This window comes from Halichoerus grypus, chromosome 15, assembly GCF_964656455.1.
Source record: "Halichoerus grypus chromosome 15, mHalGry1.hap1.1, whole genome shotgun sequence".
Lineage (NCBI taxonomy): Eukaryota > Metazoa > Chordata > Mammalia > Carnivora > Phocidae > Halichoerus > Halichoerus grypus.
The window spans coordinates 31,841,410-31,953,658 of NC_135726.1; the positions used below are offsets into that span (position 1 = coordinate 31,841,410).

General features: G+C 42.9%; 1 protein-coding gene across 10 annotated transcripts; it reads right to left on the reverse strand.

Moving 5' to 3' along the window:
• Positions 1-45,040: 45,040 nt before the first annotated feature.
• Positions 45,041-105,538, reverse strand: CYLD (CYLD lysine 63 deubiquitinase). Of its 10 annotated transcripts, none has more exons than XM_078062478.1 (19): positions 105,366-105,512; positions 104,726-104,806; positions 103,771-104,111; positions 98,137-98,788; positions 96,636-96,938; positions 94,250-94,355; positions 71,478-71,576; positions 69,816-69,932; positions 62,190-62,569; positions 61,150-61,315; positions 59,720-59,861; positions 58,343-58,465; positions 56,134-56,225; positions 55,158-55,224; positions 50,178-50,310; positions 49,141-49,249; positions 48,005-48,123; positions 47,512-47,728; positions 45,041-45,999 (listed from the first exon to the last, which is right to left on the reverse strand). In XM_078062478.1, exons 4-19 carry the CDS (start codon positions 98,638-98,640, stop codon positions 45,815-45,817), a joined length of 2,862 nt encoding a protein of 953 aa, XP_077918604.1. In that variant the 5' UTR covers positions 98,641-98,788; positions 103,771-104,111; positions 104,726-104,806; positions 105,366-105,512; the 3' UTR covers positions 45,041-45,814. The 10 variants fall into 10 exon arrangements, with proteins under 10 accessions (XP_077918604.1, XP_077918603.1, XP_077918606.1 ...); XM_078062481.1 differs by lacking the exon at positions 103,771-104,111 and adding an exon at positions 46,927-47,040 and having other exon boundaries at positions 45,877-45,999; XM_078062477.1 differs by lacking the exon at positions 103,771-104,111 and having other exon boundaries at positions 105,457-105,538.
• Between the last annotated feature and the right edge of the window lie 6,711 nt (positions 105,539-112,249).

Here is a 112,249-nt window from a genome sequence, read left to right on the forward strand (position 1 = left end):
GGAAGACATAACATTGCTAAGATGGCAATATTCCCCAAACTCATCTACAGATTCCGTGCAATCCCCATCAGAATCCCAGATGACTTCTTTATAGAAATTGATGAACCAATTCTAAAATTCATATAGAATTTCAAGAGACCAAGATGGATAGCCAAAACAATCTTGAAAAAGAAGAACTAAGTAGGAGGACTCACATTTCCTTGTTTCAAACTTACTACAAAGCAACAACAATCCAGACAGCATGGTACCGGCACAAGGATAGACATATAAATCAATGGAATAGAATTGAGAGTCCAGAAATACCACCAACACATCTATGGTCAACTGATTTTTAACAAGGGTGCCAAGACCATCCAAAGGGGAAAGAGTAGTCTTTTCAACAAATGGTGTTGGACAACTAGATAGCCACATGCAAAAGAATGGAATTGGACCCTTACCTTACACCATATACAAAAATTAATTCAAAATGGATCAAAGACCTCAATGTAAGAACTGACACTATAAAACTCTTAGAAGAAAACAAGGGGTAAATATGATGTCCTTGGATTTGGCACTTCCTGACCTTTCTCACGATCTCGCTATTTTTGATAGCTATGCTCCAGCATGGTCCATGACATGGAGTAAGGACGAAGAGGATTAACGTTGAATGAACAGAATTTTCCTTCCAGGAGGAAGATTAGTGAATAGAACCTACAGTACACATGTGATCTGCATGTATGAACCCAGCGTAACACAACAGCCCCTAAGATGGGTGCTCCTGTTGGGCCCATTTCACTGAGGAACACTGAGGTTCAAGGAGTTCAGTAACTTGCCCTGAGTTGCACAGCTCTAAATGACAACTGGAATTTGACTCCAGGCCATCTAACTCTGGAACCCATGCTCTCAATCGTTATATTTTAACCGCTTCTCACAAAAAATCTTGATCTGAACAGCCTGCCTAGATGTTTGTCCTAGAAGGAATCAAGGATCCTCTGAGCAAAGAGAGGAGATCTGGGTTCCAGTCCCAGGCTGCCCTTAACATGCTATGAATTCAGAGGAAGTCCTGTCTCCTCGCCGGAACTCGGTTTCCCCATCACAACAGTGAGCAGGCTGGACTGGATGGTCTCACAAGGGCTTTCCCACTCTGACTTTCTGTGAGGTACATACGAGCCCACGTGAGCCACTGGGGCCCCGGCACTCCGTTAGCAGTACTGCTCCACCTTGACCCGTGAGGAACAAAGCTGAATTGGCAGGACGTCCCACAGGGGAATGAAGAGGCACAGGCTGGGTGAGGTTTGGGCAAACAGACCCTCTGAGTGGAAATTAGAGCAGTTCATTTGGAGTACAATTTGGCAGCATGTATCAAAATGTAAGACCCACTTATGCTGGAACCCACTGATCCCCCTTTTAGCATCCTACCAAAATGCTCTCACATGCCCACCAAGACACAGCCAACGTGTTCACCAGCAACCATCATCCGTAACCTCAGCAAGCTGAAAACACACTAGAGGTCCCTCGGTGGGGAACTGGTTGAATCAGTTGCAGAACACCCCTGCTCTGAAACCCTCTGTAGCATTTCACAAGGAAGGGGTGGGTTTGTATGTATGTCCTGAAAGGAGGTCGTCACGGTGTTGATGCGTTAAAAAAAAAAAAAAAAAAAAAAGCAAGAACAATACATTTAGCATAATCACATTTGTGTTGGAAGAATAGGGACGTATATACAGATGAGAGATAGATAATAGATATATAGATTCTATACAAATGCACAGAGAATAGAGAACAAACTGATACTTACCAGAGAGGAGGGGGGTGGGGGATGGGGGAAACAGGTGATGGGGATGAGGGAGGGCACTTGTCGTGATGAGCACCGGGTGACGTTGGAAAAGTGTTGAATCACAATATTGTACTAACATAACCCTGTATGTTAACTGGAATTAAAATAAAAGCTCAAATATATATATTTGAGAAAGAGACCTTTCTAGAGAAAGGTCTGGAAACACAGACACATAGACACTCAAACTCTGGGGCAGAGGGTGGGTTGGAGCAGGGATGGTGAAGGGTCTTTCCTTGGGTGGCCTCTATACTATTTCTGTATTGTATAATTTCCCTACAGTGCAAATGTATTCTTTTTCTTTCCTGTAGAATTTTCCTAACAAACTAAAATGCAAAGAAGAAAACGAAGCAAGGAGTGGGAGCATGGCTGGTGTCTGCTTCATTTTCTTCGTGCACTTTTCATCACTTAACATGCTCTATGCTGAATGTTTTTGCCTAGTTTCAGAGGTAGAGTTTAGTGATCTGTCAGGTGCATACAACACCCAGTGCTCATCACATCATGTGCCCTCCTCAATGCCCGCCACCCAGTGACCCCATCCCCCCTCCCCCACCCCTCCAACATCCCTCAGTTTGTTTCCTAGACTTCAGCGTCTCTTACAGTTTGCCTTCCTCTCAATTTTCATCTTATTTTATTTTTCCTTCCTTTCCCCTATGTTCATCTGTTTCGTTTCTTAAATTCCACATATGAGTGAAATCATATGGTATTTGTCTCTTTCTAACTGACTTATTTCACTTACCTATGCTGAATTTTTATTGCCTTAGTGTCTGTCCCCCACAAGGACGTCAGCCTCACGGGGGCTGGAATGTTTGCCTAGGATAAAGCCAAGTACATATTAACCACTTCAGTGATATGTACTGAATGAATGAATGAATGAATGATCGATCTCGCCATTCAAACCCAAGTGGAACTGCAGCCAAGACAGACACACACACCCCCCTCTACTATGGGCTGAACAAAGCTGACATTCCCTTTTTCTCCTCATCCTCCTTCCCACCCCATTCCCCAGACTCCACCTGACAAGACCCAGTACCCAGGCCCTCTCTTTCCAGAAGCCTTCTCATTATCATTCAGGGATCCACTCACCAGTCCATCTTTGAACAGCTGCTCTAGGCCAGGCGAGGAGCTGGGTGCTGGGGACACAGTATAAAAAGCAGGACAGACACGGGCCCTGGGCTCAGAGCACTCACAGTCGCCGGGGCCTCGCCTTTCCCCACGACGCATGCTTTGCTCTCGGCTTCCAAGGCGGCATGCAAGCCACCTGCCGCTGGGGCGATCAGCAAGGAGCCATGAAGTGGCCGATTTGCCATTTGGATGAGGCACAAAGCAGCCTCCTGTGTGACCCAGCAGGCAGAACAGGAGGGGGCAGATTGAGCGGCACGTACCCCCAGGACACTTGCCATTTACCCTTAAGATAATGCTCCTCAAACGATAAAAGCTTGTTTCTCCATGACAAAGAGTCCCAAGAAAAGAAGCCCACCGCTAATGCAGTTTCAGAAAGCAAAGAATGGGGTACTTTAAAAGGCACAACCAACGTTACACTAATCTGGGGGCCTGGAGGCCCCCACTGCTCCCAATGGGAACAAGGAAAAGCAAATCCCAAGACCATTTCGGTGAAGGGCTCAAAAGACAGGAAGACGGCTCATCAGATGAGAAGGAAAACTGTAAGCCAAGTTTAAAAGTGGCAGAACTTAATACCATTATTCACTCATTTTGCAACTGAAGCAATGGCTTAAGTGCCTCTGTTATATTTTTCTTATTGCGGTGGAGGGGGCAGCATAATATGCCAGAACGTTGTACTCAGACGGGGGCTCCGAATGGATCTGGAGGAGCCTCTTTCCTGGAGTTGTAGTGGGGAAGAAGGAATAGCACCATGGACAAGACGTTCACGGCAGCGTTGGCTGAACCAGCAAAGTACTGGAAAATGTTTAAATGTCCAAAAAATCAAAGCCTTTCTAAAAGTAAGCCACAGGGGCTCATCTACCCCATGAAATACATGCAACCTCTAGAATAAAGGTCTCATAAATTCTATGGAGGGGCACCTGGGTGGCTCAGTCGGTTAAGCATCTGACTCTTGGTTTCAGCTCAGGTCATGATCTCAGGGTCGTGGGATTGAACCCCGCGTCGAGCTCCAGGCTCAGCTCAGAGTCTGCTTGAGATTCTCTCTCCCTCTCCCTCTGCCCCTCCCCCCGCTCTCCCTCTCTCCCCCCACTATCTCTCTCTAAAAATAAAGAAATAAAATCTTTAAAAAAAATTCTATGGAAGGGCGCCTGGGTGGCTCAGATGGTTAAGCGTCTGCCTTCGGCTCAGGTCATGATCTCAGGGTCCTGGGATCGAGTCCCGCATCGGGTTCCCTGCTCAGTACAGAGCCTGCTTCTCCCTCTCCCTCTGCCACTCCCTCTGCTTGTGCTCTTCTGTCTATCTCTCTGTCAAATAAATAAATAAAATCTTAAAAAAAAAAAAAAATTCTATGGAAATATGTCCCCCTGACAGTAGGATTGTAAGTGGGGGGAAAAGCATGAAAAAGCCACTACAAAACCCATACATTCATGGGGACAGACAAGAGAAGCATGGACAAGCCCTTCAATATAGAGAGACTGTAAATGACTTTTTTTTTCTGCCTTTTATTTTTATGGTTGTGCTACAATACTGTTTGTGCAATTAAAAACACTGAAATAGAAGCCAAGCTGTTGAAGGCTACATATAAACTCGCATTTCTCCAGTGACATTTAAACAATCACTCACTGAATACTAAGCGCCCAAGTCTGTGACTGGCCCTGGGCTGGAAATTTAGGGTCCCAGAGACAGAAAGATATGAAGACTGTGCTCGAGAAACTCACAATCAGGGTCCGTGAGAAGAGAGAGCTAGAATCTAAATAGATCATCACAACCTAACAGAGAGGCTTTGAGCGAGAGGCACACAAGAAATAATAGTGATAATGTTAAGAATAATAATGACTGTGATAATGTCCAACAGTCATGTACCAATGTATTTGTCAGGTGATGCTGCAATATCAAACAAGCCCACCATCCTGGTGGCTTAAAACGGCCAAGGTCTATTGCCTGTTCATTGCAGGTTGGCATGGACGCAGGGGTGGGGGTGGGGAGAGAGGAGATTCTGCTTATAGTTACTAAAAGACCCTGACAAGTGAAGCAGCCAGCGTCTCAAAAGTTGCCACTCACTGTGCCAGAGAGAGTTCCAGGGAGTCTTACACCTGCCGTCCAATACTCTTGACACCATGATTTCTGCAAACACTTCACTGGCCGCGGCTAGTTCCATATGCCCACCTTCAAGAGGGCAGGACATGCAATTCTACCATGCTTCTGTAAGGCAGGGAGCCAAAAACATTTACGAAGCTGTATTAATTATTGCCATAAACTCTATTCCAGGTACTGTCCAAATGCATTCCATATATTTGCTTATTAATTCAGATAAGAGGTAGGGACTATCATCCCCATTATATATATAATTGAGGAAAGCGAGGCCCAGAGAGGTGGAATAATGTACACAAGGGCACAGAGTCAGTATTGGAACTGGAGTTTGCCAGGTCTCTGGCTCCAGATGCTGGTCTCTTAATCACGTCTCTCCACTGAACAAACTCAAAGGAAGAAATCCTCTTGGGGACCCCGGCGCCCCGGGAGGGATGTTTTAAAGGCCTTTACTGAGGCAGTTGGTGAACTTTGAATGGAGACTGTATATTAGATAACAGTATTAGGGGCGCCTGGGTGGCTCAGTCAGTTAAGCGTCTGCCTTCGGCTCAGGTCTTGATCCCGGGGTCCTGGGATCGAGCCCCGCATCGGGCTCCCTGCTCAGTAGGGAGTCTGCTTCTCCCTCTCCCTCTTCCCCTTTCCCCTGCTTGTACTCTCTCTCTCTCTTAAATAAATAAATAAAAATCTTTATATATTAAAAAAGATAACAGTATTGTGTCAGTGTTAACTTTCCTAAATGTGATTATTATACGGCAGGACATAAGGGAAAATGCCTGTTTTTCGTCTTTCTAAAGTGCACAGGTGTGTGAAGGGTTATAATACGTGTACTTTCTCTCAAAGGGGGCAGCAGTAATCCTAGCAATACTATGTGCATATAGGAAGAGAGATAAAGCTGATCCAGCAAAATGCTAGCAATTTGGTGACTACAGGGGACAGTAAACGGGTTCACTGTACTGTTCTTGCAACTTGGTGTAAGCTGGAAATTTCCCCCCCCAAAAGTTATTTTTTTAAAGATTTTATTCATTTATTTGAGAGAGAGAGAGAGCACACAAGCAGGGGGGAGGCACAGAGGGAGACGGAGAAGCAGGCTCTCCGCTGAGCAGAGAGCCTGATGCGACAACCCAGGGCTCGATCCCAGGACCCTGGGATCATGACCTGAGCTGAAGGCAGACGCTTAACAGACTGAACTACCCAGGTGCCCCCCCAAAAAGTTATTTTTTAATAAAAAGTGCTGTCTACCTTCTATCTTGTTCATGCTCTGTGTGTGTGTGTGTGTGTGTGTGTGTGTGTATCCACCATCCGGCTGGAGACATGAGCAGTCCTCACCCAGCAACCATCCCCTTTGAGGACTGGCTCATCCTGTCCAAATCAGCAGGTGTTCAGGGCTGTGGGCGCCCAACCTCTCCTCCCTCCGGGAAGCTCCTGGTTTCAGTCCCACTCTACCCTGCCTTCGCCTGCCTGCTTCCCACCAGTTTTTCCAAATCTGCGTTTCCTCTCCTTGAACAGGGAAGGGTGGGTTTGGAGTCCCTCTGCCATCACACGCCCTCCCAATCGCTCAGGCGAGAAGCAGCTCATCCCTCTCTGCCCAGGTGCCCCAGGGCCCAGGGCCGACAGGTCAGGGGTCAACAGCACACACACTCCACGCTTTTCTTCCCCTTAGAAAAACAAGCACAGGGCTGAGATCCAGCCTCCCTCCGCTCTTCCGGCTCCTTTCTCTGCCCACACCACCCGCTGGGGGGTCTGAGATGGTTCAGTAAGGACGCGCAAACACATGGCCATTGGCTCCTGTGTGAGCAATTGCCTAGTTAAGTACAAGTCATGTATTGATTACCCATCGCCACAATACTGATTTACAACCGACTACCCCAAAATGCAGCCGCTTATCTAACAGCCATTTATTATTGTTCATGGTTCTACAGGTCAAAAGGGCAGTTCTGATCGAAGCCAGGCAGAGCAGGACTCACAGACACATCTGTGGTCCTCTGGCTCGCCTCACCTGGGCTTCCGCCCAGGATCTCCACTAGAAGAGTTTGGCTGACCCTTCTGGGCCCTCACCCTCCAGCCCGCCAGCCCAGGCTTGTTCTCGTGTGGAGACAAAATCCAAGAAAGACAGAGTCCAGACCAGCACCGGGCACCTCCACTCTATTCCACTGGCCAGAGCAACTCACAAGTTCAAGGGATGGGGGAATAAACAGACTCCACTTTGTAACAGGAGGACTGCACACTCACGTTGCCCTGGATAGAGAGGTGGAGAACTGAGCCAATGTTGCAAGTAACCTACCAAAAAAAATGTAGGACATTTAAAAATACATCTATATTAAAATGCATGCCCCTGGGTCTGTCTGTGTGTGCCTGTTTGAACACATGGGCTTGTGAGGGGTGCACGCCCATGAGAAATAATGAAACTCTGTGTTTCGTTACCTATCTCGCTCGGGGATGGTTAGCGCCAGGCCCTCTGTCCTCCCAAAACCTCTGTGAGGCGCACCGCCCATCACTGGTAGCAGTATGATCTAAAAACTCCCTGCAAAGTCCCTGCCCAGACCCCGTGCTAGCAGCTCTAGACTGAATTAAGCTCTGGTAACTTGCCAGTGGGGCTGGCTTCATAATTCGTGGAACCGTGCAAACTGAAAATGTAGAATCCCTTATTCTAAGATGATGACAATTTTCAAGACAGCAAAGCTGAGCATTAAACCAAGCACAGAGCCCGGCTAAGCATGGGGCCCCGAACAGGGCCCAAACTCATAAAGCTAGCTCTACCTGCCGGACCTCCTCACCTCCACCGACCCTAGCTATCCCACCGGCGCAGTGGGACCCGCCACGCAGCCACTGCTGGGCCTGCCTTCATTCATTCATTCCATACGGATTTCTCGTGTATCCACTATACCCAGGGACTGTTGCAAGTGCTGGGGGACGCAGCAGTGAGCTGACAAGTCCCAGCCCTCATGGAGCTTACATTCCAGAGTGAAAAGACCAACAACAAACAAGAAAAATATGCCATATGTCAGAGTGTGAGCAGAGTTATAAAGAAGAAACAAAGCAGGAAGAGACATACCAAGTGTGGGGCAGAGGCCCGGGGAACTGCTAAGGAGGCAGAATAATGACTAGAGTGGGCAGAGAAAGCTCCCCTGAGAAGGTGACATTTGATTTAGGATCTGAAGGAAGTGAGGGACTGAGCCATGTCCAGGGAATGGGGGGGTGGGGGGTGGGGATTCCAGGCAAAGAAGACAGTGCAAAGGCCCTGAGGCAGGAGCATGGCTGGTGTATTCATGGAACAACAAGAAGCCCTTGTGGCTGCAGAAGGAGCAAGGGGGAGGGATTAGGAGACAGGTCCAATGTGCAGGGCCTTGTTGGTCATGGCATGGAGTTTGTTCGCTTTTCTCCAAAGAGATAGGAGGAGCCAGGACAGGGTTCTGAGCAGGAGAATGATCTGGCTTGATTTCTGCTTCAAAAGGTTTGGCCTGGCTGCTGAGTGGAGGGTAGACGGAGGCTGAGGAGGCAAAGGCAGGAGCAGGGAGGCCGGTTCGGAGACGCTGGCCCCCCCGTCCCACACACCACTCTAGTCCAGGCTGCCCAGCCCAATGGCGACACCGGGGACTGTAGCCGTGCATTTCTGCGCCCGCACTTAGCAGCAGGTGCTCCCCATTAGTCGCCAAGGAGCAGCCCTCAGCCAACGACAAATGAAGTTGAGAATGAAGTGCACCAGCTTCCTCACCTTTGGTTGGAACAATCCCGAAGTTGCCCTACAGCATTTACAGCAATGCCCCAGGTCCCAGGCAGGATGGCGTCCCACCTGCTTGTTGATGTACCTGTATGGTCCCCTACCCTTTCTCTACCATTACTCCCTGGGGTCACTTCCTAAAGAAACCATTTGCCCTCAGACCCTGTCTCAGATGTGGGAGAACCTTCAGGAAGGCAGAAGGATGGCAGGACCCTAGTGAGAGTGGGAGGTGGCTGGGAGGGGCATCACAGATGGTAAGGAAGGGTCGGACTCTGGCTACAAGGGAGAGGGATGTCAGACAAACAGAATGTGGGGTCTATAAGCTCAAGGCATCCGCCTTCACCCCTGCCCATATGTCTTTGCCCCCCCAAAACAGGTGCCCAAACCTGAGGGGGGGGTTCAGCCTCCTGGGGATCAAAAGGCCGAACTGGGGCCTGGACGCAGGCCCTTGGTGCCCAGAGCCGCCAGCCCGTGTCCTGCGGGGTGGAGGAGCTGAGGCTCCGGGAGTTAATGAGGTCCCGGGCTGAAACACACCCCTGCTGAAAATGACAAACGAACGGCATTACAGTCCGTTCCCACAATTACTATCAGTTGGCTGTAATATAAATATGCAAATTCCCTGGGCTTGAACTTTAACACCCTCTGTAGAGACCATTCATCTCTTTAAAGTATTAATTTAAGTTGTAAAAGGGCCCATACATCACCGCGTGTCATTTTGAAAACAAATATTAATCAATTTTACCCTCGGAATTGCTCGGGCGGAGGCGGGCCCCATTACCGCGGAACAAGGAGGCGGCGGCGGGAGATTTACATATTCATCCGAGCTTAAGGAAGCCTATGATAATGCAAGTACAACCCCGAAACTTGGGCCTGCAGACCTTATCTGCGCGCCCCCACTGGCCGGCGCTGCTTGGGCATTCGCACCGCGCCGCCATGCAAATGAGGCCCGCGGCGCTATCTGGATAACCTTGAACGCGGGACGCGAGGCAGAGGCCGGCTCCCAACTTCTCCCAGAAGTGACAGACCACTGGGAAAGGCGGGGCTCGCGCTCCGCAAACGGTGGAGGGACCGCTCTGGCTTGTGAGGTCCCGCCGAGCAGGCCAGGCTGGTGATGGAGCTAAATTTTCTTTTCTACGGGCCTTAGGCACCAGGAAACGGGAGTAGCCAGCCCTGGAGGGCCCGCTCCAGCCTTCAGGGGTGGGGAGCCTGGGAACTGGTGTCCTTGTGGGGACAGAAAGGGGCTCTGGAATCATTTAGTCCCGGCATTATAAGCCACTCTGCATGAACCTGCTACGTTAAGTTTGCATGGATTGATTTAGCATCTCTGAGCCTCAGTTATAACTTCTGAGAAATGGGCCTAGATAGTAAAGCTATCAACCCACAGAGTCGTTGTCAGGATTGGAAATTATCTATGAAAAGCACCTAGCAAAATGGGTTAATAGTAGGTGCTCAGGCTGCCTTATTATTATCCTCAATTACTCTCCCCTCCTCATCAGCCCCTCCTTCCATTTCTCCAACCTTGCATTTGAAATGGGTCTAGAGGGACAGGAGGGAGTCCCTCCACTCCCAACCCTGTGAACTTGCATGGTCCCGGTCTAACAGAATCTCCTGCTACCTGCCTGAATATTCACCACTTCTCCACGAAAGCACAAGTCTTCCACAGAATCCTTGGAATGAAATGCGAGCCCGAGTCCCGGTGAAAGGTGAGTGGCTCCATTACACAAGCTTCTGACCATCCTCAGCCTCCCACCTCCCCCAGGGAGAAAACACCATTCCTCAGGGTTTACGCGAACAGGGTGGACCCAGTTCAGCAGGAGGCTGCTGACGTTCCCTGGTTAAGCCAGCAGAGGGCACATTGCACCTGGACAGGTGCATGAGCCTCCTTCCTTCCTGAGACATCCCTTCATCGCCTGCACACACATATGAGCACCCACTGCAATGTGTGCGTGTACGTGCACATTCACGCACAAAGGACACTTTCTGTGCCTTACACCCTGGAAAGCCACCTCCTTTATCACCCCACCTGCAAGGGCAGGACAGGTCTTCCCCTGATGGGCTCACTGGGTGGAATTGTGCAAGCCAAAGGGTTCTCTGGGGAACGTCACGCTGACCAGTGAACGTCGTCGGTTACCTCCTGAGAATGCTGGGTATCAGCCAATGTCGGACATGTACTGGGGCAGTCGCAGATCCTGGCTCAGGCGAGAAACAGGAACAGACCCTTATCTTTCTCCCCGAGGCTAGGGCACAGGAAACATACTTCGGCACCTCTAAGCCTGGGCGGGATTCAGGATCACTCAGGGACACACTGCGGCTCCCACCCCACAGGTGTGTCTGAACCACACCAAGCATGTGTACACATGGACGTCGAACCACATGTAAGTGTGTGCATTTGCACATGTAAGCATATGCATTCACAGGTGGGTGCTGGGCCATATATAAGTGTGTGCACAATTGTGTTGGACTACACATAAGTGTGTGCACAGATATATGTTGGGCCGCAGGTAAGCACTGCGTGTACGGAGGTGTGTGTGGAACCACAGGTGAGTGTATGCACGTGTGTGTGTTTGTCCACGAGAGTCTGTGAAAAGGACAACCAGAGATAATGACAGGAAAAAATTAAGCCCAGTTGAAGGGCAAGAAAGAAAGGAAAGAAGGAAGGGAGGGAGGAAGGGAGGGAGGGAGGGAAGGAGGGAGGGAAGGTGGGAGGAAGAAAGAAACCCTTGTTCATAACACCCTACTCTCAAATTTTTAATTCATCAAACATTCATCTCACAAGTGTTTATTAAGGAGCTAAGAAGTTTCAGGTAAATGTCCCGTCTGGAGGCCCGAGGGCTGAGTTGTAGGGAGTGGAGGACACAGCTTGGATTTTCACACATTTCACTAAACCTAAGACAGAGCTCTAGGCTGTGTATGAAGGAAGGTACGTTGTGGGAAAGTCAGGAAACCCAAGCCATGTCCTTTACCTCTGCCCTATAACTAGGACGTGAACACGGTCATTCCCTGCTGCTTAAGGAAAACCCAGGATTTTGAAGGACAGCAATAACAGAGAGGTGGAAGATTCCAGCAAAAGGTATCTTTTTTAAGGGCAGCATAGATTTTTTTCTAAACAGAAGGTTGAAAGACGTTGGTCTTTGCCAGCAAATGTGAGTTCATACACGAGCTGCATTTCCCACACAGGCCCAGAGTCCCTTGTCAGTAGATGTCCAAGGTCCTGGAAGCAAATTACCTGATCAGCCGACAGCAAGGATAGTGACCTTGGGCAAGTTACTTACGAGGCTTCCACTTCTTTACCTGTAAAACAGGGATAATATCAGTTCTTGTCTTATTGCATCATCGTGAGGAGGAAACCTGCCCCTGGTCCATGCCAAGCACTCAGCAATGTGAGTTATCATTAACCATCATCATCACCATCATCATCATCATCATTAATCAAGGTCAGCAGACATTTCATTGTATCAACAGAGTGGGGTTTTAAAATTTAATTCCATGCCAACACTAAAAATTAAAACAGCTGACATACACATTCAGAATTCTGAATTCTTTCTTTCCAAATTCCAAACCTCCCAGTTTCTCTTTCCAAATCCAAACGTCTGGGTCTGCAGGGCCGCCTCTCCCCCACGGCAGCATTCGGTGCAGGTGAGAGTGGTGGTGGCCTCCTTAGCCCCCACCCGGCCCGCTTGTTCCTCTCTCTTGCTGCCTGGCCCCAGTGGGAATCTGAGCGTCAAAGCCTTGACCTCCTGCCGGCTCCCTTCAGCAAGCAGATGGGAAGCCCGAAGCCCAGGGGGTGAATGATACTGCCATCCCTGTGCCCCAGAAGCCAATGCCCCCACCCCCTGGCCCAGAACCCTTTCCAGCTTCCCCGACTAAACTCTCTGGGTCCACGAGACCAGAGGGAGGCTGAAATCTCCAATTTTTCCAAACTCTAGGAGACGGATCCCTTCCCTTACCCAGTATAATGGGATTTCCAATGACGGATGGGGACACTAGTGTAGGGTGGGCCTCCCAGTAGTGTGTGGCTTGCCTGAAGCTTAATATTTTAGTCTCTCTTCCACGTTCTTTTACATTTAACATATTACCAATATTAAGGTAAAGTCGATGTATTAGGCAATTGCACAAGGGAGCTCAGCTGCGGCCATAAAGCCAATGAAGTTATGACAACGGGGCCCGGGAGGAATCAGAGCTGAGTAAAACCTGTCCAGGCTGCTGACAAATGATGATAAAGTGATCGCTCGTGCCCGCGCTCGATGGAAATTGACAAGGTGAGCCTCCCCACCTAATGAACAGATGCAACCCTTGCTCCCAACGAAGTGCACGGCAAGTTTAATCTCAATAAGCATCCAAATAAATTTGCTCCCGCATTCTGAAAGGGCACGGACCCATGGGCAGGAGGTGTGTCCTTCATCGAAGGGACCCCAGGGTCTGGTGTGGGGGGGGTGGCACAAAGGTGCTGGGGGCTTCCCCGTGCACGGTATCCCCAGTGCACCTGTCCACAAATACCTCCATTGTCTACCCATCCTGCTCTCAGAACAGAAACTAAGGTTCAGATGGCACCGACGTCACCAGGACCCGAGTTGCTCCAAGAGCGATTGTCTCCATGACTCCTATTAAATGGACGCAGCTCTGGGTTCTTATAAAGTAACGTCAGTTATAGAACAATACCAGCCTGCCAGACAAGACACATTATAAGAACAAGGCGGGTGGCGTGGGGGTGGGGGAAGACACCCCCCCCCACCAAGCCTCGGAATACAATGCACCAGCTGCACATTAATAAATATGTAATGTTTGATTAGAAATATGTATAGTATTTTTCCCTCCCCAAATGCCGGCTCGCCCTCAGGCGGAAGACGGGATCTGGCCCACACTGACGGGTTTCTTTCTTGCTTGCTTTGAAAATACAAACTCAAATGTTTTCCTGTCCCAGCTGTTTCCCATTGTTGCTGTTTATCAGCTTGAAGGATGAACAGTGGAATAAAAAAGCACGCTCGCATTTCAGATGTGCCAGTCAGTCGGGCCATTGTTCAAAGAAGAAAGCTTAATCGCTTGTGCTGGCAAACTTCTTTTTGGTGAATGTCCAGGTTTTAAGAAAAGCTATTCAGCTGTGCAATTTGTTTAATACATGCAGAGAAAAGCATATAAAATCACACGTTTTCTGAAAAAAAAAATTAAATAAGGGGGGAAAGAGGAATTTTGGAAAAGAACGAGTCACACACTGAAGTTCTCCAACTTGCCCGCGCTGGGCACAGGTTTCTCACTTCTCTGCCGAAGCCTCGGCTTCCGTGGGACGCTCCCGGGACTCCTGCCCCATGGTCTGGCTTAGTGCAGACGATCGGCACCAGCTCAGGGCCAGCGACAGAAGCTGCGGCGTGTGCCGTCCAAAAGCCTGGTTGCCCTGCTGGTTCGAACAGCTCCCACTTCTCTGGGAGTGAGGTACACAGGTCCACGGCCAGAGCCTGTCTGGTGGGTGCACCGGGACACACCTCGGCTCCCTGCACAGCCCCCCACCCAGCTGGGGACAGGTGGGATCTGTGGTTGTCCCACCAGCCTGTGTGGAGAACCCTCCCTGCCTTGAACAGAAATGCATGATAACTTCGCATCTGTCCTACCTCACTGAGAACACAGAAGGAACAAATGGGGACACAGTTCGTGTTCTACCACGAACACACCTACACCTGTGCCCGCCCTTGATCTGCCTGTCTAAAGCCAGCCCTCCCACCACCGACCTTTGAGCCCAGCCCCTCCTGCTCCTCCTTGAGGGACAGCGCCACATCACTTAGCACCTCTTCCCTGCATCTTCAACTTGCCCTGCATCCCCCCGGAAACATATCTAAGATTCTCCTGACTTAAGAAAAATGAACACCCAAAACATCTCTCCCTGTCCTCCTGCCCCCGGCCCCTGGAAAGAAACGCCGTATTTAAAAGAGACAGAGTGAATCTATAACTATGCTGGAGAAGTTGTCCACAATTCCTGGAAGATGGGGAGCAGATGGGAGTGGGTTGGCGGGAGCAGAGGAAATCACAGGGAAAACCACCGGAGCCGGAGCTACTGAGAAAGGAAGCGGAGACCCAAAGTCCCCTTGTGTTCAGAGCGACTGCAGAAGGACTAGTGTAATAACCGTGTTCAGCATCGGGCTTCACGGGTGCTGAGGGAGCCCACCTGCCCCCCGTACACCAGACAGGAGGCTGCAACCGCATTCGAGCCGAAATCAGAACCCAAGGACTGACTGCACGCTGAAGAAAACGAACCCACGTCTGCGGTCACTTTTGCCTTCTGACTTGTCAAGTGAGGTACAGCCTCCTTCACTCAGAAGCTGGAAACATTTCTTTTCATTCAAGCCTCAAGAATCCTGCCGTGATTTAAGTACAATGGCAGAAACCCTCCAGGATCATTCACAGTGAAAACCAAAAAAAACCATATATATATATATAATACCTGGGAATAAACTTACCAAGAAATGCTCAGGATCTATGAGAAGAAAACTATAAAAATTTACAGTGGGACATAAAAGAAGACCTGAATGAATGGGAAGGCACAACCATAGACCTGGATGGAAACACTCAATATTGTAAAGATGTCAAATCTCCTCAAATTAAACTATAAATTCACTACCACCCCAATCACTATCCCTGCAGGATTTTTTATGGAACCAGACAAGACAATGCCAAACATCACCTGGAAGAGAAAATGCAAGAGAATAGCCAAGAAAAAAAATGTGAAAAGAAAAACAATTATTTGGGCGTCTGTTCTACCAAATATTAAAACAGACCATAAAGTATTTAAAATCACGTGAAGTGGAAAGGGTTAGGCAGAGAAACCAGAGAAGCAGAAGAGAAATTCCAGAAATAGACATGTGCATGTAGGGAAAATCAGGGAAATGATGGAGTTTTCCATACATGAGACTGTGACATTGGGCCCTCCATTTGAAAAAAAAAAATCAATCCCTACCTCACATCATGTATAAAAATTAATTCCTACCAGATCAAGAAGCTAAAAATAAAAGACAAATCTAGAAAAGTATTAGAAGATACCGAGTGTTGTATTTGATGTGAAGTTGAATGAAGTGATTTTGAAATCATGTAACGTAAGAATAATAATATCTCCATGTGACATGCAAAATTTGAAATCCCCTCCCCCCAAAGTAAAACAACTCCTCGGGAATTGTGTAATTTCCAAGCTAGCAGGCCATGTGAGCTGAGGCCGCATTTCTATTACTGCCACATGGCGATGGCACTCCAGCCAGTGGGAAGAAGGACCTGCCATCCTTTGTCATGACGAGGTGACCCATGCAGTCACCCCGTCATCAGAGATTCTGACAGTAAGTTTGGTGGCTAAGTGCATTATTATTACCTGATCGTACAGTTCAAAACATATTTTAATCTTTTAACAACATTATGCAAGCATGTATTAAAGGGTGGTAGTAATGCTAGAATTTGTGTTAAAACACACACACACACACACACACACACACACCCCTAAACATCAGTAACTCCGGGCCAGAGAACGGAGGGAGTAAAGTTATTCTGAAGAAGACCAAACAACCACCATGTTGTGCATCAGGAGCACATGATCAACCGAGAAGTTTCTCTCTTCGGGGAAAGGCTGTTAAGGGAGAGAATCAGGCAGGATAAGAGAGACAAAAGAACAGGGCATGACAGTCACCTCACGAGAGCCCAGTCCTGTGTGAGCCATGGCAAAGGTAGGGTGCGCTGAAGCATAAATCTCATTGCAGCTGTCTGCCTTGAGGCCAGAGTCTTTTGGACACCCCCCACCCCATCAGCCCCTCACTGGCTGTGGGCCGCCCTTGTTGTGCGCTGGGGTTTAACTTCCAGGATGAAGTACCTTCTTCCATCAGCCGAGGGCAGTGCTCCAGAGAAGGGGCAGCTGGGGGCCACGACCAGCCGACCGCACAGCAGAGGTCCAGGAAGGAGCACTGGGAGGGGACAACAGCGCCCTAAAGACCCCGCAAAACTCAAAGCTCACAGAATTTGAGACTAATTATTCCATGAGGTGGTGTGTCTTATATTCTTGGAACGCACAGCTCCATGGTGATAGTGAATTTTTGTCGGCAATGTGTTTTCCAGAACATGCACTCTTCTGCCTCTAGGGAACCTGAGCTAATATAGTTGGTGCCAGGAGTGGTCTTAGGAAATAGACTCAGGGGATGGGATTCTGAAGTCACTAGCTGGCTAGAAACCCATGGGGTGGGGGGGGGGCACTGCCTTGTACCAGAGCTCTGACGTTTGAGCTGACCACCAGGGACAGAGCCGCAGAGGAATCGAAACCCTTGGCGTAGGCAAGGTTTCTATACCCAAGTGGACTCAGAACTTGGACTCCATGGAATCCATGCACTTGGGAACTCCGACTTCCCTGGGTCTGCAGATGCGGCTCTCTCCCCTTGCAAGAAGACCATCGAGGAAGCCTCAGCTGGGGTTCTGAGACAGTGTTGGCCCCTCCTCAGGATCTGCTGTCACCGCTCCTCCTGGCCACCAGGTGAAGTTCAGATCTCTGCGTGAGTCAGCTGTGCTAGGCCTGCTAAGGGACCGGAGGGTTTATAAGCGACAGGACCTGGTGAACACGCCCCAGCAGGACTGGGAAAGTCTGCCCGGGGCTGGATCCTGTGGGTGCTGAAGGTGGACGGAATGAGATGCTGGCTAAAGCAACATTTGTTGACCCAGGATTTAAGTCCCTGGAAATGGGTCCAATACACAGCTGGGATGGCTCCTAGCAGCTTGGGGAAAATGATTGCTTGCCTTCCGTGAAGTAGAAATGCCAGAGCTACGGTTGCAGATGGTGGAAGAAAGGTTCAACCCAGCAGTAGCTGGATTGCAGTCCCTGTGCCAAATGTGGTACATTTACTAGAGCAAATCTACCCAGCCTCGGGGGTGTGGCTTGCAATTTCTGATCTGGCAAAGGTGTTCTTGTCCATACTGTGTTCGTTTCCTGAGGCTGCCATGATGCATGGCCACCAACTGGGTGGCTTATGACAACAGAAACGTATTCTTTCAGTTCAGGAGGCCGGAAGTCTGAAATCAAGGTGCCGGCAAGCCTCTGAAAACTCGAGGGGAGGAGCCTTCCCTGTCGCTTCAGCTTCTGGCTGCTGCCGGCAATCCTGGGCTTGTGGACACATCCCTCCAGACTCTGCCTCCCTTTTCACATGCCTCCTTCTCTGTGTGTTGGCTTTCCCTTCTTTTCTAAGGACATTAATCTTTGGATTTAGGACCTACCCTCATCCAAAGGATCTTATCTTGAAATCCTTAATTATATCTGCAAAGACCTTTATTCCAAATAAGGTCACACTTAGAGGTTCCAGATGGATATATCTTTGGGGATGGGGGGACCCCATCATTCAACTCACTCCGCATACCCATCACGAAGTACCCTTGCCAAGCTGTTCGCATTTACGTCCAATGGAAAATAGCATTCATTTACAACCAGCCCTGGAATATAGTAATGCTGATTTATATCATAATATAATCTGAAGTGACCTGGACCATCTGGACACTTTACAAAACCTGACATTAGTTCCTTGTCCCAATGGCATCTTCGGACAATCCTTTGTGCTTTATGTTGGAAGGGATGCTCCACTGCTCCAGATAACTGGATCCTTAGAAGCTTTGCTGATGCATACCTCTGAATCCTTTATTGCCCATCCTTTGGAGAGCATGGATCTTACCGAGGCATCGGTAATAAAGTACAAAGGATTGTCCTGTGCACCTCCTATCACTAAGAAAGAAGCTCAATGACTGCTGGACCCATTTGAACGTTGGAGGCAGCATACTCCCACATTTGGGAAGACTGCTCCTGCCCATTCCTTGAGTTATGTGGAAGGTTGCTGGTCTTAAGTGAGACCCAAAGCAAGAAAGGGCTTTACTGCCGAGTCCGGGCTGTGCTATGAGCCCTTCATTGGGAGCCATAGGATTCGGTAGACCCCGTGGTGCTGACATTAGGAAAGGAGCAGGGTCTCAAGTTAATGACCTCAGCTCTATCTTAGAGAACTAGAAGAAGGAGAGAAAGTTAAACCAAAGAAGAAGTAAGGAAATAATAAAGATTAAGGCAGACATCCATATAATAAAAAACAGAAAAACAATAGAAAAAAAATCAAGAAAACAAAATATGATTCTTTGGAAAAGATCTATAAAACCAATAACCTCCGGGCAGAATGATCAAGAAAAAAGGGAAAAGCTACAAATGGACAGGATCAGGAATGAAAGCAGGGCCGTAACTACAGATTCTATGGAAATTAAAATAATAAACTAATATTAAGAGTGACTTGATGCCAATAAAGTTGATAAATTAGATTAAATGGACAAATGCCTTTAAGAAAAACTACCGAAGCTTATTTGAATAGAAACAAATCATTTTCCATAAAGAAATTTGATTCATAGTTTAAAATCTTCCCATAAGCAAACTCCCGGCCCAGATGGCTTCACTGGTGAGGTCTACTGAACATTTAAGGAAGAAATAAGATTGCTCCAGAAAATAGAAGAGATACTACTTTCCAATTCATTTTATGAGGCCAGCATTGCCCTGATACCAAAACTAGACAAAGATATTGCAAGAAAAGAAAACTAGAGATCAATGTCCCTCATGAACATAGACTCGAAAATACTTTTAAAAAACGAACAAATAAAATTCAGCAATATACAGACTAAATGGGTTTTATCCCAGAAATGAAAAATCGGATTGGCATTCAAAAATGTGTGAATTTGCCACATCAACAGACTGAGAAAAGAAAAATGAAATGGTCATGTCAATAGATCTAATAACAGAGATCCACACCACTTCTCTTCAAATTTGTACTGGGGGGCCTGGCCAGTGCAATAAGGAAAGCAAAAGAAATAAAAGGCATCTTTTCACATTCAATAGGATCATCTACATTTAAAAAAAAATTCTACCATCAATTTTTTTTTCTGCCATAAAATCAACGAAAAAGCTATTAGAACTATTATGTGAGTTTAGCACGGTCACAGGATAAAAGATCAGGATACAAAAAATCATTTATACCTCTATGTCCTGGAAATGAGCAATTGGAAATTAAAAATTTAAAAGACCACTTACAATAGCTTGAAAAATATGAAATAGCTGTTGATCAATCTAGCTATGTTGTGTACTAAAAACCATAAAACATTATTGAAAGAAAAAAATTGAGGACCAAAATAAATGCAGAGACATACCACGTTCATGGATCAGAGGACTCAATATTGTTAAAATGTCGGTTCTCCTTCAAATATTTCTAGACATCCAATTGAATCCCAATCAAAATTCCAGCAGGTTTTTTGTGGAAATTGTGAAGCTGATTCTACATTTACATGGAAAATAATTACATGGAAGATAAAGATCCTAGAATAGCCAAAACAATTTTGAAAAAAAAAATCAAATTTTTTGATCTTTGGAGGAATCATACTAATTTCAGACTTACTATAAGATTATCTACTATAACCAAGATGGTGTCGTATTTATATAATGACAGACAGATCAGTGGAACAGAACTAAGAGTCCAGAAATAGACCCATACATAATGATCAATTTATTTTTGACAAAGTGCCAGAGGTAATGGAATGGGAAAATAATAGTATTTTTAATAAACGGTGCTAGAAAATTGGGCATTCCTTTCAAAAGGAAAAAAAAAAAACAAACCTTGACCATTATATTATACCACATACAAAAAGTAACTTGAAATAGATCATAAACCTAGATGTAGGGGCTAAAAATACAAAACTTCTAGAAGAAAACATAGGAGAAATGTTTGTGATCTGGGTTTAGACAAATCGTTAGAAAGCTAAAAGCTCAAATCATAAAAAGAAATCATTGGACTTTGTCAAAATTAAAATTAAAAATTTTGCTCTTCAAAAGATAATGTTAAGAAAATAAAAAGACAAGCCACAGGTTGAGAGTAAATATCTGCAAAACACATATCTGATTAAAGCATGCATTCACAATGGAGGTGATATACCCTCAAGGGAGCAAATATTGGTTCTTTGGGAACTAAAAGATTTTTATTTTTTTTAGTTTCATAAAAGATTTTATTTAATTATTTGAGAGACAGAAAGAGAGAGAAAGAGAGAGCACGCTAGGGGAGGGACAAAGAAGCAGACTCCCCGCTGAGGAGGGAGCCTGACGTGGGACTCGATCCCAGGACTCTGGCATCATGACCTGGGCCGAAGGCAGATGCTTGACCGACTGAGCCACCCAGGCACCCCCCAAATTTTTTAAATATCACAATGGTGTGTGGCCCTCCAAATAGCATAGTGCATAAACAAATATACAGTATATCCATGGTAATAAATTTCATGATGGGGCATTATGAAAAAATGTCTAAGAAGGCTCCTGAGAGGGGAAGAGGAAGGTAATATTAAAATACATTGAGAAACACTGGATAAAATGTTTGAATCTAGAATAAATAAAGAACTCTCTTCCAACTCAATAATAAGACAAAAAAATCCAAGAAAAAATTGGGCAAAAACCAGAACAGGTATTACATCAAGAAAGATACATGGATGGCAAATAAGCTCCTGAAAAGATACTCAACATTATCACTCATTAAAGAAATATGAATTAACACCACCATAAGATACTACTAACCCCTACTAGAATGGCTAAAATTAAGACTGGTAATCCATGTGGTGGTAAGAATCTGACGCAACAAGCACTCTCTTGGAAAACCTTTTGCCGGGCTTTGAAAAAGCCATAATATGTACTCTTACCTTACAATCCAGCACCTCCACGCCTGGCAGAAATGAAAACATGTCCCCACAAAATCCTATATTCAAATGTTCGTGGCAGTATCATTTATATTGGTTTAAACCAGAAGCAACCCCAAAAGCTATTAACCAATGAATGGATGGGATGGAATACTGCTCAGAATAAAAAAGAACGAACCGCTGATCTTTGCAATAATATGAATGAATCTCCAAAGCATTACGGTAAGTGAAAGAAGCCAGACTCGATTTGTAGGATTTTATTTACATGATTTTCAAGAAAAGACCAAAGTGTAAGAACAGAAATCACATCCGTGGTTGCCAGGAAGTAGGGATGGGGAGGAAATTGACGAGGGAAGGTTTTTGGCTGTTAGCAAATGTTCCATATCCGGGTGGTGGCTGGTACATGACTATATATTGTCAAAACTACTCATGGGACTGTTCACTTCTTAAAGCGGTTTTTACCATATGTTCTACCTCAATAAACGAGACAAAAAAAATAAAAGATTTAAGGAGCTCCAAGTACATGCTAAACACTGAGCTGATGCTGTTCCCATGAAGCTTGCAGTCACTTAGCGATTTACCCCACCTGGTTGCCAGACCAAAAGTGGACTCAGCGGATGGGGAAAGTATAGGGATGCAGACACCAGCTGCGTGCTGCAGTCCTGGGCACCTCTACTAGCCGACTGGTCTGGTTAACGGAGCCTCTCCCTCTGCACCGTGGAACCTAGTGACAGTCGGCCAAGGCTGAGATACTGCTCTCTCTGCCTTCTCCATGCATCGTCCCCAGGCCGGCAGGATCAGCATGCCCATGGGAGGCGGGGCAGAAATGCAGAATCCCATACCCCAGCTCATGCCCTCTGAGGCGGACCTGCATTTTCCCAGAACCCCGGCCCCACCCCCCTTATTCCTTTCCACGCGGAAGTTTGAGAAGGTCTCGGCGGGGCAGAAGCTCACTTCCGCTTCCGCCCCCCAGTTTGGGTTGGGTGATGATTGACAGTCACTTGGGTCTGGTCTCAAACCCATTATGCCAGTGTTCCTGTAATAGGACTTAAATAGTATTCAGCCCATGAAATACGAGTGGGAAAAAAATTTGAAGAGAATTTGAGTGTACCTCATGCGAAGACTCCATAGCGACAATTTGCTTTCAACATTGTGGTGGGAGTGGGTGCAGGCAAGGCACCCGTGAAAGATTAAGAGAAAATCTCGTGGAAATCTAGGTTTGTGCATTCAGAGTGCTCCACAAGCATCTCCATTCTCACTGTGCCTTTAGAAAACTGAAGTCGAATGTCGCCAACCATCCATCATGGATGCGACTTATAAAAGGACAACAGGACCTGCGGAGTAACTGCTGTGGGACTCACCCCTCCCAGCTCTTCCGAGGATTCAGTAGTGGGATTTTAGGGTCTGTGGCCGACCCAGAGGATTCCCCATCCAACCAGCCTCAGAGCAGCACCCCTTACAGATCTTCTCTGAGACCCACACCCCACCCAACAAGAATATTCTGGCAGCCTCACTTTGGGGGACCCCAGGCTTCAGAGCTCCAGCCCCCTTTTCTCTTCCCAATGACCACTCCACCGCTTCCCACCAACTCCCCACACTGCCCCCCACCCCGTAGCCTTGCACCAAAGGGGTGTGCTTTTGTGTTCCCTCCCAGAGGCCCTCAGACCAAGGCCATGCCAGGGTCTGACATGGTGGGCGGCAGACCCAGAGAAGGCTTGGCATAACATGGGGTCCAGGTCTCCTTGGGAAGCTACGAAGGGCCACACAGACGATGCGCCACCCTTCAGAGACGTCTGCTATGAACCTCATATTCTGCCTCACTGAAAGCAGCAGAAATGTATTCTCTCGCCGTTCTGGAGGCCAGAGTCCTAAGGGGGGTATCAGCAGGGCCATGCTCCTTCGGGGGCTGAAAGAGAATGCTTTCCTGTGTCTCCCAGCGTCCTCTGGCAGCCAGCGCTCCATGGCTTATGGACGCCTCCCTCTCATCATGGCCCCCTCCTCCACGTGATCTTCTCCCTGTGTGACTCTGTGTCTTCCTCTTTTCTGTGCCTTTTCAGGACACTCCCCACAGGATTTAGGCCCCTCTCTAATCCAAGATAGTCTCATCTCAAAAGCCTTACCTTGACGACATCCACAAAGACCCTTTTTCCAAATCAGGTCACATTCTGAGGTTCAGGGTGGAAAAACTCTTCGGAGAGCCACTATGGAGCTCATTACGCCCAGGATCTACTTTGGGTGAGTGAGCTTGGAGGATCTGCCCCCTCCCTCCTGTTCTCCACCCCTCCTCTGCAGAGCCATTCAGGAAGAATCTCCGTCTGATACTGAAACCTCGAGTCCAAATCATTAGCGAGACAAGACTAAGATCCCCCATTTCTTCAGAGCAGGGAGGACTGGGTCTTAAAAAATATCACCACTGGATCTGCAATCCCTGAGAGAAGGGGATGTTTCCCTTCAGCCCTGGGCCAGGTCCACCTTCCCCTCAGATCACCCCCAGGAACAGGCCACGGGCTTCCTCCAAAGGCAAAACAGGTTGACTTGTCATGGCTTCCTTCAAAGGCAAGACAGGTTGACTTGTCATGTTCCACCTGACAGAGGTTCTCATCAACCACACAGGCAAACAGATCATCGTCGAGACACAACAAATGAGGTAAATGAGGTGAGTGCTACGTACACAAGCCCAGGGGTGACAAAGGAGTGAGGGGCGCGGGCCCTCCCTGCATCCCCATCAGCCCCTCTCCCTTACTTTGAAGGAAACAATGGAGCTTCTCTGACTCCTGAGCAAAGATGGTACAAATCCATCCCCAGGTCTCTTCCTTCCAACAAGAGCCTTTCCTACAGGGACAATTCCAGAACTCGTGCTACTAGGGCACATGGAAGAAGAGATACTCTTTGCGTGGATGATCAGGGAGAGCTTCAGAGAAGGAGAAAGCAGACCCCTGCACTTGGCCTTGGGGGCCAGGATTGAACGAAGCAGAAAGGAAGCCTAGGTCAGACTTGATGAATAGAGCAGAAGCAAGCATCAGGAGAACCGAGTCTGGGATTCCGAGACCACAGCCAGGCTCAATAAGAAGTTCTGTAATCAACAGAGCAGGAAAGGGGGACAGTGACAAACAAGTCATCCTGGACCTAGGTTGTCAACAGAACGGCGTGGCACTGAGGAGGGAGCCAGGTAACAGGAACTCGTTTGGCCATAAATGAAGTTGAGTCTTAAAGCCACCCCTTGGGAGTGGAATCGTGCCTTCCAAAATACAGTATGTGAGTGTCCTCACCCCCAGCACCTTAGAGTGTGGCCTTATTTGGAGATGGCAACTTTCCAGAGGTAATCAAGTTCGGCTGGGCCTCGTCCAGTACAGCTGGCGTCCCTACAAACAGGGGACATTTGGACACAGAGACAGACGTGCACGGAGGGAAGGCCACAGGACGAGACGTGTTCAACCACCACACAATCCACTCTCTCAAATATTCCTTCATTCGCCGTCCTGAGAAGCTTACAGAAGCCCTCCCTAGGGCCAGACCCCGTGCCACATGTCAGGGATAGGTGCAGTCTTAACCTCTCTGAGCCTTGGCTTTCCCATCTGTAAAATGGAACTAAGAGCCCAGCAACAGGGGCGTCGTGTGTCTATGACGTGCTTATAAGGTGCCTGGCACGGAGTCAGTGCCCGGGAGAGGTCACTTCCCTGCGCCCTTCTCTTCCTATTCACACATGATGCAGTGGGATTTCCTTCCGCTTAAAATAAGACCAGCCTTGACCTTCGCTGGAGGTAGGATCCGTGAAGACCAGCCTTGACCTTCGCTGGAGGTAGGATCCGTGAAGACCAGCCTTGACCTTCGCTGGAGGTAGGATCCGTGAAGACCAGCCTTGACCTTCGCTGGAGGTAGGATCCGTGAAGACCAGCCTTGACCTTCGCTGGAGGTAGGATCCGTGAAGACCAGCCTTGACCTTCGCTGGAGGTAGGATCCGTGGACCCCGGAGGCCCCTCTCTTTATGCCGGGGGTGACAAACTCAGTTATCTCTGGTGTCCAGGCCTCGGACGTGGTGGCCAGGTGGGGACATGGAGACCCTCAGCGCACAAGACTTGTCCCCAGAGTCCTCTGCTGTCAGCTCCAGCCCCTGGTCGCCCTTCTAGAAAACAGGCCACAACATGCTTACTCTTCCAGTTTCTCAAGAAAAGCCGGATATCCAGATTTTATGTGACATCTTCATTTTTAAAAAAAAAAAAACAACACTGGCAACCTTTCCCAATTGTGTCCAGACACCCCACAGACTGCAAGTTTGCAACCTCGGCAACGTGGAGAAAATGCTGCCGTTCACAGCGCCCAGTGCCTCCCCCCGCAGGGGTAGAGTGTTCGGAGACACAGACGCAGCCGTCCCGCCCCGCAGCGGCCTGGGCCCACCGTGCACACCCTCTGAGTGCCTTCACTTCTCCAGTGTCTGCTCTTACACCCCGCTGCCCTGGCGGCCGCCCCCCTGCCCAGGGCCCTGCTCCCAGCCACGGTCCCGCCCACTGCAGCCACCTCTGCTCGAAGCGACACACGGGTCCCTCCAGTGACAGAGGTGTGGGGCAAAAGGGACGCAGAGCCCGTAAAGGAAAGCTCTCATCCCTCGAGGACCACTTGGCATCTGGCCAGGCCCTCAAGACAGCCTGGAGAGAGCTTATTACATGATCAGAGCACCTAGAAAGTTTCTCTCTTACCATACACCAATCCTTATTTTTTAAAAAGGAAGAAGAAAAACAAAAACCCTACAGCCTGGAAGCAACCTCAAAGTCGAAATGAATGCTAGACAACCAAAGAATAGAACGCAATGTAGCTGCGTACAGAGACTAAGGTGCCCGCTTATGGGGTTCAGTGAAGAGAGCAAAGCGCGGGACCAAGTGCAGACTGTGTCCCGTTTGTGCCCCAAAAAGGCAGGTGGATATTTATTTGCCTGTGTCTCTTCCTGAAAAGATTTCTGGAAGGAAATAGGAAACTGGTAAAAATGTCTAACCCTGGGGAAGGGAATTGGGAACTGAGGCGCACAGGTGGGAGAGAGATTCACTTTCCACTTTCATACTACCGGACATCTTTTTTAACCATATGTTTATATCGGTAATTTCTTATTTTTTAAGATTTTATTTATTTTTTTGAGAGAGAGAGAGAGAGCACAAGCAGGGGGGAGGGGCAGAGGGAGAGGGAGAAGCAGACTCCTTGCTCAGCAGGGAGCCCTATGATGCAGGGCTCTGTCCCAGGACCCCAGGATCATGACCTGAGCCAAAGGCAGATAGACGCTTAACCGACTGAGCCACCCAGGCGTCCCTATATCAGTAATTTCTTTTTCTTTTTTTTTTTTTTTTTTATTTATTTGACAGAGAGAGACACAGCGAGGGAGGGAACACAAGCAGGGGGGAGTGGGAGAGGGAGAAGCAGGCCTCCCACGGAGCAGGGAGCCGGATGGGGGGTTTGATCCCAGGACCCTGAAATCATGACCTGAGCCGAAGGCAGACGCTTAACGACTGAGCCACCCAGGCGCCCCTATATCAGTAATTTCTTAATGACCTTTTTTTTGTTTGGGAATATTTTTAGATTTACAAAAGATTGGCAAAGATAATATGGTTCTATATACCCTCCGTCCCATCTCCCTTCATGGAAGCATAACTAGGGTACATTTGTCAAAGCAAAAACATTAACCCTGGCCCAGTCCTCTTAACTCAACAGGAGACTTTATCCAGCGATCACCAGGTGTCGCACAAATGTCCTCTTTCTGCTCCAGGTCCCCACCCAGGATCCCCCAGTGCGTTGAATCAGCACGTCTCCTAAGCGTGTGACAGTTTCTCAGACTTTCCTTGGTTTTCGTGACTTGACCACCTTTGAAGAGTAGCAGTCAGGTGTTTGTGTTTCTGATGTCTTCTCATGACCGGACGAGGGTACAGGTTTGGGGGAAGAACAGCACAGGGGTGATGTGCCTTCCCGTCACACCATATGGGGTACATGAGGGCCCCAGGACTTCACACAAGTGATGTCACCTGTCACCTGGTCAGTAGCGTCTGCTGGTTTCCCGCTGGGAATATGCTGTTCTTTCCCGTCTACACTCTGTTCTTCAGAAGCCAATCCCTGAGGTCAGCCCCGACTCGAAGAGAGGGAGGCTTCACCTCCCAGCTCCGTGTTATTCGTCATTTTCGGAAAGGGGGATCTGTCCCTTCTTTTAAATTTATTCAATCATGTATGTGTATCAGTATGGAATCCTGTGTATTAACTTTCTCCTTTGGGTTATAATGCAACCCTGCAGCTCATTATTTTGTTGCCCAAATTACTCCAGCTCGGGTTGTATTTGCTTTTTAAAAATGGTTTTTAATGAGAAAAACCTACGGCCATTTAAGGAAGCTGTGATCGAAGATGAGGTTGCTGGAGGTCATCAGAAATGACTCCAGGCCCTCCGTCTTCCTGACCGGAGGAGAAAGAGAGGCTGATGAGCGCGGGCCCCAGCGCGAGACCACGGTTCAAATCCCAGCTCCACCACTTAGGATCTGTGCCACTTCGGGTAAGGTGTTAACCCGTCGGTGCCTCCGTGAAAACATCCCCAAAATGGGATGATCATGAAAAAAATACTTCCTAATTTTTGTAGAATTAATTACGACAGTATCTGGAAAGCATTCAGCAAACACTGCTGGGCCCAAGGAGAACACACGGTAGCCGTTGGCCGTGGATGGCCCTGGCACATCGTGGCTTGCTGGGGGCCTTGCACCCTCGTCTCCCCCATCAGTCTGGTCATCAGCAAGAGTGGGCAGAGGGTGGGCTACACCCTGGAGGAAAGGAGAGCCCGGCAGCGATAGAAAGATCGGAGGCAGGAGGCGGAGTTCTGGCTCTGTTGCGGGGAGCAGCAAACTCTTGGCCCGAGTTTTCTCGTTTGGGAGGAGGGGCTCGTGAATCCGCTGCTTTGCTTTTCTCGGTGATGGGGCCCTAAGAGCTCTGGGAATTGCCGGGTTAGAGGACACGACAAGCTGCAGATCCGGCTGATTCTCAAAGCTGTCTCCCCAGACAGGGAGTCGGGATGCTTTTGCTATCCTGGGCGCCCTTGTGTGTTCAGGGGTCTCTGGTCTCTTTCAGGCTTCAGCAGGCTCAAAAGATCCCAGCCTGCCTGCCTCCGGCACTCTGCCCCGGGGTCCCAAGCAGAAGCCGAATCAAGTGGGAGATCCCCACCCCCCACAACCTGTCGGCTTGGCCTGTGGTTGGTTTCTGCCCGGCCAGAGTGGCGGAAGCAGGGCTGAGCTCCAGGCCCTTCCTCTGAGAGGGGTGGCCGGGAGCCCATTTCACAGCCCTGGAAACTGAGGCCAGAGTGAACCGCCCAAGTCAACACTTTGAATAAGTTTCTGATCAGGCACTCACGCCAGGTCTAGACATCCCCCCCCAACTCCCCCCACCCCCCAGGAACTCCAGCCTGCCCACCGTCCTGCCGCAGACTGGGCTGGGCAAGTAAGCCGGCGGCCGCTGGAATAACCCATCTCTTTCCTCTCCTCCATCTCTGCTCTTCCCACCTCGATCTTGTTCCCTTGGGAATGAGCCTAGAGCATCCCCCCTGCCCCCTGGGGAACTCCAAACCTTCCCTCAAGGCTCCCCACACCACCTCCTACAGGCAGCCCTCTTGATTGGACGGAGGCCCCAGAAAGGGCTCTGGATTCTCTCGGGCCTGAGATTGAGTTCTGGCCGGGATAACATGGGTGACTTAGCTACTTTGTACCACGTGGTACCAGCGCCCACCTAACAAAAGCTAGCAGCATACATGGAAAGCACGTGGCCTCAGTAAGTGTTCAGGGAGTGCTAGACGGCACCCTTCTCCTTCCAGCCAGGACACGCGGAGCGGCTGGCCAGCGTCCTGTGTCGCTCCTTCCTTCATTCATCCAGCGAGTCTTCACGGACTACCTGTTAGCCGTCCGCATGTGGGACCCCGCGCCAGGGAAAGCCACACGGCGGCTCACGATGGCCATCAGAGAGTCACCCAGTCTGACAGCTGGGGCGGGGGCCCACGCTGCCCTGAGGGCCCATACCTGGGGGGCTTGATGGAATCTGTGGGGTCAAGTGAGGCTTCACCGCGGGTATGATGCTTACGTGAACCCTGAGTGCTGAGGAGGGGTGAGAGGTGCTGGTGAGGGACCGGCGAGCCCTGCGCTGAGGTTGGGGGGCAGGGAAGCCATCCAGAGGGGAGCAGCAGCTTGGGTCCAGAACATTCTACCCCCATCCACCCCAGCTGCCAGAGGGGAGTCCCCATGCTCCCTATTCATTACCTGACATAACTAATTGCCTGGTGACATTTCCCATATTATAGACAAATGTGAATTATGGGCCCAGCTGTTCCCCTTCTCGTCACCGGGAATCGGTTGATAAATATGTTTATTCGAGGTCAGCCTGGCCTCATCCATTAGAAATATTGTTTTTCTAAACATTACATTGATTTAATTTAACTCTAATCAATTTAAAATGGTTCTGACAATTAACAAAAGCTTCAAATATGACCTTAAAGTAATAGGATTCATTAGCTATGTTTAGGATTAAACTTACCCTAATAGGGCAATTTTTCTTCCGAGGGTATTTGGTAACCGACTAGTGGTCAGTCAAAATGAAATCAATTATTATAAATTATACAGTTAAAGTTGATTACGTATCCCCTGCTAATTTGTATGAATAAGGGTCTCCGACAATGGGAGTAATTTATTAATAACTATCTCTACCCCAGCCCGGTATCACCCTTCATGTAAGAGTTGCCAGGGTATCCGTAACCCATGAAGTATGATTTTCCAGGGCTGTTCCTGCTCTATGCTAATTAAACCCATAATTAATTGGAACGGTTATAGTTAGGACACAATGCTGGTGCCCTTTGCCCTATTATTCTTGACAGTCGACTCATTCAAAAGGCAATCTGATCGGAATTTCATGTGCCAGATCAAACACCCCAGAAGGAAGGTGACCCTGCTAAGGGGGTGCTACGATGTGCAACAGGAATGCTGGTGGGGGGGGCCGGGGGTGAGAGGCGGTCGGAATTCAAGCCCCCAGTCTCAGGGTTCTGCAGCCTGCCGCCGCCCAGCCAGGGCCCCGGACAGAAGGAATGCAGATTCAGAGGGGCTGGGACCCAGTGTCTGGGCCAGTGCTCCCAAAAGGGGGGCCCATATCGTGTTCGAAAACAAACCCAAACACTCAATTTTTGCCAGCATTTCACAAAAGCGAGAGCTCACTGCTTTTGGAAATTCCTGACTTTGAAAAATCAGACTCCCCTGGGCTGCTTCTCTGTTTCCCCCACTCCCTGCACAGCATCAACCCTCTTCCCTTCCTTCTGTTACCTCCCTGGTCCCTGAGGAGCCCTGGTCTAGGACCCTGCCTCATTGTATAGGTGGGGAAACTGAGGCCCATCAAGGTGCATATGGTGACCCGGCTCCAAGAAGCCTGAGGTTGGCTGGTTTCCCAGAGCATCGAGGCCAAGTTAGGGCCCCAGGGAAGGTGGCCTGTCCACGAGGGGACACTCTCCATGCCGTAGCCGGGTGGGGCTTGGCAGAAGGGGACCGTGTGCGATGAATCAGGCTCGCGGGGTCCTGAAACGTCGGGGTGCTGATGGACCCACACCCCCGTGTTGGATGTTTGCAGCTGAAAACAACAGGCTGAGGCCTGCTAACCCCAGATTCTTCCAGTTGGGCTGGAGAAGGGTGGAGAAACTTCTTCCCTACCCCACATGGGCCCTCTGAGGCCTGCAGATGAAGGGGCACCAGAGAGGAAAGTTCTGACACCCCAAATAACATGAGCACGGAAGAACCTTCGGCTGGGAGATGCTCATGAAGAAGGACCTTTATGTGGATCACGCAGGCTTTCAGGGAACAGAGACCGCCCCCCCACCACGGCTTGAGGCATCCTGCGAGGGGTGCAGAGGGGATGGGGACAACATAGCTCAGGATCAAGCGCCAGCCCCACTCCACTTTCTCCCACCACCCGGCGCAGACAAAACATCCAGGGTGAAAGGACCCGGCCCACGTCTGGGTTCCAGTCCAGCCCTGTCTCCAATTCACCGCATGAACTAGATGCCCCAGGAGCATCACAGGGCCCCGTGGTATAGACTGTGGGCTCCGCAACTTTAAAATGAAGGGTTGGACCCAATCTCAACCACTCCAAAGGCCCAGGCCCCTGATGTTAATGGTATTGAAGACAAGGCCTGCTTGCAAACTTGAACTTCTGGAGACTTTTCTCATTCTGCGCTGGGCCTGGATTTAGAAAAAAGGGGGAACACACACACACGCACGCACGCACATGCACACGCACACACACATACACCCGTTGAGCTGGAGGTAACTGAACAAAGTAACTGAACTTTAACACAAAGAGAAAGTTTGTCAAAACTCATCTGTTTCCTTAAAATACTCTGTATAAAACAACAGCTCTGTGAAGTCGGTGCTCAAGGGTAAACTGAGGCACATAACAATTTTGAAGGGTTTATTGGAGTGCCCAGCCATTCGGATCGGGCAGCGCCAAAACAAAAGTGGCTAGGGGCGCCCCAGCCTAGGAGAGAGGTTTCTGCAGGGACGGTGCAGAGGCAAAGGGGGGCCCCGCTGTGATTGGCTAGGGCTCCGCTTGGGCAGTTGCCTGGTTTGGGGGAGCCTCGCTGGCTGTTTGTGATTGGCAGGTCTTGGGTCTCATGTCCTCCAAGCCCAGCACACGGTCTCCGGCTTGGGCTTTGGCTGGCTCACTGAGGCCGAGCATCCCCATCTAATGGTCTCCTTGTTTCATTACCGTAAGGTTGGCTGAGAAAAATAAGGAAAGGAGGGCGCACAAATGGGAAAGCCGCCTTGAGAAACGGTGTGGCAGGATCTGCTAGTTCAACACGCACCTGTCTTCCGTGACCAGCAGATCCACCACCAGGCATTCACAGCTGGGCTTACGTGAGTGCCCCCAAAAAACATGCTCAGGAGGGTTCCTGGCCACGTAGCCATAATAGCCCCAACCTGGAAACAACCCGAATGTCCATCCGTGTTAATAAACAAATTATGGGGTATTCCCCTAACAGGGCACTCCGGAGCTGTGCAATAGAGTGGATGAAAATCACAGACATACATGAAGTGTATAGGAGCTGCGTCTCCCTTCACACGGGCACGAACACCTGGCAAAATGAAGCCAGGGCGACCGAAGTCAAAATAGTGGTTGTGGCTGGTGTCAGGAGGAGGAACTGGGGGGAGCAGAGGGAGGCCGCCTGGTGCTGGAAGGGTCCCTGACATGGAGGCAGATCACGGAGCCCATGCACATTGCACCCAGTGGGCAGGGGGGTGGGCAGGAGAGCGTCCTCAGGCCCGACACAGGTCTGGGGGCCCGGGCTCCTGCTCTCAGCTGCCACACGGAGTCTTGCCTGCAGCAGGTGGCCTGGGGACCCCTCAATACCACCTCAGCTCAGCGCTGCCATGAAGGGGTGCCGGTCCCTGGCAGGGTGGTGGCGTGCTCTCTGCACCGTGGACCAGATGGTTCCAAACACCAGGCCACACCCACAGAGCATCCGATCGGGCCCTTACCTGGCAGGCAGGGTGCCCTGTCGGTGGGGGAGGGGTGGGGGGGGCAGCTGGCTGGAGCACAGACCCACAGGCACCCAGCAGGAACAGGTGGGAGCCGAGGGAACGGTCTTGGGGCTCCCTCCCCAACACTACCCCCATTTTAGAGTCAATGCCAGGTCTCCGGAGCCAGGTGGCCCCAAGTTCAAATCCCCTTGGCCTCGAGGTCCTCATCTGGGAACTGGGAGGAGGGTCCGGCCAGCATGAGAGAGTGCGCATAGGAAGCACTTAGCCCAGGGCCCGATGCTCGCCAAGCGGGGACACCAAGGCCCGGGGCGCAGACACGCCTCGCTCAGGGCAGAGCCGAGCCTCTTTCCCACCAGGACCCTTGGCTGCAGAGTCCTGTGAGGCTCCTCCTGCTCCCCAGTGCCCCCCCCAGTGCCCCCCATCCCTCACTCCCACTCCAGGCCCCTGGACTACCAGCAGGAATGCAGCCGGCCCCACACTTCCTTCCTGGCCCCCTGTTCTGGTGTCCAAAACACACGGTCCTGCCCGATGCAGCCCTTCGCAATGCCCCTCTCGCAGCCCCCGCCACGCTGCCTGGGTCAGGAGGGCCCCCCCATCCCGGGCCCTGAGCACACAAGGCCGGGAAGGGGCACTGCCATTCGGGGTGGGGGGCTGCCCTCGTTCTCCCCTCCCCACTCTCCGCTGCAAAGCAGGCAGCAGGCTCTGTGCTCGCGGCCCTGGCCGAGGGCCCCGGGAGAGGTGGGCTCACACTCCCAGAGCATCACAGCAGATCCCGTTGGCCTCAGTTTCTCCACCTGTAAAATGAACCTCTCTCTGTGTGTGTTCTGGCCACTTGGCAGCTGAGGGGAAGGCGGTGAGGGTGTTTTCTAGGTGATGGAACACGCCGCAGAGAGCGGAGCCGATAAGGCCCGAGGGCCGTCGCCTGAGTCTGCGTTGCACCAAAACGCACAGAGCACAGTGAGTTCTCTTCGCTCGTCACCACGCACCGGACGACCGCTCAGCTGCCTCAGTCTCCCCAGGCTGATCCTGGAGGTTTATGCTGCCCTGCGCAGAGCCCCTCACTCAGGCTCGCTGGTCCAGGAAGAAGAGCTTCTGCATGGATCCAGCCATGGGCAGCACCCCCAGCGCGCCCCCAGCCACACCTCTGATATGCTGAGGTCTTGGCGGCCTCACCCTCGGGTGCCATCTGCCGTCCACTCCCTCCCTGGGGTCGGAAAAGCCCTCCGGGCTCCGTGGGCCCCTCCCGCCTTCCTTCCCAGTTCCCATGCACTCCCAGGGGCCTTCCTGCCAGGGCTGCCAGGAGGTGGGGGTCATCTGCTTGCAAAACTGGTGGCAATGCACCTGGGTTTTCATCACACTAAATGACCTCCCAAATGACCACCCCAAACTCCCAAATATCCCCACGGTGTTTGACTCACAGCTCCCAAACTTTCCCACATCCAGTATCTCCGTATGATGAACGGCCCCTTCCCAGCCACCCTCCCTGCATGCCCTGTCAGTCAGTCAGCCGCGGGTCTCAACTGGGGAAACATGGAAACATAAAACTCATTGGCAGTCACTGCGATCGGGGCAGTCAGTGGGGTCCCCACTTGCAAACTTTTCAAGACATTCACACAAATCTTTTTATAAGCCAAGTCAGATGTGTTATGTAAGTTTTTATAACCCGCTTTTTTGCAACTAATACATTGTAGACCTTTGCTCATGTCATTAAAAAAGATGATGTTCTAGAAGAATCTTGGATGGCTGCAGAGCACTGCATACATAGTCCAGCCATACCCTGAATTGGTCAAGGTCCTATGCGTTTAAGTTTGTCAATTATAAACAATGTTGCCTACAGTCTTAGAGCTAATCTCGGCCACTCCTGTGAGCATCATGTCCTTAGAAAAATGTCCTGGGGTGGCTCAGTCAGTTAAGTGTCTGCCTTCGGCTCAGGTCATGATCCCAGGGTCCTGGGATCGAGTCCCACATCCGACTCTCTGCTCGGCAGGGAGCCTGCTTCTCCCTCTGCCCCTCTCCCTCGCTCATTCTCTCTCTCTCTCACAAAAATAATAAAATAAAAATTTTAAAAAATATTTAAAAAAAAAGAAAAATAAAAATGTCCTGGCAATAGAATTCCTGAGTATAAGGCATACAAAACGTTAAGGCTTTAAAAAAAAAAAGCTCAGGGCGCCTGGGTGGCTCAGTCATTAAGCTTCTGCCTTCGGCTCAGGTCATGATCCCGGGGTCCTGGGATCGAGCCCCGCATCAGGCTCCCTGCTCAGCGGAGAGCCTGCTTCTCCCTCTCCCACTCCCCCTGCTTGTGTTCTCTCTCTCTCGCTGTCTCTCTCTCTGTCAAATAAATAAATAAATAATCTTTAAAAATAAAAAAAAGCTTGCACGTCTTAACACCCATGTCATTCACGATCTGTGTGTAACTGTTTAGGACTGGGGGCCGAGGAAGAGCCAAACAAGAGAAGTCAGCAGTCTGAGGAGGCATCTGCACACACACCAGACCCAACTGGCATCATGAGTACAACATGGAGAGCGGGCTTATAAAGCAGCAGAACCCCCGGATGTCAGAGCTGGAAAGGACAGGAGAGACTAGAGTCCCAACCCCCTGTATTACAGATGGAGAAACTGAGGCTCAGAGAGAAGCCACCTAGGAAGGTGGTGACCACCAGTTCTAGAATCTTTCCAACACAGCCCCGTGCCAAGCCTGGGCACAGGTGCGTGGCTGGGGCTTACCCCACCTGCAGAGCGGAGCGGAGTGAGAGAGGGTGGGTGGGACGTGGCTGCCAGGGGCAGCAGAGTCGGGAGGATCACCTGTGATGGGCCAGGCGCCGGCCCAGGGTCGTTGGGCTCTGTTAACAATCCACCACACAGAATGAGTGAAGGCGGAGCCATGGCTTTGTGAAGAGATGGGTGCTCTCCCTAGCACACAAAGCAGTTTACTAAAGCCTTAATCCAAGGGCAAATTCTTTCCAAATTTTGCAGAAATAAAATAGTCTTTTCTACAAAGGCAGGGTCTAGGACAGTGGTTCTCAAACTCCAGTGCATATAAGATTCACTTGGGAAAAAGAGGGGGTGGGGTGCTCAAAATGCAGATTCCAGAGTCCTGCTCTTGAGAGTATGATTCTGCATGGTTTGGGGGGAGAGGGCGGTGGACTCTGAGCCTGCCTTCCTAAGACCGTGGATGACCCGGATGCAGGTGGTCTGCAGACCACCCTTTAGGAAAAATTGATGAGAGTGTGACCAGTTTTCACACAGAGACCCTGACAAGTGTAGGTTTACTAACTTCAGCACAGTAGTCATCAGGCTCACACTAACAGCCCTTCCCCGCGCCTCCTTCCCTCATAGAAGAAGGCTTCTAGTGAAGAAATCTGCAACAATTAAGGGGCTTGACATCAGGATCCTTTTATTTGCCTACGTTCTTCCCATAAAGCCACGGGTGGGTAATTCCTTCCCCTGCAGATCCCTGAGAGACCTCACATCCGACCTTGCGGCCTTTGCCCGGTAGATGGCACTAACTCGTCTGAAATAAGCAGAAATCCACCTGAAAGCTCAAGGTAGAAGGAGAGACAGAGAGAGGCCAAGACGGAGAGAGTGGGAGAAGACAGGCAACAAGCAGAAATGCCCCCCACTAGCCAGCTGTCCTGAAATGACACAGACGAAGCCTAAACCCTCCTGGATGTCATCTGTAACCTGGCGTGTAAACCCTGACTCACTGCCACATTTGCTTTCAACAATCACCTGCTGCTTCCCTAACCTGGGACCTGGCTGCCGGGGGAGCGGGGAGTCAAGATCCGGGACGTTGCCATAACCCATTACGACCACAAGATGGCGGTGCTGCGCCAAGAGGACACCTTTGCATAAGAAAATCTAAGTCTGGAAAAGCAATCTGAAGACTCGAGCGGATGAGGCGCCTGGGTGGCTCAGCCGTTAAGCGTCTGCCTTCGGCTCAGGTCATGGTCCCAGGGTCCTGGGATCGAGCCCCGCATCGAGCCCCGCATCGGGCTCCCTGCTCCGCGGGAGGCCTGCTTCTCCCTCTCCCACTCCCCCTGCTTGTGTTCCCTCTCTCGCTGTGTCTCTCTCTGTCAAATAAATAAATAAAATCTTAAAAAAAAAAAAAAAAAATGAAGACTTGAGTGGATGACCTGAAAATACGATCGGGGAGGGAGAAGCGAGGTGGAGAGAGACGTGTTGATTAGACTTGCAAACTGTCTCTCAAATTCATGATACTACCACGACTGCTTGCGGCTGCTGGTCGCGACCGTTGACTGCGGGCTTGCTGGGTACCAGGCAAGCACTGATATGCATGGGTTCATCTCAAGTTCATAAAGACTTATGAGGGAAATTCTACGACATCTCCACTTCTCAGCGGAAGCAGTATGTGCGGAACCAGAGGCCAGGACCTCTTGTATTATCTCAAAAGATGTAGGGACAGTGGTCTAATTCTGGCCACATCAACAATAGTGAACGGGCTGGCTTCCACGCATTCAAGGCTAAAATTTCCTTCTTTCACTCTGCAAATGTTTGAGCACCTACTTTGTGCGGGGCACTGTTTAAGGTGCTAAGGAAAGGGAACAAAGGGATCTAGAGAAAGCCCCTGCTTCTAGTGCAAAGAGACCACAATAAACCATTAGGTCGGGCACCAGAGGTGCGGTGGAGAGAATGAACAGTGCTGGGCGCACACGGTGCACGCAGGTGCATCTTTGAAGACGTCACTGGTAACCGGAGCTGGCTCTCAGAAGCCGATGGCTGGATTTTCAGGAATTTAGAGAGCCAGTTCTTACACACATCTATTCTCAGAGTTAAATTACATAAGCTCACAGTTAATAAGTTATATTTAAAAGTTATCATTAAATTTAATTTAATAAGTTCTGTTTAAAACTCATCACTTCTGAATTCTCTTACATTTTACAATTATCTATGCTGGGGCTGAGCAAACTTTTTCTGTAAAGGGCGGGACAGTAAATATTTTAGGCTGAGTGGGGCATACAGTTTCCATGGTGACTACTGGGAAAAAGCAGCCGTAGATGTGTAATATGAGTGGACAGGACTGTGTTCCAATAAAATATTTCCAAAAACAGGCGGTGAGCTGGGTTTGGCCTAAGGGCTGTGACCCCTGCCCCCGGTCTGTGCTCAGGTATTTAGGTCTCTATCTGTTCAGTGGAAATGCTACATACATACATGCAATGCTAATTGCATCTCTTTCCAAATCCACCTGCAGAGACGGCACACTGGTAGCCTGCCATCGGCCATGGTGAGAGTATTTACACCACAAAATCAGCAAAGGCTACAGATCAGGGCTTTTTCCTCTCCCTGGAGAGCCGGTTGTTAATCATTTACCAGCACAGCACCAGCTAACGTGGGCTGTGAAGAAGGCCTCTTTGAGGAGTTGACCTCTGAGCAGAAACTCTGAACAGCACTTTATCCTTCCACCTGCGGCGGCCCGTCCCACCCACAAGGGGCGACCTACAGGGCATAGTTTGGAAATACATCTAAACAAAATAGTCTAAAGTTTGCAGAGATGGCCAGAAAGAGTAAAACACACACTTCTTTAAAATACGTAGAATGTAGATGGCAAGATGGTAAGCCCACCTTGCCACACTCCAGGGAAGAGCTTTGCCTCTCTTTAGCCTTTTTTTTTATTATTATTATTTATTTGACAGAGACACAGCGAGAGAGGGAACACAAGCAGTGGGAGTGGGAGAGGGAGAAGCGGGCTTCCTGCTGAGCAAGGGAGCCTGATGCGGGGCTGGATCCCAGGACCCTGGGACCATGACCTGAGCCGAAGGCAGATGCTTAACCAGCTGAGCCACCCAGGCGCCCCTCTCTTTAGCTATTTAGAATGGGCAGCTAGGAAGCCACGGATCATGGTCCAAGGCCTGACCTCATTTACTCCAGAGGCTGATAAGACCGTGCCAGCCGCTGATTGGCGCCCACACGGTTAGACCTCCAAGGTCCCATTCAACACCTCACAAAGTGGGGAGAAGCGGGGGAGAGGGGCTCAAGAGGGCAGCCCGGGCAAAGTCGGCGACCACAAGCTACTTTGGAAGAAGCAGTATTTAAAACAGACACAGGGGTTATTTGTAAGGGAATGGTTTGCTGGATGAAATTCAGGAGTCCAGGCAGCGGATACGATTTGCGTCTGTGATGAAGGTCACCGCTGTCCAGATCAGTCTTTGCTCACCTGACTCTTGGCTTAGACCTCAGAAACTACCTCCTCCTCCGGCGGCATTCGGCGCTGCGGAATAGTCCTCCAAAGCGGGCAAGGCACGCGGACCGTGATCGTCCACGGTGCAGCGCGACGGCTGCCCCCCCAAATCCGAGTCTCTTCCTGAGCACTCCTCTACTTCTTACCCAATTGGCCTGGTGCGTTTTCTTGTTTGTTTATGACATCTAAGTTTACACACCATCTGGAATATTCCCTGAATGGAGAGAAGAGCATCTTCGTCATACTCTATTCAAGTCCTCCGTTCAGAATTAGTGAAATTCATCCTGCCTCCAGATGCTTTCTCCTGCCTCCAGAACACGTCCAACATACATTTCCAAGGCTCTTTCTCAAGAGGCGAGGCCAGGAGCCCCACAACAGATTTTCCACTTCCCCTTGGGAGCTTGTCCAAGTCCACGATCCTCTGTCTTTTCCCGGAGCAGAAAGTTCCACCGGGGAATGACAAGTAGATTACATCTCTCAAAAAGCCCCAGTCCTCCTGACAAGCAGCTCCCAATCTTGCTGCACGATGGACAGGTGTAAAGAGCTTTGAAAAACACCCAGTGCCTGGCTGGCCCTGTCTGCAGATTCCAATCGCTTGGGCGGGCATAGGCATTCTAGGTCTGAAGTCTCCGTGCTCGAGTTCAGCAACAGCTGGGATGAGAGCTGCTGGTCTAAACGGCAGGCTTTAGTGGGGGACAACCTGCCTCCGAGAGTCAGAAGAGCACCCAGCCTGGCCCCAGGAAGGGAGGCTTAGAATGGGCTGGCGGTTTCTCTGCCAAGCCGCTCAGCTCTCCTCCGACCGGGACTCATTTTCACCGGGTGGTCCCTACCCGCAGTGAGCCTACATCCTCACTGCCATGCTAACATTCTCCCTACGAATGGCATCTAGGACGAAGTACACAAACCCTGGAGTCTGACCGAAGGATGCTAAAATGGCAACGTTTTCTTGATCACCGATGTGTTCATTCAGCTATAGGGTTTTGAAACAAGAAGGTTCTTGGATGTACTATTATTTTCAGTATCACTTAGACCATTCTGGCTTTCCTACCTTGGCAGCAAGGGACCCCGAACTCCAAGGAATTCTTGAGGAGGACTTGTTCTATGGGTACTTAGGAGATGAGAGTGTCAGCCCGTGTAGCATCCTGTGATCACTTCTCTGGGTCAGACAGGACAGCAGAGGGTTGAACCGCCTCCTTGGCAGCCGTGGGAGACCGGGACACACTATTCTAGTCGACAGCTTTGTGCCCATGTTTAGAGACGATGAGGCTCAGGAGGACGGCGGCTAGTTGGAGTGGTTTAGAGACCGGCAGAACTGAGCTTTCATCAGGGCCAGAGCCCAGAAATGCCCAGTTACTTCGAGAAACTACTGGGAACCGTGATGCCAGGAAGCAACCCACTGGCACATTGCCCAGAGCAGGAGAAATCTGCGGGGTTTTCTAGAACGGTCGTCATGAAGGTGGAGGCTGCATTTCCAGGTACAGCTTTTCCCCCAAAGTGGGCACCTGCCTGGCACCCGCAACAACGCAAGAGGTTGTAGTCAACCCCAGTTTTCCCGTCACCCAAAACCCTTCTCCCAAAGAAATCCAAGGAAAAGGAACCATAAAAATTTAATTTTAATGATACAGAAATAGTATATAGTACATTTCTTTCCACAGCAGCACTTCATTCATCTCTAAAAAGTTTAACAAAATTAAGGCTAAATCAGAGCAATCTGATAGTAAAGGGGTATTTTATGGGGTGTTATTTTTAAAGAACATCTTCATAAATACAGGCTGTTCTTCAGGCCAAAAAAAAAAAAGAATGCCAAACAAGATAGCAGATATGCGAAATGTAGTACAAAATGTGCTCCTTTATACCAATTTATGAATAACCACAACTTCCCTGGGAAGTTTCAAATGGGATTGAAAAAAAAAAAAAGTGAATGTTCGTGATAAGACATTAGACTCTCTGGAGTTAAAATTCGACAGTACTATAGGCCATTTCAAAAACAAAACCAAAGACTCCAACATAATCTCTCTAGAAAAAATGTACAAAGCAAGAGTGGACAGTGTTTAAGACTGAGAGAGAGATCTGAGGTGTGTGGTGCCTGGGGGGACCACCCTCCCCCATAACTGGCCTTCCCTTCCCACCACACCCCCAACCTATGTGAGAGAATGAGAGACTCTGACATGTGCTCGAACAAAAATGGCCAAGACTGAGGGTCAAGAAACCAACCCGGGCTCCGGGAGTGGCCTTCTGCAAACACCAGTGTTGACCAGGATCAGGAAGAAGGAATAGCTCCTTCCCTGCGTCTCCATTATCTTTGGCCACCTTTGCCAGTTGGCTGTTCAGCACTGCTCCCTGACTCAAGAGAGACCCTGCAGCTGCCCCAGGATGTAGAATAAGATGAAGTGTCCTTTCTTCTCTTTTCCCTCCAGTGAAACTTCTGGAAGGAGCACGGACAAGTGCCAGGGAAACCCCCTGCAGGGAGCCTCACACTCCACAAGCCTAGTCTCTGACAAGTGACAAGGACCCCAGGAGGTGCACAGAGACCCTGCCTTCACGGGGCCCCACGCACCACATCCGCTTGGAGGGGGTTACCTTCTGTCGTCCTCCACCCTCCCGTGTGCACACTGGTTTCCATTTTAATACGCTCTCCTCCTCCACTCCCCCTACGTGCCTTGGGGGATTCGAGTATTACTTTCATTGAAGGGGAATCGTGGGTGTGTTGTTAACATCACTAACTGCCAGAGAAGGAGATCTTATTTTTAATTTGAAACATTATACTCCACCTACTTTAACAAGGACATTTTGCTTCATGATAAGAGGACCTATTACCCCAACGAAAAATCTTCTCATGTGATGTTAAGATTTTCATCAAGTAGCAGATAGTACGGAATAATGTTTTCTTTAATTTTGCACAAGAGTTTGCGTTTTTCCATTTCTTTGGTACCCAGAGAGAGCCTCAGTTTCCCCTAAAGAAATAAAATGGGAGACAAATGTCCAGGTAAATAATATCAAATATCCTCTTAGGATATGTGTGTGTTCCAAAGACTGCTAAAACCTCTAGGAAACAGTGGGTTGAGGTATATATACTCAAATGCATTTCTTACATAAATTCATACATAAACACAGACAAACAATGTGATAAACATCCAATTACCTACATTTAGGTAGAAAATGAATGCCATAACATTATCAATCACACAATCACATAAAGAAAAGGTATTTTTGAGATCTTTTAGCTCAGTAGTTTTCAAATCTGGCTGGTCATCAGGCTTGCCCAGTGGAGCCTTTTACTAGCAAATTCCCTAGGCTCGGCTCCACTCATGAAGATCCAGCAGGTGTGGCGTGGGACCCAGAAGTTTGTATTTTTCCCTATAAAATGTGATATTCCAACCCCCTTGTTATACAGAGGACACGAAGGTCCAAAGTAGTGAAGCAGTCATCTTCTTCCTTGCTTCTAACAGAGCAAGAGCCAGAGAAAGGGGTGAACCAGGTCACTCCTTTTTTTGTTACTGAGTCCCAGAGCGTCCCCGAGACTTGGTGCCCTTACACTGAAGCCACCAGGAGTGGGGATTCTGTGGTCAGAAGTAGGCGCTAAGCTGTTCGAAGGCAGGGACCCTGTCTCCTATTCCTTCTGACACAGTCCTCAGTAATAAATGTCCAGTAAATACTCGGTGGAGGGCAGTCGCTCAGCTAAGGCCTAATGCTGTATTCCCGGCTCACTTCTCTGTCTCCGATCAGCCAAGCAGGTGCGACATTATCTAGCTGGATATGGGAATCTACCTGAGGAGGGGAGTAAAGCCTGAACTTAGGAAGACGCCAAGTTCAAACAACAGGACTCGGCATGATGACACAAGTTGCATAAGATTAATTACTACGTCTTTCTCTTGTTCCTGAATTATGTGTTAGGTGAAAAAATAAATGAATCCAAGGGATAGAAAGAAGCCATTTACCTATAACATTCTGGCAAATGTGAATTACAAAAATCCTAAATTATTCTAATAGGAGATCATCCTTAGCAATTATAACAACTATATGTTAGTGACTTTTGTTACTGTTTCTCTTGGCTTTCCATGTGTTTTCTCAGTCTTATAAAACATTCTTTCGGGGATGGAGTCAAACTATAACTCCCTTAATAAAGCTGATTGTGAGGGACAAACACACTTAGCCTCTACCTCACGACACGGTTCCCCTCCCTCCCCCCGGCCCCATCTCCCTCCCACCCCTACGCCAGCGCTCACACACACACAAACTTACAAGTGTGAATTTAGTTGGGAGGTGGGCGAACAGGACTTGTTACATTTTCTATTTGTAGCTATGAATCATAAACCATGTTATAAATAGTTCTACTCTATTGCCATCTTGATTTTAGATAGGATATGGGAAAAGGGAGAACCAAAACATTTTAGAAGCCAACAGGAAAGTATTAAAGGAAATTTAAGGCTAAAAATTAAACAAATCACCAGGTACATGAGCCACTGGGGCCATATAGCCCAGCCCTGAGGGTGCCCACTTGCCACACAGGCTCTGCTAGGACAGGGCGAGGGACCATCCAGGGCCAGGGGAAGAGCCTCAGCCCTCCACAGAGAGCGCCACGGCTGGCCCGGGCTTCCCCTTACTGAGCACTCCCTCCCCCAGGTTAACAGTGAAAGGACATAAGGTTCTATTTGAAGGAAATATCCTTAGAAATAATTTATGGATGTGGCCCCTCCCCCTGGAAAGAGCCTCCATATCCCAGAGGGGGAAACCTGTGCATGCATCCATATGGGTCTTCTCCAAGCCTTCTGCCGTAAGAGGCCAGGGAGGACAGACCTTCTTGAATGTACATTTTGTTTCAAAGAAAAGGAACTTTCTCCTCTTTTTTAACTGTTAAATTCATTCTTACCTAGATAGAGATTCCTGGTCATTCCTCCAGATAATCATTTTAAAAATCACACTGATAAGCTCATTCATCCATTTATTCACTCAACACCGCTTTACTAAGGGGTGACTGGTCTTGTAGAAGGTGAGAGCCAGAAGAGACCTCAGATATCGTGCACCCCAGGCCCCTCCCTTGTTACCCAAGGTGGACAGGAGCGGTACCAGCCCCATAGCCTGGGTTCCTCACCCCCAACCCCTGACCCAGTATCCGCCTCCCGGCCCCACCCAAGCATTTAGCAAAACCTCATGCAAAATTTATGTGCTTTTTCATTTCAAAAATGAAAAAATTACAAGATGAAAGAGTTTTTCTACCTTGCTACAATTTATAAAGCTAGTAAGTATCAGTAAAATGGAATGATAGAACCAAAGGTAAACACGACTTTAAAAAAACTAATTGCAGGGTTTATAAAGACTCTTTCTACTTTTTTTTTTTTACATTAAATGATTTATGAAGTCACATGCTATATACACAGGACAACTCTTCTGTCTTTCTGCCTGGTTAGGAAGTCTTTCCAGAAGGACAACAATACCACAAAAGGACACTCAGAGAAAACACAGACCAAAGCACGTTCCACGGCACTGACATTTATAATCTGCGGTTCTAGTCTACAACATCCACTCGTGGTCTAGACACGCACTGTGGACATGAACTAAGAACACATCCATGTTCTACTTATTTCACCAGAAGGAGGATGAAGCTGCTGCAAACATTTCAGTAATGTATCTGATTCGTAACTGCCATGATCTCCCATGAAATCAAGCTGGATTTAGTGAGCAGACTGGCTGACCTCACTTACGTTCTGGACGGTCTTCCTCACAACAGGAGAGGTTTAGAAAGCCAATACATCTCTTCAGGGAGATTTTAATGAGTATTCCAGATTCAAATTTATTTTCTGATGGGCCATATATTTGTGTAGAAATCTACTTATCACCCCAACCCTTTAATAAAATTCATTGTGCCCTGTTCCACAAAATAGTTAGAGAGCCTTACGAAAAAAAAAAAAAAAACACCCAAACAAACCTCTCAGCTGACAGTTACTGGTGTGAATGAAGAGCTTCAATTGCTGTATATTCGAACCCCCCAGGAAAATTACATCAAAAATAGACGTTTTATGACAAAAATCACTAAGATATCTCAAAACCAGAACAAATAGGAAACAACACCATTAAAGGGATTTAAGTACTTTTCTGGCCACTACTGCGGAGACAGAGAAGCTCAGCGGGGTGCGGCATGCAGGGCTCGGCACTATATAGGAGAGAATTAACAAATCAAACTCAGTACAATTTTCATAACTGGATTGAAAGTAGACTCTTAATAAAACCAACATATTTCTTCCTCAAGGCAACCATTAGCTAAAAGGAAAAATGATTTCATATCCTTGGTCCATAAAGAAGACACATTTATTTACATTCCCAATGGACTAAGAGAGGTTTTAAACTGTCACAATTAAAATTTTATGCTTCCAAAAATATCATATGATCAATGCACTTAACTTAAAGCTTCAGGTATTAATAATTTCATTTAGATAGACTTCTTAAAAAACCAACACAAACATACTTTCTAGAGTGCAAAATGCTTCTTATTAAATACTTCAGTAACACAAAAGCAATTTGTTTTTTTCAACACAGGACTCCCTCTCGGCAGGATCACCACCACGAAGACATCCATTGCCGGCAATGGACGCAGAACAGAACTGCTGGCTCGGGTCGGCGTGACGCCAGCCTTGCCTCGGCCGCTGCCCCGCCCAGACGCGGCCCGCCTACTTGTACAGACTCATGGCCGGGCTCTGGTACATGCACATGTACGCGTCACAGAGCAGCCTCCGCGCGCAGCCTTGGATTCTCCTGGAGTCCAGGGAGTGCAGGTCCTCCGGGGACATCTTCAGGTACTCTCCCACTTCCGGGCACGGGGTGACTTGAGGAATGTTGAAGCCGTTCTGGCCGCCTGAGGAAAGAGGAAGAGCTCCAGTTAGGGCAGCCACGTTCTAACCCCTCTGGCCGCCCCGGCCTACTAAAGCGATTCTGCGACTCTAAATTTAGTGGAGGCTGATTTCCAAGATCTGAAGGACCTTATTTTACTTCTGACTCCTAGAAGTTCAAGGCTCCTTTTAAGTCTTGACAGCGTTCTCACTTCTTGGTTTCTGAAAGGATTCTGGGACCAATGGAATAAAACCAGTAAAAGGAGGCATATCCTGAGCAAAGTCCAAAACCCACTTTATAGGCTTCTCTGTATTCAGGGAATAGTGTTCCATAATATGCGTAATCACACAACATCCAACTCCTCACATCCCATGTCCCCTCCCAGACAGAAGGACCCCGGTCACTCCACCATGAGATCATCCAGTTTAGAGCACATCTAGCAAAATGAATACTATTCCACTTCCCTAATTTTTAAATACATATTTGTGCAAGGCTTTGCTTCACATATCATCAGACTGAATGAGGGCGCTGGTGCGGTTTTAGGTGCTCCTGGCCCAGCCCCTCAAAGGCTTTTCCCAATGTCCGACCCCCAGATGCTTTTCAGTTACGTGAGAACCCCTGGTACTGGACATGTGCTCGTTATGTATTGGTTAAACAATGCCTAAGCGTCCTCGAACATGGCTGAGAAGGTGCAGCATACTCCCCGTTTCGGGAAGAAATATTACACGCAGAATAGGCTTATTTTTCCAAAGAAGGTATTTGTTTCTATTCTTTGCTTCATCATTTAGAAGACAATGTCGTGCGTAGTATAAAAGACAGAAGCAATGAGGTCAGAAAGATGGAGTTAAATACAAGCTATGTGACCTCAGGCACCTTCACTTCAGCTTTAATAACAGGAAAAGAGGAGCAGTCCCCCATCTTGCAGGGATTTCGGGACAATGACTCAACGTACTTCCCAGAGAGCTCGGCGCGTAGGCGCTTCATGAATGGTGACTACGGCTTGTAGCGAAACGGAGAGGGGCCTGAGAGTAAAAGACGACGAAGCTGAAACGAAAACTTCTCAGCCCTAAAATAAGAATTTTAGGATCCTTCTTTTAATAAAAACCACGTGTGTCAAAATATCACAATGATACTGTTCCTTAATTTAGTAACAGGGCTGCATATGCATTTCAAGATATAAAGACTATGTCACCAAAATACTCCTGAGAGGCTTTCCACATACACTACTCTATGACTCAGAACAGACTATCCGCTATGAACTATCCCACTACAAACTAAAATGGTGCCACACGTAGAAGAAAAGTTCTTAAAACCATCCCAGGGGCACCTGGGTGGCTCAGTTGGTGAAGCATCTGCCTTCAGCTCAGGTCATGATCCCAGCGTCATGGGATCGAGCCCCGCATCGGGCTCCCTGATCATCGGGGGGTCTGCTTCTCCTTCTCGCTCTGCCCCTCCCTCCGCTGGTGCTCACTCTCTCTCTCTCTCTCTCTCAAAGAAATAAATAAAATCTTTAAAAAAACAAAACAAAACAAAATACCATCCCGATCCGCCATGCTGTCAAAGAAGAGCCAGGCAGAGTCATCCTTCCCATACTTCACAAAAGCGACATAGTGGCTTGTTTCTATGCAGAGAACAGCAAACAATTCCATCTTCTGGCAGGGGATGCAGCCGTGCCTCCAGTCCCAGTCAGGTAAATCTTTGGGAAGTGACACCGGGTTATATTTATGGTTCAGTCTCTTGGGATGAAGGTGGACCTGAAACGGAGCATGAAGGGAATGTCACTCGTGAGCCAAACTCAAGCGTTTCCTGCAAATGGGCCCCACTTACTCTAACTCAATTCAACCCGATCAACAGCAACCAAGTACTTCTCAACAGTCCACCGACGAAACAGAAGACGCATGAGCAATACCATTTGATCATCAATTCAAGTTAATAATGGTTTTGAAAAGTTTCCAAAAATGTTTCCAACTCCAACTACAAATAATTTCCTATTTCAGGAGAGAACACCCATTAAGTGACGTCAAGCTTACTTGAGTGTTGCAGGTTTTACAAAACTGCTTGATGTTTCCAGCAGAGATGTCAGGGTCATCGTAACACTCTCTACACTCGTACATGGCGAGCCCCCCGCATATCCGGCACTGCCTGGGGGCTGAAACGGTAGGGGTGCGACAGAGGTTATGGGGCCTTAAACATGCGTTCTTCCATTAAACAAATTAAAAGGAAAAGGTGAGCTTTACTGAGGACTTAGCCTCAACAAGTCCACCCCTCCCTGTCCCCATAAATGTTACATTTCCTTGGACTCGGGATATCTTTAAAAAGACATTTTCTATGATCAAGTGACAGGTTGTTGTTTTTTTTTTAAGACTTATTTAAGAGAGAGAGAGTGCAAGCGAGAGAGAGCACGAGCAGGGGGCAGGGAGAGGGAGAGGGAGAAGCAGACTTCCCGCTGGGCAGGGAGCCTGACTCGGGGCTTGGCGCTCGATCCCAGGAACCTGGATCATGACTGAGCCGAAGGCAGACATTTAACCAAGTGAGCCACCCAGGCGCCCCAAGTGACAATTCTTTAAAAACAGTGTATTCTAGAGTGTTTTTACACAATTATGAAATGTCTACTGGTGACAATTCAAAGAATGAAAAAAATATAAAGAAGAAAACTGTAAGCATCTACAATTTCAGTTGGCAAGGGATAACCACTGTCAACACTATTGTGAATTTTCTCCAATAATTTTATATCTGCAGATTTATGTAACCCTGTGTGTGCGTGCGTGTGTGTGCGTTTGGGGGAGGGTCCTCTTATAGAAAGGACCAACTTACCTTTTCACTTCACATTACGTTATAACTACCTTCACAAACATGAATTTCAATGGCAGTAGTTCCATTGTACAGATACACCATAATTCACTTAACCACTCTTCTCTCAAATAGATTGTTCCTAATTTCTTAATCATGTGACAATAAATACATCTGTATATAGAATATTTATTTGCATCTCTGATTATTCTCTCAGAATACCTAAAACTGAAAGTACTAGCTTAGTATTTCAGGCTCTTCAGATCCTGAATTGCCTTTTGGAAGAACCGTATCCTGTTAGACTCTGACTCATAATTAATGAGACTGGCCTATTTGTGAAAAATAAACAAAACAAACTAAAAAATCTTATACTTACTGTCTTCAAGTAAATCTGTTATATTTAATTCCAGAGAAGGAAAAATTTTTTTAAACAGTTTAAAGTCTTTTCCAAATCGAGGCATCTGAATAATCAGACATGATGGTGCCTAAAAACAAGATACATGTATTTTTAGAATCAAAGTGCTGAACAAAATTCTCCCTATGAAACCGAAGCAGTCATGGTCATCACGCCAAGCAGCGGTTCTGCTATGATACCAACGGCCTGTATGCAGGATCCGAGCGTGAATGCAGAGCGGGGAGGCAGAGAACCAACGAGCCACAAGTTTTCAAGTGGTCCAGGATCCATTCCCTGGACACCCAGAGGTCAGGCAGGTCAACATCCCTGGGTCTCTAACAATATGATGACAATCTAGAGTAACACTCCACTGTGGGTTTATATTTAAAACAAACATTTTAGAAAGATTGTTTTGGCAAGTATAATAAAGAAACTGTGGTCACTGAAGGACACCATTCCTTCTATTTCAACAAATAACTGTAGCCATTAAAAGCTTTACCAGAACATTCTTTCAGAAATAAATTCAATAAAAATAAACCACAAGCACGTACCACTAAGATCATGAAGACACAGTAAACAATAAAAGAAAAATAATTTCTATCACTTGTTCACTAACAAACCAATATAAGTGAATTTATTTTGCCTCTTGTTGAAGGAAAAGTAAACATTCTTTTTTGATATGTTTGGCTAATATGCTTAGATAAAATGTTAAACTGGGTAAAATGACAATTTAAAAAAAAAAACACAATTCTTCCTTTTGCTTCAAATACTACTTAAAAGTTTTCAAGTTACAAATTAGCTTTATATTTTCTTTTGCACCGAAAATCCAGAAAGTCTAATCTTAATTCTAAGGCATTTTCTGCAAGGACACAAATGAAACACTGACCTTTTTTTTTTTCTTAATTTGTGTTTTGTTAACAGTTACTATGTTCTCAGTGGGGTAAAATTAACAGTTATTAAATCTAGTAGTAGTCTCAAGATTACTAAGGAATGTCACATAAAATATAATAATCACTAACCTCTGCAAATTTCAGGTTACTGTTGATAAAAGACCATTCCAATAACTGCTGAATTGTAGGAACTCCAACTTTCTCATTTTTTTCCATAAAAATTTGATAGAAGTAACAATCTTGTACTTTTTGACCTGCTGATCTAAAAACATGCAGAAAGAAACATATGATTTTTCTCCAAAATGCTTAAGTCAGAACGTGAAGCTGTCCCAGCAGTATTTGAGGCCAGAAAAACCTACGGCATTGATGGTGCCCCCTGGGTCATCAGAACAACAGGTGAAAAACAATAATGCAGATTAATTAATTAAATGTACTTTGCATAAAACCTTAAAAATGAGTTCTTATTTTAGTTTTCATATCCAAAAGTCCCCTTAGTGATCAGCAGAAAAATAATGGAATAACATCTGCAGTCGAGAAGCACTGTGTGAACAATAACAACCAGAAGCTAAAATTACTTGGTTCAACTTAACTGTCTAAATCTAACAACTATTTTTAATCAACAATCCATTAAACTATTGATTGTTTAAAATCTAAAAGGCATTTAATGCTTTAAACAGGAAAATAAATTCTTATGTCTCTGAATGGGACAGACCCTTAGAGACCTTCCAGACTCAACGCTTCACTTCTAAAATGAAGGCCCTGAGTTCTAGGAAAGAATAATCATCGCTTCCTGGCAACTTAAAGCAGAGCCATGTGTCCTATCAACCGCTGACTATTCTTTCCATGAAAGCATGCTATCTCTTTAGATGGTCACTCATTTATTCAACAAATACCAAGTAAGCTCCTACTATATGCCTGTCACAGTGTTACCAATATATTATACATTTTCCCTTTCAAATATTTTACGACAGGGGCGCCTGGATGGCTCGGTCCGTTGGGAGTCCAACTCCTGATTTCGGCTTGGGTCATGGTCTCAGGGTTGGGAGATCAAGCCCCATGTCGGGATCGGCACTCAGCGGTGGTCTGCTTGAGATCTCTCTCCCTCTCCCTGCCCCTTCCCCCACTCACACATGCTCTCCCTCTCCTCTTTAAATAAATAAAATCTTAAATTAACTAAATATTTTACTATAGAATACCATTAATCTTTAAAAAACTAACTCTACCAAAAGGATTAATAATCTTTAAGTGTACTATTTACCTTCTCAGCAGAATTTCTGGGTACAGAATCAACCTATTTTTATAGCTAGATTTCAAGATTTTTATAGAAATTTATTAACATAGTTTTCATAATGAAACAGCTGTTCAGAGACCAACCTTCAAAGCCCTCAGCTTTCCAAGCAATTTATGTCCTGAAATAAACAAAACTTACTTGTTAACAAAGCCAGGAGATTCATGAGAACCCACAACAAATAAAAACAAATGATAACCAAAAAACCTGAAGGTTATGCTCTATCAATATTTTACTTGGTTGTTGATGACTTTATAAAAGACCAGCATTTTTCTGTGAAAGCCAAAAGCACAAAAAAATTTAACTTACAGGTAACAGGGAAAAAAAAAATAGGACAGGAAACTAAGAAAGCATAAAGTGGTCGAGGTCAGTAGTTGCAACAATTAGAAATAATAATGGTGAGGGGAGAAGGGGAATCGTGGTTGATGGGAACCCAAGAGCAGGCATCGAGAGAAGGGAACCAGAAATGAGGATGAAGACCAACAACTTTACGATATTGAGGCAGACGGATTAGGAGCCTGGGAGGGGGGTGGGGGAGAAAAAAAAACAAGCACTCAAATCTCATTACCACAGTTTTAGAAGGCTAAAACCCTAAAGTTAATAAGCGGGTCATTAAGGCACACAGACACAAGAATTACAACAAAGCTGGTGGGATGGCACAGAACCGTACAATTTAGATTGCCGCTTTCCACTAAGAAAATCTAAAAGCACAAGGGTACAAATGTTGCATTAACCTTAAAAGAAAACATATATCTATGGAGAAGATAAAAACAAAATTCTTTAGATTCTGGGCTATCTAGCACTGTGGAATAGAATATATCCATGTAATAAGAATACCCAGACCATGTTCTATAACGAGAAGTAGTCAGTAACTCAACCTGAAACTGCCCTGTATCTTTGCTTCTTGATTGCCAATTTTATTCTGTTTCTTGGAATTTTTCTTTGCCTCTGTGCACTATCCTCTCTTACAAGTGGCTATGACTTCAGTTTTACCTTCTCTTTAACACCCCACACGAGTCATCATTACCAATACTCTTGTTATTGTTGTTTTTTGAGTATGAAGGCTTAATTTACCTATATTTATGACCTTGATCTTCCCTGTTTCTAGCATACTACTCCTTTGTTCTAAATTCAGCTTTGTCTTTCTAAAGTATATCCTGTAGTAAGTCTCTGAGTTAGGTGATTTAGTCCTGGTTCTTCCTGCTCAGGAATCCTGTGCACCTTTCTTCTTAGAACTTAAGTCTGCCAAAAATTCTGGAAAATACTCAGCTGTTATCTATCAAAATTATTGCTTCTTCCCCATTCTCTCCAGTGTCTCCTAGAACTGCACTTAGAATCTGTCTTCCACGTCTCTTACCCTCTCTCGTTTTCCAACTTCTTTCCCTTGGGGCTACATTCCAGGTACTTTCTTCAGATCTATCATCCAAATGAGCAATTCTCTCTTCAGCAATACATACTGCATCCAGTGACGCACCCCCTCCCAGCCATAAAGCATATATACAGAGATAGACATTTTTAATCTCTATTTCTGGGAATTCTATTTTTGTTTATTTGATTTTGTTTGTTATCTAATCCACATTTATCCTCCTAGGTGGCTAAGTCCTTTGTCTCGTCAGTCCTGTAAGACTTCTGTGCAGTCTCTCAGACTGTTCCACTATTTTAGAGTTTACGGTACTCCTCTTCCTAGTTGTTACATCAGCGGACTCTCCCTCAGAAAGAAAGGCTCGTGCAGGTGAAGAATGACACTTGGGACAGAAAAGCTAACGTTTGAAGTATCTTTTTATATCTTCTTACAATCTTTAAACGAGTGACTCCCCATATGAAGAGGCCACTGAAAGGGGAGGGGAGCAGTGACCCCTTCGAGGGGTGGCGGAACTTCCCAGGGCCCTCTCCAAACCCCACAAGCCCTTCAAGCACCAAGATGCACTCTTACATGTATCCAGCCCTCCTCACCCCCCTGAGAATCACAGCTGTTTTCATCTTTGTTATTACTGAGAGTCTATGACATTCACAAAGGGTGTTGGGCTATGGGGGGAAAAAAAAAGACAATTGTTTTAATCATCTGAAATTTAGCTCTTCCAGAGGAAAACAAAAGTAGCTTTTTTTCTCCCAAATTGCCTGTTAGATTTCCTACATCATATATTAAACACAGCTTTCTTTCCTCATTTGTGTCTGAAAGCTGACTTGTAAGATACTGAGATTCTATTTTTGAGCTTTCTATTCAGGTCTATTGGTCCACTTTTATATAGTATCACACTGTTTAATGTCTAGTGCTTTGCCTTACAGCTTATAATAGAGCTCTTAAAAAAAAAAAAACCCTCAAACTTCAATGTTTTCACCCATTTCATCCTGTAAAGAACTCTAAAATCACTTTACTGAGTTCAAAAAAAAAAGTTAAGATCCTGTTTATGTACAAATCATTCTGTAAAAAATTAACATCTCTAAGTAACTTACTATTCTTAACTGGAACACAATCTTTCTCACTAATTAATTAACTCACCTTTGAGCTCTGGGCAAGTCTTTTAAAAAAATCCATCTTAATAAAATTGATTTCTTGGCATTTTATACTTTCATGAAGTATGAAAGCATTCCCTTTTCATATCTGCTAGAAGGTATATAGAAATGCTATTGATTTCTCCATGATTATTGTCTACATGGTCAAATTACAAATTCTTGTGTTACTTCCAGTAGTTTCTGAACAATTCTCTAGGATTTTCTAGATGTTCATATAGCTATTACCATCTCTGAATAGAGAATAAATATGTATTCTTGATGTTTATGTATTATGTCTTATTTCATTAGATAAAACTTCCAAAACAGTATCAAACTGTAATTGTGGTACTGTCCTCCTTTCCCTTCCTTCTACCCATCGATTCAACACTGGCATCAAACAACATCACTTACGACACAAAGACGAGTAGAGTATTTGTACGTGACCAGCTTAGGGAAGTAATAGTAAATCAGCAAGATTTTCAACAGAGGAACCCAAGCTGAAGTATAAAAGGGTCCAGCACTTAGACTGTGATCATTAAACCACCTGGAAAGTTCATCCATTTAGAATATCTCACTAAGAACTTCAGTGCATCAGATTCAAGACTTTCATTCAAGATGGAGGAGAAAAAAAGGCTAAGTTACAAAACCGGGAACAAAAGAGCTAATATGAGGCTAAACTAATTCTGAGTGATGGATCATCAAAAACAGCATTCTCATGGTATTTGACTGGGTTAGAATAAGATTCTCTCTTTTTTTTTTTTGAAGATTAATCTATCCACTTTAGAGAAAGAGAGAGAGTGCAAGCATGAGCAGGTGGAGGGGCAGACGGAGAGAATCTCAGGTAGACTCCCCACTGAGTACAGAGCCAGACGTGGGGCTCCATCCCAGGACCCTGAGATCATCACCTGAGCTGAAATCAAGAACTGGATGCTCAACTGACTGAGCCACACAGGCGCTCCAAGAATAAGATTCTCTTAGAATCTTGATTTCCCTTAGAATCTTTCATTAATTAAATTATAAAAATATTTATGTACAGTTTTATAAGAAAATGATTTGCAATAATATTTATTACTAGGGTTAAAATTAAAAGCATAAATTTACACTGGATTCACTCTTCCAGTTAACTATGATACTATGGGGAGAACAATTAAACTAATTAATTACATAATTAAATGGTTAAATTTGCATCATAGGAACCTAGCATATTAAGATTCCTAAACAAATACAATATTACATAATCACTAAAGAAATCATTTTTTTGGAATGATGGCAGAGAAAATGACGATCGCCTATTTTTTCCAATGCTTCTGTAACAATTTAAAAGTTACCTTATTTTTAACAATGGCTCTACCCTTAAAATATGATGAAACAGGATATTCAAGAATTCTTCAGGATCTAGGAGAAAATAAAAAAATAAGTCACAGACGAAATTTTTAAGTCATTCTATTTTTTCATAATAGTTATATTCTGATTCTAAATTCACTTTCATAATTGATACTTTTTCAATTAAAAGCATAGTTCTCAAGTTTTCCTGCCTAATGAAAACTATAAAGGATATTTAATAGTTACGACAAAATAGGACAGTCCAATTTTGTTATAACTTTACTGTGTATGAAAATGTATAGTAAATTCATGTATAATGAAATAATTTTAATTTCTTCTGGGGGGTTAAGCAGAATAAAACTGGAAATATAATCTTGTTTTTTCCTGTTATTTGAATAATTACCAAGTCTCTAAACATCATAGCTGCTTACAGTATGCTGCTAACATGTTCACAGTCAGGAGCTGAAGCTCTAAGGAAATCCATTAGCTAAGCATAGATTAAAACATGGTCTCTGACCATAAACTTAATTCTAGTTTGCCATGTTAGTCCCTTTATAACAAGGAAAGCTAACTGGAAAAATGGGGATGAACCCAATGCAACCCTTCACCCCTAAAGGGAAACAATGATGAATACCATTGCTGGAAGGAAAGACAAAAACTATTTATTAACTTAAAGTACTACAACTAGGCAGCTTCTCAAAGGGATTCATTTTCCCACATATCACTCACTTAGAAGAGATAAAGTATTTACAAAAAGGGGGCAAAACTGTCTGTTACACAGAAACTAATATTACACTGTGTGTTAACTGGAATTTAAATAAAAGCTTAGAAAAAGAACTTAAAAAAAATTGCACATCACACAGAAAGGAATTTCTAGTTTAAAATAAAATCCCCAAAACTACACAGACACACATTTCCGCCAATAATTTAGCATGTGCTTTCAAATTATTTTTAATGCATATCCTATAAATTAAGAGCCACCTTTTTCTTCAGAGGTAAATCCTGATGCAGCCTCAACTTTTTCAAGTATTTTCCTCAGCTTCATAATCTTTGTTGCACACACATATCCGTATCTACGTTAGTAAAAAACAATTAATACTGGCATATATATTAAATTAGTATAACCCATTCTGATAATCACACAGTTCTTATATAATTCCAATATGTCATACATAAATTCTTAGCTAGACAATTATTTTGAAAATCACAGTTATAGGCTGCTTCTTGAGGTTTACAAATTAAAAATCTAGCATCAGAATTACCCCAGACACTATCATGCCTAAGTAATGGCTGTCATATACTAATCTAAGAAAAAGCATTTTTAAATTACGATGACAGGTCTTCTGATTCTATTTGCTTAAGAAATTAAAGCATTTACTTAAAAAAAAAGAAAAAAAAACTTTGAGAGCAAGTCCTTTTAATACTAAACACTGAAAAAGCTGCCAAAGGGAATGGTAAAGGGCCTTGATAAAAAACTGAAAATTGAAAGTGCAACCAAGCTGGTCATCAAGTGCATGACATTGTCTCTCATCTTTATCTGAATACAGGACACATTCAGTACATTCCACGGGGATCCCTGACAAAATTCTAACGCTAAAAATGCCTTCGGAAGAAACCTGGGAGGCCATCACAAGCTTAACAAGAGCAAGTCAAAACTAGCTGATCTAATATCCATTTTGTATACTGACTATTCATTCACTCATTAACTCTCTGCAACTAACATACACTGAGCATCCACCACTGAACACAGTACTCTAACCTGTCAGCCACTGGGAATATAAAAATGAATAAGGTGATAAAACAGGGACTCTGCCTTTGAGGAGCTTGAAACGGAGAAAGCAGAAGTTTCAGTAACAGATAAAACCAGTCAGCTATAATGGAGATAGGAACGCTGCAGACACAGGGAATCTCGATCACAACAAGGCATCTGCCAAGGGCCTTGCTGTGAACAGGGTGACAGAGTCTGGTTAATCATGATTCTTAACTGGTTGGACAACAGTATCCAAATAATTTCTGTTAATGGACTTAAGATGTTTGGGAAGGAAAGAAGGAAGTGGTCTAGAGTTTTGGATTTGATCTGTCTTGTTCCATTATCAATTACTTGGGAGAAGAAATGGACAGTAAACTTAAAAATTTCATCAGATAAAATAACTGATACCAAATCAAGACTCGTAATTACCTTAAAGGATGAAAACTAGAGTCATTTTCATTACAGAATGTAAAGAAAAGATAGAAGGAGGGAGATTTATTTGTTTATAATTTACTTTCCTAGCCATGTTATACCGTAGGCCATTCTGCATGCCCTCCTTTATTATTCAGTCTTCTGCATTTTTGTCATCAAAATCTTCTGTCAGACTATTTTTAAATTTTAAATGTTAAGTAAGAAAAGGGTCCCAAGATTCAAATTAATATGGACTTTAAATTACATAGTTTGTTCTCTATATTCCTGAGTGGACAGATCTCTTTCATAGTCTAGGGCCTTAGCTAACTCTTCATAGTTTAAATTTTATAATGTGAAATTATCACACATCACTACTACCACTTATGAAATGTCTCTACTAGATGTCTCGTCACTTGAGCTTATATCATCACAAATTGCTTTCTGTGACCAAAGAAAGACGTATTTATAATTCACAAACTAAGAAATGACCAAAAACATCACTTTTTAAAGGATGTGCAGGGTGGCCTAAATATATTCCTGTAACCAAGAAATGTGTTAATAAAATACATCTCATCTGTTTCTAATACAAGAGTACTAAATACTAGCTACTCTACAAATCAAAATTTTCCTTTGCTCCTTTTTTGTCAGATAAAATTAAGTTTAAGAAGCCAGACTATGCCAATTGGACCAGAAAGAATGATCACTGTTAGACGTAACTGCTGGAATGAGCTATAACGGAAGATAAGAGTACCACGTACCTTATATCAGCTTTTCTAAACCTACTGCAATTACTAAATTGGACTCTACCAAAATGGTTTCATCATTTTATGGCATACGCTATGTGCTACACCTTAACCAGATTTAGAAATTAAATAAGCAAAGGCAGTAAAGGTTCAATCATACTTCATCAAGAGACAAATTTTCACCCATTCCTTAATAAATGAAAGCAGGTATAAATTAATTAGTAGACCAAAAAACAGCAAATAGGGCACCATCTAAAGGCAAAATAAGTATAGATCTTCTACTTACATTCTCAGAGGATTAACAATTTCTGTCCTCAGTAGCTCCTGAGTTTCACTATAATATTCTACATCATTCTTTTCTTTAGGTCTAAGTAACACAGTGTCCAGAACAGAACTAAAAGCAAACAAGCTGTAAAATAAAAGGAATATTTTTCCTCATGCTGTACACGTACTACAGATACTAAACAGAATACTAAAAAGATACTGAACAGATACTAAAATGATACTTTTTGGGAAACAGAGACTAAAGAGAATTGAAGAGAAAACACACAAAGTCTGGAGAACAAGAAACATACAAATTAGTGCTTTCTGTTAACACAGGTCCCAGAGACACCCGTTAAGTTTCCCATTGTTTAATCATCAGGGTCTAGAGATCCTTCTAAGTTAAAAATACCAATATTGAGAAAACAAACTATTGATTGACAATGTTAAAGGATAAAAACATGCCTCAAGTATATTAAGTGAACTTCTCTGCAAAACCTGAAAAGGGGCCTACAAATCTGAGTCGAAGTACAGACAGACAACAGAGGAGGAAATCTGACACTACTTCCCAAGGCATACACGTACACAGTATATAACCCACTCCGGATATCCTACTTCTCTCCCCACACACCCCTTTGCAGAGATAGAAATTTCTTTTAAATGCCAAAATCACTTGTGCCAAAATCACTTGAGCGACTAACAGCAGTGACTTGCTAGGATCAAAGAAAAAGGAAATTTGGCTAATACAAATTTTTATCAGGAAATCTAAAAAGTCTTTTACCAGTTCTTTAGGGCTTGTTTTTATCCTTACATACCCACGAGATGTAAAGTATTCTGCCAAAAAGAATGGCGCACCACGTTTACTCTCCTCCCCACTTTTAAAATGTTAACACCGCACTGAGTTCCTAATTCTTACAACATGGCTGTAGACAGCTGGTCAGTTACATTCAACTTAACTAGTGGCGAACTTGGTTGGATCTCAGTGTAAAACTTCTTGCCACGTTAAGTCGTTCAACTTTGGAATAAACTACATATATGAGGGCAACTGTGCTTCTACTGAACATAAGTCTTTAAAAAAAACTCTCTTAATTCTCTTCAGTCACACGATTTCCCAGAATATCTGTCCCCCCTGTAACACTATCAGTCTTACTCCTCCCTCACAGCATTACTTTTATAGTAATTTTTTTGGATACGAGCACAAGACCACGTTCAATAGCTTCCAAAGGGTATAATGAAATGTAAATCTCCCTTTCTTTGCTGTTCCCCAGCCACTCAAAGGCAGTTAGCAGTTTCTTTCATGCACATGCAACATGTACACGCATGCACGTGCACGCACACACACACACACACACGCCTCTGCCCCCGTGGAACTATATCCCTATTGCATTAATTTGAAACTTACCAGAATAAGGTTGAGTCTAAGTAACAAGAATTGTAATGACCCTGGATACCCTTCTTCTTTCCAATCATTATCTCTAAACCTTCTTTTTCCATTTTGGGTGGGGTATTTTCTTCTACTACTTCACTCAAGTAGCCTCCAAATGCTGCAAACATAAAAATGAAAATGCCAAAGTCCCCTTTTTAACTATTACAATACGTACTCCCATATATTTCTTCATTTTAAAATACATTTTTGTATTCTGAGGCAAAATTTGTTTCATGACTTAAAACTAAGTAAAAGGTAGGTTTGGGTTCATTGTTCTCCAGCTTGGCTTGTAAAAATGCTACTGCTCATTTCAACCTCACTTCCTCCACCATTTAAAAAACACTTCAGGGTATTAAGTACTGTATAAAAAGCATCTGCCAAATAAAATATTTTGTTCCCCGAATATTTTATAATTTGTCTGAGATGTTTCATCTTCAAGTCGAAAAAGAAAACAAAAAAATTCCACAGCACTACTTCAACTGTAATGAAAAATGTTTTTCATAAAGATGGCTTTCCTATTGATAGTTGCTTAACTGTCAAGATGCTTCACAACTTCCCGGCTCAGGTCATGATCCTGGAGTCCCGGGATCGAGTCCCGCATCGGGCTCCCTGCTCAGCAGGGAGTCTGCTTCTCCCTCTGACCCTGCCCCTCTCATGCTCTCATTCTCTCTCTCAAATAAATAAAATCTTTAAAAAAAAAAAAAAAAAAAAAAAAGATGCTTCACAACTATTACCCAAAACTGGAAAGGGATAGCATCAGGAAACTGTCCCCTGTTATGAATGATGAGGGGATCTGTCCTCTATGAATCAATCTAAAACTACTTCGTGTAACAATGCTGACTCCTTGATAAGCTGTTTATTGGTGTACTCGATACACCAAAAGAAGGCCACTTTTCAATTTCCACCCGTGTTTTTAAAAATTACATGCTGGCGACCAGGGCTCCTGGGCAGCCCAGTCAGTTACACGTCTGCCTTTGGCTCAGGTCATGACCCCAGGGTCCTGGGATCGAGCCCCGGGGCTCCCTGCTCAGCTGGGAGCCTGCTTCTCCCTCTCCCTCTGCCTGCCGCTCCCCCTGCTTGTGCTCTCTCCCTCTCTCTGTCAAACAAATAAAATATTTTAAAAACATTAAAAAAATGCTGGCGACCAACAGGAAGAGAAAAATAAGTCCCACTATTTTTCACTTTCCAAATCTCATTTTTTTTCCTGATATTTTTTTCAAAAGTCCCCTCTTGGGACAACTGTAACTTTCTTATACACCAAGTAGCGATTTTTACTGATTTATGAGCCGATGAACATCGGCAAGAAATATGTATAAACGCTGTCACTGCCTCCTACTGCAAAATGGCCTGAGATCAGAACCAGAGTCACTCCACATTGGTAAAGTAAACGAAAGGCATCCAAATACCTAGAGAATTACAGCGTTCAATCTGATTGGAAACTGGCTGCAGAGAGGCAAACCTAGAGTCGGGCCTGCAGCTCTTCAGTTTAACAAACAGCGCCTTCTTCAGGGCACAGGTGAAGTACCGAGTGCCCCTAAAGGTTCCGTCCGTACAGCCCGCACATTCATCTTCCTGAAAAAGAAATGCTTCGGTATGTGTTACTCTGCCCCTTGCAACATAGCACACAAGGAACGAAGGTTGCTAAGATGTGTTTCTGGCTCAGCCTTTCTCAGAATTCCCTCATCACGCCTGTCCCGAGAACTCCATCAGAAAAAAGGGATCGACTAACCAGTGCTTCAGCCCACAACTAATCATTTAAGAAATTAATTCCTTAATCCAACATGAAGTCCTCAGTGTATTTTCTTCTAGAATGTGTGCTTAAACCTTCCCTGGTTAACCGACTTTCCCACACCATTTCCACAAGTACTGAAACTAAGGGGCAGAGGCGATTTATTTTAACAACTGCCCCTCCCCAAAAGTAGCATTCACTGGCATGCAAACAAATTTTTTAAGAAATATATTTTATAGATAAAAGTTAAATGTTCTCAAATTATCCTTTCCAGATCATGAAAGGCCAAACGTTATGCTTTCCTAGTCTCCAAAGGGAAAATCTTTCCCTCTAATAAAGATCACAAAAAATCTCTAAAAATGGCAATTAATCTTAAAACCAATGATATAAATATTAGAACTGACTGGGGGAGGGAGACTGAGGAAGAAAAAGAAAGCTGATAACAGATTTGCTTTCCTTACTGTATTCTGTTTAATGGAATGAGCCTAAACACATTAGTCTAAAAATCTGTTTTCATTAGTTGAACATAGATCAACTAACATCAGGAACAAGTGGGTCAGATGCTTCGTGGGTGGCAAAGAAGTTGGGCAACACGGGAATAAAATGTTTCTCTAGTGATGCCTTTTTGACAAAACATTTTGACAAAAAAGCGTAATAGGGAAAAAAATACACAGAACTCCAGAGAAGAACTGCAATTTTTAAGTCAAATTGAATTACCAGTTCCAGTCCAGCTAGCACTTCGTTGAGTCCTGGTGGCTGACCGATCCAACGGATCACCCCATAGAAAGGCGGATTCTCTTTAACTTCAGCCAGAGAGCCCACTTCCAGACCATGTGAGTTCCCAGAAGTCATGGCCAAGGGTGGACTCTCCTGGACAGGTGCATTGTTTAGCTCTCCCATTACGGACTGAACTGACAGAGAGAGTGGACTGTGGCCAATACTTCCATTGGTATTGGGCATCTTTGTCAGACTGAATGGTAAAGAGTGAAATCTGTTCTCAGTGGATAATGAGTTCATGGAAGGAGGCTGCAGGGGTGGTGAAGCATGTCCAAAGTCTGGAGATATCTCTGTAAGCGATTTTGCAGGGTCTTCAGCAACTATAAAAAATTATTCTTATTTAGAAAAATGTATTCAAGAACATTAAATATGCCCATATCTCTAAAAATTAATATACATGCCTAGTCCAACTGCCCATTTTGACTCTAGAAGGATTCTTGTAAGCACTACACACTTAATCTCTCCAAACAGTGGTCTAGATTCTCCTCCCACCTCCAGATTTTTCTACCTCAGAAAATGGCACCCAATTGTTCAAACCAAAAAAATCTATTATTGATTGGTATTAAATAGGTTTTACTTTGTCCATAATACAATTAAGTTAGAAAACAGTACCAAAAAATACCAAAAAATTTAGAAAGACGCTTCTAAGTAACTAAAGGACCAAAAAAGAAATGATTATGTAAAATTTTAAAATAAAGAAAAAAGAGAAAGCAACAAACGCTTGTGGAACACAACTAAATTAGTACTTACAAAGGAAATGTACAGACTTAATATAGTTTATTTTAGAAAAAAAAGAATATTAATGAACTCAGAATACAACTTAGGAAGTTGGAAGAACAGATTAACCTCCCAAAAAACAGTCAAGAGGAAAAGAATAAATACAAAACAGGAATTAATGAAAGAGAAGACAAACCTACAGCAAAGAGAATCAAAACCAGATAAATTTACAAAAACAGAAAATAATTTAAGACAAAACCAACATACAAAAAGAGAAAGCCAAAAGCTATTTCCTTAAGATAACTAATACAGATGCCAGGCAGGCACTGCAGACCATGGAGGGAAGGGCAGGGAATAAACTTCTCAATAAATAATACTGAGATCATCAGTTACCGGAACTTTAAAAAAAAATTAAACTGAACCTGTACTGCATGCTCTACACAAAAATCACCCCCAGGTGTTTCAAAGACAAATGTGAAAGGCAAGACTATAAGCTTCTGGAAGACAATACACAAGAATGTTCTTTGTGATTTTAGGCCAGAGAGTAATTTTTTGAATACAAGTATACAAGCCATAAAGGAAAAGACTGACAAATATGATATTAAAATTGAGCTACTTATTCATTAAAAGGCATCATAACAAGAGTGAGAATATGAGCCGGACAAGGAGAAAACACTTATAATCCATATTTTTTTTTTAAGATTTTATATTTATTTGACAGAGAGAGAGAGACAGCGAGAGAGGGAACACAAGCAGGGGGAGTGGGAGAGGGAGAAGCAGGCCTCCCGCTGAGCAGGGAGCCCGATGCGGGGCTAGATCCCAGGACCCTGAGATCATGACCCAAGCCGAAGGCAGTCGCTTAACTGACTGAGCCACCCAGGCGCCCCTATAATACATATTTCTGACAAAGGATTAAAATTGGACAAAAGCCTATAAATCAATATAAAAAAGACAAAAAAAAAAAACCTAGGAAAAAATGGACCAAGGGCCTGAAAGGCAACTCAGAAAAAGATACCCAAATCACCAACACATCAGTGAAAAGATTCTTGCTCTCACTAGTAAGTAGATAAAAAAAAAAGACAAAAGCAATGTGAGATATTTCAAAAGTTCAAGGTCTTAGAACATTAACTATTGGTCAGGATGAAGAGCAAATGATACCCTTACACAATGCTGATGGGAGTGTAAACTGGTACAACTACTCTGGGAACAGTGTGGCATGATTTAGTAAAGGAAAGATGTGCATATGACATGACCCAGTGAATCCATTTCTAAGTATACAGTCTAGACACGTGTAAGAATGTTAATAGCGGAGCTGTTAATAATAGCAGGAAAATAAAAACAATTCAAATGTCCATCAGTGGTCGATTGGAAACATATACTGTGGTATATTTAGACATTTCACAGCGATGGAATGAAACAGAATGGAACGCTATACAGCAATGAAAACAAATAAATTATAATCATACTACTACTGTGATGAATCTTTGGAACATAATACTGAGGGGAAATTACAGCATACATACAGTCGGATTCCTTTATAGGAAGCTCAGAAACATGCACAAATAACAGTATACTGTTTAGATGTACAAACTTATAAGGCTATCATGAAAACCAGGAGAATGATAAACACTAAATTAAAGATGACAGAAGCTCAGAGGAGAGCATGAAGGGAAGGATTCTAGGAAGAGGCTCCAAGGGAATTTCAAAGGTCACGATGATAGTTTTTTTTCTCAAAGTGAGTAGTGACTACATGAGTGTTCACTGTACTTTGTACCTCATTATTCTATCTACGTTATCCATTTAAGATTCTTTAGTAATGATATTTAACATAGGAACTTTATTTTTTTTAAGACTTAATTTATTTATTTGACAGAGAGAGTGAGCACAGCAGGGGAGCTGAAAGCAGAGGGAGAGAGAAGCAGACTCCCCACAGAGCAGGGAGCCCAACATGGGACTCGATCCCAGGACCCTGGGATCATGACCTAAGCCGAAGACAGACACTTAACCAACTGAGCCACCCAAGATCCCCTTTAACATAGGAATTTTAAAAGTTATTCTTTTCTTTCTCAAACCCTCAACCCCTCAAGCCCAAAACCCAAATCCACAAAGCATTTGGTTCTAGCTCCAAAATATATGTCAAATTCATCCTCTTCTCTTCACCCCTATTATCTCCCTAATTCAAGCCACCATCATCTTTCACCCTGTAACCAGTCTCTTTCCTGATCTGACCTTCTTCTTGTCCCTCTCCAAACTATTCACCATACAACTCTAAGAGAGACCTTTTTAAAATCTAAAGATCTTCCATGATCTTCTATCATTCCCCTATTTAAAAACTTCCAACGGCTTTCCAGTGTTCTTATAATAAATACTAAATTTCTCACCAAGATCTACAAGGTCCTGGATGATCTGGCTCCCACCTACCTGTCCAAATTCCTTTCATATACCTATTTTCCATGCTGTAGCCAGTCTGGCCTACTTCCTGTTCTTCGAATACTCTTTCTCACCTCAGGTCTTTGCCTTTCCTATCTCCTCTGCCTCGAATGTTCTTCCCAAGCTCTTTCTCTGACGGGTTCACTCACAACATCCAGATCTCAACCCAAATATCCTTTCCTCAAAGAGACCTCTCCACAACACTCTATGGTAGCTGGCTTCCCACCGGATGCTATCATGCCCTGTTCATTTCTTTCTTGCACATGGCACCATTGATTATTACCTTGTCTGTCTACATATTTACTGTCTGTCATACCAGACTATAAGCTCCATAAGAACAGGAATTCTGCTTGTCTTTTTCATGGTTTTTCATGAGGCTTCATGGTTGAATCCACAGCACTTGGTATAGCCACTAACACAAGAAAATACTCAACATTTAAGAAAAAAGTGAATACATGAATCAAATGTTGTAGGAAAAAAAGCTTTTTAATATATAAGTGAAATTAATTATAGAAAAGAAATGTTCTTTTACAATGAAATTACTTCTATTTTCTAATTTAAGGATGAAGGCCTACTCCATATAGATTTCATGACTTTATATATCCCGTTTAGGACCCACGTTCTTATATACACTTAGTATACACTTAGCATTAGACTAAAGTCAAGAAGTTAAAAATATTCTACCACACTACAGAAACTGTATAAGAATAAAATCATAGGGGCGCCTGGGTGGCTAGGTTGGTTAAGCGACTGCCTTCGGCTCAGGTCATGATCCTGGAGTCCCAGGATCGAGTCCCGCATCGGGCTCCCTGCTCGGCAGGGAGTCTGCTTCTCCCTCTGACCCTCCTCCCTCTCATGCTCTCTGTCTCTCATTCTCTCTCTCTCAAATAAATAAATAAAATCTTTTAAAAAAAAAAAAAAGAATAAAATCATAGCATAAACTTAAAGAATTAATGTCACCTAGGTTATGACAAACCCACGGTTTTACTAGTTTCCTTTCCTTAGAAAGAAAGAAGCTCATAGGAAAAGCATTCCCAAAGCCACCAGTAACAACAGAGGGAGAGAGTGGGGCTGCGCCATAACCACCATGGACAGTCCCCATGCTTGTGCAGAGGCCAGCAGGGCTGTGACTCACCAAAGGACCCTGCCAGGCCCTTGCTGTCTCAACCCTCCCAAGATCTTTTCTTTTTCTTTTTTTTTTTTTAAAGATTTTATTTATTTATTTGACAGAGAGAGAGGGAACACAAGCAGGGGGAGTGGGAGAGGGAGAAGCAGGCTTCCCACAGAGCAGGGAGCCTGATGTGGGGCTTGATCCCAGGACCCTGAGATCATGACCCGAGCCGAAGGCAGACGCTTAACAACTGAGCCACCCGGGTGCCCCAACACTCCCAAGATCTTTGAGAGAGCGGATAACTGCTAACATATGGGCCAAAACCTACCAAAGTAGTCTCTCGGGAGACAGAACCCTCTTGGAGAAGCATCACTGAAGGAAGCTCCCTGCTCTATGGCTATAGGAAGAATCTTGGGGATGAGGTCCTATGCCTGCCTATCTTCACAATATCCTACCCAAGTCGAAACGAAGGCACAGAGAAGGCGAAATCAGAGCTCACTCAAATCATTTCCTATGAGTATCTAAGCCCAAGGGAGTATCTGAGCCCAAGGGAGGTAACAGTAGACTTGGACTGTTACATTTGTTTATGTATAATATAAATAATCCATATGATAACTAAAAAGTCATTACAGAGTTCTACAGTACTCTTCAATTCTTATTTGGATTTAATTTGCAAACAATTACGAAATGTACTCCATGCCAAGCCCTGTGCGAGGCAATTGGAACTCCAGTCTGGCAGAAGAGACAGGCGACAAACAATTATGATGGCACCTCACCTAACCCAGGAGAGACGGGAAAGGCTTCCAAGGAGAAAATAATACCCAAGCTGAGATTGAACAGATGGATAGAAGTAAGCCTGAGCACGGAGTGGGAGGAACAGGAAGAAGGATTTCCAGGCAAGAGGAACAACAGGCGCCAAGAGAAAAGTATGGCACGTTCCAAAATGGCCCCACTCCAAGCATGGCTAGAGCCAGAATGCAGGACAAATGACAGAAACAAGTAAGAAGCCATGCCGCAAAAGAGTCCAACAGGCCAAAGTAAGGAATCTGGATTTTTACCTTCAAGGGCCAGGAGAAAATTAATCGATATCCAGCAAAGGGGAGACATGAGCAGATATAGCTTTAGAAAAATCAACCAGAGAGTAATGTGAAGAGAAACACAGTGTAGTGATCAAAAGCGGCAGGTCTGGTGTTAAGCAGACTTGGGGTGCAACACTGGCACAAGGTATTTAACCACTGTAACAAGAGACAAAGTAAAAATACCTACCTCATAAAGCTGGTATGAGGACAAAGTAATGCATCTAAAGCGTGTAACACAATGCCTGGTGCAGTAAGTTGTCAAGAAACGTCAGCCACAGTGATGATGGTAGCAATGATAAAGATGATGGTGAGGGCGGTTATTATCGTTCAGAATAAATTCAGAAGGAACAAGGCTGAGGCAGACGAACCGGTTGGAAGGCCATTATACTAACCAGACAGCAACAAAGGATCCAAACTAAGGCAGTGTTGCAGAAATGAAGAAGATGGGAAAGATTCTAGCGATGCTGAAGAGGAGGAACTCCAGAAAACTTGGTGACAACTGGATGTGACTAATGAGAGAGAGAAGTCCAGGATGATGCCTAAACTTCCACTTTAGGCAGCTGAACTCATGTCTCCATTTCCTCACTCCACGAAAGCATAACCAACTGAGGTTATCGATGGCTTCCGTTGGCTAAATCCAGCAGGTAATCGTGTGGTCTTCATCTTCCTTGCCCTCCTAGGTGCATTCAATACTGCTGTCCGCTAGCTCCCCGGCTTCTTAACCCAACAACCTCCTGGTTTTCCTCACCTCCCTCCGGTTGCTTTTTCTCTGTCTCCTGTGTCTCCCAGCCACTAAGGTCTTATCCCTTACCCTCCATCCCCCGCCCCCCACTCTCAACAAAGGTGGTATTATTCACAGAACTTTAATCACCAAATATGTGGGAGCAACTTGCAAATTTACTTCTCCAGCTCTTAACTCTCTTCTATGCTCCAGACCTGTATATCCAACTGTCTACTTGACAAATCACCTCTGGGAAGTTCAAAAGGCCCCTGGAGCTCAACATATTCAAAATCAAATTCATCACCTTCCTCTATAATCATAGAAGTATACAAGCCAGAAAATCTGGAGTATCACTGATACCTCTTTCTTCCTCAGCTCTCACTTTCAGTCTATCTGAGTCTTATCAATTCACTTCCTAAATATCTCCTACACCATCCACTTTCCCCATCCCTTCCCCCAACAAGTCTCGCCCTAGCTGCTATAATCTATTTCTGGGCCCTGCAACCACCTTCAATGGTGCCCTCATATCCACACGGTCCCTGCTTCAATCCACTGTCCACCGTGCTGCCAGAATGATTTTCAAAAGGCAAACTTGGTCATCGTCATCCCTTGCTGAAAATCCTTCAGCGGCTTCCCATTTCCTTTAAATAGGGCACACCAGGTTCCACATGCCCTGGCCCTGTGAGCCTTTCTCATAAAATGTTATGCCTCTCTCTTTGTTCGAGCTACTCTGGCTCTTTTTAGTCCTTGGCAAACACCAGCTCCATTTTTCCACGAGGCCTTTACATATGCTATTCCCCCTGCCTAAAAGGTTCTTTGTCCCTTTCCCTGTGTTATCTCGCACTCCTCTGGTAAATTTAAGCTCACACTGCTTCCTCAGAGAAACATCCCCGAGCCCCCATAGGTAAAATCCACCTTTATATGCTCTCACAGCATCACGTGCGTTCACTGCTCTCACCATGATTGCAATTCTAGATCTGTTTCTGTGATGGTCTGATTAAGGTCCGTTTTAATAACTTGATCATAAAGTGAGAATGGGCAAGGACCCTGTTTTTCACTCACCATTGTAACTGCTGTGCCTAGAGGAGTGCCTGGCACATTGTAAGCACTCAATAAATATTTACTGAAGGGATGAACAAAGAAAATAATAAACCAGAAGAAAATGACGTCCCTGAACCAAAGAAAGGTAAAAAGGGAGTGTTTTAAAGAGGTAAAGAAAGACCCAGACAGGTAAGACTTTAAATGATTCAACTGATTCTAGAGATCTACCCTAAAGATCAGCTAAGGGAAGAAAACGAGCTACTAATACATTTTCTGAATGTTGTATTAATCTTAACAGCAGTACAGTTCAAATTGTACAAAATATTTTAGTTCAGTCATATTACTGAAGAGTGGCCTATTCATTCTGTTTCCAAAAATGAGATATGCTAGTGAAAAAGCCTTTATTTTTTTTCCTGATGAGCTAAAAGGAGAGGATCATTATAAAAGACACTAAAATTATGGATTACCTTCATCAATGTACCATGTGTTTTTTGATTTGGGTTGTGGTTGTGAGTCAATAGAAGATCCATTTAAAGTATAAAAGAATTCAGATCTGTTTCTATTTCCAGGGTCTGAGGTAGAGCCTATGGATCAAGAAAAGTTTCTTTTAAAAATAAAGTCAATATGGTGTGAAAGCTTTTCCCTAAGAGAAATTAACATGCATACAGCGTTAACAATTGCTTAAGAAAGCAATAGAGGTATACAAACACAATGTATTTTATTAGCGTTTTCAACCACTTTGGCAATGTCAAAAAATTCTTCCACCCAAGAATCAATATAGGAGGGGAACAGGAAGAAGTTAAAAAAAGAGCCTGCTTTTTTTTTTTTTTTTTTAAGACAAACTGCTTTTAAAAATTATTTCACCTTCTATGGCTTATTTCCAAGTGTCAACATCACCATTCCCCAATTTCATGTGATGAACCTATTGGCTCCCAAATTTAACCTGTTATTTTAAAACTGTTTCTTTCAGAAGAAGGTTATCTTCAAATGTTGTATACATAAATCAGTGTGCCAATTAAGTTTAAAAAATTTAAACAGTTTGGAATTCTTCATCATCGAATTCCTTGCTTCATTTCTTCATGCCTTTGAAAACCTGAAGCAGTATTATTTTTTTTATATTAATTAAAGTAAGAAAGAGTTAGTGTAGTCCTGTCACCGACATTTCAAGACCTTACCCTGCCTCAGTACTAAGAGGACACGCTGTAGGTGAGAGCAGGGCATTTCTAGAACCCATACAAAATCTGATTTTTTTTTCAATTTAAAGCAGATAGCTCTATATTTTATGCTTATAACTAAGATCTGCTACAACACAAGTAATGCACATGTCTTCAGAAAATCTGTAGGCTATTTATATTTAAGTGAGAATAACAAGTGTGAGCTATCCTATCTAGATCCATAAGTTAACACAAAAAATAATGATTACTTGTGTCTCCCATTTAATCCTAAGTCTCCCAGGGTCCAAAGTCACATAAAATACTTCTTAAAATACAATTTCCTTTAAAACGCGCCAAAGTAGTTTTGTTCACCAGATAACTGAGGAAAAAATATTCTGCTCCTAACCCACATCTGAGTTAACAAACATTCTTACAGTTCTTTAAATTAGCTGTTTAGCTTGTATAACCACCATCCTTTAAAACTATGAAATATGTGGAAGCTAAAGAAAAAAAGCTAAAAACTCCACATGCATTGTGAGGGAGTTTCTGGAAGAGAGACAAAAATTTTTGCTTAGCAGTTTGGAATTTATCTTGTGCCACATTTTGTTAGCAAAATCCACATAATTACTCTCTATATACTTTACCCTCTCTAACATTATCCAGATAGGGTGATTTTGTACAGTTGCAACTCTAAACTTTACATACAAATGTTACAAGTAGGGGGTTCCAAAAACCAGCTGATACAAACCAACAAAAGACACAGGTCCTCACAGAAAGCTTTTCATCAACTAAAAAAGGTTGGGAACTCTTGGCTTAAGCAAGAGCATCTATAAAAAAATTTTAGTGAAATACTAAAAACGTTTGGAAGAAGAGAACCTACATATACACTGAGTAAAAACTTTCAACCTCCTTTCAGTGCTATGGCAAATCAGATACCATGTTAATATCTAAGAACTGTAGTCTCCTGACCCATACCTGTGGCCTTTGGTTTATTATGACTGGATGAACCTTTGTCCCCAACACCTCTTGACATAAAGGCAAGTTTGGGAGGCCTCCTTTCCTGTGTCACGCTATCTGAAACAGTAAACATATTTTTTAAGGATCAAAGCAACTTCTTACAGAAGAGAAGCAATCGAGCAAACATGATAACAGCAACCAAAAAAACCTCTTTCCTACAAAAAAGCAGCATTTTTATAGTAGTTTTACGAATGTTTAAAGGTCGACACAAGTACTGAAAGAGAGTATACAGGAAAAAAAAAAAAATCAATGCTGTATTTCAAAATGTAATTTCTACAAGAAAATACAACCCAAATACAATTCAGCTAAGTGTTTTAACTTCTTGAAAATTTAATCACTTTTAATCAATTATTACTTGATGTGTTAAAACATTACAGAGAAAACTCTACTCAGTCTTTTGCAAGAGTTCCCCAGTGGGTATCCCCACAACACCCAGGGTGTTATGAAGTGTTCTACACTCAAATATTTCTAGAAGATGCTGAGATCAACAAAGGTAAACAAATTTCTTTACCGCATAACACCAGATCCTTTAATATGTTAATGTGCATGGTGAATCTCTCAAAGAGGGATATAGTAAACATTTTATAATATTTTTTGTCCCATTCTCTTTAGCATCTCAGACCAATGTATTTCATGGAAGACAGTCTGGAAAAAATCTGGTTAGAAATATGTAGCAGTTTGAAAAATCATGTATGTTAAGAATAACACTGACGAGTATACAAACATGTATGCGTATAAACAGGAAAAATGCAGAGAACTATACACAGATTAATGGTGAAGAAAACCAGAGAAAAATATCAATATTTTTGAAGAAAATACTCAAAACTTCTTTTTGGAATATAGGTGTAATAAATTTGGCAAAGTTGTTTTTGATAGACCACTCTATACCTTAAAGGCCAACAATTTTCATCAGATATTCACAAATACTTATCAAGCAAATGTAGAGAGTCAATCTGGAAAGATTTTCCCCGGGAAATTTCAACAACATATCTGTCAAGTCCAACATGACACAGGAATCATACCTGATAAAGCTGTATATCAGCAAAAAACGATAGCACCCACAGTAGGTTTTTGAGAACAGAAAGAAAAAAATAGGAAAATTTTTACATTTTAAACATAAGGAAAAGGCCACTTTTTTAGAAAAAGGAAATAATACTGAATCAATCATATATAAATCATGCTTGGTAATGTATATAAATCATGGTTGGAGGGAGAAAAGATTTCAGTGTTAAACTGTATCTTAAATGTGTCAGAATATGATCAAATGAAAAATTATTTTAATTCAAGAATTATACTAAATAGCCATGATTTCAACCAAGTGATATAGTAAAAGCTATTTACTAATACTTTGATGATGATGCCATTCAAGTATCTCCAAGTCTCCAAGTATATGAGAGCTACTGTGGAAGGTAAAATTTCTCAGTCACTGGCAAAAAAGTCCCCAAATGATGGCATATAAATTGACTAAAGAAAACTAATTCCCACTATTAACTGTAACTAGCTACATGTAAGTCCATGTTCGAAAGATACACACATGCACGTGATATCCTACATACATGATACAGTTAGTGGTGATTACAATGAAGGCAGCAAGCGGTCTTAACAGAGGCTAGCAGTAACAGAGGGCCACATGGACGAGCCATTGGTGGCTGTTCTGGGGGTGATTAGGGGAGGGCTCCAAAGACTAGGAACACAGCACTGGAGTTGTAAACAGTAGCTATCTTCGCCAAAGACTTTGTCTGAGAGAATGTCAAACACCAATTTTGAGGAATAGATATTCCTACAGAATTCTATGCCACATCTAACTTGCCCTCCAGCAATGACATACCAAATACTGTTTCTTTGTCACTGCTATGTTCATGATCCAAAACCAAAGCCTTCTACCTTAAATGAATTTTAGGAGATTACCATCTCAGGAAAAGTAAGTATGGGAAAGTAGACATGCTGCCAAAGTGAGCACAGTATGGGAAAGTAAATAAAGAATCAATCCGGCAGACAATTTTGTGAGATTAAAACAATTATGCCTAAGAGATATTAAAAGAGATAGTGTGATATGTCCACCAAATGGCATGTACAAAAGTGCGCATAGCAACCTCATTCAGAATAACCAAAAGCTGAAATAATCCATTCTAAGCAAAATAAACAAACTGTAATCTGTTCATACAGCAGAACACTACACAGCAATATATACAACACAGAGACTGGGTTGAGTAAAAGAAACCAGATGAAGAATATCCATTATATATACAAAGCAGGACTACATTCAAAATGATGAAAGTATGTATGTATCCCTACAATAGCCAAGATACAGAAGCAACCTAAGTGTCCACCAGCAGATGAATGGATAAAGAAGATGTGTTACACATGCACACACACACACACACACACAGGACTATTACTCAGCCATAAAAAAGAATGAAATCCCCATGTGCAACATCATGAACAGACCTGGATGGTATTATGCTAAGTTAAAGAAGTTAGATAGGGAAGGACAAATACTATATGATTTCATTTATATGTAGAATCTAAAAAAATAAATAAAACAAACGAGAAACAGACTCCTAGATACAGAGAACAAACTGGCAGTAGCCAGGGGAAAGGGGAAGTGGGCAGACAAAATAGGTAAAGGGGATTAAGAGGTACAAACTTCCAGTTATTTAAAAAAAAAAAAATCGCAGAGATGTAATGTATAGCATAGAGAATAGAGCCAATAATATTGTAATAAATCTGTAGGGTGACAGATGGTAACTAGACCTATCATGGCAATCATTTTTTGGTAATGTATAAAACACTGAATCACTATCTTGTACAACTGAAACTAATATAATATTCTATATCAATTATGACTCAATAAAAAGTTATAAAGTAGCAGCTCATCCATCACTCTTGTTAATTTAATCAGAAAAACAAAAATCTCTTGGAGAATCTTGGGTTGAAATCATGACAATACACTAGTGAACAAAACCATCAAACCACAAGAAATGTCTGTGAATTTGAATGACCCATTAAATTGAGAAAAATCACTTAACTGATGTACTGCTTAACATCATCAGCCACAAGAGCATAATTCAGACCCAAATGAGAGTTTAATATCCACAGAAAAAGCTACTAGAGAAAATATAAGTTTACTTGGGTAAAATGAGGTATTATAAAACCAGATACCAACGTACGATACGTAACAACTACACAAAGATGTCTTCATGAGGCAGGATTGCTGCTGATCAAAATAAATGCTTTCCTTATATTTTAGATTATTTTATATGAAAACTTGTTGAAAAAAAAAAAAAGTGGAAGGTCCCATCAGATGACATCAGGGTTACATACTCAGATCTAGTGCTTCAAATTAAAGGTGATTCAGACGGACAATCGATCTCTGTGGAAGGCCATTTAGCATTCTCTATCAGAATGTAAATACACATACCCTTTGACCCGGCAACTCTACTTCCAGGAAGTTACCTTTTTAAAAAATATCTTATGAATATTTTGTATGAATATGAGCAAAATATATCCCATTTAAGTAGTCAGATGAGTACAGATGGCATGGTGTTGAGAGAGAGAAACAATACATGCAAGGACACAATTAGTATCCAAAATGATCTGAAAATGTTGGAAGACTGGATAGCTCTGATGACATAAAGTTTTATAGGGCCAAATGCAAAGTCCAGCTGATGCCCTCCAAATCAACTGTACAAGCACAGATCAGAAGCAGACATATGCATGAACAAAATCGGGGATTTAAGTCAAAAGTAAGCTCAGTATTTATTAATTTATTGATTTATAGATGCAGTCATTCATTCATAATGCAAGGAAGGCATTACAGTGGTCTCTGGGAATATAATTCAGACTGTGACAGGGCTGTCCCCAAAATTTTGGGGTCAATTTTTTTGTCATTAGCAACCATTAGCCAACATATTGATTATAGTATTCCATTTCCCTCTAGATGCCCAAGTGTAAAAAAACATCTTCAACAAACCAGGTCTTATTCAGAGTATCTGGAAATCATGCAATGGCTAAAATGACTCAAACTTTTTAGGATGGAGAACAGAAGATGAAGGTTCCAAAGACATCCAGCTTTGAATATCTAAGGATTGTTGTAAGGAAGAGGAGCTGGATTTGTCCTATCTTGATCACCAGCTCTGAACTAGAATCAGTGCATGAAGTTGTAGGAAAGTAGATCTAAGCACACATTCATACAAGGAGTGACTTTTTCACAATCAGATCCATCTAAAATGAAATATTCTGATTTCCTTTAGGCAACAGTGACTCTTCTATCAAATGTATACACAGTTCTCTAAGAAGATATGGATAGTAAGACAGGAAGCTATCTTTTAGCTATACTGGACCACCTGCAAACTGATACATATACATGAAGTTATTCACTGAAGCACTGCTTGTAAGAGCAAAAGATTGAAAATAACCTAAATGCCCATCAGTAGAGTAGGGGAACTGGTTAAAAAAATTATGGTACATTCATAAAATGAAATACAATGCATAATTTAAACAAAAGACTAAGTATGCAATTCATATACTAATATGAAACGATGCCTAAGATCTATTATTGTTAACTTACAACAACAGGTGCAACTTCCACTGCTGGAAAGATGAGTAGACATACCTTTTCCTATTCCTCCTGATAAGTACAACTAAAAATTCTGGACATCACATGCAAAACAGAAATTAGAAGACCCTGGAAGGTGGAGAGGAGAAGGCAGACCAGGTGAGGAGCTCCAGACCTAAGGAACAAGAAGGTGGAAAATTCTCTGGATTTTCTTCTTGCCTCACGTATCCCTCTTAGCACTGAAGAAGCCAGCAAACTGGAAACGCCAATGGGTATAGACAAAAGAAAGCCCCAACAAGTCAGCTCTCTCTAGTCAAAGGATAAGAAAAGAGGAAACCTAGTAAGACAGAAAAATATTAGATAATAATCACTCAACACCAGGCAAACACCACAGAAAAAAACAGTGGCCCCACCCAAGGCCAAATGGGGAGCCTAGACTTCCACTCATGTAAGGGTGTTACAAAGTACTCCAACACCCCAGTTGCATGATATTGGAGAAAGCCAAGTCTGGAGCCACCACCTGATAACCAAGTTCTCCCACCCCCTTGGTGTCGGAGGAGAACACATGGAGAGCCTAGACTTCCGTCTCTGTCCACCTGCTGGGGTGGAGCCAAAGGAGGTCTAGTGGAGAGTCAGAACTTTCTCCATAGCCCAGCAGCGATGAGACCACACTCATCACAGTGTCACTGGAAACCAACGCACACCTCTACCCAGCAGGAATGAGGAGCTTCCGTTTCAGGTATCAACAGAGGCCAAGGGAGGAAAAGACTTCTGCCTCCACCCGGCAATAATGAGGTGGCATATACCCTCCTCTTCCCCGGCCAGAGCAGTGTCAGAGAAAGCTGGCTAAAAGCTGGCTCTAGATCTAGTAGGATCTAGAGTCTCAAAACATAATACCCAACTGTCCAGGTTTCAAATAAAAATCACTCATTATACTGAGAACCAGTAAGATCCCAAGAAGAATTTTTTTTTAAGATTTTATGTATTTGACAGAGAGATAGAGCCAGAGAGCATGAGCAGGGGGAATGGCAAAGGGAGAAGGAGAAGCAGGCTCCCCGCTGAGCAGGGAGCCCGATGTGGGGCTCGATCCCGGGACCCCGGGATCATGACCTGAGCCGAAGACAGACACTTAACTGACTGAGCCACCCAGGCACCCCTCAAGAAGAATTTTAAAAGATAGTCAATAAAGGCCAACATTGAAATGAAAGAAAGGTTAGAATTATCTGACAAAGATTTTAAACAGCCATGATAAAAATGCTTCAATAAGCAATTAGAAACACACTTAGAAAAAAATGACAAAACAGAAACCTCATCAAAGAAATAGAAAGTCTCAGCAAAGAAACGGAAGATATAAAGAAGAGTGAAATGGAAATCTTAGAACTGAAAAAAACAACAACCCAAATACAAAGCTCGGTGGATGGGCTCAATAACGAAATGGAAGAAACGCAGGAAATCATGAGTGAACTTGAATATAGAACAATACAAATTAGCCAGTATGAACGACAAAGAGAAAATAGACTTAAAAAAAGAAAAAAGAAAAAAAAGAAAAAGAGAGACTCGGGGACCTGTGGGACTTCACAAAAGATCTAACATTTATTTCATCAGAATCCTAAAAGGAGAGGACAAAGAGGCAGGCCTCAGAAAGTACTCAAAGAAAGGAAGGCTGAAACTGACCACATGTGGCAAGAGATATAAACTTAGCAATCCAAGAAGCTGAGCAAACACCAAACAGGATAAACCCAAAGGAATTCTATGCCAAGACACATCATAATTAAACTTGAGAAAGCTAAAGGCAAAGAGAAACTCCTGAAAGCAGCCAGAGAAAAACAAAACATTTAGGAGGGGGAAAAAAGGCAATTCAAATGAGAACAGATTCTCATCAAGAACCAGGGAGGCCCAAAGGAAGTAGCACAGTATTTTTCAGGTGCTGAGAGAAAAGAACTCTTGACCCAGAATCTTATAATCAGTGAAAATATCCTTCAGGAATGAAGGGGAAAGCAAGACATTCTCAGATGAGGGGCAACTAAAATAATTTGTCACCAGCAGATCTAGAGGAAGTTCTCAAAAGAAAAAAATGATCAAAAAATAGGCCCATACAAATATACCCAACTGATTTTTGACAAAGGTACAAAAGCAATTCAGTGGAAGAAAGAGGTCTTTTTCAACAAATGGTTGTGGGACAATTAGACATTAAAAAGAAAAGAAAAAGAAAAATACCTGTACATAAAAAATTAACTCAAAATGAACCATGGGGTTAAATGTAAGATGAAAAACTATAAAACTTAAAAAAAAATAAAAGGAAAAAGGAGAATGTGAAGAAATCAGAATTCTCATATATTGCTGGTGGGAACGTAAAACGTGCAGCCCCTCTGGAAAACAGCCTGGCAGTTCTACTAACGATTAAATATACAGCTACCATATGACCTAGCAATCCTATTCCTAGGCATGAACCCAAGAGAACTGAAAAGTATGTCCACACAAAAACTTATAACATGTACGTTCATAGCAACATTTTTTATAAATAATCAAAAATTAGAAATACAAATGGCCATCAACTGATGAATGGGTAAATAAGATACAGTTCACCCTTGAACACCAGGGGGGTTTGGTACATTGACTGCCATGCAGCTGAAAATCTGCATTTAACTTTGACTCCCCCAAAACGTAACTACTAATAGCCTACTGTTGACCAGAAGCCTTACCGATAACATAGTCAACGTTAACAATGTAACACATATTTTGTATGTTATATGTATCATAGGCTGTATTGTTACAATGAAGTAAGTTAGAAAAAGGAAAATATTGTTAAGAAAATAAGGAAGAGAAAAAATACATGTATACTACTGTTCTATAAAAAAAAAAATCCATGGACCCACACAGTTCAAACCCATGTTGTTCAAGAGTCAACTATGCCCTATACCTATATAATGGAATACTGTGCACCCATAAGAAGAACTCAAGTACTGATTCATTCTACAGCATGGATGAACCTTGAAAAGATTACGCTTAAGTGAAAGGAGCCAGACAAAAAAGGCCATATTTTTTATTCTGTTTATATGATATGTCCACATAGCAGCATATAGTCCATATGTCCATAGGCAAATCATAGTGACAGAGAACAGATCGGTGTTTGCCAGGCACTGAGTATGAGTTTCCATTTGGGGTGATTAAAAAGTTCTGGAACTAGACAGCGGTGATGGCTGCACAATATTGTGAATGTTCTTAACGTCATGGAATTGTACATTTTTTAAAGGGGTGAATATTCTGCTGTGTGAATTATATTTTGACTTTTAAAAACTTAGGAGAAAATCAGAGGCAAATCCCACAAGTTAAGGGCTCAGTCCGAAAGACTGTCCTCACTGTGACACCAGTCACAAGTTCCTGGTTGTGGTCCTACTGACTGACCAGCTAGAAATCAGTGCTCCCAGGATCCCCTCCTTGGGTTCCATAATTTGCTAGACTGGTTCACAGAACTAAGGGCAACACTTACATTTACCATTTTATTATAAAGGATATAATAAATTATACAGATTAATAACCAGATAAAGAGAGACTTAGGGTGAGGTATGGAGAAGGGGCACAGAGCTTCTGTGTCGTCTCTAGGAGTAAACCCCTCCCAGCACCTCCATGTGTTCAGCAACCTGAAAGCTCTCCAAACCCTGTACTTTAGGGATTTTTATGGAGACTTCAATAGGTAGGCAGGATCAATTACTGACTCCATTTCCAGCTCCTCTCCCTGCTCCCCCCCTCTGCAGAGGATAGGGACTGGAGCTGAAAGTTCAAGCTTCTAATCATGGCTTGGTCTTTCTAGTGACCAGCCCCCATCCAGGAGCCCACCAAGAGTCATCTCACTAGAACAGAAGGCACTCCTATCACCCAGGAAATTCCAAGGGATTTAGGAGCTCTGGGTCAGGAATCCAGGTCAAAGACTAAATATAAGCAAGAATTGAGGATATATATAAAATATATTTAATATATAGTTACAATGTATTAACATACATGAAATAATACACATAAGCTATATATATTAATATATAGTAAACAATATACTTATAAAACATATATATAAAATTACATACTACCACAGAATGAAATAGTTCTCAGTAATAAAGACACATGAATGTGTCAAAATGAATTATACTGAGTGAAATAAATCAGACAAAAAGAGTACATCCTGAGTTACTGCACATATATAAAATTCCAGAAAATGTGGACAAATGTATACGGATACAAAGATGATTGATCAGTGGTTGTCTGGATTTTGGGGGGGACGGGGCAGGCAAAAGTGGGAGGAAATAATCACAAAGGGCATCCTTATGGGTGATAGGTATGCTATCTTGATTGTGGTGAATTTAAGAAACAAAACAAATGAGCAAAGGGAGGGGTAAAAAAAAAAAAAGAGAGAGAGAGAGAACCAAACCAAGAAACAGACTCTTAACTGTAGATGTAGAGGGGAGGGGGTGGGGGGATGGACGATATAGGTGAAGGGGATTAAGGAGTGCACTTGTGATGAGCACCAGGTGATGTATGGAAGTGTTGAATCACTAAATTGTACACCTGAAACTAATACTACACTGTACGTTAACTGGAATTTAAATAAAAACTTAAAAAAAAGAAGAAGGATACAGAAGGAAGGTAGGTAGTTGGGGGTCAATGTTGGGAGGGAAAGATCTCACATAGCCTTTTAAAATTCTGTGCAAATGTGCATGCACTGAATAATCTAAAAAGCCAAATTAGCATTACATTCCCAACCTCCAACACTAAAAAAAGAAGACACAGGCTGGACTAGAAAAAGCAGAAATGTATAATTTAGGGGTAGCACTAAATGATCTGCTCCAGCACAACAGCTTTAAGAACGTGAACACATCAAATTAGCTATGTTAGAGTTTTTAACATTTGAAGCAGAAATGAAGAGAGAAAAAATTTTGAAACAGATTAAGACTCTTGCATCTTGGAGTCAAAGGGACTCCTCAAAAGCCCACTGTAACAAGGAATTGATGGAGATGAATTCTCCCCTAATCTCACCAGCCGTTGAACTGCTTCAAAACAGTTTTAAATGCTGGGAATATTAATTTTGTCCTACAAAGGAAGGTAATTGGGCAAGAAAAAGAAACTAAGGAACTAAAAGAGACACTATGACTCTCTTTTTCTCTCCAAAAAAGGGTGTTAATGATGACATGAAATACAGCCGAAGACCCATTCAAAGCAACTAATTTTCATTTAGACAACTTTACTTTTTAAGTCTATTTGTGAGCTTTATTTTGTTGGCAAAAAGTATAACTTGTATTATTACATTATAAAAGCTGGAATCATTCTTAATTATCTTCTATTCAAGGTTTATGAAATCAAGCTTTAAAAGGAGAAGAAAAAGCATTATTTTCCTTTCTTGTCACTGCTCTGAGAGCCAATAATAATGACAATGAGAGCCACTGATCTAGAAGATCAAAGTGTGCCTGACAGGTAATTCCCAAGAGATTCATGTAACTAATTCTTATTATTTTAATCCTACATCACTATTTAAATAAAACAGAATTGTAAATGTTTTTGAAGATAAATAGTATTAAAGAATTCCTCTGTCAGGTCATATATAATTCCATCACAGGAAAAATAGAAATGGTAGCTTTTCCTTTCATTTTCTTTTTGTGCTAGTGTAGAACCCAAGATCATTTACATTTCAAACCAAACTGAGACATGGAAAAAATATACAGAAATACAGCTCTAGAGTTTGGGGGGGGGAGGGGGAGGCATTTCAAATCTTTATTCTACTGCAGACTAAGAAAAACACAATCAATTATACAGAAGCCAACTTCATATTTTAGGTATCTTTTCCTTTCTTAAATTATAACAGTAAACTAGTGTTCTCCCTAGTCTCTCAATTTACTCAATGTAATGAATTATACTCACTTGTAAAATGCAAAACTCAAAGAAGGTAGGTAAAAAGGATGGTTACACTAATAAGGTTTTGAGTTTTCAAAAGCACCCTTTGGAAACTTTTTGTGTAGTTTCAAGAGTTTATTTCAATTCCAGTTAGTTAACATACAGTGTAATATTGGTTTCAGGTATAAACTGAGTGATTTGCCACTTCCATACAACAGGCAGTGCTCATCACAAGTGCCCTCCTATCTAGCCCATCCCCCACCCGCCTCCCCTCTAGCAACCCTCAGTTTGCTCTTTACAGTTAAGAGTCTGTTTTATGAAACCACAAACATCTCTGATTTGGTAAGACAAGTTAAATTACATTTATCCATGTGATTTTGGAGAAACAACATTAGCACAGAATTGGTTTCCCCTGTAAGAATACTTTAATAATGAAAGAAATTTTATTTTACAAGGTATTCTCCTTAGCCATCCGGCAAGTTAACATTATAAAAGTAGCATAATTCACAGAATTTGCTTAGGACAGGATTTCTCAACCTCAGCAATATTGCCATTTTGGACCAGATCATGTTCTGTTGTGGGGGCTGTTCTCCTGCACTGTAGGATGTTTACTTAGCTGCATCTCCGTCTCTATCCACTAGATTCAAAGTAGTACTCCCACCCCACATGTGATGATCAAAAATGTCTTCAGACACCTGGGGTCAAAATCACCCAAGGTTGAGAACTGCTTGGCTTAGAAATGAAATGACCTTCTTATAAACATTTTGTACTAAAGCTTAAAAACAATTTTTAAAAAAACTTAAAAATTCAATAGTGATAGTGTGAAACAATACTGTATTTCAAACAATCAGAAACTTAAATGGGTGATGGGTATTATTAAGGAGAGCACTTGTTGTGATGAGCACTGGGTGTTGTATGGAGGTGACGAATCACTCAATTCTACACCTGAAACTAGTAGTACACTGTAAGTTAACTAACTGGAATCGAAAATAAAAACTTGAAAATAAGGGGAAAAAACTATAAAATAAAATTCATCATATCTACCCAGAGAAATCCCCTTTTTTCTGGAATAAATGCTTTCCACATTCCAAAATATATATTTAAAAATAAAGCTGTAATGATGAAGTAAGCTCACACCAGAACTCCTCTCCTGAAATAATAGATTTAAACTTTGACAAATTACATAAAAACAACTACCTGCAGGCACTGGAGAGTGAAGAAGAAAAAGAAAAAAAAAGAAAACCCAACAGGCAGATTATATGAAGGAAACCCAAATTTTTTAAAAAGGGCACAATACAAGGATATAATCCAAAATTGCTCAACATACTTAAAAAAAAAAGAAAATTGTGACCCATTCTCAAAAGAAAAAACCACAATGGATACCAATCCATAGACTATTTTGATGTTGGAATTGGCAGAGAAGAAGAATTTTAAAGGAACTATTATAACTACGCTTAATGAGGAAAAAGAAAATATGCTCACAGTGAAGAAGATAGCAATATCTCACCAGAGAAATAAAAACTATTTAAAGAAACAAACGAGAAAGAACAAGATGGATGTCTTAAAAATACTTCTAAAAACTTAAAAGGCAATATCTGAAAAAATAATTCATTGGATGAATGAATTTTAGCCCTAAAAACACAATGTGGACAAGAGAAGGGGAAGTCAGTAAAATTCAAGATAGAACAGTAGAAATTATGTGGAGAACAGATACATAAAAGTATGAAAAAAATCAACAGAGCCTCAAGGACTGCAGGCACAATACCAAAAATTCTAACATGTATCCATCTGAAGCCACAGAAAGAGGGAAGGCTGATAGGGACAAAGAAAGCACTTGAAAAAATGATGGTCAGAATATTTCCTACTTTGTTAAAAGATACATATTTACAAATCCAAGAACTTCAGTAAACCCCAAACAGGATAAATATGAAGAAAACTATGCAAGGGATGTCCTGGTTAAACCGTTGTAAGCCAACTATAAGGAGAAATCATCAAAACTCCAAAAGAAAAACAACATATTGCATTACATACAGAGGGATAATGATTTAAATGACAGCTGATGTTCACCAGAAACTATGGAGGTTAGAAAATGCTAGAAAACCACTGGAAAACAGAACGAAAAGAAAAAATAGCAAACCAAAATTCTATATACACTCAAAATATCCTTCAAATATGAAGGCAAAATAGATACATTTTCAGATACAAGAAAATTAAGAGAAATTCATTTCTAGAAGAACTGTACCTCAGTACACAACAAAAGAAGTTCTTCAGGATGAAGGAAAATGTTAACAGGTGGATACTCGGATCTTTCAATTTCTTTAAAATATACATGATTTCAGCAAAAAATACATTTTCCTGTGAGTTTTTAATGTACATAGATGTAACATACATGACAATAGCATAAAGGATGGCAAAGAGGTAAAGACTTACATGGTGGCAAGGCATCTACATTTTACATAAAGTTGTACAATATTAACCCTAACTACACTAAAATATTAAGAATATATACTGTAATCCTTGAAGAAGGCACTAAAAGCAATAGGACAATGATATGCAGTTAAAAAGCCAATAGATTAACATAGAATTCTTAAAATTTTTCAAATAATCTGCAAAAAAGGTAGAAAAAGAGTGTAAGAGGAAAGAAAAACATGGACAAATAAAAGATAATAAAATTATAGTTCTAAACTCAATAATACCAATAATTACACTAAATGTTAATAGATTACACAACAATGAAAAGACAAAGATCATCAGAATAGATGTTTTAAATTAAATGCTCTCAAAAAAAAAAAAAAAAAAAAGCATGGGAACTGAATGGGAAAATGAAATGAGGAAAGGGAGAGAAAACATCTCAATCCAACAACACAGTGGGGGTAAAGCAGAAAATTAGGACAAATAGAAAACAATTAGGCAGTAGAAATAAATCCAATTATCAGTAATGATAAATATTAATAGATTAAATCTTCAAAGTACAAAAATTGCCAAACTAGATTAAGAAAAAAAGATATCCCACTACATGCTGTTACAAGGGACATACCTTAAACATAAGTGATTGAAAAAAGAAATACCTGGAAAATACTAACCAAAAGAAAACCTATCCACAGCATACAAAATAGAATTTAAGGCAAAAAGAATTACTAGCAATGAAGACAGTGCCTCTCTTTTCTTCTCCCTCTCATTCTCTCTCTATAAAGACAGACTATATAACAATAAATAGTTCAAATTACCTGGAAGATATAACAACTCCAAACTCTAGGTACTTAAAAATTCTAAACTTGTATGCAGCAAATAACTATTTCAAAATAAACACTTATAAAATTAAGAAGAAATTACAAATCCATCATTGTTAGGAAGTTTTAACATAGCTTGTTCAGTAACTGATAGATCTAGCAATTAAAAACTCAATAATGATACATAAAATTTGAATAGCATAATAAATTAGCTTGATCTAAGGGACATATAAAATATGCATGCAATGCATCCAGGCTACAGTTGGAGCAAACACATTCTTTTCAAGTCCACACAGAACATCTCTGTAAACTGATCATGTACTAGGCCATAAAGTAGCCCCAACAAATGTCAAAGGATTGGTATCATATTCTTTTACCATAAAGCAACTGAATTAAAAAAATAATAATGACCAAAAAAGTCACCTAAGAATTTAAAATCATATTTTAAAATAGCTCATGGGTTACATAAAAAAGAAATCATAAAGTAAATTACAAAATGCTTCAAATTTAATAACAAGATAACTATATAAATTTTGTGGAATGTAGGTAGATGAGTACATAAAATCTATAGCCTTAGATGCTTTATACTAGAAAAACTAAAAATTAATAAACTGTTTAAAGTAGTAAGAAAAACAATAAATCCAAAAAAATCCAAAGAAAAAAATAATAAAGAAAAACAGAAATTACTAGAATAGAAAACAAATGTCTAGAAAGGATTAAGAAAGCCAAAAGATAAGGTTGTTTTTTTTTTTTAATAAATGAAAGAAACCTCTAGAGACACAATTGTTTGAATGAAAACAAGGACACAACTGCAGATACTGCTGAGATTTAACAGAAAATAAGAGATCTTAAGAATGTTGTGCCAAAAACTTTAAAAAAAACAAAGATTAAATGGAAAAATTCATTAAAAAAGTAACACTTCCACAACAGACTTTGAATAGCCAAAGCAATCCTAAGAAAGAAGAGCAAGGGCATAAGCATTACACTTCCTGATTGCAAACTACAAACATATATCAACACATAGACCAACGGAACAAAAATGAGAGCCCAGAAATAAACCCATGTATATACAGTCAATTAGTATTTGCCAAGGAGCCAAGAATACTCAGTGCAGTAAAGGGTAGTCTCTTCAATAAGTGGTAACGGGGAAACTGGAAAACCACATACGGATGAATAAAACTGCATCCCTATCTTACACCCCTCACAAAAGTGAACTTGAAATAAATTAAAGACTTAAGTGTAAGACCTGAAACTGTAAAACTCCTAGAAGAAAACATAAGGAAAAGCTCCTTGACATTGATTTTGGAAGTAATTTCCCAGACAGGACAAAAGAAGCACAAGCTACAAAAGCAAAAATAAATAAATGAGACTACACCAAACTAAAAAGCTTCTGCAGAGCAGAAAGGAAACAACTGATAAAAAATAAAAAGGCAACCTACAGAATGGGAGAAAATATTTGCAAATAATATAACTACTAAGGGGTTAATATCCAAAATATGTAAGATTTTGTACAACTCAACAGCAAAAAAACTAACATCATGATTTAAAAATGGGCAGAGGAACTGAACAGTTTTCAAAAAAAATACATACAAATGGCCAAGAGGTGATATGAAAAGGTGTTCAACATCAATAATTATCAGGGAAATGCAAATTAAGAACCTAAGGAACCTGTGGAACACCATTAAGCATATCAATATGCACATCGTAGGAATCCCAAAAAGGAGAGAGACAGAAACAGAGAATATCTGAAGAAATACTGAGTGAAAACCCCAAATTTGATGAGAGCAATGAATATAAAGATGCTCAACAAACACCAAGTAAGATGAATTAAAGAGACTCCCACAGCAACACATTAGAATCAAACTTTCAAAAAACAGAATCTTAAAAGCAGCAAGAGAGAATCAACTTGGCATAAAAGGGATCCTCAATAACGACATATACAGATTTCTCATCAAAAACTTTGGAGGCCAGTAGACAGTGAGCCAATGTACCCAAAGGGCTAAAAGAAAAATACTGTGAACCAAGAATCCTATATCTGGCAAAACTGTCCTTCAGAAGTGAGGGAGAAATTAAGATATTCCCAGATAACCAAAAACTGAGGGAGTTTGTTTCCACTAGACCTGTCCTATAAGAAATACTCAAGGGAGTCACACAGGGTGCAATCAAAGGACATTAGACAGTAATCTTAAGGCATATGAAGAAATAGAGATCTCAATAAAGGTAAATACACTGGCAATTACAAAAGCCAGTATTACTGTAACAACAGTTTGTAACACTACTTTTTGGTTTTTTACAGGCTTTAAGAGAGTCATCATTTTTAAAAAAACAATTAGCCTGAAAGCTAGTATTATTGTAACTTTGGTTAGTAATTCTACATTTTGTTTTCTACAAAATTTAAGAAATCAATGCATTTATAATACTTAACTAGTTTATGCTTTATGATACACAAGGTATAAAGATGTAATTTTGTAACATCAATAACCGAAAGGGGTGGGGTAGAGCTGTAAAGGAAAAGAGTTTATTTTTATGTTGTTGCAGTTAAGCTGGTACCAATTTAAACCTGAGTGTTAAAAATTTATGATGTTAAATATAATCTTGTGGTGAACACAAAGAAAATAGCTATAATATACAGAAAAAGAAATGAAAAAGGAACATTTCACTACAAAAAATCAACTAAACACAAAAGACAAGAGTAATGCAGGAAATAAGGGTGAAAAAAAACTAGAAGGCATATAGAAAACAAATAGCAAAATGATGCAAATAAGTTCCTCCTTATCAGTAATTACTTTAAGTATAAATTGATTAAACTCTCCGATCAAAAGACAAATTTGAATGGATAAAAACACATGATCCAGGGCGCCTGGGTGGCTCAGTTGGTTAAGCAACTGCCTTCGGCTCAGGTCATGATCCTGGAGTCCCGGGATCGAGTCCCACATCGGGCTCCCTGCTCAGCAGGGGGGTCTGCTTCTCCCTCTGACCCTTCCCCTCTCATGCTCTCTGTCTCCCATTCTCTCTCTCAGATAAATAAATAAAATCTTAAAAAAAAAAAAAAAAAAACATGATCCAACTATATGTTGTCTATAACAGACTCACTTTAGATCCAAAGACACAGAGATTAAAAATCAAAGGACAGATACAGATATCCAAAGCAAATAGTAAGCAAAAGAGAGCAGTGATCGCTATACTGATATCAGACAAAATAGACTTTAAGTCAAAAAAGATTACAAGAGACAAAGAACAACATTTACGTGTTAATGAAAGGTTCAATGCAGCAAGAAGATACAACAGTTATAAACATTTACATACCTAATAAGTAATCAGCAAAATCTATGAAGTAAAAACTGAGAGAATTGAAGGAAAAAATAGTTCTACAATAATAGTTGGAGACTTCAATCCCCCACTCTCAATAATGGATAGAACCAGACAGAAATAAGCAAATGGAGGACCTAAACAACACAACGAACCAACTAGATATAACAGACATACACAAAACACTCTACCCAACACCAGTATACACATTCTTCTCAAGTTCACCTGGAACATTTTTCAGGATACACCATACGTTAGGCCACAAATTCTCAATAGATTTAAAAAGACAGATATCATATGAAGTATCTTCTCAAGAGGAAGAAATTATCAACAACAGAAGTAAAATTGGAAAACCCAGAAATTTGTGGGAATTAAACAACACTTTTAAACAACCAATGAATCAAAGAAATCTCAAGGAAATTAGAAAATTCTTAGAATTAAATGAAAACAAAAACACAACATCCTAGAACTTAGGGGATGCAGTGAAAGCAGTATTAAGAGGGAAATTTATAGCTATAAATGCTTACACTGAAAAACAAGAGAGATCACAAATCAACAACCTAACTTTACAACTAGCTTTACAAAGCTAGTTTACAAGAACTTTACAAAATAGCAGAAGGAAATAAAGATTAGATCAGAGATTAACAAAATACAAAATAAACAATAGAGAAAAATCAATGAGCTCAAAAGTTGGATTTTTTAAATCATCAACAAAATTAAGAAAACTTTAGCTAGATGGAAAAAGAGAGAAAACTCAAATTACTAAAATCAGAAATGAAAGTAGTAACATTACTACTGATTCCACCAAAATAAAAAAGATTATAAGAGAATACTATGAACAAAAAGGAAACCCAAAGAACGGGAGAAAATACTTAAAAATTACATATCTGGTAATGGATTAATATACAGAATATATAGAGAATGCCTAAAACAACAGCAAAAAAATAAAAAAGTTAAAAAATGGGCAAAGGACTTGAACAGACATTATCAGCACAGAAGATATACAAATGGCCAATAAATACAGAAAAGATGCTCAACATAACTAATCATTAGGAAAATGCAAATCAAAATTACAATGAGATATCACCCTCACACCCATTAAAATGGCCATTATCAGGAAAACAAAATAAATGTTGGCAAAGATGGGGAGAAACTGAAAAACTTGTGCATTGTTGGTGGGAATGCAAAATGGTTCAGACACTGTGGAAAACCTTGTGGTAGTTCCTCAAAAAATTAAAAATCTATTTACCATATAATCTAGCAATTCCACTTCTGGGTATATCCCCAAAAGAATTGAAGACAGGATCTTAAAGAGATATTTTTACACCCATGTTCAGAACAGCACTATTCTCAATAACTACAACATGGAAGAAACTCAAGTGTCCATCAAGAGATAAACAGATAAACAAATGTGACATATACATATATAATGGACTATTATGTAGCATGAAAATGAAAGAAATTCTGACTCACGTAACAACAGGGATGAACCTTGAGGACATTACACAAAATGAAAAAAGCCAGTCATAAAAAGGCAAATACTGTATGATCCCACTTACGTGAGGTACTCAGAATAGTCAAAATCATAGAGACAAAAAGTAGATTAAGTAGCTGCCAGAGGCTGAGGATGGGGGCTGGGCAGTTATTATTGAATGGGTGTAGGGTTTCAGTTTTACAAAATGAAAACTGTTGCAGAGATGAATGGTAGCAAGATGAATGTGCTTAATGCCACTGAACTGTACACTTAAAAATGGTTAAGATGGTAAATGTTATGTGCACTTTACCACTATTAAAAAAAAACTTTAATTTAAATACAAGCTATTTTTACAATTTGTTTTTAAAATTTTTTAAACACATGCAGATTAGCAAACTGGACCAAGCAATGTATGAATATGATGAAGTTAGATTTACATCAGAAATGTAAGGCTGATTTAATATTAGGAAATTAGATTAAAAGAAAAGAAATACAAGATTATGTCAACAGACAAAAAAGTTTGATAAACTTCAACATCCATTCATGATAAAACTCTTAGAAAACAGGGAACAGTAGGTAACCTCTCAAACCTGATAAATGATGGCTGCAACAATAAAATCCTAGGGCAAAGTTCACACTTTATAGTTGAAACGCTGAAAGCACTCCCTTTGAGAATAAGATCTTGCCATTTGCAACGACGTGGATGGAACTGGAGGGTATTATGCTGAGCGAAATAAGTCAAACAGAGAAAGACATGTATCATATGACCTCACTGATATGAGGAATTCTTAATCTCAGGAAACAAACTGAGGGTTGCTGGAGTGGGGGGTGGGGTGGGAGGGATGGGGTGACTGGGTGATGGACACTGGGGAGGGTATGTGTTCCGGTAAGCGCTGTGAATTGTGCAAGACTGTTGAATCTCAGATCTGTACCTCTGAAACAAATAATGCAATATATGTTAAGAAAGAAAAAAAGAAGAAGAAGAATGTAGCAGGAGGGGAAGAATGAAGGGGGGGAAATCGGAGGGGGAGAAGAACCATGAGAGACAATGGACTCTGAAAAACAAACTGAGGGTTCTAGAGGGGAGGAGGGTGGGAGGGTGGGTTAGCCTGGTGATGGGTATTGAGGAGGGCACGTTCTGCATGGAGCACTGGGTGTTATGCACAAACAATGAATCATGGAACACTATATCTAAAACTAATGATGTAATGTATGGGGATTAACATAACAATAAAAAAATTTAAATAAAAAAAAACAAATGGATACACAAAATGTGTTACATCCATACGATGGGACATGACGCAGGCATAAAAAGGAATAAAGTATTGACACGTGCTACAACACAGATGAACCTTGAAAACATTAGGCGAAGTGAAGGAAGCCAGTCACAAAAGACCACATGCTATATGATTCTATTTCTATGAAATGTCCAGAATAGATAAACATACAGAGACAGAAAGTGGATTAGTGGTCGGTTAGGACTAAGGAGAAGGAAGGGATAGTGGAGGGACAGGTAAAAGGTACAGGGTTTCTTTGTGAGGTGACGGAAATGTTCTACAACTGATTATAGTGATGACCCCATGTATCTGTAAATATACTAAAATACACTGAACGGTACAACTTAAATGAAGGAATTATATGGTATATGAATTAGATTTCAATACAACTTGTTTTTTTAAAGTTGACTATATTTCTATATACCACAAAAAATTATTAGAAAATACGTTTTACTTTATAACGTATCAGAATGCATGCAAGAAATGGAGAAACTTAGACAATTTTACTAAAAAGAGATTAAGTAAATGAAAGGTAATGCGATGTTCATGTATTAGAAATTTCAATAGGATAAAAATGTCAGTTCTCCTCAAGTGACTCAACAGTTCCAATCAAAATCCCAATGGAACTCTCCTATAATATTTGAGAAGCCGGTTGTTAAATTGACAATGAAGATGCATGGGCCAACAACAGCCAAGACACTCACTATGAAAAAAGAACAAGAGGAGAAATGTACTCTTACAGCTAGAAGGCTTCTTGTCAAGCTAGGATAATGAAGGCCTAAAGGTCTTAGTGTAGGGAAAGAGTAGAGCCCAGAAAGAGATCCATGTATAGTATGTTGACACTGGATTTATATGCAGCAAGCGTGGTAGATCAAATTGGGTATGTGTACTTCACATCCTACACAAAATTAAATCCAGGTGGATTATAGACTTAAATGTATCTATTAACCTTTTAGAAGACAATGTGGAATAGCAGGAAAATTCAGAAGAGCAATGAGGCAAGACTAGTGCTCATACAAAAACATATTATAAAGAATCATTAAAAACAATGTGGTACTGAATGAAGCATGAGCAGACAGAATAGAAAGTCCAGAAATACATCATAGTATATGTGGGAATTGAGTATGGTAAAAGTGGCATCTCAAAGGAGTAGGAAAAGATGAAATTTTTTTAAATTTTATTTATTTGAGAGAGAGAGAAGAAGAGAGAAAGCATGAGCGGGGAGAAGGAGAAGCAGACTCCCCACCAAGCAGGGAGCCCAATGTGGGGCTCGATCCCAGGACTCTGGGATCATGACCTGAGCCGAAGGCAGTCGCTTAACCGACTGAGCCACCCAGGCGCCCCAAAAATGAACTTTTTAATCAAAGACGTTGGGACAACTGGGTAACTACCTGGGGGAGGGGGAACTAAATTGGCCCATATACACCACATGTACAATAAAATGTCCATTTTATTAATCTAGGTGGTAGGTATAGGAATGTTCAGTTTAAAATTCAAGAAAACCCAAGTATGTCAAGACTTTTACAAAGCAAAATCGAAATAAAGCTGTTATTTGAATCCCATACCCCCAATTAAATTAATGTCCTCTTGCTGTAAAACTAAAAGCTAAAGTAGAAAGCATTTCCCAACTCAGCGAAACAAGCATTTATTACTTGCCAAGCCAACAGGGAACAGGAAGGGCAAACGGCGCAGGCTAGTAGGAATCCTAAGGATCATCTAGCATCAGCCCCTTCATTTTTACAAAAAAGATACTGAGGACCTGAAATGACCTGTGGGGAACGCAAAAGTGTTCTGTGTCAAATTTAGGAAGAAGGGAAAAACACTGGAAGCAGAAAAATCATTTTGTTCGGTTATGATCCCTGCTATAGGAAAATTCAGCTTTTATAGAATTAGAGAAAAAATACATCTCCATGGAAACAATATTCCCAAGTATCCATCTGAGGCTGAGAAGTATGCTTTTCTATGCAAGTCTTCACATCCGAAGTGTACACACAGGATGTGGGGTGAGGAGGTACTAAAAAGAGCAGAGCTTTATAATCAGACAGGTCTGGATTTGAATTCTGGCTCTACCACTTACTGAATCCTAGCCAATCTTAGTCCTAGCTAAGCCCCAGTTTTTTATCAGCAAAATGGGAATAATTAAGACCTTATAAATTTGTCAGAAATGTAAAGAAGTACAAGTCATCTAATTCATGGATTCATACATTGGTGGCTACTGAATGTAGGCTTTCTGACATTTACTCATAGTTGCATAATGCTCAATAAAAAGCACCACCTCTGAATGCCTGTCAGTTCATGATTAACATACTATCAGCTGACTAGCCTGTAAATGGAATTCTACTAAAGGCAGGGGGAAGATGCTGTTGATTTCTCCATCAATACGAATTTATTAATTAGTTGACAGCAGCTGTTAGGTGCCACATGTTTGAGGTAAAATAAAAGGTTGCTTGATGGTTTGGGTTTTTGTTTTTTGTTTGTTTTTTTTAAGATTTACTTACTTATTTGAGAGTGAGAAACAGAGAGCACGAGCAGGAGGGCACAGGGGGAGAGAGAGAGAATCTCCACCATCTCAAAACTGGGAGAAATCTCATAGGGCATCCAGCAAGAATCCTCTCCACAGTAGATCAGATCACATTACATGGCCAACTTCTGCTTAAAGCCTTCTAGTTCAAAACCAGCTTCTCACTTGTATTATCTGACCCTTCTAATGATCAGAAAGGGCTTTTTCCTCCCACTTAGAATAACCAGGTGATGAAAAGTTAATGATAATGTATAAATGCCAAGCCACACTCACCGACTTTTGGAATAAAAATCTGTTAAGTGTTGTCTTCATTTGGGGGTAAGAAAGGATATTCTATTTAATAACAATTCCATAATATAAAAAGTCAAGTTCCAAAAGTGCATCTTGAAGTTTATATTTACATCCTCAAAACAAAATACAGCTTAGAAACTCTGCCTTATATTTATATAAAATATATAATATACAAAACACAAAGAAAACATACCTGGGATGATATCATTGATGTGCAAGAGAATTGTACTTTCAACACTTGCAAAACTACAAAGCTGCACTCCATCAAATCTGCCATCCCAATTCCCAATAGGATTATCCTAGAAATTAAGTAATAGAATAAAGTTGTAAACCCTTCTCAATAAAACATGAGTATGAAAATCTCTATTTTCCAGAAAATGATCTTCCAAAAGATTTTACACTGGCCAATTTTAACTATTTTTCCTAAAAGAGAAAAGAATGTACCAGAAATAATTGCCACAGTAATAGTTTTTGGTTTGTTTGTGTTTATTTGGTTTTTGTTTTTGTTTTGGTAAAAATGAGATCCAAGAATAATCAAGTTATAGTAAGCTCATAGATGAGCAAGAAATTGAAAGTATTGGTCATGCTTTACTGGACAACAGATGCTAGTCTACACGGTAACACCCATTTGCATAGGAAGACTTATTAATAACACATTGTTTCACCCAGAAATCTGCCCCCAATTAAGCCTAGCTTGTTCTAATCACTCCTACACTCCCTGAGCACTTAAGTATTCCATTTGAACCCCTGTATGCCGTTCTATACATAGAAAATCAATTTTTTATTTTTCTTTTGACATTGTAGGGATATGCAAGAATTCCCTCTGAAATAGATTTTTACATTCAATTCTTTTATATTCCAATGTAACACCAAGTAGTACAGTGCTGTTCACCGAGCTAGATTAAGAGATGGGCCAGTCAGACAACTGCCCTGAACACCAATGTGTACAACATGCTGTCATCAGAAACAGAAGTAGATGAAGAATACTGCATTTGCCAGAACTTTCTTTTCAAAGAGCACACCAGAGGGGTTTGGAATGTACACTTGCACAGGCCAACTGAAGGATAGACAGAGGCGGGGGAGAAGCTGGTGGGGCAAAGCTCTAGGCAGCCTGCCCCGAGTAAACAAGATGATCCTCAGGACTGCCATCTAAGAAGGGGGAAGGCCTACAGGGCTTTTACCAAGTATGAGGCCCAGATGCCCGAAGCAAGAGAAACTAACCCCAATGACCAATGGCCTTCTTTTCTCCAACCCTCCCTCTACCCAGCTCACAATCTCTCCTCTAAGTAAATATTAAAGGTGTGCTTTATCATTAGCTATCCTGAGGGACCCACACAGGATAGTGTGGTCCTAAGTCTCTAACTTTTCACAGGGCAAATGTTCAGTAAATGTTTGTCTAAACAACATAGTAATGTTTGTCGAACTAAAGGGTATCAAATAGAATTTCCTAGAATTTCCAAGCACAAGATAAACTGATGCTAGAGCATTCATACCCTCCCAAAAAGTATGCCTGAGTAGGTAAAAATAATCACTAAACCCATCATGAGACAAGAGTCTGTTAGTCATGGTCTCTCCTAACTCATTCTAGTGTTTAATAATTCTGTATGAGTTACTTCTTTCTACCTAACAAACTCTTGTCCATAGTGCCAATCTGTAATAAAAATGTTCTCAGGCTCTTTCTTCTCCCTCTCTTAATGCCCACAGGTAACATTCAACTTGTCATATTATGTTTCCGTTATGAACAAATATGATTGCAAGATAACATTAAAAATGACACAAAACAATGAACAAAAGGACAAATATTGTAGGATTCCACTTACATGAGGTACCTAGAAAAGGTAAATTCACAGAGACAGAAAGTAGAATGCTGGCTACCAGCAGAATACTAGCTGAGAGGAGTCATGGGAGTTAGCATTTAATGTGGACATTGTTCCAGTCTGGGATGATGAAAAGCTCTGGAGATAGGGGTGATGGTTGCACAACAGTGTGAATGAAATTAAATGCCATGCAACTATAAGCTTAAAAATGGTTAAAATGGTAAATTTTATGTTACATATATTTAACCACAATGAAAAGAAATAAGGAGATACTCTAATCATCTTTTCCTCTAAAGCAATGTGCTCTTCCTCTACACACGTATTTTCCATAAATGATGTTTACACTACTCATTAAAATAAGATCAGCCAATAAGATTTTGCAAAATACCATAAAAAGAGAATCACAGATTAGGGGGGAAAAGAACAACCTTTGCAAGATAAAGAAAAATAAGACCTCAGATAACACACTTGGGTGGGGTTTTTTGTTTTTGTTTTTTTCTGTTTATTGGTCAGCTATCATAGAGCAAATTTAAGGACTGAAACATTATTCCAGTTTATTCAAATTGGAAAAAAGAGTAAGTGTAACTCTATATCTAGACTCCTGTCCCATACCAATGTTCCTTTACCAAAGATAAATTAGAAGATGTTTTTAAGTTACTCCAAATTAGTCCATTTTAAATATTCAAGGTGCTTAATTTGTACCTAAAATTGGTCATAAAATAGATATACCCATAAAGATAATATACTCCAAAAGTTTCTTACCATGTCCACACCAACAAAATATCCTAAGCTTTCTTTTCCTGGCAAGACATCACAGAATATAACTGTGCCAGACTCTATAGTTTCTCCAAGCTTCAAAGAAACTCTGGAGTTTATTTCCAGAGGGGGAAGTTCCATCTGCATTGTGTCCCCTGGACCTGCAAAATCACTTTCCAATCCATTGTCATCATCTTCTAGGATTTCTAGCTTGTCCAACGCAACAAACACTCCACAGTCTTCATCACACTGAAAAAGCTGTTTCCCTTGATATATCCCATCAGTGAAACCTTGGCCACGACCTTCTTCCTAGTTTTCAAATGAGAGGGAAAAAAAATGATTGATAGATAAAGAGATGGAGAAAGATGATCCAGAAGAAAAAAAATCCACTCTGGGGATTTCAGGGAAATCACTGGGAAAATTCTAAATGACACATACAAAAAATATTATTATTAGCAGCTGCTACTGAATTTCAAGTGTCTAAAAAAGAATAAAGAAGCTGTATGTGATGCTGAAATACAATTAATTAATTAATTAATTTAAAATCATAATTCCACTGTGAGAGAGCCTGGCCAGATCCTACACTGTGATTTGAACAATAATTTTGCCGTCAAAAGAAAAATTCACTTTAAAATAACGGTAACATTAGCTCCATTTACTGAGTACTTACTATAGGCCAGCCACCCCGGTAACTCTTGAATCAGCCTATCACAAAAACACTTCAAGGTATGTACTGGTTTCACTATTTTACAGATGAGGAAGCAGATTTAGGGAAGTGGCTTGGTTAAGTAAGCTGGCAACCCGGCTAGTAAATAGCATAACTGGGATTCAAATCTCCAACTGTTTTACAATCACTGCTTTAAAAACTTTAATCACTAAATAAGGCATGAAATCCTATATGCAAGAATGTAAAAATGTAACTGACATTTAAGTTCTTGAGAATTAATATTAATTTTGGAAATGTATCACAGAGTTCTTGGTTCTCTCTTTAGTATAAACAAATTCCAAGACAATTTTCACATATATTATGAGGGACGACCAAAAGCACGTTTAAATCGCTGCACCTTATTTTCTAAAATCTTAGAGCTACATTACATTACTTAATACCACACACTAAGAAAAACTGGGAAACCTACAGATGCTAATGTCACAAGATAATTAACAATTTGTGAGGTGAGTAATTCAGTTATAACTGGTAAAGTTCCCCATTTTTAAAATAGACAATGTTAAAATTTCTAAGATTTGAAAGCCTTGAATAATTACACGATCTATGTGTATTTCCTACCATAGTAGGTTGTTTATTAAAAAGTTTTCAATGTATCGTCTTTGCATCATCTCAATTTATCATTAGAAAGTAAATCCTAAGAATTATGAATATTAAAAATTACAGAAGATTTCTGGAAAAACTTTTTTGTTATATTTAAAGGGGAAAAAAAATACATGTGGGCATACAAATATACACAGAAACACACACACACAGCCCACTAAAACAGTTTATCAAACTTACCAGTAATTCTACTCCAAAGAATATTCCCGACACTGTCCTCTCTGCTAATAAGGGTCCTCTGAAGCGCACAACTCCAGGAAATTTTTCTTCCCCAGATCTCAGCTGTACTTTCACATGGCAGCCCACATCTATCTGGAGGCCTTTACTTAGTCTGTTTCTGTTCTTAAACAGGCTGAACCTCTCTTCACAATTGGTAATTGCCAAAAGCAACTCTGTGAACTTTTCATTTATTTCTACAACATCCTTTTCATCAACAAAGAGAACTGCGTGTGGTTGCTCTAAAATTTTTAATCCAATCTGATTTTTCTTGCCTTTTGCAGAAGGAATCCTCGAGTGCCCCACAGAACGATCTTGGATATACTGTCCTATACTCCCCTTTGGTACTTTAAGGAGCTTTTGTGTTTGTTTGTCTGTAACACTGCATTCTTGAAGAAGCAAATAAAAAATCCGCTCTTCCCAGTAGGGTGAAGTAACTTTTTCTTGGCTCCATAAGCCTGAACTCATTGTGACATTAACTCCAAAACATTAACTCAAAAAAAAGGGAACTACTAAGTTTGTAGTAAAACCGCAAAAGATAAATTCACTGGCAGTCCCAAAGCACGTTTTTAGCAATTTGGTGTCCATGCTGTAAAAAGACAGCAAAGCAAAATGCCTGGAGGACAAGCAAAAAGAAACTTTACACTTTATTCTACATGAGCTAAAATTAAGATTAAAGATTTCTTAAGATCTCATTCGATTAGTAAAAACACACACATAAATGAAACCTCCAAAAGTACCTAGAAAGGTTAAAAGACATACATTACTTGTATCTACCGTAATTTTGCATCTTTAATTAAGGAGATCCAATTGTAAAGTGTCTTCAAAGACAATACAATAATGTTTGTTTCCAAGGCAATGAAATTTACGAAACTAAATTCGAGTAACAGATAACATTATATACATTTTTAAATATATATATATTTTTAACTTTAAAAAGTAGCATTTTTAACAGATCCTGCCTAACTTAAATGAATAAGTTGCTCTTTTTGGCAAAACACACATAAATCAAAAAGGCTGTTATTTCTGTACACACCATTTAAGTAAAAAGTTACCCACCATAATTATTATGATAAACATCCTTTATAAAAAAAAAAATGATCAATCATATTCTGAAACTTTAACCACGATTCATTTATCTGTGTTCCATATTTTGATAATGGATCATTTATTTGCTCTCTGATCCAGTTTCATCTCCTTCATCATGTACATTTTGTCCTTAGGCAAATGTTAATCATATTAATCAGAGCCATCATCTAATTTCTCAAAATCTCAGATAATATAAATCTGATTATAGTAAAGAGGTCTTTAAAAATCAATTTTGTAGCCACTAAAACTTGGACTACGTAACAAAGAATATAACTTTAATACAGTAACAAATACAAAAATTTTTATACCACAATTTTAACTATGTTATCCTAGAAACGAATACAAAAAGATTATTTCTTTTTCAGTTTCAAATTTTCACCTAAAATTTTTACAATACTAATCTTTCACAATTAAAATAGCCTTCTCAGGGCGCCTGGGTGGCTCAGTCGTCGAGCCCTGCATTGGGCTCTGCGCTAGGCATGGAGCCTGCTTAAGATTCTCTCTCTCTTTCCCTCTCCCTGTGCCCCTCCCTGCCCCCCTCCCCAAAAAGAAGGATGGAATAAGTAACTGTATTTAGAAACCAAATGGCCACACTCATGTGACAGAAAATACATAAGAACTTTTTTTTCAGTAAGATAATTATTAAGATAATGAACTAAATCTTATTTTGATTTGATGAAATTGTATCGTTTTTAACCATCATTTAAAGTAGGGTTGAGAAGGCTATTTTTTTTATTATTAAAAGATTTTATTTATTTATTTTGACAGAGAGAGAGAGGGACAGTGAGAGAGGGAACACAAGCAGGGGGAGTGGGAGAGGGTGAAGCAGGCTTCCCACTGAGCAGAGAGCCTGACGTGGGGCTCGATCCCAGGACCCTGGGATCACGACCTGAGCTGAAATCAAAAGTCGGACGCTTAACCAACTGAGCCACCCAGGAGCCCTTCCATCCTTCTTTGAGGTAGAGGTATCCATTTCCATTCCATTTCACAGCAGCAGTTGAGAGCACTATCATATTTGTCTATTTTATTCTTGGAATTTAGAAATAAGTACTTCTAAAACTAAAGAACCAAATTTTAAGTTTAATAATTTAACGTAATGATTAAATAATCTGGCAAATCTACACATGGAATGCATCATTAGATAATGAAGTACTCTAGAATTGGTCGAGTTTTTGTTAAAGGTCTGTCCCTCTACAACCCAGAATGAGACATGTAAGTTACCCGAGACAGGATAAAAAGTTTGGCATCCCTTTAAACCAACATTATTGAAATATCTGTGCAACATTCAGTAAAGGCAGGGGCAGAGCTGGTGTAAAGTGATTTTCTCTCTCTTTTTTTTCCTTTCTTTATAATGTGTTTGTCTTAATTCCACTTGAGGGCACTGTCTACTTCAGCAGGAAGAGAATCAGTTTATATTTGCCACTTACATAAGACACCTGTGGAAACCCCTATCTTGGCACCATTATAAACAAAATCCCTCATGAAGGCTACCCAGACAGAGACCTAAACCCTTAAATTGGCTCTACTCCTTTAAAGTACCAAAATGAAGTATGTGTTATTTCTGACTAAAATTCTTCTCAAATGTCAACAAGGAAATACTATTTTCTGAATCATCGAATTATCAATATGAATATAAGCTCTCATGTGATTCTCAAAACGCAAAGATGTTTGTGACTTTGTTAAAAGGCTTGACGTTATGCTTTCTGAGTTCCTGTGTCTGCTTTCTACAGATTTACAGTCCCTGATTTTCCCTTGCAATCAGCCATTTTCCGTGGTTTCCTCCAGGGTGCATTTGACTCATTTTATGGCCTTGTTGCTTTCCACCTTACTTACGGCTTCTGATCAGTTCTGAGAAGCCAGGGGATGAAATATGTTTGTGTGTTTAAAAAAAAAAAAAAAAAAAACACAACAATAACTAAAGAGGTATACATAAACTCTGAACAGCCTTTTAGGAGTGAAGTGCAGAAGTTTTACCGCATGGACTTGTTTGGGTTACTCCCAGGAGGTGGAGATGGTCACAAAGCAATTTCTAAAAAACGGAGCTGCTTTGTTCTCTTTCTAAATGTATTTAAATATTTTTGGCCAAAAATTGCTTTTCAAGTATGGTAACTCTATTTAGAAAAGAAATTACTTTTTAAAATTCCTAAAAATTACACCTTCAAATATTAAGAACATCCTTAAATCTTAATATTATATGCCCATGATTTCTACTCCATTGGTTCCCCAGCTTAACAAGTCATGTCATGATTTAAAACAAAGCCCACCAGTGGATAATGAAATATTACCAAGACAAAACTAAATTACTGTATGTAATGCATTAGGACACTATTTTAAATGAATTTGATTACAGAAGTGTTATTTGCTAATCATTTAAGAGACAGTCCACAGTAAAATTTAATATAATTCCTTTGGATTATAAAAAAGGTGGAAGGCAACTTAACAATCATTATTAAGAACCACAGTTTACAGTAAACACACAGGAGCAGCTTTGCTCGGACCTGCGTTAGCACAAGTGGGAGTGAGCTTCACATCAATAAAAGCAGGGGTCGTGTTAGACCACTAGAAGAACCAGAGCAAAAGTTTATAAAACATTTAAAAAGCATTATCCAAAAATAAAAAGACTGTGGCCTTTCCTCTTTTAGAAAGCACACATTAAGAAAGAATAAGTTTGGAATTACCGTATTAAACACTGATTCTCATCACTGCAACTGATAGTTCGAGAAAGGTGAATGGGGAACTTTATGACTCCAGAGCTATACAAGATAATAAATTTAATGGCCGTGAATATCTCAATATACTGCCATTACAGCAGAAATAGGTTAATAAAGAGACTTCCCTCCTCTGTAGAAATGAATAGAATGACAACGTTCTTCTTTCACTGGGATATGCACAACAGTTAGATTAAGTCTTAAGAACCCCAAGCAATAAAAACTAAAGACGATATGGGAAAGATTTAAATGACATTGTCAATGAGTTCTTTATCAGTCAAGGTTTGTTAGTTTGTTTAGTATTTTTGTGCACTCAGCACAGTGTTAGATGCTGAGAAGTACGGCAGATTTAAGATATGATAACCGCCCTACTTTATGTTCTCTTACTACCTTTCAGGTCTAATTGGTTTAAAATTGCCTCTAATAGTATACTTCACTTTGAGTGTAAATATATCACACATGATTCATCTAAATGCCTCTGCACTTATTTCAGGCTGGAAAATTGAGTGATTATGAATATCCTGATCATTACTCTAAGTACTGAATGAAAATTACCAAAGAGGTGGAATGCAATGATATATTTAACCCTAAACCATACTGAACAGAAAAGGCCTTTCCTTTGACGACATTCGAGATGAGGGAATGGTTCAGGGTCACAAAGACTTGAAAATACATCTGGTTATCTGAGCTTGTTGAGGGTCTGGATTCTGAACAAATCAGAGTTTAACTGTATTAAAATAAAGCCATTAAACCAAGATGAAGGTTGAAAGACACAAATATTTATCAGTTTCCTATCAATGCAATGAAAAGATGGGTCAAGAAATATGTTTTATACAAAAATATTAAAGGTCAGAATTACCACATTCTAAAATATAATATACAGTACACATGAACAGCATTAGCTACATACAATTGACAATGGTTGTCTAGAAAATACAATGTCTTTTTAATTCTCAGGCTATCAGGTTATACTGCTCATAGAACCTCACTAGAGAAAACAAAGATAGGTCTAATTCAAGAACGTTTTTGCATCTTCTCAAATATCCCAACTTGTACTAAAAACCACACGAGACTATCTAAATCAGAATAAAACTTACAAGACTAAAATTCTGCCCCTAATTATAAAGGCGGCAAAGAGACAGGGAGGTCAGCATGAATACCAAAGAAAGAAGACACACAGGACTTTTTCCAAAAGCTTCTAGATGGCTAGAATAATCACCATTTTAAGGAAGAATCTCTCTCACTAAAAGAACAAGTTGTTATACCACTAAACAGCTAAAAACAGAAAAACAGATTCCATGACCAGAAAAGAGAGTCAGCTTTATCCTTCCTCACATACTGTGTCCCAAGCGCACAAGTATTCCGTCCCTAAAACAAGCGGGATTTATAAAGTTAAAAAAGAGTCTGGCTCCTGCATCTGCATGTATATTCACGGCGGAAGAACAAGGAACCCCAAAGTCTCCGCAGAGTTAAGCCCGGCCACTACACTTCCAAACTGGGAACCCCTCAAGTCCTTCATCTTTGTATTTCCAGTGCCAAACCACTGTCTGACATGTAAGGGCATTCAGTACGTGTGAAATGAATGAATGATTTGGTTAACTCAGGTGATAAAAGTGAAAGCCAAAATTCCATTTCCTCATCCTAATTGTTTAAGTGATTAAAAGCATATCTTCCAGGTTAAAAAGGAAAAAAAAATATATATATATATACTACTTCTCAGAATAAATGAAGTCATGGTTAATGTTTACCACCACTGCATTGTTACACATAGGAGAAGAAACAAGACAAATTTCACAATTACCAAAACAAGTTGTTTTGAGGTTCATTTGAAACTGGTTTCCTAGATCTTCACATCATGTGTGATGCCCATAAATTCTGTGTAACCAATGAAAATACCTTGACAAATTTAAGAAGAATGTGTGGAAATCAGGAACAAAATACTCATCTTTTGATGAATAGGATAATTAATCCTTTCTCTCTTCTTATGATAAGGACTTCCGTAAGTCAAGCAAAATCACAGTTCAGGCATGCCAGACCATGAGAAATCACTGCTGCTGAATGTTTGTTTTACATAATAGTGCCCTGGTTTTATCAGCTCTTCACAAAAGTTACCATCCACAGGAAGGCTTCTTCACAGGAATACTGTAACATGTTGCAGCAGAACATTAGAGAATGTTCTGGGTGATATCAACATTCACAGTACGCGAACTTCCACAAGAATTCCCAGCAAATCATTTTCTCCTAATACTGTTCTAGTTCAAATCCACCCACTACCCAGTGGGGAATTGGCAGCCTAATCCTCAGGGCCATTCAGTCTACTTGGGGCGTGAGGGGGTGTGCAGAAAACCAACACTTGAATGAACACCCTCCCTCAAGGCCTGGGTTTTTCTCCGGGAGCCAATGACTGCAAAAAGAACAATCTTATTAAGATCTCTATTAGCCCGAATTCAAAAGCAAGGTAAGGAATGCTCCTTAGCTGAGCTAAGGATCCAACTTTCCAGGGAGACCGGGGAGAGGATGGGGGCAGGGATGGTGGGAGCTGAGAGACTGAAAGGCTTGGTGGCTGGAAGATGACAACCATCCTAAAACATGCAAATGCCACAGGGTGGAATAGAAAAGATGCCAAGTACATGAATAACCGGGCAGCTGACCCAGCTGAGAAACAAATTCAGGAACACTATCTTCTGTCAAGACTTCCCGATTTCCCCACAGATCGTTAACATTATAAAGAAAAACAAAAGGAAGGAAAAGAATACCTCGTTTCGACAGAGCGCACCTTTCAACTAAAGAACTCCAGGTTGTTGTAGAAGAGCATCCTCACCCTGGAAAGGGGGAAACTGAAAGAAAAAGCAGAACACGCCATTAACGAGGCCAGAATCCCGACTGCTCTTCCTGGACAGGAGCCACAAACACCCCCAAACCGACCGATCGATACGCCCCTCGGCTAGGAAAGAGGAGATACTACAGCCCAGGGCTCTCGAGGCCAACGGAGGCCGTCGGGAGCCGGCCAGCGGCCCGCGCCTCAGTTTCCGCATCTGTAAATGGGGGGGCCGGCGGGGGAGACGGTCTCCTGCGCGGCTCCCACCCCAAGTCCTCTCTCTTCCGGAGGTCCCGGCGGCGGCGACCACGCTCCCACGTTTCGGGAGCCCTCTCAGGAAGCCCGGGCGGCGAGGGAGCGGGGGGGGAAGCTCCGGGGGTGGGGAAGCCCGGGCTGACGTCAGCGGGCTCAGCACCCCCGCGGGCCTTGCCGGCTCCGGGCCAGGGAAACTAACGGGCCGGCGGCGAGGGCCCGACGGCCGCGGCGGCGGCTGGAGGCGCCCCGAGGCCGGGGAGGGACGCCCGAGGGGACCCAGCCGTCCGCTGCTCGCCGCCTCAGTAGCCCGCTCACTCACTCACCTCGGGCGGCGGGGCAGCGCCCCTTCCCCAGTGTCGCTAGCCCGCGTCCCACTCCGGCCCGGCGCCCCACACCCACCGCCTTAATATTTACCTCCGACGCGCGGCCCCGGCGCAGCCGAACCTGCTACCTGGGCCCGCCCCCACCTGCCCCGCCTCCGAGCCGCCCGGCGGGGGGAGAGAGGGAGAGCGGGGGCGAGGGGCCAACCGCCGCACTAACCAATCGTAGCCCGAGATGCGTTTCTGTGCACGCTCTGATTGGGCAGCCCTATAACAGACCTTCCTCCAATGGCTGCCGGCCCGGAGCCGGCTGAAGGGACTTTCCGCTCCGTCAAGCTCGGTCGAGCCAAAGGGAAAGCGGAGGGGAGGGGAGGTGGAGCGGGGGAGGTGGGCGGGGAACTCTGGCTGATTGGACAGAGGACTGTGGGTGCCGCGTTACCATTGGCCGATACCGGAGCCGGGGCGGGGCGCTGTGCTGCTCCCCGCTCCACCTCCCAGGCCCGGGTCCTGGCTCTCGGCTTAGCTGTCAAAACTCCTGCGGGGAGTTTGGGGCTGGGGTGACACGAGCTGGGAATAGGATTTCAGGATTCCATGAAAAAGCAAAGCTTTAGAATCAGACTTAAGTTTGAATCCTTTGCGCTTTCAATTAGTAGCCTCGTGACGTGAGGATCTCACGACCACGCTAAGCCTCAGTATCCTCATCTGTAAAATGGAGATAGTCATCACCTGTCCTACAGAACGGTTGTGAAACACCAAACACCATAGGTAAAGTTCCCGATACACAGCAGGAGCTCAGTCGTATTGAATCTCTTCTCCTCCTCAGATTCGGCCCGGGACCTCTGCTGTTTTGAAACCTCTGTTGCCACCTATCCCAGTTTGGAGGGAGGTCCCCCTAGGGTGGCGAAGACGGGATTTCCACTCGCTGCTTCACTCAGCTCTGTACCCCTGGCCACCAGCCAGGACTTGGGGTGTAGTTAAGGATCTTTCAATTAGAAGGGAGGTTTCTGATTCCCAAAAGTGCTCAAAATATTTAAGGAAGTGCTTTTTATAATCAGTCCCAGAGCCTTGCCGCATAGCATGCCTTGCTGCACTGGATACTCCTGTTAATTAATTCCTTCTCCTTTGACATTTTAAGTACCAATTATAGGAGAAGGTGATTAATACTGAGGAAAGAAGAGGGGTGTGTGTATTTAATCATGAGAGGGAAAATTTCCCCAGTGGAAAGTGACATTTCTGAAGATCTGGGCAGTTTAAACCAGTGAGTACATAAAAGAAGTCACATGAGTGATTACTAACAGTACTAGTAAACAGGCCACCCACCTCCCTTGCCATAAGCACCCAGGATGAAATGGACATCTTTTGAAAACCTAAGCCTCAATCCACTCTTGTGTCTCTTTCATTCGTCCCTATCCTGTGTCCCAAGCTTCAAGGCCACAGTGCAGTAGAAAGCAATAAAATGGAAATCAACAGGCCTGGCTCACAGTGTGGCCTTAGGCGACACAGTTCCCTCCCAGGTCTAGATTCTCCAATAAAGTCAGGAGGACTCAGAGGTCACCGTCTGGCTGTCTGGGCGAGCAACTCAGCCTGAAGACTATTCTTGCTTGACCTATATGGTGAGGAGGAGGAAGGAGAAGAGGAAGTGGAATGGGAGAGAAAGAGTTTGAATCCTTTAAGACAGGGCAGTCTCCCTTTCCCCTGTTTGCCACACTGCTCACCACTCCCTAGTTTATTCACCTGGCATATTTCTCTCCTTTACGTTCTCTACTGGCCCCCGAAGGTCAGTTTGCCACCACAGGACGAAGATGTCTTCAAGCCTTTTCTGATGATGGTATTTGGTGCTGCTGAGCCCGCTGCTTTCTGTCAGAGCCTTGCTCAGTCCTCCTGTAACCCATTCCTTGAATCAGACAGTGTCAAAGCCTGACTTCATCCAAGAGATACTCTTCCAAGCCAGGCCCGATAAACAGGGCTTATCTCAATTACCATCTCCCATCAATTGGTAATGACTGCCTAGAACACTGTGTTGAAAACAATTCTAAAACTGTATTCAGGCTCTCAGGGAAAAGAGATGTCTGCCAGGGGATAAGATTGGGGAATAGTGTCATGGTGCTATTATTTACAATCCTTGCTAAGCCAGTCTCTCCTTTTACAGAGAGGAGATTAAGGTCCAGAGAGGGAATATAACTTGTCCCAGGTCACCCAGGAGATGAGCTGAGACCCTGGTTCTCCTGATTTCAAGTCAGGGCTCTTTCCAGCTCTGTTGAAACAGATTCTCCAACTGAAATGCCTATCCTCTCTGCTTTCCAATCCTCCCTTTGTTTCAGGCCTAACCAAAGTCCACCCTCTTCCAAGGGTCTTTGCAGATGGCTCCAGGCCCTGCTTGATCCCCTCTGTTTCTTCACCACCTCACAGCCTGTTCCACTCAGCCTGGCCTGGATCCACACAACTCCTGGTTGGGTTACCGAGCAGGGACCAAGAAACCCAGGGGTGTCCAAGAGAGATGCCATCCATACCCTCTGGCAGGGAAGGGCAGACCTTAAAGGACTAGCTACAAGATCACTGACTAAACTACGGAGGGCAGGGTGAGCCCCAGAAGGAGAACTGTGCTGAGCACACATAAGAGGTGGTTGGGCACTGAGGGAAGGCCTGTTTGAGGAAGTCACCTATAAGATGAAATAGGAAAGACGACTAGCAGCCAAGGGGGAAAGGGAGCACTTCCGGCAAAGGGAACAGGACTGTGCGTGACATATTGAAGGAACTGAAAGAGGCAGAGCACAGTAAATGTGAGCACAAGAGAGCCCTTCAGGTAGGGCCTTGGGAGTCAAGTTTTGGTCTTTAGCTTAAGAGCAGGATCCCACTGAAGGGTTTTAATAGGGTAGTTAACACTGATTCTAAACTGTCGCCCATAGCTCTCGTTGTACACAGCAGGAACCCAACAAAAAGCCATTGGATTAATTTGAGCTCTCTCCCCCAAGAGCTGGAAACCTGGTCACCTGGTAGGGACCTGTGACTTGGAGTAACACCTACCCAGGACCCAACCAAATCTCAGTAGCACAAGTAACGGTCATTTCTTAGACCCTGCTCCGTGCTCCCCAAATGGCTACCACAGGCTACCTCTTACTTCCAGCCTCACCAAATTCAGTATTTTAGGTCCTACTGCTTGCTCAGCACCTCCACCCCACACAGCCAAAAGTGAACTCCTGATGCTCCTCCACTCCCACCTCAGTCCTTCTGCCTTCCCCATCCCAGGAAATGGCAACTCCTAGCTGTTCATCCAGCTTCCCATGCTTCCAGCCATTTCCCCACCACTCCTGGGAATAGGGGCATTCAGAATAAGCTCTAAACCATGGGGCTAATGAATAAGCTCTGGACCACGGGGCTAACTGGACCAGGCGTCCCCACAGGCAAGGATACTGCATGGGCGCTTTCTCCCTACAGCCCAGCACAGTGTTTCAATCACTGGATGAGTGGAGAGTCCACCATACCAAGTATGTGCTTGTCTCTTAGAGGTGGGGGGTTGGGGGGGGTGGATCTGCAGGTACAACTGAACATTCTGTGTGGGGGCTTTTACTCTGGTCACCCTAAAGCTCTTTTTGATAAGATAAAAGGGATTACTTTAATCATCTTTCCCCTAATCCTGCTGAACTATAAATCCATGCTCCCGTTTGAGCTATTTGCTGTTATCAATGACAAATGATCTCTGCGTGATTTAAAAAACACACCCACAGAGAAAAGGGGTCTAATGCTCTTCGTTGGGACCTTTGTGCTACCTCCGGAATCCCATTTGGGGCAGTAAATACATTAGGAATGATCTCATGTGGCAGGAAACCTTCCTCCCTTAGGAAGGAGATACCAATGGTGTTGGGAAAGAGGCGATTCATTTTTATAATCCTCCCCAACTTCTATGTTCTGCCTCCTTTAGGCAGGTTGATTCTCCATTCGGTTAACAAATATCTGAGCATCGACTATGCACTAGGCACTATTTTAGCCCTGGAGGACTCTGCAGCAAGCATGGCTTTTGTTCTCATGGAGCTGACATTCTAGGGGAAGGAAGAAACACACGTACGTCAGGTGGTGTGTGCTGGGAAGACGCTATTAAGCAGGGCTGGGGAGGAGAGAGTGGTCAGGGACGGCTATTTGAGGTAAATGGTTCAGGGAAGGAGTCCCTTGATGAGCTGACACTTGAACAAAGACATGCTGTAAATGAGGAAGCCAACCAGGCCACTATCTCGGGAAGAGTGTTCCTGTAAGAGAAAATAGGCAAATGCAAAGGTCTGGACGCAGTTTGCGTTGTCAAGGAGCGGCCAAGAAGCCGTGTGGCTGGAGCGCAAGGAACGGAAGTCGGAGTGGCAAAGGGGAGGTCCGTGAAAACACAGGGGTGGGCCAGGCCAAGAGGGGACCTTGACTTTCACCCTGGGCTAGATTGGCAAGTTCTGGAGCATTTTGATCAGAGCTAGTGGTTCAACAGACTTACCCTTTAACAGGCTGACATTGTGGGTCAGGTGCCGTAGGCAGGCCAGTTAAGACACTGATGCAGTAATCCAGGTAAGGGTGGGCCCCTAAGGAGGCCCTTCTTTCCTGGGGGTGGGGGAGAGCACATGGGGAGGGGGGGCATGCGGAACTGAAGATGTCAAGAAAGTTGTTCCAAGTAAAAAAGGGAGGGGAGGGATTTTCAGGGTGACTGATAAGGGAGGGATGATGCCTAGGGGATTGGATCTGTGGGTTGTTCTGGAAGTGATGATAGATGGGATTAAATTTAGAGCAAAAAAAAAAAAAGGAATCTTGGAGAATCCAACAATCTCGGATTGCCTGTCCGCACAGCTGAAGGATGGCCCTGATGTCACTCACCTGAAACCTGCCACCCAGGGCCCGAGCCTATGTGTTCCATTGGGTGCGGGCACTACCAGAGTGTGCGTCCCCACCGCTGTGTGCTTCACCCGCTGGGCTGCACCCATCTCCTGAGTGGGGATGGAGGCGTGAAGATGTGTTGGTGCAATAATGAAATGATGCTGTATGTAGTCTCAACTCAGCCTGCTTAGAATGTGATTCTACCTCCCACACTTTCTGCGGGGTGTATTCGTTCCAGTATCTGATTTTGGCGCTATGTAGGGGGGGCCGGGGGGGGGGGTAGCACTCAGATTGACATTTTTTTTTTCTTCTAGGATGATGGTGAATATAATTAAAAGTCTGAAGCTCTTTTAAAAAATTCTCTTGCTCTGGTACTTTTTTTTGTCTGCACATAAGAATTATGTATTTTCAGCCACAAATCTAGAATGTGTCTGCTCCTGTTCTGCAAATGATTTCTGGAAAGTCGGCTAACTTGTTCGCAAGTTACCTGCCCAGGCCCAGAATGCTTTTGGTGGATCTGCTAGACTTTGGAAATGTAAGAAGCCTCTACTCTGACCTCTGACAGTAAGCACATATCCAGGTCCCGGTGGCACCCTTCCCTGGGCCCTCTTGAACTCTTCTTTCTCCATAATCTCTCCCTGGGTTATGACATCCAGGCCCAATGACCCCATTCCCCTTTAGAGGCTGAGGACACCCATGCTGTTAAACCTGGCAATGACCTCTCCCACGGGCTCCAGACTCACAGCATAACTTGGTGTCTCCACTTGACATCACTCAGGTGTCCCAAACTTGACCATCCAAAACAAAGTCCCTCCTACTTCCAAGCTGGCTTCCCATCTGTCTTCCCACCTGACCTCCAGGATGGTGTGCCCCAGTCACTCAAGTCAAAAACTGAGGAGCCTTGAGTCTCCCCTCCCCCTCTTCTCTCATCCATTCCATTTGTAAACCTTCAGGAATCGACTCCTAGAACGTTTCTGGAATCCATCCTCTTCTCTCCACCTCTGCTGACACCATGTTAAAACAACCGCCTCTCACCTGCAATGGCTCCTAGCTGGTCTCTCCTTTTTCTGTTCAGAAAGAGGGAGAAGCAGGAAGCCCGATGTGGGGCTCGATCCCAGGACCCCAGGATCATGACTTGAGCCCGAAGGCAGACGCTTAACCGAATTAGTCACTCAGGCACCCCAGCCAAGATCCTCATCTTAATCACATTTTTTTTTTTTTTGAGAGAGAGAGAGAGCTTGAGGGGGGGGAGTGGCAGAGGGAGAGGGAGGAAGAATCTCAAGCAGACTCCCCGCTGAGCACGGAGCCGGATGTGGGCCTCGATCTCCCAATCCTGAGATCATGACCTGAGTCAAAATCAAGAGTTGGATGCTTAACCAACTGAGCCACCCAGGCGCCCCTTAATCACTTCTTTAAAGTCCCTTTTGCCACGTAAGGCAACATTCACAGGCTCAAGGAATGAGGAGCTAAATATTTGGGGCCATTATTCAGCCTACTACATGTACCAAGCTCTTCCCCATGACAGGGTCTTCATGCAGCTTGTCCTCGGTGAACAAGCCCCCTCACTCTTGGCAAGGCCAGACCCTTCTCATTCTTAGGGTCCCAGCTTACGTGTCTCAGCCCAATCCCCAATCTGAAGGTTCCCCTCTATCTTGAACCTTTCTTTTCTTTTTCTTTTTTTTTTTTTAGAGAGAGAGAGCACACACGCACATGAGTTGGGGGGAGTGGGAGAAGGAGAAGCAGACTTCCCACCGAGCGGGGAGCCTGATGCAGGACTCAATCCCAGGACCCTGGGATCATGACCTGAGCTGTAGGTGGATGCTTAACGACTGAGCCACCCAGGTGCCCCTGTTTATTTCCTTCCTAGCACTTACCACAGTGGATCTTATTTTCTATATCTTCCAGTTCACTAGTTTTCTGCCCACCTCTCCACCGCTCCCCAACCTAAGTGCTTTGAGGACAGGGATCCCGTCTGTTGTGTTCATCCACCGATGGTCCTAACATATCTGGCCCATAAATCATGGCTGAATGAATTTCAGGAA

Bases quoted from the DNA above. Each gene is read 5' to 3' on its own strand.
- CYLD (XM_078062477.1), bottom strand. From the start codon at position 98,640: ATGAGTTCAGGCTTATGGAGCCAAGAAAAAGTTACTTCACCCTACTGG. The intron at 71,577-94,249 runs GTATGTTTTCTT...TTACTGTTTCAG, and splicing joins CATCAATGATATCATCCCAG to ATAGCGTGACACAGGAAAGG. The intron at 62,570-69,815 runs GTAATCCATAAT...AATTTTTTATAG, and splicing joins CACATGGTACATTGATGAAG to TTGCTGAAGACCCTGCAAAA.